General features: G+C 49.7%; 7 protein-coding genes across 7 annotated transcripts in view; 2 read left to right on the top strand and 5 right to left on the bottom strand.

The window, feature by feature from the left end:
- LOC122392044 (protein FAM135A-like) overlaps positions 1-9,060 on the top strand; it is a 36,727-nt gene extending 27,667 nt beyond the window's left edge. The window contains exons 18-19 of the mRNA XM_043386531.1: positions 1,949-2,176; positions 4,249-9,060. Of these exons, the coding sequence (XP_043242466.1) occupies positions 1,949-2,176; positions 4,249-4,454 (434 nt within the window). The 3' untranslated portion in view covers positions 4,455-9,060. The remainder of the gene's footprint in view (positions 1-1,948; positions 2,177-4,248) is intronic.
- A 685-nt stretch (positions 9,061-9,745) lies between these two features.
- LOC122392070 (microfibril-associated glycoprotein 4-like) lies at positions 9,746-10,949 on the top strand. Its single transcript, XM_043386570.1, has one exon. It carries the CDS (start codon positions 9,790-9,792, stop codon positions 10,885-10,887), a length of 1,098 nt encoding a protein of 365 aa, XP_043242505.1. The 5' UTR covers positions 9,746-9,789; the 3' UTR covers positions 10,888-10,949.
- Positions 10,950-21,037: 10,088 nt separating this feature from the next.
- On the bottom strand, positions 21,038-44,140 carry LOC122392057 (acetylcholinesterase-like). Its single transcript, XM_043386556.1, has 4 exons — positions 44,030-44,140; positions 36,226-37,792; positions 30,702-30,877; positions 21,038-25,326 (listed from the first exon to the last, which is right to left on the bottom strand). Exons 1-4 carry the CDS (start codon positions 44,100-44,102, stop codon positions 25,196-25,198), a joined length of 1,947 nt encoding a protein of 648 aa, XP_043242491.1. The 5' UTR covers positions 44,103-44,140; the 3' UTR covers positions 21,038-25,195.
- Positions 44,141-44,797: 657 nt separating this feature from the next.
- Positions 44,798-72,858, bottom strand: LOC122392058 (alkaline phosphatase-like). The gene is made up of 10 exons (XM_043386557.1): positions 72,601-72,858; positions 67,027-67,162; positions 66,321-66,405; positions 59,134-59,326; positions 48,788-48,951; positions 48,259-48,472; positions 47,703-47,836; positions 47,131-47,329; positions 46,595-46,807; positions 44,798-46,221 (listed from the first exon to the last, which is right to left on the bottom strand). Exons 1-10 carry the CDS (start codon positions 72,668-72,670, stop codon positions 46,007-46,009), a joined length of 1,623 nt encoding a protein of 540 aa, XP_043242492.1. The 5' UTR covers positions 72,671-72,858; the 3' UTR covers positions 44,798-46,006.
- Positions 72,859-75,871: 3,013 nt separating this feature from the next.
- Positions 75,872-80,215, bottom strand: LOC122392064. The gene is made up of 4 exons (XM_043386564.1): positions 79,356-80,215; positions 79,036-79,091; positions 77,954-78,726; positions 75,872-76,662 (listed from the first exon to the last, which is right to left on the bottom strand). Exons 1-4 carry the CDS (start codon positions 79,409-79,411, stop codon positions 76,429-76,431), a joined length of 1,119 nt encoding a protein of 372 aa, XP_043242499.1. The 5' UTR covers positions 79,412-80,215; the 3' UTR covers positions 75,872-76,428.
- A 560-nt stretch (positions 80,216-80,775) lies between these two features.
- LOC122392074 (MFS-type transporter SLC18B1-like) lies at positions 80,776-83,271 on the bottom strand. The gene has a single exon (XM_043386574.1). It carries the CDS (start codon positions 82,850-82,852, stop codon positions 81,437-81,439), a length of 1,416 nt encoding a protein of 471 aa, XP_043242509.1. The 5' UTR covers positions 82,853-83,271; the 3' UTR covers positions 80,776-81,436.
- A 3,928-nt stretch (positions 83,272-87,199) lies between these two features.
- LOC122392063 (metabotropic glutamate receptor 3-like) lies at positions 87,200-105,322 on the bottom strand. Its single transcript, XM_043386563.1, has 16 exons — positions 105,104-105,322; positions 104,705-104,864; positions 102,257-102,393; positions 99,829-99,974; positions 99,520-99,707; positions 99,005-99,153; positions 98,533-98,753; positions 98,096-98,262; positions 97,522-97,650; positions 96,796-96,926; positions 96,452-96,644; positions 95,691-96,143; positions 95,272-95,479; positions 94,536-94,705; positions 93,403-93,483; positions 87,200-87,463 (listed from the first exon to the last, which is right to left on the bottom strand). Exons 1-16 carry the CDS (start codon positions 105,320-105,322, stop codon positions 87,297-87,299), a joined length of 2,919 nt encoding a protein of 972 aa, XP_043242498.1. The 3' UTR covers positions 87,200-87,296.
- Between the last annotated feature and the right edge of the window lie 17,339 nt (positions 105,323-122,661).

Genomic DNA, 122,661 nt, shown 5'->3' with positions numbered 1-122,661 from the left:
TGTCGCCCTCCGGTCCTTCGAAGATGCGGAGTGAACGCTTTGGAGTGTCTACTTTTGTGCTCTACTACAAGATGCCAAGGGATCTGTCATTAGTTTGACATTCTCGCAATATTTCCTATTTGCTCCAGAACTGCGCCATTTGTTTAATTTTTGTCGCATCTGTCCAATCCTGCGATTCCCTCCGTTCAAAAAACGCATCCAAAGTAGTTATTAAGGAGCAATGTCTGCATTGTTTAGCAGGGATAATTGAAGCTAGTGCATCAAATCATAAATAATGATGTGGCCGAGTCCTATAGCGGCCTCGGCGTGGCTTCGATCGCGGTCGGCGGGCGCGGGCGGCCACCAGGGCGGTGGAAGGTCACCGGCGCCCGGCCGCCGCCGAGTCGCTGCAGCCGGCCGCCGCCGTGTCCCTGCAGCCGGCCGCTGCTAGGCACTGACGGCCGGCGGTAACCGCGCCGGCCGATCGACTCCGCACGCAGTGATTGATGAGCGCAACCAGCGCTGCACGGTGACCGTGTGGACGTTTCACTAGGTGCTCCAGCTCGGCCAATGAGTTCACCGCTTCAATAGCTCGGGTATTGATATTTTTGGGCGCCTGTGCTGAACTGTTCGCGTGTCAGGCATTCAGCTATTCTAATGCAGGCATATTCCAATCGCCCTCGGTGGGATGGAATATTTTTGGACGATTTTTTTTTTTTTTTAGTTAATTGTGCTGTCTTTTATGATGCATTTTGGACGTAGTTTTCTCGCATTTCAACGGCCTCAAAAACTGGTTTTGATAGATGTATCTGCCATATTGTGGTAGGTTGTATCTATTGTTGAGCCCTATGAGGGATTGCAGTGATCCTGTCGGGTATTACAATTTTGCGTGGATGCATTCGGTCGCTATGTTTTGCCGGCCTGTTTAAGCTGTTTGACAAATGAGGATGCATTCGGTCTTTATGTTTTGTCGGGCTGTTTAAGCTGTTTGACTAATGTAAAGGCCTGGTTGTCTGGATGTTTTGCAGACGGACCACTTGATCGGTCACTCATTGTCTTCGGCTGGCCCCGTTCTCAATTTTCACGATATGGTCGCTGGCTCTTTTCGTGTTGTATCGGAAGTGCGAATTGAAGCGTGGCCTACTATCGCGGTATGTATGGAAAACGACCAAATGTAGGGTAACCGCAGGTCGTTTGAAACTTAACATAGCTATTATTGCCGCTGTGCCTACCTGTCCAAATATAGCCGTCTGTAAGGACATTGAGTGCTGGGCCGGCTGCCGCCACTGCCACAGCCGCCACTCTGCCTGGCTAGGCCAGTGAGAGTCGACTGCAGGCAGTGGTGGCGGTCGGCTGACCAACAGCCCGTTATAACTCTGCTGAAGGGGCGCCGTGGGCCTCTCACTCCCGCGCTGTGTCTCGGCCGCTCGGTCTGCAGCGTAGCTGATGGCCCCTGTAATGGAGAGCTCGCGCTATACAATGGCATGTCCTCGTCGGATGCCAGGTGATTTACCGGCATTTAACGGCTGCAATAGCCAAATGGACACGCTATTTCCGAGATTCATTCATTGTCGCGGCGGGCTGAAGCGCTTGTGACAAGACTGTCCGCCGTGAAATGAATAACACATCTAGCTAGCCCGTGGACGGCTACATCGTTCATTATGTTGATGCACGGCTTGCATGTGGAGGAGGCCGGGGTTTATTATGCAATGCCGCTGGTATTTGACATTATTAATGAGGGGCCAGCAACATTCCGGAAATACCATTGTCTGATTGACGTCAGTCAGGTTATGACCATTGATCGTCCTTATTGTCACTGATTAGAAGGCGTTCTGTCGATCGCTTTATTGGAGCATTTTCTTTTTAAATCGATGTCCATTTGTAACTCTGTGTACGGCTCCGTTCTGTCAAACTTTGCACGTGCGCTCTCGTCCCGTCACTAACTCTGCGCGCGGCTCTGTCCCGGCAGGCATGTGGTTCATGCAGAAGCTGAAGAAGTCTGGCTCGCTGCTGCAGCTGTCGATGAAGGACGCTGTGGACGTGCGGCAGACGTTCCTGTACCGGCTGGCGATGCGCTCCCAGCTGCACCGGTTCCGGCACGTTCTGCTCACGGGCAGCTCTCAGGACAAGTATGTGCCGATCCACAGCTCTCGTATCGACCTCTGCAAGGCAGCCATCCGTGACCACACCGCCACTGGTGAGCGAAGGGCACGGGTGGGTGGCTGGGAGCACGCGGGGTACATTTTGGATGTACGGATGTTGGAAGGCGACTGTTGGGATATGGTGGTCTATGCGGGCGGTGCGCTCGATGTCCCTAGCGTCAGGACTGAGGGAAGGGCTACGTATGGGTCCCAGTGAAGGTCAGTGTCTAGTTAGTACACAAAGGACGCGAGTGTATTTAACAGTGCGGGCGTATTTTTCATTACGTTTGTGAGAGATAAGCACAGTTACATTTTATTGATTTGTCGAGCTGGCTGGTTTTAACAGTTTTGATGAAATCGTATTTTCATTCGAGAATTGTATCGGCATAAATGATTGCTGGCTATGCTTCAAGTGAATCAAACCTGACCTAGATAAAGAAATGGTCCGCCAAGTGCTGCAAAGTCTATATATAATTATATACCGTCTGAGAACTGCTAGGAGGGGCACCATTCAATAGAGCGGGGGTCGACTGAATGCCCACTGGCCGGCCCGGTCGGAGGGGCCCGTTCTGTGCCAAGGTCGGGGCGGAAGTGGTGTGCCGTGTCCGCCCGGCCGGCTATCGACTGCGGCGCGGCCCACCCTGTTCCGGGGAGCGGCCACCGCCGCCGGCGGGAGCCCATTATTGCCTGGGTTAATGAGGCCGTACAATACGGCGGCTCCGGTCAGTCGGCCGGCGGACCGATGCCTTTGTCGGCCGTGCGAGCCGCCAGCCGGTGTGCTCAGGACGCAACAGCTCACAGCAGCGGCTGGCTCGGCTCACTCGACCGTCTGAAAACCCGGCGGATGTGCAATTCAATTTCCAACTTGCGTGAGCCGCTATTGACTGGCTAACTTTGTGACTATGATGCCGTCCTGTAGCTGGGTTCCTTTGATGTACGTATTCCCATCAGTTCCCCATCGCACAGGAGCTATTCGAGAAAGTGTTCGTGCCAGCAGAAATGCGGGCAGCCTGTTTGAGGACAATGGAATATTGATTGTGGAAAATGTCGCGTCGTTTCGGTTCGGTTATCAATGCGTTAGCGATACGGCTGTTCTGGGAAGGCGCCGTCCGTTTGACTGTCGTGTGATTAGGTATATGATTGGTGGCCGGCTGGCTCCGATGGAGCCAGATCGGCGGCGGCATTTACGCTGGGAAACGGGCAGGTGATCACGGTCATTGCCGCTCAATGTTTGATGGACCCCGGGTACCGTCGTGGCCGCGTCCCTGAACAGCCGTACAGCGTCTGAACGGCGAGCTACGGCAGCCGGGCAGGAGGCCAGCCCAGGTGCCTGATTTGAGTCATGAAGAGTATCTAAATAGACCTCACACGGTCCGAATGGCTACAAATCAAGAACCATGCCAGGCCCGACCTACCGATGTAAACATTTCATTCCGCTCAAGAAAATACCAACGACTGTTTTCCTATCCTTGGGCGACATTTGTGGCATTCCATTGGTCTGCTTGGGCAGTGAAGTAGGCCTATGTGATCGATAAACTTTTTGTAGCTCAAGTACGCCTGCCTGGTTTTTCCAAACGATCAATGTTTGTAGGAGAAATGCCGTGTACGCAAATGATGAATATTTCCCGAAGATAGCCAGCGGAATTCTACAAATGTTTACATTTCATGGATATTTGGCATAATGCAATTTGCCATCAACCTGAACATCCAGATGTTAAGCAAAGATACATAAAAATGTCGTTAAGCCTCGCCCCTGCATCGGGTCTTTATATCAACACCATAGAGTGTAAGATTTATGAAGAGGTTCGGCCCCCTGGTATTCAGTACATGTGCCAAGATTCCCAGGGCAGGAATGCGTCCGTGTATGCTCACTCGAATTTATGAATACATCCGCTTTGACGGAATAATCAGGAAGTTAAAGCGTTTGCATATTTGTTGATGCAGGCACGTTTCGTGTTTCACGCACGGCCTATTATGTTGCACGCTTCTGACCAATAATCGGAATAGCCTTTTCTATGACGGCCCGTTGTGCCGACCGGTGACCGAACCCGTCCCTCTCTGTGACAGTCTGACTGTCAGCGCCGCTGACCAGTGACCTGACCTGACCTGACTGGTGCCCGGTCCGCAGGCGCCGCCTACCGGGAGATGGTGACGAGCATTATCCAGCCGATCGTGGAGCGTCCCGACGTCTCACTGCTGCGGTACGACGTGCACCACGCGCTGGCCAATAACGCCAACTCACTGATCGGCCGCGCGGCGCACATCGCCGCCCTGGACTCTGAACTGTTCATCGAGAAATTCATGGTCGTCGCCGGTCTCAAGTACTTCAAGTAGCGCTGCGTGGGGCGGGCGGGGAAAGGGTTGTCTGTAGGCTGAGTGTGGTGAGGTGATGAGAACTACTTGACTGGGCGATGTGGTGGATTTTGGACGCTGGGTTTGCATTCGTGGGAAGATGATTGGGCTTGCGGTGTGATTCTATACTTGTGCTCGTGTCTGGTTTTCTCCCCCGTTTTGAGTTCCTCAAAGGCCAAGTAGTTAGTACACAGCGGGGTAGCAATATCGATACAGAGTGTGACTGACGTGCACTGTTCCTAACGCACCTCCGACCTGCTCCATAACCGCCCCCCCCCCCCCCCCCTCTTGCCGATGCACCGTCCCCGGGTGCCTGATGGTGCCACTCTGCCGTCCGGGCTCAGCACTCGCTGGCTAGTTTTCGTCTCAGCGGGCACGTCAGACGGACTGCTTTAGCTGCTCCTCTGCCGGTATTTGACACCTGCTGAGGACGGACATTGTTTGTGATTAACAGCTTATGCAGACATTACTCGGGGAAATTGTACCTACTAAGGTGACGAGTTTGTGATCTTGTCTACTTCAGCCGGTAACGCTTATTTTATCCGCAGCGAGTTGATTTTTTCCCATTGCAATTGAAGAGTCAATCGACGTCTCTGACCAGTTTTCGCCATCGTCACTCCCGATGCGGAAAAGATGGTTAGCCTGTGCTGTCTTTCCCCTTCCTCCCTCCCTCCCCCTCCCTCCCTTTCTCCCTCCTTTCTTCCCTCCCTCCCTCCCTCCCTCCCTCCCTCCCTCTACCCTCCTTCTTCGGTCGGGCCTCGGAAATTGGAGCTGAATGTTCCGTTAGCGGCTCCCCGCCGTCTCAGATCAGCCAGAGAGCTCTTAGAGACTATCGACTGCTGGTATCACCGGGCTGCTTTTTCGACGTCGAGCCGATATTTTCAGCTAGCATGATCTCTCTCTCTCTCTCTCTCTCTCTCTCTCTCTCTCTCTCTCTCTCTCTCTCTCTCTCTCTCTCTCTCCCTCTCTTCCCTCCCCCCCCTCCCTCCCTCCCTCCCTCCCTCCCTTTTCTTTCGTTATGTATTTCTGGATCTTTACCTTTCTCTTTGTCCCTCTATCCAATATTCTGCCCCGTCAGTCTTTCCCTCTTTCCCCATTGCCTTGTTCTCTCTCTTTCTTCCACCATCCCCCTCTCCCACTCCCGACTCCGCCCACCGCCAATCTCTCGCCGCTCCTCCTCGATTTTCCATTCACCGCTCACGGTGCCGCCCGTTCAGTGTTCCCCGTCTGTCTCTATGGCAGCCATGAACTATAAATGACCACGATCACCATATTGGAAAAGGAGACTCTTAAAAGTGTCTCCACGGCACCTGTTCAGTCCAAAGTGCCGCCTTTGGTCCCGCTCAGAATAGAACGCTCTCCTCTGTCAGTGTCGCGTCACACACTCAGTCCATAATGCGTAGTACCGCGGCCTTTGGTCAATGTTCGGTTAGGTCTCTCTGGCTGTTCAACCTTTCGACCTTAGAAAGCTGTTATGAACCATCGCTTGTCCCGCAGCTTGTCCAAAGCCGCTGGTCTAATTGTCACCGCTGACACAGTGTTCTCAGTCTCACAGCTGCTGTCTTCCAGCAGCTGTCTTCAAATTGCTGTCTTCCCCACCTTATTACCCCTTTTTCATCCCACCGTCGCTGCTCCTGTCTTCGGCTTCACAGCCGCTGAGCCAGCCACAGCCCATCACAACTGTCCTTTTTGCTACATTTGCTGCCTCTCTCCACATCCCAGAGCCACGGCCACTGTTCCCAGCCCACCAGTCCTTCCCTTCAGCCACAGCTTCGTCTGTCAGTTATTCATTATTCTAATGACTTATTTTTATAAGTATTTCTATGCACTCTACAGTTCAGTCGAGTCTTGAGTTGTATACAATCTTATTGCGCTGATATTTTCTAGCTCTTTCAAATTAACCGTCTTTCAGTGTAAACATATTTCTATGTTCATTCTTGAAAACAGTGCTAGCGCTTGGTCGGAATTTATCATGACATCTGTTAAGCTAGTCTGGGATGTCATTTTAAGTAAATCCAAATTGGCCAAGCCACCAGCCAGCTCGACGCACCGCTTTGATCAGTATCTGTGATGGTAACCAGCGGGTCTGGTCTGCCCGTACCGCTCTCTGGCGTTCTGTGGCGTGGCCTGGCGGGTCTGGTCTGATCTGGTCTGCCGGCGCTGCTCCCCGGCGTTCCGTGGCGGCCGGCCGGTGGCTGCGTGACATCGATTTCCGCCGCCGGCGCCGCGCGGTCATCCCCCATCGGCGGCCTCATTGCTCCCGCACGGCATTCCCGCTCCGAGGCAGAGCCGGCTCTGAGGAAATGTCCGCTCTGAGACAGGACACGGCCTGCTCTGAGGCAATATCCGTTCTAAGACAGGAGGCGGTCTGCTGTGAGACAGACACAGTCCGCAGGAGGCAGTCTCACTGAGAAATGCGGGACTGTCAGCTCAGATATCTCGAGTTGCAGCCGTTACTAAAACAGCGATACTCTGAGGGGCCTCAGTATACGGTGGACGCGCACCAGGTTCGTCTCCGACAGCCGCGCTGTGTGTCTGTTTGTCCGCAGATGGGCCGAGGCAGGCCGCTGGGCCGGGTATAATGTAACCGACAGTGGCCGAGGAGCAGAACCATCCAGAACAGATTGCCGGTGGCAGCTGTTATTCGGGCGTCTCTCATCTCAATGGCAGCTCGTATACTCAGTTACAGACTGTGAGGCTGTTTGTTTCAGTGTTATTCTTTCCGATGGTTTCAGACGGTGTACCTCGGCGTGGGTCCCTCCTTTTCCTCCGCACACTCCCTCCTTCTCCCCTCTCGCTCTCAGGTGCTTTTTCGTACAACCATTATGAAATACTGCAACTTTGGTGACCTCCAATCGCCAGTCACCTTAGTTCTTTGACCGGTGTCTACCTCAATAAGGCGTGCAGGTGTCCATAAGGCCGCCAGTGGCACAGACGGCCTAGATACCTACCCTTCCCTACCCCACCCCACGCCAATCCACCCTACAAGCACGCTCAGACCGACTTCCCTCTTCCCTCCCGCCACCGCCGCCCATAGCACATATGCAATTGATTTGTATTGGCGCGATAGTCGTTTAGCCTGGGCCCCGGGTACGTTTGCGCCCATAGGTGCCCCGTCGGCGGCTATGCGGTGCCGGCCGTCATTCTTAGCCTCACCGATCTACGAGGCGGCGCGCTGGAATGAGGGTAGGAGGCGCCACGCCGCGTGCCGCCGCCGGCGCTGGCGTGTGCCGTCGTATTGGCCTGCGTGAGCGGTGCCGGCGTCACTTGTCTCCGGTGGCCGCCTGAGGCCATCTGGGAGGCACGCGCGCCGCGACATATTGACTCACAGACAGACGCGGAAAGATAGATAGACACACAGACATACACGGTAAGACGAAGAGACATACAGACGCGGGAAGATACACAGACAGACACGGGCAGACATATACAGACACTGACAGACTTGCAGACATACAGGCAAACAGGCAGGCAGACAGACAGACATACACCAGACGACACACAGACGGGCGGACACACAGACTGACAGGCGACTCGGCGATAGGACGTTCTGGCGGGCGGGCCGTGTACCATACCGCGCGGGGCGCCAATGTCCCTCCAGCGGCCGGCCGTGCCGGTGTACGACGCCGTACCGCGTCGTACCGCGCCGGCCGGCCGCCCAACTCACTCTGTCCAGCACCGCACCGCTTCGTCCCCCGTCTGTGATCACGACCGATTCACTCGCTCGGTCCCTCGGCCGGCCTGCAGCGGCCGCCGCGCCGCAGCTTTACAAAGCAGCTCGAACCTCGAGGTCGGCCGGGTGCAAACATGTTGAGTGTGCCGCAAAGTGGTGGTTTTCTATTGAAAGCACCCGGCGTATGCTAAGGCTTAGGTAGTTGTGTAGAGCTTTAAAGTGGGATCGTGCGCTCGTCTGTAGACGGATTTGGCGTGCGTGGTGAAACTGTGGGCGCCCAGTCCGGCCTGCCGACACTGGAGCGCGTTGTGGGAATGTCTGCGACTGCTGGCATGTCTGTCTGATCTCAGAAAAAAGAATGGTGAACGTTTTGGTTCACAGAATTAGGATGTGTCGTTCTGTTGATTTGTGACATGGTTGAATGAATGTTTAGACAATGTACTGACACTTTGAAATGTTTCTCAGCGGACATAATTAACAGTGTGCCATCTGTCATCTAGTTACCGGGCGAGCGCTGCTGTTGTCGCGCGACCAGGCCAGTTCCGTGAGCTTTGTACGGGCATGTGTGGTGAGTGGTGAGCGTTCTCCCTGTATGAGTCCCCGTGGTGACCGCTCGGCGCTGCGCTGAGCTGAGCGTTTGGAGAGGAGAGACGGCCGCCGCTCGGTGCCGGCGGTCTGCGCTGAGTACCTCCGAGTACCTCCGAGTACCGCAGGGTACCTCCGAGTACCGTCGGGTGCCGGCGGCGACGGATCGGTACTCCGTTAGTCAGTACTACCGTGCGTCGGTAGTGCGGTGTGTTGGCGCTCAATAGTGAACCGAACGTCTGATTGTCATGTCTGGGTCTCGCTCGGGTCCGTGGCTGTCTCGCCACGACCCAGCGCCTCGCACGTCTGCGGAATACAGGCCAGTCTGGAGATCTCTGTCTATACCGGAGAGCGATCGGGATAACTCTCTTATAACTAACGGTGGGAAGAGATCGTCACACGACCGACTTGATTTCAGGTTAACTGTACTCCTCAAAGTTACAAGCTTTTGTTGCAATGACAAAACTATCTCCAAATTTGCTGAGTGGTGTATGAGGATATTGTTTGCGTCGATTAGAGCAGGCTGCCGGAACGCCTTTAGAGCCTCCCCCCTCTCCCGAATGCTCCATTACCCCAGCGCCCAGACGCTGGCCAGTCGGCTTCAGTCGGCAGCACATTCTTTTTAGATGGCTAGCTGTCTCAATTAGGTAAATTAACTGTATCAGAAACGTCACGTTGACTGTAGAGATAGGATTAGGAAGAACAAACGAGTTTTTTGTCACAAAGTGGTTTGTTTGGAGAGAGAGATATAAGCTTTTGGTTGTCCTTGGTCGTACTCATGCCAAAAGCAAGAACAGCGGCATTGTATTGAAATTTAGACGGACGGTGTGTCAAGTTTGGCATTCAACATGCTTTGATTAACTGGCCCATTGCCACACAGTGTTTGTGGGTGGAGGCCCTGATGTGTAACAGACCACGGCTTCTCATAACAAAGCTGCACTACGTAGTGTGATTTTCCCGGCTAATGTTTGGAGTTGTGGCGTATATAGTGGGCCGCGGCAGCCGCGCAGAGCACTGATCTCGTGGCTGCGCTCGGACCGGTACCGGAGCCAGTGAGCCATGAGGTGCGCAGTGAACCGCCCGCTATTGGTGGGCCTCCTGGTGACAGCACTGTGTGTCGGGGTCCTGAGCGAGGGCGGTGACCCGGAGACTGCCTCCCCGGCCGCCACGCAGCCGGCCTCGCTGGTCGGCACTCTGGACCAGCTGTGGGCGTTCGTGGAGCGGCTGGAGGGCGCCGCTGGCCGGGCGGTGCTGGCCGGACTGGACAGCCGGCTGGAGCAGCTGCACGGCCGGCTGACGGCCCAGCTGGGCGGCCTCGCTGACCGGCTGGACGGCTGTCGCCCGGACGCCGAGCTGGCGGCCCGCGTCAGTGAGCTCTGCAGAGGGAGGGAGGACAGCGGTCGGCTGCAGACGATCTCTGCCCGGCTTGAGACGCTCTCTGCCCGACTGGAGACGCTCGCTGCTCGGCTGAACCGAGCTCACTCGGACCCCGCTCCGCCCCGCGACTGCAGTGACCTACCGGTCGGTTCCCAGAGCGGCATCTACCTGCTGCAGCCCGGCCTGGGGGCCGCCGGAGAGGTGCCCGCCTACTGCGACTTGGAGACGGACGGCGGACGGTGGACCGTCATCCAGCGCCGGGCTGACATCCTGCCCAGAGAGGACTTTTACCGAGACTGGGCCGCCTACAAGGAGGGATTCGGAGAGCTGGATAAAGAATTCTGGTGGGGCCTCGACAACATGTGGACCATGACATCACCCAGAGATCGGCAATACGAACTGCGTATAGACTTGGAGGACTTTGAAGGTGAACGGAGACATGCTATCTACCAGAACTTTCGCATTTCCTCTGAATCGGACGGATATCGGCTCAATGTTGTCAACTACACCGGAAATGCCAACGATGGGCTGGCACATCACGACGGCATTCGTTTTCATACCAAAGATAGAGATAATTTTAGAGGATGTGCTGCGGACTACAAGGGCGCCTGGTGGTACAACAACTGCCACGACTCGAACCTGAACGGCCAGTACCTCGCCGGGCCGCACACAACTCACGCCGACGGCATCAACTGGGAACTCTGGCGAGGCAACAAGTACTCGCTGAAGGCGGCCAGCATGAAAATCAGGCCCACCAGAAAGGCTCTGAATGCGACCTGATAGATAATGATTTTGTTGCTTATTTGCGGAACAGTTCAAATATATTTCATTACGATCTTTTATTTTACGATGTTTTGTACGTTTGACATTCGTGGCACGTTATCTGTAATAATGATTGTGATTTGTGACCTTATGCTGAACAGTGAACAGCACTGCCATCTTGCAAGCAATTTAGGGGGAGGGACCCGACAGAGCTCCCCTGCTATCTCCGAGTTGCCGACGACTTCCCGCATATCTCGTCCGGTCCGCAGCCCCAAGTTTGCCCGCCTCTGCTGCAGACGGTGGCAGCTCTGTGTCGGCAGCTGGTCACCCACTGACCCGGCCGGTGCCGGCCCAGTCGGCGGCGGCCGTCCGGGACGCCGGGAGCCGTCTGTGCGCCGTCTGACGGCACCTGCTCCACCTGCAGCGGTCGATAAGGCGACCGGGCGGCCGTCTGGAGCGGCGACCCCGGCATCCTCTGACGCTCAGCGCCCCCCCCCCCCTCCCCCGGCATCCTCTGACGCTCAGCCCCCCCCCCCCCCGACCTCGGCTCTCCCGGTCCCGAGTCGTCCTCTGACGCTCAGCGGCCTCCGCGGCCCCGGTCCCGGCTTCCTCTGATGCCCCCCCCCCCCCCGTGGTACGCCACGCCCCGCAGCAGCAGAAGAATGTCAGTGGCGCCGCTTCCTGAGAAGTCATACTGGAGCCAAGGGATATTATTTACATAAATGATGGTAGGTATTCTGTGCGTGTGCACTGTCAAACCTCATAATGTGGCATACCATTTTTGGTGGTTCCAGCTATAATGAGAAGCAAGTAGCAACGATTTTATTTTATTTGTCTTGTACGGAATAAATTGGTCACGTTAAACGTATGCAAGAGTTAGGTATCCTTTGCCTTCCCACCATCCAAACTAAATGCTTTATTTGTTTCATTTAGCGATCGAAGGTGGTGGATTAAAGCGCCATCAGCGCTAACAATCGCTAAGCGCCAAATTACACATACCCTTTGTCCGTATCCCGTGTCGTTGTCCTAGTATCGGTTAATACCCGACAGGTCAATGTCGGCTGTGCTGCCGCAGCGCTGCCCTGTTAGGACAGACTGGAGTAGCCCAGATTACACGGTCGACACAGAGCGCGTGCTCAACGAGGGAGTTTCAGTTCACGGAGCGTTCGGTCCGCCCGGGCTGATGGGGTAGCTACGGGGTCGGCGGTGAGGGGGTTCGGTCGAGGTACTGGGTACGTCTCTGAGCCGTGCTGGTCGGAGCAGCTATCGGGGACCCAGGCCGCGGTCGGAGCAGATGAGGGCGGACCGGGTGACCGGGGGGGGGGGAGGCAGCCAGACAGACAGTGTCGGCGCCGCCGGCGTGTGTCCGATCTGGCGTTGCCATGGTAACGGCCCGTGGTCCCCGGAGGCGGTCGGCCGCGGCGCCTGCTCGCATGTCGAGCTGTCTGTCGGGTGCGCCGCCGGTGCGGGGCGCGGCGAGGTACGGTATGCGACGGCCGACGGTCGGACCAGAGCGCTGTCCGTCCAGCGACGGCGCCTGACCGGGCTCACAAAATGCATTATGCATAATGCATGCTGTGTGATGTTCATGCAGTGTCATGAAACTGGAATAAATGCATCGATTTGAAAGTTCTTAAAGACATTTTATATCACGGAGGCATAGGTAGGCTTGCGTTCAGGGCTAGTTAATCGTTATTCGTTGTCTTTCGCTCAAGCACAAAAATAGGCATGCAGTGGTGCTTTTCATCTCTCTCATGCTTAGTTCTGTTTCGCTCCCATATCCATTTACACGCTACACGCATTCTGATTCGCCCCTCAAATATTGCCCGATGCGGGCTCAAGCAACCAACCATGTGTTCGCGCGCCGTCTGTTCCGCCCAGCACGGGAGTACTGCGGGCCAGCCTATCAGCGCAGGTGACGCCAGCGCAGCCGGCCGGCGGCGACGGGACGGGACGGCACTGAGTGGCAGTTAACGCGATACGAGCGAAAGCACTTAGAAGATGTGACATGTCATGAGCGCGGGGGCCTCGGGTCGCACGCAGTTATGTAATATCGGACGTTTATACTTACCTTGGGAATACGCGTAAAAAAGTTTGGGAAAGGTCATCGGTCGACTTCAATGATAGTTTGATCTGACGTCAAACTCAAGACGGATCTCTCCCCGAAGTTATTGGAACATATCGGCAAAGTTGGGATTCCGATGCTCGTTCCCAGAGAGCTCGATAACGTTCCGACTAACAGTTCAATCTAATCAAAAGCTACCGTAAAAAGTTAATGTTTGTAGATGACACTCGATGAACTATATGTATGGGACGCTACAGATTACCAATAACAAGATTAAAGAAGCTTAGAACCTAACTAAATTTCGTTAGGAAATGAGTAGTTGCACTCATTTACCATTAACCCGCGACCTGGTGGGGGGGGGGCTATTTTTTTGCCCCCCCTCCAGACTTTTCGATATATCTCCAGAACCGCTGCGCCGATCGTCACCAAACTTTCAGTACCTTCCCGGACATCAATTTTACACATGGTGACCATAATTTTTTCCAAAGGCTATGATTGGTTGGCCGGAAATGACGTCAGAGTGACGTCATGTTCTGCCGTTTTCGACCCAAAAAAGGGTTTCGCGGGAAGAGCTGTCAGGCCTATAGCTTTGCAAATACAGAAAAATGATAAGGACATAAAAGCTGTAGAATTGACAGGGCTACAAAACTGCTATCTCGGATTTTTGAAATTTTTGGATTTTGACCCCCAAAAATCAAAAAATAATTTTTTTTGATATAATGATCGAAAAATCCAAAAAGTTTTTTGAATTTCGCAAAAACCGGAATATATGTGATAGTCCTTACCGCCTTCCATCCACATACCAAATTTGAGATTGATACCTCTTTTTTTGGCGAAGTTATAGCGAAAAAACTGTTCAAAATTGATGACGTCAAATTTTCAAACTCAATTTTTAGCAATTCTAGACCCCGTAGCGCAAAACAAAGACCACCATTAGACTCCCCGTGACGAGCTGCATCGAATCAATACCCATTTAATGCAAAACTATCAATTTTAAAATTTGACCTTTTTTGGCCTGACCTTGACCTGACCTTGACCTGAACTTCACCAGAAAGTGACCTAAGCCGTACCTGATAGTCTTATAACCAACACCATTGAGTTGGAAATGAAAAATTGGCCATAAAACATGCATCACACAACCTTAGTAAAGTTGGGCTCATGTGACCTGACCTGTGACCCTTGGTGACCTGACCTGTGACGTGACCTGGTATTGTCAGTGACCTCTAATAGCAACATATCTACTAGGCAACTGACGCCCTATCGCTGATTCTCGACAAAATGCGTTTTCCTCGGTGTTATAGCGCATTCCCTAGAAGACCCGTGAACGGTGAAACATTTCATCTTTGACCTGACCTGTGACGTCATCGGTGACCCCAAGGTCAATGAAATTTGGTTTCCTTCGACAAATTTGACAGGCCTTTCGAACGCCGTTTGAATTTTGCGGATCCGTCCAGTAGTTTCGGAGATACGAGGGGGGGGGGGCAAAAAATAGCCCCCCCCCACCAGGTCGCGTTATAAACAGACCCCACCAGGGCGCGGGTTAACGGTAGCGATTCCTCTCGTAGCCCCTCGTTTCCTCAATATCCACCGGTCACATGGGAGTAAAAAAAAACTTATTTGCTTATCGCATCAATACCTAAATTAGACATTTAATCCATCAAACTAAGGCAATGCAGAGGAATATGCTGGATAGGGGATACAATATCTAACTAGGTACTATATAGTTATACATAATTCTGCATTCAGCAGCCAGGCTTCTCAGGCGGTTGCAGTACCATCCCCGAGCGACGTTACCTAAGAGACTTCTGTAACAAGGCTGCAGCTGCAGCTGCCCTCGGACGCCCGGCAGTAACTATGGGCTGCTCCGTGCCGCGGCCAGTGCGCCGTCTAGTTACCGGGAACAAGGCCATGTCCCGCGGCTGGCCGGACAGCCAATTACTCGGGCTCCTCGGGCGGCGGCGGTGCCGGCTCCGACGGCCGCCGTCTACCCAGAACGCCCCGCTGCCTGGCCGCTCGTACCCACTCACTGGCCAGCTCAGGCAGCGGCGCAGGGATCTCAGGGGCCGTCCGGCGGGTGCTCAAATGATTCTTCTCTGATGACTGGTTATCTGGTTTCGAACTGTGTAATAAGGGTTTCATTAGCGTTTAGTGTTTATAGGACGTAAGATGTGGCGTTCCTGTGGCTCTCTCGTATGGCAATGTTTTCCTGGGACCAGATTAGACCATGGGCGTAATTAGTCAGCGCTTTTACTGTATAAGCAATTGATGGGAAACGTTGTGGTCAATTATATGAAACTAAACTAATCAAATATATGTGCTATCGTATTACCATTTTGCAGGGCTGGTAAAAATGGTTTTGGTGGCTCTGACCAAATTTTCGGCCATGAAAAGTGGCTCCTAACACGCGTAACAGAAGAGGCTTGAAAGTGAGGTGAACAACGTCCTTTTTCAGGAACGGCAGACACCTTAAACATCATCAGTAACTATTTTAGTTTTACTTATAGCTCACTGATGTATCCTGATTTTAGGACATCGCCTGGTGTCAAACACAGCAAAAGAATGTACGTAGGTATATAATTTCTTCTACTTTTGTTTAAGCTGGTTGGTGACAGAAATGTAAGGCACAAATGCATGTAAGGCAATGAATGTTGTTGACAAAAAAATATAATACTGACTCACCAACAGAGGAAATTTCATCATCTCACCCACTAGCATAGATCTTCCGCAGGCTGGTCATTGTCTGCATCATCTGAGATACACATGATTGATGATGTCCTAGGCTGAGAACTGAAACACAAAGGCACTATAAGTGAAAGTCTAATATTAATTTTAGTTACAAAATGCCTGAAATATAAATAAGGATTGCTTATATAAGCATACCTATTTTGAGTATGACGTACCAAAAAGAAAAACATGCAGAAGAGGAACATATCTTAATCTTCAAAATTTAATTTGATTTTGTAACAAATATGCTAACCATTACTGGGTTGGTTGGCAAATAAATGAGTATCTTTAGCCACTTGAGTTAGGTATCCGTATGCATCTTCAAAATAAAAACAAGCGCCATATTTATGCCTAGCTCCACAGCTTGACCAGCTTAAAATATTGAGGTAGGTGGTCTATGATATTGCTATGAGATGTAATATACAGAAAAGGAGCAACTTCAAATCCAAACGAACAACAACCAACATACCATGAAATGTACAGTTTGCCCGTGCCGCAACCAGCCGCAACCCTGCATGCCCTGCATTGATAAAAATGAAAAGGCCACTTGAATATCATTATTTGTGTTCTAAACTAGTTGGTAATACAGTGAACCGCCAATGGCAGAAGACTCTGTGGCTCCCCGTTCCCTCAACACTATAGGTCCTCATCAACTGATAAAAGTTACGGAGCCCTATTCTCCGTAGTGTTAAAGCTGGAAATCGACTGATGGCTCTTCGACTGATGAATGCTGACACTGTTCGCGGTAAGCATTTACAGCTATTCTGAATAGGCTACCAGCTTTGTACTTTGTAGACAAACATTGCGCATAAGACCTCATTGGGAAATTGAATGCTGCTACTAAATTAATATTCGTGCTCAGGCATCTTATATTTAAAGGTTTGTCGTAGAAATGAAATGAAAATATGAAACAAAACTTGACAGTTATCCTGCACATGCATACTTGCGTTGAAACGCTTATTTCTGGCTCCCTAAATAGCTTGTACAGCTTTTGTTCTGGCTCCGATATTATCAGCGAATCGGCGCTTTTTACCAGCCCTGCCATTTTGCAACACATGCTGAGAAATAGCGAGGATCAATTAGTTAGTCAGATCAACTACAGCGCTTTGCTGACTGCGACGCTGATCCGCAAGGGCCAAGGTTTTTACGGCTAGGTACTCAATTCATCTTGGGTATTATGTCAGCGTGAGACATGCTAGGATAATTATTGACTATCATATATGCCAAGGCCCTAAATATATGCCACGCAATCCGATAGGGAAATGGTGCCTACGCCACAATTGATGAAAAGTGCAGGTGATATAGGGCGTATAAATCACCCATTTCTTCAGGTAGGTGTGCCCGTAGCGCCATGTCACAAACACAGGTCATTGGGACTGTAGCGCGAACCGGGCCACGATGGCGTGCTGCCGAGAACGTCGGGCCAAACCACTTCCTGAGAACGTCACCGTAAGTGGTTCCCAGCACAGCACTTACGACGAGTGAAGTGCACAACTGGACGTGACACTAAGTGCCCATATGCCGGACAAATCGCACTGGGTGCACCGGTGAAGAATGTGAAGCTTTTCGCGAGAAGAGCGTAGCGAAATGCATATGGAAAGCATAGGGATAGCATCCCCATCAACTATGCTGTGCTTACGAAACCATATAAAAAGGTGTGATTTTGCAATATTGTTAGTGCATGTTATGTTGTGTTGTCTGTTTTTATATTTTCTAAAGTGCTCGACCCGTAAATTAGATAAAAAATTAATAATACTCGGCTTATTAGAATTACAGTTCCGTGGTCCTAACGCTAAAATGCCCACGAGATCTTATTTCCAATGCAATATTTTACGCAATGCAGGGTCACAAAAAGCTGTTTATTTCAAACAATATCTCCAACGCACCGTTCCCACGGTTTTTAAAATGGAGCAAACAGTTTTTATATATTTCTCTGTTCTATTTCTCTGTTTAACTGTTTATATCTATTTCTCTCCGCAAGTGTTGCTACCGTCTATAGACGGTTACCGTGACATAAACGGGATTATTTCGCTGACACTGACCTTTGCTCATATGACACGCTAGATCTCGGTAAGCCTCTGACATTTTCAAGTCAATGGAGCTCGATGATGTTCGTTCTCGTCAGCAGCTGATCCTCGGATCACCTCTCTCAGAGCCGGTAGTTGTTGACTCCCAACCCAATATGGCTGTGAGAACGGCAATCATCTTGTCCCGCTTGGGCCAGATAACCAGCAACCTTCCACCACACACTCCAGGAATGTGGTCGCTGCTGCTTCTTGAATTAGGACAAGAGACTGCTTAGTTCTGATAATTTAACTGATATATTCTAGCATACTTTCCCTTCAAGCAGGGAAATAAATACGTTCAGACTTTAGCCCGATTAGCAGAAGTTGACCTTATTCCTTTTCACCGCCCGGTTTCTATATGACCATTGAACACCGGCCAGACGTTTGATTTAGGTATAGTTTGAGCTTCAGGCCTGGGTGGGCTGATCGCTCCTCTGGAGACTGGTCGGAGCCGATTGGACAGTTGAGCGGCCACGTGCCGCGGCGACCAATCAGCAAAAAAGCCCCGCTGGAAACGGCCGGTAGGCGCGGCCCGGCCGGCGCCGCCGCTCTCAAAGAGGCCGCCCGACCGCCCCCCTGGGGCCCGGGGCTGATTTTATGGTCATTGTACGACTGGGCTGGCGGCGGAGAACACCGCCCGCCGGCGAGAGAGCGCAGCTGGGTCGGTGGAAACTGCAGAGAACAAATGCCGGGGCCTCGTTAACTGGAGCGGACGCGGCATGATGCCAGAGTGCAGACCACAGTCTCACGGTGTCGGAACTGATCTCCAGCTTCAACCCTGACATAGCACCCTATAATGGTTAGCTTAACGAGCATATTAAAGACATTCCGGCAAATCAGTAATTAGCATCTTCAGCATGTGGGTCAATATATTCCTGCCCGGGGCCGGGATGATTCAATAAATGTCTGCGAGGTTTTTTAGCGAAAACTCCGAGGGCCGTTAGGCCCGAGGTGCTTTTCGCTAAAAAAGCGAGGTGACATTTATTGAATTCCCGGCCTTAGGGCTGGAAGGTGTTTCCCATACCTGCCAAAAAGCTCACAACTATAATTGATAGTGACGTCAGCAGCCGTGTGGTTCAACGCGTTTAACCACACCCCTTGAACCACACGGCTGGCAATATTAAAGCACTGCATTAAACTTTGAAAAGTGTGGTACAGTGCACGTGCCATTAAAATGCCTGGATGTCTCGATTTAATCATGCAATGTAGCAGGTATGGGAAAAATGACAAATGCCTACGTTCTAGGAAACATAACGATGATCGAAGCATGCGAAATCGCCAGCTATTTTAAAGTGCCCGTACCACTACCGGCCGCTATACGGAACCTCCGTGTCCTCTGCAGGTGATCCTCAGGCGCACAAAAAAAAAATCATAAATGGAGATGGCCAAACACCTAGGGGAAAGTGGGGTAAGACGGGCACCTTAACTTTGGAGCCATTTTTCGGCCGGTTAGAAACATCATAGAAACGGGAAACTGAGTGAAAACCTTTTTTAGACATTTTACTTCCATTTGTCAGAAGCTAAGACTCAGACCTGATTCAACAAATAAACTGCAGCTATTTTTGCAAAACCTTGCAAAAACCCGTCTTACCCCACCCCATGGGGTAAGACGGTCACATGGGTAGGGCAAGACGGCCAGCTTCTTTCACCAACCAGCACAGCTCGCAACAAATGCCCGAGATTAGCCGCATTGATACAGTCGCTCGTTGGTCTCAAGTGCTTCGGAAATGACAGTATACGAGATTCGTGCAGAAGGCGTATGCTCGTATATAAGCCCAAGTTCAGAAGCCATGTAGAACCCTTTTCACATTCATTATTCGAGAATAAACTGTGCCGAAGGAATATTGCGAACATGTCTGTGAGTATCGGAATCGATCATATTTTAATTAGGAATGCTTCTTTTTTTCCTACAGCAACAAAAATATTTTCACCATTACAGACCCATTGGATTCATAGTTGCCCGTCTTACCCCAAACTCAATGTCAGAAGTTCAGCACGATTGTTCTCTGTGGACAATTTGATGCAAACAAAGCAAATCCGCGGTAAATGAACACTGGTGGCATATGAGTGTACCACAAGTGATTGCGAGTTTTTAACTCTATAGTGCTGCACACAAAAGCTTGCAAAATACATTATGGATGTTTTCAATGAAATGCGTGTTTTAAAGAAATCAAAATAAAAGATTATCGACCGAACACAAATTCACCACACTTCAATGGTGATGTGTAGTGGGAAAGGCAATTCTGGTCCTAATTTTTCTCGCTCGTAGCGCTATTGGTTTGGTCTGCAGAAGGGGTGCCCGTCTTACCTACCCTGACCGTCTTACCCCACTTTCCCCTATGTACAGGTGACCTATCGTTAATTAGAAATGAGGGTGGTCTCGCATACTTCTGGTCTCAAAGAGGTAGTCCACAGACCACACATTGCACAGTGAGCACACCGCATTCTCGAAAAAGACATGAGCATTCAAAATTTGAAGGCAGCTGCCAATGGTCATACTCATAGCGACATGATCACTTTTTCCCATACCTGCTACATTGCATGATTGAATCGAGACATCCAGGCATTTTAATGGCACGTGCACTGTACCACACTTTTCAAAGTTTAATGCAGTGCTTTAATATTGCCAGCCGTGTGGTTCAAGGGGTGTGGTTAAACGCGTTGAACCACACGGCTGCTGACGTCACTATCAATTATAGTTGTGAGCTTTTTGGCAGGTATGGGAAACACCTTCCAGCCCTAAGGCCGGGAATTCAATAAATGTCACCTCGCTTTTTTAGCGAAAAGCACCTCGGGCCTAACGGCCCTCGGAGTTTTCGCTAAAAAACCTCGCAGACATTTATTGAATCATCCCGGCCCCGGGCAGGAATATATTGTCACACATCACATGTTTCAATACCGATTCACACTAGTGCACATCAAACTCCAGCTGTATTTGTTTGCATTTATTTATTTGGGGTTAATACGCTGTCAACAGCAACGCGGTATGTACTATACATAATTGGACGACTGTTTCTACGCGGCGCGACTGCTGAAGCGGGGCGACCTCGGCCGGCGCCGGGCCGTTCGCGACTCCCGGGTCGCGGGCTCAGCGTACCGCCGGCCGCGGGATCCTGCGAACGCCTCATCCGCCACCGAAGATAACACTATCCCACTAGAACGCAGGCGAAACTATCATCACCCACGACAATACAGCACAAGATAAACAGAAAGGCTAAATTCGTAGGGGACATTCAGGCAAAGCATAATAAAAACACAGTTGAAATGAGCATCAGATCGTCTCGTTTCGGACACGTTTGATAAAAAAATGGTAATTCAGTGCGTTCATTGGGGTAGGTATTCATGTATGAGGACAGCCAGTACTTCAATGCTGTGGCATACAGATCAGCACAACACATTACAAACAAGTTCTCAGTAACAATGGCGTCTTGTGTACCGAGATGGACAACAAATAACAATGGAAACATCACACAAGTCATTAGGTATATGTATCCACAACAGGCTGTTGCCTGCAACATACAATGTGTAGGTACCTAAAGTTAACCGCATGGATTTAAAAAGACCGTTAACTGTTTAACTTTAACATGATGTAAGGAATGCTGGAATTTAAAAGCCTTTGGTACCATACATGCTAAAATGGTAGGCAAGCAAGAAGAAATGCAAGTGAAAAATGCAATGAAGTATATGAGTCATAAGCGAATGATTTATAAACAGCAAGGTAGGCACCTTTTATTAACCCTCGCCGGCACAGCCCATTTTGAGTCCTTCGACGGCACAAGAGGGGGGGGGGTTGGTACGAACCCCCCTCGCGTTTGGCCCCTGATCGAGCTAGAGCTTCGCGGAAAAAACGAGCGTGTTGCCCGTCACGAGAGGAAGCCGATGATACCCAATTTTAAGGTCCTAGGTCATCGGGTGACCTTCCAGGTCAGGTCAATGACCCGAAAACCGGGAAAATCGGGACCTGTTAGAAAGTCGTAAAGTGTGGCTGCTATGTGGTTTTCCGGGGTGCTGATCACGAATATCGTGTTAGTTTTGATCATAGATGATGTCTTTAAGCATTTAGACCGGGTCGGGTCAGGTCAGGTCAGGTCAACCGGTAGGGGTTGTGACGGGTATTCGTAATACGTGTCAACCGCCTCGGACAGCTTCGTAATATGTTACGAAGGCACCAAAACTACTTCGTAAATGTTCAAATGGTTGCTAAATTCGAATTCAGCTCCAAAAACTAGCCTAGAAACATGTAAAACTCGAAAACGTGAACCGAGGTCACCCGAGGTCACCAAAGGTCAATGACCTGACCTGACCTTCAGGTGACCTTGACACCCACCCTATTGCATGGGAGCAACATCAAATCACATGTTTGAACGTTTGAAACCACGAAAAGCTTGCAAACGCGCGGCTAATGCGAGCGGACATGTGCCGAACCGCGATTTCGGCCAAACATGGTCACAGAAAAGAGGTCACAGGTCAAAGGTCATTGGGGCCAGGGTCATGAAATTTTCAGGGTAGGTGTAAAATTGATCCATGCGAGGGTACTGAAAGTTTCGTCGCGATCGGCCGCTTTTTACGCGAGTTATTCGCGAAAAACCTTAGGGGGGGTTGCATCAACCCCCCCCCCCTGTGCCGGCGAGGGTTAAAGTGTAGGTATACGCATGACAAAACACGATGTCAGAACGAAAAACTTGGCCTTATAGGGTAGCTTTACTTCCAAGAGGTGCATATAAAAATAATATTCCCTCTGTTATTGTTTAATCCTTTTATCTTAATTAAGGTACAGTTAATTAGTTAAAGTTTTTACATATTTGGCATCCATAGGAGCAGGATAAACATTCAGTCACATTTGGATATGTTTGGGTAATTAGTAGGTATATTTATAGGTACGTTTATACTGCAACGTAAACAATGATAACGCTGGTTTCAAATGATATCTATATTCTTACATCTTTCCATAACAGCAGTGGACACTGGACAAGCTCATATCGGCCTAGTAAGATAATTTTTTGAATATTAATTAGGAATGGATCTGCTAAGTACCATATTTGCATACATTAATTGTTTACGTCTAATGTTTCATAGGAATGCAGCGTTCAGTATTTAAAACATCAAAGAAGCCACAAGATAAAGGAAGCTATGACCCATAATGATGCACCTAGTTAAGTATTGATGTGATAAGCGTAAATCTCAATTATACATATACGTAGGCTTTAGCTGTTATTACTTTCAGAGAACTAATGCAGCCAAGCCGCAATAGCAGCACACTCGGTAAAGAGAGTCGATGACTAACGCATGTCATTTCAGATATGTTTGCTGAGACAATTGAAAGGTGTAACATCTAATATGGTTGCAATTCCGGTCACTAGGACATGCATGCTGCAGGAAGTTTAGCCCTTTAGCAAAAGTATAACGATCAAGAAACAAGACACTTATGCAAAAATACTGATAAATCCACCCGCTCGCTCACACTGTTTGCTGCGATTCCTTCCTAAGTAGATATATCTCAATGGAAAAAAGTTTGATTTTATATTTATCACGTAAAAGCTTTCAAAGCCCAAGATGATTGTCTTGAAAATGGATACCAAATAAAAGAGCAATCAATACATTTTCCAGCAGATGTGCATGCGTTGTAAAATAATGATTGTCATTAACCAGCTTGAATCACAAGGTAGAAAATAGAAATTGAAAGGCGCTGTGTGTTGATAATAAATTGAGCCACATGGAGTATCGCTGTAAACGAGGCATGCCAGCTGTGCTGACAGGCGTGCAGCTACGGTACCCGTTTGCCTTTTTAGCTGGGACGCTGCTGAACGGAGACATCCCAATAGTGTACGGGGATAGCGCTAGGGATATCGGTACCCATCGACATTCGACAGGACAGAACCCATCAACAGGACACCATTGGAGTACATTCAAATGATGGGATCTAAAACGTGAACGGATCGACTCAAAACCTAAGTCGTCTCAAACCTAGGCATTCATCTGTGCTGCGTCACTACGCTATCTTGCCCAACAAGTTCACTATTCTCGACTGCAAACCTACCAAAGCGGCCTAAGTCTTTCACTATCATAGCTATATCGAGAGGAATGAGGCCATCACAAAAGGACGAACGACACATATCGGCGCCAAATATGGCCATTCTATGTACACACAATCTGAACAGGCGTGTACAAAGATATTATCGAAAGATTATTGTTAAAATGATATGTTGAGATTGTCTGTGCAGAGCACCATTTGCATTATACGTTCTCAAATTGATATGTTGTATGAATGGCGTGGAACGTGAAACGTCACTTCGCCATCAAACATGAGTTCATCTATCGAAGCTGATAGATTTGAACCACTTTTTACAGTTTACACATGTAAATGACGTTTATACAAGGCCGGGGCCCGGTAGAGAGCTGGCAGCATGATAATCCACATAGAGAACACACTGCTTACTGACACCAGGCTGGTTGGGCGTTGGGACCCGGTTGGTGCTCAACCTTCCCCGGCACTCCAAGCTGGATAGTTTTGTCCGGCTAGCGTATAAGGTCCCAGCTTCAAGTGATGATAGACTTTTGCTGATGTGAAGCTGGTTTCCTTGCCAACAACTGGCGACAGAAGCAGCAGTCTCTGCCACCAGCTACAAGCTGAGCCAGTAGAGGTAATTCTCGCTATATACAGCCGTGTGATCTGTGACGTATCATGTTGCCCCGGCCATTCCGGCCAGCGCCGCACGGCTCCGAATCAGGGCGGTGCGAGAGACGCCACCGCACAGCGCGCTGTCGGACCATTGGACCACACACAGACAGACACACAGAGACCCGGGACAGCGCCATGGCCGCCGGGCAACGATGAGAGATGAGACACCGCCCTCACCGTCGGCGTCCGGAGCACGCTCTGAGGACACCCGAGAGGGCGTGTCCGGGCCCTTCTGCGTCCCTCCGAGACGCCCCAGACCGAGCTCCGTCAGGCTTGGACCGCTCGCTGCGCCCAGAGCCCAGCTCGAGCCGCCGAGCACTGCCAGCTCCCTCGTAACGAACTACGTGAGCTGCTGACAGACACACAAACACACACAGACATTCACCACGGGCGACACGGACAATGATGATATGTTATAGTGAAGACACTCTGTTTCAATGAAGTAGGTATAGTCGGTCGGACTGGCAGCGGTCCGACGCCGAGCTGAACTCAGCTACCTTTGGACAGTGTCCGGACTGACTGTCCGACACATCTCTGAACTGTCTCTGTCCGACACATGTTCGAATGTCACTGTCTGATACACCAGCAGACACTGGCGGACATGGGCCCTGTGTAGTCCTCTCGCGAGTTTCCTCGCTCAGTCTCTGGGCGTCAGCGGGCTGCTGAGAGATTCTTGGCTGGTCACGGGCTGCCCACTCCGCCCCTCAGCCCGCGGCAGAGGCCTCGAAGCGTGACTTCCAGTACACGGCGCCTGTGGCTGTTTTCTGAGCTCTAAAAGCCTGCAGAAGCAGCTCACCAGCGCAGGCCAGTGATCAGAGACAGCAGCAGACAGCCGGTCACGGCAGATGAGACGACAGGGCCGGGTCGGTCGCCGCCCGACGCTATCGCGCAGGTGATGGGCTGGTCGTCCTCGGGGTTTTTAACTGGCGGCATAAAACGAGAGCAGAGTCAGAGATGAGTTTACCGGCTCTGAAATGGTCTAACTGGACCGATAGGGCCTAACCCAACAAAACAAAAAGATGAATTACAGACGGGGAGATGAAGATGTCAGAGGCGGGTCGCAGTCGGGGAGTGGAGGGGTCAGGGGCAGGGTCAGGGTCACAGTCCAGGGAGGAAGAGAAGCCTCGACGGGTCACGGAGGGGATAACATTCCCTCCTGAAACCGGGAAGCCTGTTGACAAGTGACATTTTCAGTTATGTGCAGACTGCAGTCACATAAATTGACAATACAAATGCAAGGGATCAAAGGGAAGACGTGGGTAGAAGACAGAAACGATTTAATCAGATTTTGGCTCACACACCATTCAGGAAATTTCCGACTCGTTAAAGCTCACAAAACGAGATCTGTTTCCATAATATTTCCATTTTTGGCAAAAAGTACAAATGCAAGAATTTAAAGCAAAAATGTAGAGCAAAAAGCATATAAAGCTATAAATGCAGAACAAAAAGAATCTAAAGCATGAATTTGCCCGCTTCGTATCAGAAAGATGGCGTATTCCGTAGAAGTCAGGCAGCTCCCAATTTCCCAGAACTCTGCAATAGAGCCAGCCAGCAAGGCAGTATTTAACGGCCAATGCTGGGTTCTGACATGTGAGCGTGGCAGCTCATTGCTGGCTACCCAGCGACATGTATATTTCGCTTCGAATTCCCCGAGTTGGGGCACACCCAACCAATCTAGAACTCATCCTGTCCGTGAAATCGCCGTCCCATTTATGGACTTCGCATGTGTCGTTGGATTTCCAGGAGCCAAAGGTCGGCAGTATATTCAGTTCGAGCTGTAAAACGTCTCCGGTGCTGCCAATCAATATTGACCGGGACTCCAGGAAGCCCAATTAACTGCCCGATCTGATGGGTTAAACGGACGGAGCAAATGACAGTCGACAGACTATTTTCATAACATTTTTAAACTTGAAGCATATCGGCCCGGGGCTTAGCGTTTTCGCATGGATCTGCCGCTAGTTGACAACCAAGAACTATTTATTCCCAGCACCTGAGGTCTGTTTCGTAACTGTTTTAATGTAACAAAGACGCTCAAATTAATCTATTCATTTGTATTTATTTTCATTTGTATTAGCCAACTTTATGTGCACTGCAGACCATTTACAGTGCCGGTCAAAGATATTACTGACAGCTTAAACATCGTACGCATACCTTTGGAGATCAGCATATTTTTTCTTCAGCTCTGCAATGGCCTTCAAAGTTACCAACTGCCTGCCTAGAATTACCGGTCCTCCGTCTGTTCTCAAGAAGCCTACACTCAAATTCACATAAGCCTTTTAGTCGGCTGCAGCAAATGGCACGTCTTAAGAGGTCGGCTGTGATAGTTCAGCGCCCTGATAGAGCCGAGCCGGCTGGGGCTGAGGCGGCACTCGGCCGCGTATCTGGGCTGAGAGAGCTCCTGCCCGGCGGCGGCAGACCCGTACTGCAGCCATCGATTGGCCTCGCCAGCACCGGGCCGGCGCCGTCTCAGAGGAATCGGCGCCCGTCACCTCCACATTAGGCAGCCGGCAATCTCCCGCTATATCCGCAGACAGGGAGAGGGATCCTCCCTCCGAGCGGACGGTGGATGTTTGGGCGGACGGTGATATAGTTATCCCTCACACGGCTGACCAGACCGCTGAATATCATTAGACGTCTGACCAGGCCAAAGTATACGTCAAACGCCAGACCTGACCGGTAATACACTCGGGCGTCTAACTGAACTGTGTCATGCCAATCAGACTAAAAAATGTAGCAAAAAGGGGCAAGTGCCCCAACAATGTATAGACTGCCATCTTGATAACCAAACCCGGCAAGAATACATTTGCTAGTTCAGCTGTTCTACAGAGGGTCGACCCGGCTATCAATTATTCCATGCACGAGTCCGTAGCAACAAGAATATTACATTGGGCCGGTAACAAGCAGCAGGGCGGTGTTGTGGTGCTAAAGGTCACCGAACGTCGTGCTGAGAGAGATAGCAAAGGTCAGAGGGCGGACTGCTGAGTCGGCCGTTCTATAAATGGCTCAGGTATTGTGTGGCGCTGAAGAGAGCATCGTTCACAGGGGCGGATCCAGGAAAACTCCAAGGGGAGGGTCATGAATCGAAGTGGTGCCCCTACCTATACCCAAAATTAAAAACTCAACGGATTTCGTCCACTTCATTTTGGTGGTGCCCCATTTTCAGTTTTTTCTTTTTACTTTTTATTTTTAGTCAGTATCTTAACTCTTAGCCACAACATTTACCAATTGTAAGCAAGTATATATGAATGTGCTATGTGTATATATGTTGTGGACGCTGAGTAGTGAGTACTTACCAGGAACGTTATCAGGTAAGCAAATCGTTGTCAGTCCGACGAACTTGACCCTGGCGTCTAAAGGGTCTGTCCTTGACACTTCAGGCTTGTCAGGGGCACCAAAGTCCTTCCAGGGACACCACAAACCTGTCAGGGGCACCTACGGCCTTGTAGGGGCGCCACAGGCCCGCCAGGGGCACCACAGGCCTGCCAGGAAGCAGGGGCACCACAGGTCTAGCTAGTATACACGACAGGCCTGTCAGGGGCACAACGGGCCTGTTGGGCCCATGAGCACCCCTAGGGGCAGGGGCACCACAGTCCTTCCAGGGGCACCGCAGGCCTGTGAGGGGCACCAGCGGCCTAGCAGGGGCACCAGTCAACACAGGCCTGCCAGGGGCACCACAGACCTGCCAGGGGCACCAGAGGCCTGCCAGGAGCACCACCGACCTCGCAGGGGTAACTTGGGCCTGCCAGGGCCCAGGGGCACCACGGGCCTGTCGAGAGGCACTTCAGGCTTTTCAGGGGCACCATAGTCCTCTCCGGGCGCAGGGGTAGCAGGGGCACCAGAGGCCTGCCAGGGGCACTACAGGCCTAGCAAAGGCACCACTGGTCTATCAGGGGCACCATGAGCCTGTCATAGCCAGGCATCTCAGGCTTGTCAAGGCCCAGGGGCTCCACAGGTCTGTGAGGGGCACCAGCGACCTAGCACCAGTCAACACAGGTCTGCCAGGGGCGCCACAGACCTGCCAGGGGCACCACAGACCTGCCAGGGGCACCAGAGGTCTGCCAGGGGCACCACCGGCCTCGCAGGGGCACCTTGGGCCTGTCAGGGGCACCACGGGCCTGCCGAGGGGCACTTCAGACTTTTCAGGGGCACCAGTCCTCTCCGGGCGCAGGGGTACCAGCGGCCTAGCAAGGGCACCAGAGGCACCAGCGGCCTAGCAAGGGCACCAGAGGCCTGCCAGGGGCACCACAGGCCTAACAAGGGCACCACGGGCCTGTCAGGGGCACCTCAGGCTTGTCAGGGCCCAGGGACACCACAGTCCTTCCAAGGGCACCGCAAGCCTGTCAGGGGCACCAGAGGCCTGCCAGGGGCACCACAGGCCTAGCAAGGGCACCACTGGCCTGTCAGGGGCACCTTAGGCTTGTCAGGGCCCAGGCGCACCACAGTCCTTCCAGGGGCATTACAAGCCTGTCAGGGGCACCAGAGGCCTAGCAAGGGCACCACAGGCCTGCCATGGACACCACAGGCCTGCCAGGGGCACCACCGGCCTTGCAGGGGCGCCTCAGGCCTGTCAGGGGCACCACGTGCCTGCCGGGGACACTTCAGGCTTGTCAGGGGCGTTACAGTCCTGTCAGGGCCCAGGGGCACCAGGCCCGTGGTGTCCCTGCTAGGCCTGTGGTGCCCCTGGCGGTCCTGTGGTGCCCCTGTCAGGACTGTGATACCCCTGATAGGCCGGTGGTGCCCCTGGCAGGTCTTTGGGCCCCGGGCCTCAAGGGGGGGCCATGACCCATGTGACCCCCCCCCTTGGATCCGCCCCTGATCGTTCATTCGCCCACGTCAGTTAACTACAGGAAGCTCCCAGAGCCCAGAGGTCATGAGGTTCCAAACCATTAACCAGCTGGCTGGAACGACAACCAATGTCAAGAAAGTTTTTTTCAAGCAAGATAGCCCAACTAATTTATAGAGAAAATAGCAGATGTCATCCCCATAAAATTGTATAACGACTTGAGTAAGTTAATACTAAAGGCATTCAACCAAATGACTCTGACTTGGTGAATTAGCTTATGTGTCTTTGGCTGTGGATTAGTTATTGTGTGACTTGTTGTGCCCACCCGAGGTGGCACAGTCTGGCGACACGACATCACATGTGAAACACGCAATAAAATACTGAGAAACTTTATCACTTATTTCAAATATTCATTGGCTGTTTCTCCACTCAGTAACAGTTTTTAGAACATTTGATGATTGGTTTACTCCGAGGTATCCGGCCAGTCTCAATTTCCGGTAAATGCTTTTGACACGGAGACATTAGATGCCGAAATTTCCAGAAAGCCAATTGTTTGTAACAGGTTTTTACTTTTTACCGACGCCATTCAATAGTCGGCGGCCAGCGAACCATAGGATGAACACGACCGGCGACCTTTGGTTGGATCATACCGGCACCTCTGCCGACAGGGCCCTCTTCAGCCGCTGTGGCGGAGGTCCCGTATCAGAGCGAGGAATCATGTACGGCGCCATTTCTGCGATCTCTCCACCCGACACGATAAAGTTTTCCAGCGGCGAAAAACGGCTGACGTCGGTCGATACGGCCTGGCCGACTGCCAGGATCCCCGAACTGTCCGAACGACCGCCCTCCGCCGACTAACTTCTCGGAGCCGCTCGTAAAGGCAGCCCGATCTTTCTTTCTTTCTTTTTTCGCTGAGCACGGTTCATAGAATGGATACGACTACCCAATATCTAGTAGGATCTCGCTTAAATGTTAAAACTCGACTGACTTAGGAGCGAATCCGATCCGCCTCATCAAAATACAACTCCTGTAGACTTGCAAAAACATTGTAAAACATGATTTAGTTGTTATTATAATTAAAACAAAATCAGCTATACATTTATAACTATGCGTAAACCTTTTGTCTACGGCCCCGCACTAGCAGCAGCCACCTGTACTGGTAGACTGTGCCGCTTGGCTAAAGTGTCAAGCGGCACAGCCTTCCCTGAGTACCCATGTCGGTATATACGGGGTGGATAGGCTGTGCCGCCTTACAATTCAGCCAAGCGGCACCTGTACTGGTAGACTGTGCCGCTTGGCTGAAGTGTCAAGCGGCACAGCCTACCCATGCCGGTATCGCACGGGGTGGACAGGCTGTGCCGCCTTACATTTCAGCCAAGCGGCACAGTCTACCACTACGGTAAACCGAGCGACTGTGGCCAGTGCGCAGTCATAAAGGTAACCGGTAGACAAATAGCTCCATTACTTAATTCTATACCCGACTGTACCCGCAATGGGCGTTCGTTTCCGACTGACCTGTCGCCCTGTGAATCTCAGGCAGGTGCTTGTTCCAGAAGGCGCACTGCCGTAACCGCAGGCCGACGCCCACCTCTGACGAGTTGGACGCCAGCGTGAGGTACTTTTTGTCGTACGCCTTGTACTGGGGCCAGTAGTCGGTCGTCCATAAGTTGGCCGAGCCTCGGTTCGGGTTCCTGTGAAACGATGACGGGATATTGACATAACCAAGAGACTTAGTCACAGGACGACTGACATTCACCTGCTTCGTCAATGATTTTAATTGCTGGCAGCTCGTTAGTGGCTTGTTGGACATATAAGTACTTAAATACTAAAGGCTTCCTTCAGTCATGTTTTTAGCGATATTTGACGGTTAATGAAATAAGTAACTGGCACAAACACGCGCGTCAGTACCAGTTAACTTACAACTGTCACCAGACTATGCAATATAAGTAGGCATATGTAGCACAGCAATTGAGAGTGGTGTTCCACGGCCCAGCCATAGCCTAAACAATTTTTTTTGTTTAGACGTGGTCCAACTGTACCAATGCAGAATAGGCATGGGTTGTGGACGCATGTTGTAATTGTCGATGAAACACGCCTAAAAAGATACGTTTTTATTGTTCTACAAGCGACGCCATTGTTGTGCCCAATCTAATGGGTCCTATAGGACATTGACGGTTCTGCTAGATTCGCCAAATTGCTCTTAAACCACAACCCCGCACTGCACTGGCGAAACGAATGCGTATTGAAAGTAAAAAATATATCGGGCTCTAAGAGGTCTTCGACATGGCCATTGCCAAGTTCTGATGAAATCACCAGGTCATTGAAGTAAATCTTCAGGAGAGAGCCACACTTTAGGTCGTGCTATTTCCAGCGGTGCCTGAATGGAGAAGGGAGATTCAATTGGAGACAAGCTGCATCGTCCCGTTGCTATTGGAGACGATCCCTTGGCAACTAACGTTGGAAGAGACAATCTAATGGTGATACACATCTCAGTTGGAAGAGACAATCCTGTGACGATCCGAGGCTTGAAGCCGACAACCCGCAGCTATAGGAAGAATAGGCACTGGCAATCATCAGGAAGAGACAGACTATGATTTGTGACGACTCACAACTTTGAAGAGCAGCTCGCAGTCACAGGAGGCAGTGATGCATCCCGTGGCGACTCGCTCCTGGACGTAGCGCTATGATGGCCCCCGGGAGGCCAGTGATGGAGGACTCGCCCTGACGGCAGCCGACCCGGCCCGGCGCGCCGGCCGATATTCTCAGTGGTCGGCTGACGTCAGGCTGTGATCGGCTATCTCATACCAGAGATGGGCGGGAGAGAGCGAAATGGACAGGGAACGGGAGGAGCGAGGGGATGGAGGGAGAGAGGGAGCCGAGGCCAGAGCAGTTCCGAGCCGTGCTCCGACCTGTGACACTGGGCCATCAATTCGCTATTTCTGTTCGAGACTGACCAGCCCAAGTCTGGTTCGTTCCCAAAGGCCATTAGAAGCACAACATAATGCCGACTGCTGATCAAAACGTCCTTGGAGGTTACGCAAAGACGCTGTTCCTCCAGCACCACGAGACTGGCCTGTTGTTAGATGCTAAATCGAACTACAGCCTATGTTCTGCAATTTGCAGCCTATTAGGCGAGTGTTCAAATATCACCTCTGCCCCACCTCACAGTCGATTTAGTGCCAACACATTGCACGGACCGGCATGGTGCGGGCAGCGACCGTCGCGCCACAAATAGCGCCGGCGCGCCAGAAGCGGCGAATACGGCGCCGTGGTGGTCGCTCGGCTCCTGCAGCGCCGATCGATCCCGGGTACCCGACCGCCCAGACTTCCGCGTCGGTCGGGCGCGGCAGCGCCGCGCCTTCCCGCAGTCCCGTCCAGCGAGAGACGACTGCTGCTCGGTCACGGATGGACAGAATTCAGTCCCAGACCGAATTGTGATTCAGTCCGGTCACGAACCGAGGGACTTGGCAGGCCATTGTCCTTTGGATAACCCTTCACGGCTGGGAGTGGAGGAAGAGGATATCTTCTCCAAGTGGGTTGCTGTAATAAAAAAGTCAAGGATGAATCGAGCAACGAAGGGACGACGTTCTTTTGGAACGATGCGGAGAAGGTGTACTACGAAGGAATGATGAATTATGCATTCTGCAACCCGATTACAATAACAATTTCAGCACACACGTGGACATGGGCGTAAGAATCTAACGAAAAGTGGAGAAGGGCAGCGAAACTTCAATGTCACTTTGTAGGAGTCCCAATATCCCTATGAAGAAATTCTTTGCAGTTTTGTGCTCATCTCACCTTGCTGGACCACCTCCTGCTCTTATACTTGTATTTAGATAAAAATAAAGATTTTACTTAAAAAAAAAATGCTGAAAAGGGGGGCCATGACCCTCCGCCCCCCCCCCCCTAGGCCCTATGTTCTTACGCCTATGCACGTGGACATGGTCTGAGCAAACATAGAACGAACAGAGAGCAGATGCTCGCTGGCCGTGCAAATAAAAACCAAGCGATGAAGCAAGAAGCAATAAACGGCGTTCGCGAGTTCGGCAGGGTAATACTTTGCTCTTAGATTTTTTAGTTTTTGTCTCGTCAAAATTAAAGTGATACCACGAGAGGTCATGAAATGCCGAATTTTGCGAACTGACACCAATGATTTACGGCAAACGACGTAAATCTAAACACCATAATGGTGCCAAAAAGTCAGCGGTAGCTATTGAAAAACATTTTCCTGAATGAAACCCGGGAAAAGCTTACCTCGTGTCAATTGTTTGGGCTACAGAGGTCTGTGGCTACGACAAAAGCTTAACATCACAAAATGGGCTTTTGAGTGGGGTTTCTTGAGATAAACTGCAAAAAGCTTGCGAATAAATCTGACCTCAGATCATGTGATCGACCTGCAGAAGTCAACAAAATGAACTAACCTATTTGGCAGACGAAGCTTTTCTGCGAAATCATTTTCATACTGCACCTATGAAAGCCATTTCATCACTTCCATTGAAGGTTAATGATTTCTCAATTGCTTTGCAATGTTGATGTCTTGAAGCTGACGTTACCCCAAATCGGAAGTATGAAAAATTTACGAGACATAGGTAATGTCACTCATTTTGTCAAGGAATTTACAAGGAATTTTGTCAAGGAATTTACAAGGATCTTCTGGGAATTGAGACTCGGATAGGCCATTGCATTTTTTTTAGACTAAGGGTTACTTTACTTGTCCTGGTAAGCTTACCTAAGTTGCTTGAAGTTTGACCTCCATAAGTCCATAAGCTCCATAAGTCCGGTGACGTCACCGTGGCTGGTAATTTTCGTCCTATCTCTCTTTTGTCCGTTCTGTCCAAGGTCACTGAGAGGGTCGTGTGTAACCAGCTTACGGCTTACCTGCAGGATCACAGCATCATGTCCGACGCACAATATGCATACCGACGCGGCCGTGGCGTGGAGGACGCCCTGATCGACGCTGTCGAGTGGATGTCAAAAAACATCGATTCTGGTCGCTTGATATCGATCACAGCTCTGGACCTCAGCAAAGCATTCGACAGCGTCGATCATGGCGTCCTCCTCAGTAAGATGGGTTGGTATGGCATTCCATCACATTGGTTTGCCAGCTACCTCGGAGACCGGAAGCAGATGGTTCGTGGCGGTACTTCAGTGCTGCCTGTATCCTGTGGGGTCCCCCAGGGATCCATCCTGGGTCCTGTTCTCTTCTGTCTTTTAGTTAACGAAGCTCAAAATTTTCTTCCCCATGAACGGCTCATCAGCTATGCCGATGACACCCAGTTGTTTGACTGTTCTTCAAAGGACAGGGACAGTATGGCATCTCTCAAGAACCGCCTTGAAGAGTCCATCATGTCCATCCAAAAGTGGCTTGCAGTGAACTCGTTGAAAATGAACCCTACAAAAACCGAGTTTACTCTCATAGGCACGAGACAGGCCGCGAGAGAAAACGCAACTTTCTACTTCGAGATGTCTGGCCATCAGTTCAAGCCGTCCGAGCACATCAAGGTTCTAGGCGTAGTCATCGACCAGTGCCTCAGATGGGACAGTCACGTGACTCGCGTGGTACGCCGATGCACAGCAACCCTTATATCTCTTTACCGGTTCCGTCGCCATTTTTCAACTGCAGCTCTACTCACCATCATTCGTGCTCACGTTTTCAGTCACATTCTGTTCTGCTTACCCGTCTGGGCAAGTGCCTCTGGTGAGCAACGGAAGCGCATACAAAAAGTAATCAATTTCGCGGCCCGTGTGGTGACTGGCACGCGAAAAACTGAGCACATCGCCCCTGTCTTGCGGTCTCTGGGCTGGCAGAACATCGAAGGCATGATTTTCGAGCGGGACTGTATCAAGGTGTTTAACGCGCTCAATGACCAGTATGCTCCAAACACGATGCGCAGCATGTTCACGCGGAGACGGGAAACGTCGCTTCGTGATACCCGTCTCGCTCGATCAGAGCAGCTCGCGCTGCCAAGGGTACGGCTGAGCACCACTCAACGTGTCTTCTCTTACCGAGCCGCGACAGCGTGGAACACGCTCCCGCCTACTGTAACACAGTGCACTTCGAGAGGGCAGTTCATGGTCAGGTTGGGAGAGGTGCAACAGAGTGGAAACAGTGCTTAGGTGTGTGATATATGTAGGTATGACCCCGTTTCCATGGGCATCACTGATCCGGATCAGCAAAATTAAATCGTATTATATTTATCGAACTCTTCGTTATATGTTATAATTCCAAGTGGATTAGGCTTATATAATCAGTTAATCCCTTATTTTGATTCTCATATATTGTCTAACCATACTGGATTAGCTAATCCATTTTTACTGATCCGGATCAGTGATGCCCATGGAAACGTGGTCTATGATTTATCATCGAGTGTTTATCTAGAACGCCTCAGTTTGTCTTATTGTGTGTATGTGCAGTGTGCATTTATTGTATGACGCAAACTTCCGAACAGCTGTGCGCGCACGGATGGAGTTTAATATACCATACCATACCATACCTTAAGAACACAGGGTGATAAAATGTAGCGCTCTCAGCTATACCTACTGACTTTTGCGGAGAATGGCCAGAAACGTTCTTGCCTTTGCACCGAGCGAAAGTTGAAATTAAAACCCTGAATTTACAACTGAAACTTCCCGAGATAAGTCAGAGTTGGTTACTTGCCAAAAGGGCCTTTAGTAATACGCATGGTTGTGTTGCATGCCACATAGGGGCTCTGTTGCTGAATTCAGTGACGGACATTGAGCGAGTGCATGATAAAGACATCGCATAAGGTGCATAATAGTAATTGTGCATAATAACGACCCTTCTTTGACGGCAAAATTCGCACTTTCATATGTGTTAAAAAAACACATGTGTACAGAGTAGGTACCTATTTAATTACTTAAACTAACTACGTAGGCAATAACGCCAGAAAAATACGATAAGCATATTGATGGTCACGATTACAAGAAACATCAACGATAAAATCACAGGGATGGTGAAGTGAATTGTACTTGCAAGGTAGCCACATAGCAGGGGCGATCGAGTGTTTGCAACACTTACCCAGTTTTGGCAAAGTTGGCCCAGTAGCGCATCATCTTAACCGAGAGCTTGCGGTCATCTGCTGAAAACTTTTTGGTGGGATTGAGCGGTTCTCCGAAGACAAAGGAGATTTCGTCACCGTGCAGCACACCCATCCACTTGGGCCACGGTGACGCGGCAGAGCGCTGCCGGAAGTGGTACATGAAGACACCGTTGCCAGTGCTGGCATATGTTTCGGCGAAGTCGTTAACACCGCAAAGAAATTGATAATCACCGACCATTTTATCGACAGCGTCCAAGTTTGATTCGGGGTCCTCAGGATTGACCCAATTGGTGTACTCAAAGGCAATTGCTTGGCGAGCCGTTGTCGTGAAGTAGGGGTTCGTTTGGCTTACGGATTCGATAAACTGCTCTCGTGTTAGCACAACATTCTCTTCGAGTTTCATGTAGTCGGTCAGGTAATAGACGAGAAAATAATTTGCTTCCTCGCTGACGCTACCTGCCAATATGTTTGTGCGTTTGTAGTTGCCGGTTTTGAGCGATATGTGCGGGTCCTCCACGAGAAACGTGCCATCCACCACCGGCACGAAGGCAAACTCGCAAATGCCGGTGGTGAAAAACTCCGAATGCACCAAGTCGCTCGGATGGACTTGGCGTAAACACTCGATGAGGCTCTCCACGTCTTGCTTGTCATACTCGTGACACTTGGTGGCCTCAGCCAGGCGCAGGCCCCGCTTCTTGGCCTCCTCGCGGTCCAGCACCGCCCACGGATTGGTGGCCGTCGACGACTGCATGATGGCCTGGCTGAAGAGCGGTCTCGACAGCGGCGACAGCAGGTGCATGCTGATGCTGGCCGAGCCGGCAGACTCTCCGAACAGCGTGACGTTGTCGGGGTTACCACCGAACGCGGCGATGTTGTCGTGCACCCACTGAATGGCCATGAGCTGGTCGAACATGCCGGCGTTACCGGGCGCCGCCGGGTGGTCCATGAAGAGGAACCCGAGCGAGGCCACGCGGTACTGAATCGACACCACGATCACGTTCTCCTCCGACGAGAGGATCTTGGGATCGTACACGTCCAGCGTGGACGAGCCGCTGTAGTAGGCGCCGCCGTAGATCCACAGCATCACCGCCGCCGGACGCTTCGGCTTCGGCCTCGGCAGCACCACGTTCAGGTACAGACAGTCCTCGCTCAGCGGCGTGTTGGCGTTCCACATGGTGCTGCCGATGAAGTCGTTGAAGAAGGTGTCTTTGATCTGCCAGCAGGAGTTGGGCAGTGTGCGCGCCTCCCGGACGCCCTGCCAGGCCTGCATGGGTCGCGGGTGGCGGAAGCGCAGGTTGCCCAGTGGTGGCTGTGCGTAGGGGATGCCGAGCCAGGCGTCCACCTGGCGACCGGTGGCCGCCGTCAGCGTGATGCCCTTCAGCAGACCGTTGTCAGTCCGCACCACCAGGTCGCCGTGCTCCCGCTCCGCAAAGTTGTTGTTCTCGTCGGGGAAGGTCAGATCGGGGTCGCCGAACTGCGGGTAGGCCTGCGACCGCGGTGTCAGCAGAAGGAGAAGTGCCAGCTGAAGCGCGCCTGAGAGCGAACCTGTAACAGAGGGGAGTGGACGTTAGCTCCCATTCTTCCAGGTCGGAGGGAGAAGTTGTAGAAACGATCGGGGAGTGGAGGAGGGGAGAAAGGAAGGATGGTGAAGAGAACGAATAAAAGGGGAAATAGGGAAATAAAACATACGGTGCAAAATTATTTAAATGCCTCCATTTCACTTCTCCAGAAATTGCGTCAAGCTGCAATTTGCATTCGCAATACCTATTGCTCGGTAATGGACAATGACGTTGTTGTGTCTCTGGTAATGTTATGAATATTACTCATTGGCTTAACTTTCTATCTTCTATCCGTTTTCTTTTTGGTAGGCTGTTACTATTGTATTATTATAGACGACAATTTACCTAATTAAAGTTTTGCTAATAAATGATCAAAGACACCAATCCGAAAAAGTCGATTGCAAGACAGTTGTACTTGACTTCAAAGTTCAAAGTGGTAAAAGGGATAACCCACAAGTAAGTAACTATTGGGCAATAAAGCTCGCCAGTGCAACCTCCGCAACTGGATTATACGAGCTCGTATGTAGCACACTAATTCAATGTTCCTCAAGACAGCCCATTTAATGACCAGGAACTCGAAAATCCGCAATAAATGTTACTGATCCGTCAATTCTGAGATCTGTCTTGCACGACACCTCAGGCGGCTCATGCCACTCGACGGCTGGCGAACGACCGGCGACTTTGCAAGCGCCCTCCTCCGCACTTCGCCGCAACAGAGGAGCATCGAGCGCTATTGCGGCTGTCGGATGCGGCGCTATATCATATATGAAAGGATTCATTTGATCAGGGGGAATAAATCACTTTGAACTTAATGCGTAGTTACAATTTCAAGTTAGTCTTTCTTTGTAGAGTTATTTTGCTCGGTCGTTGACAGGTCTATGTATCTGTGTCTCTGGGGAAACTGCGGGGCTCCGTCTGACCACCGTCAGCGTCCTGCCGCTCCTAATCAGGCTGGGTTGGGTCTGCTGCAGCCGGCCGGCCCTCTGTTTTCGTCTGCACGTGCCGGCCCAAATGCCCCCCGGGTGGGAGAGCTGATGAAGGGCCTATCGATCATGCTCGGAGAGCAATATCCAATAGGGATCCTGATTCATGAATAGTGAATTACCTCGAGATGTAACTCAGTTGAGATTCGATTAATTAAATAATAAACTTAAAACGGGAAACTAAGCGGTAGCAGTTCCCATATGAAGTGCCTCTTTCCCAACAACTAAAACAATATCATATTGATACAAATAAATGCTTCATTCGAGTTCCGACTTCATATGCGACTGTTATGCCGTGCACTACCACCGTTTAAATGCAAGAATGCATAGGTGGCGTATGTTGATGCAAGATCTTATCTTCTTATTTATTTATGAACTTTTACACATTTAACAAAATAATTTTGATTAAAAATAATAAATCGATGAATGATATTTTTAATACCAGTGATACAGATTTCAGACAGACCTTGAAACCACTCAAGAAAGTTTGCAAAGTAGGCACACCATTGCACGAAACACTATCAACTCATGCCAGTCCCTTAGTTGATATTATGTTTATCTCCGTTTGAGTTGGGCGTCATCTATTTCATAAATTCATACCAAAACATTACATTACTGCCGTAAAAACAGCCGGTAGTTTTCGTTTGGGAAGATCGTGCAATATTTGCAATATTCAGCGTTTTCCATTCCCCCTGTTCAAACTGTGACTGACATTTGGCACGGGACATTCTCCTGTCAAAACTGTCTCCATCTACAGCCCCCTGTCTGACAGGCTGACAGCCCGGTGATAACGTGCTCTCGGCCAGGTGCGTTAGTGGCTGCAGTTATCATGAGGTGCAGCGCGTCGGGGCGTGATCGGTCGATACCGTGTGTCCTTGATAACGGCGGTAGCGGGTTAGTGGCACCGGCTGGCCATCGATCCGAGCGCCGCCCGGCCGACGACGGCCCCAGCGGCGGCTCCGCGGCTAGGTGCGTCGCTAAATCGTCGCTCCGTGCGTCGGCTACGAGGCTCTGAGTGCGTCGGCGGCCTTGCCCTGCGGCTCTGCGCCTTCTTCCAAAATTATTCGGGCCCAGTCAGCACTCGACAGCGTCCAGCAAACACCAGTTCACCTTACAGTATCTATATATAGCAGTGCTCAACGCTCGCAGTAACCTCCATAGTCCATACACTGGTGTAACCCGGTCCCGGCTGGTCAGGCTCGGGCGGCGCAGGAAGTTCCTCCGATCGTGTACGAGTATGTGTGCGGTTTACCGCTATTTGTCCTTAGTGTAACGTTGTCGGCACCTATAAAACCTGGTTTATAGACTTGACTTACTACCTATGAAAACATCAAATGATATTGAGCATTGAGTAACATTGAAGGACATAAACGACTGTTAAGCGTAACGTGCTATGTTGACCCAAGCTTTCCATGTAGTCAAGGAGTCTGTCCGTTATAATTTCATGCAAATCTTAATATCTTAAAAAAATCATGTGGGAAAGTTGAATCACGAGGCACGACGCCGTATTATTGTTTGTGAAAATTGTTAAAGCCTTGCTTGGGGTAGATCACATCCAGTTTAAAGGAAGGGTGCCACCTTTTGGACACAACGCAGTTTTTACAAGATTAGCCTCACATGAACCTAAAAACCGGCTTCACTTACCTATGCTCGAGACGGTCAGCATTGAATCCGCACGTGAAGTTATCATTTGCGAGTTTTGCTGCCAGCATTCGGGCAGGCAAAAATCTTCAGCACTATTTCCTCGTCGTGTTAAGGGTATTTTATAAAACATGAAATCAGCAAAGGTATGTATAAAAGTTATACTTTTGAAGCATGTTTTATCATTTTGAAAGGGTATATTTTTTCTTTATGGTATACACTTAAGTTTTAAAATTTTAATTGGGAAGTTTTTCTAGTAAGTTGCATGAAGGGTGAAGGGTTCCATAGATCTCTTAAGCATTGTAAAGGAAAAACCTTTACTCGACTTATTTGATGTTCTTTTGACGTATCTCCGCGTACCTACCGGTTACCTACCGGTTACCTACAACTTAGTTCAAATCATGTTATCTTCTTCCTTTTTATTTGTTCATCTTTTTGTCTCAGTTGCGCCATCAATGCAAATGGCAGAATGATATGTTGCCATGACAACAGGATATGCCAGCCTTCCTAGCTGCCACATCAAACGACCTTGAGTTGTAGTGGTGATATAAACAACGATCTTTTTTTTTTGGCCAATGTATTAAATGCAATGTTTCGGTTTTTTGTATATTGTGGACGCGCTAACCACGTCTAAAAATTCAAATAAGTAAAATAGATTCATAGAACAAAAATTTCGGAAGGTGGCACCCTTCCTTTAATTATGAATTTAATTTATATTAAACTAAACCGTATACGACGTTCTGTCTTACAAATCAGCTTAAAAGTCGAATGAAGTGAAACATTCGACCCAATAAAATAAACATTACTGAATGCACGATTTAGACGCATAATGAAACACATGCACTTAACAGATAAGTATAGCTGGTCAACAACCAGCCTAAAACAAAATTAATCAAACGTTTTATAAAATGCATCGTGCATTGAGTTCAATCAGAAAATGCTACCAAACCATTATTATGAGTAGACAGCCACACAATGACAAAGCTTTACTCGCTATTTCTCATATTGTAATGACTAACAGCTCCTTATTATCACATGCAATGGTGCTTCAATAAATCAGGCATAATTCAAAGGTAATTTAAACCTGAATGCACCATAAAGGTAGCAGCAGCTCAAAGCGAACAGCTGATATGATATTGAAAAGGAATACCTAATGCACCCATGCAGCGAGCGCAGCTGCGCGTAGTGCGTACGTCATTCATGGAGTAATTAATGTTGATTGCAGTGGCAATTAAGTCAATGTAAATCGTGCGCTTAGCTAGCATCCTCAGTGGCTTCCGACAAACTTCAGGCTAAGCCAGAATATGCATAACACCTGGGCTTACCGTTGTAAGTTGTATCAGTAGGGAGATTTAAAGGGACCCTCCCACCTTCAAAAAAGTTAATGAATTGGCATGAATGTGATGTCGCTCGATTCAGAAAGAGCAAAAACGAATATCTACTAAATTTCACCGAAAAATATTCACCAGTTTTCAAGATATTAGACTTTTACTTTTGTTTACTTTTTTGGGATCTCCGCTGTTCCTAGCGACTTCATTTTGGAAGTGCGGCGTTCGCGGCAGATGTTGCGCGTTAATAGCATATACCACCACTGCTTTACAAAGATGTTAGTATACCTAAGGTTTTAAAATCGTTAGATCACCGCTGACGTCACAAATTCTAAGGGGGCATCTCAATGCATTAGCCCCTTAGAATCCGAAAACTGCAAGTTTGAAATTCCATATCTCCGAATTAAAGCATTTTTCGATGTTGTGAGTGCCCAAACCGGTATTTGCAGGCCATGGCCACCAATTTGGCTATCTCAACTCAAAACTAATGTTAAGGTGGGATGGTCACTTTAAGATTGATGCTCGTAGATCGGTGGTGCATTGGTGCGACTATAATGAGTGAGCGAAATGCAATCAACTATAAGCATAAGAGAACATAAGATTATTCTACTCTATAGATAAGTGCACCTGCCTGTGAGTTTCGTGGCCAGTGAACACAGCCCGGTGCAACAGACCGTGACAAACGCACCGCCGCGGGCTCCGCTCAACTCTGGCGTGGTAGGCTGTACCGCTGTACTCGCGTGCATTGCGAGATAGTCTACCTACCCGCCAGACCCGCCGGCATGTTCATTTTTCGCCGCGCTTCCGGGCGTTTCTGAGCAATAATTGATGACATATAGTTACCAAAATATAACATTGTCATTCTAATTCTACGTTATATCATCGCCTTTCAAACGAAATAATAATAAAGATAAGATAATGTAAAACGAACAACCATCTGACGTCTAATGTCGAATGCATTGTGATGGATAAAACGTTCTTTAATGCTCAGTGGTGAATACACAAATGACACGGTCAGGACCGGTCTTACAGTCAAATTGTCGTAGTGGGGCGATGTGGCGCTGTTCGTTCTTGAACAGTCGTATTTTTTTTTGGGGGGGGAGGGGTTAGGCTCTTTCGGTCTGACAAGACCATTTCAGGGCCGGAAGGACGATGGGAATTAGGAGGAGACATTGGTCTGGGCGGGCACCTTGGTGAGTCGCCGCCGCCGGGGCTGAGCCCGTCCACAGGACGGGCCGACCAGCACCCCACCCCCCAGCACTCACTGCACCCGGCTACGGGCGAGCTCTTACGGGCACTCCGGCATGGGATAAAGCTGTCCGTCCGGCCCAGAACAGGGGGTAGAGGTGTAGGGCAGAAGGATTTGAATGTCTTGAGGATGGAATTATGAGTTGAAATGACGGAACGGTGCGTACCGTTATGGTATACCGTATAATATGAGTCTCTGTGCCCAACAGTATTACTGAGCTATTATGATTATGCGGAGCTGCTGTATAATCCGAAGATAGTCAGGGCCAAGAAATCCCAGATATACCTATAGAACACACAAAATAAAACAAGTCATGGCTGCTCATAGCTAATTAAGGTGAGCATAGGTACTTATAGTTTCTCACGCCCGTCGCTGGGCTTGAAGGAGGTTTCCTTCGTGCGGCTCGGTGAAAAAAGTTAGTGCGCATACAACAAAAATTAAACGCCTGCAAGATAATTACTTGAGCAAAAATCACTTTTTTATCCGAGCAGGCTTTCGGTCTAATGAAACACTTGCAGCGCTATCAGCAACGGGAGTAGACACGAGAGGATACGGATTTACGGCTGAAGACATTGGACGGACGGTTGGCGGACCTCAAAGGCAGAGACGCAGTGGAACTGGTGAGACGGAGGTGTAGAGACGCAGTGGAACTGGTGAGACGGAGGTGTAGAGACGCAGTGGAACTGGTGAGACGGAGGTGTTTCATCGTAACGGCCTCCCCTTCACTTCTCCAGAGTTTTCACCCTGGAGAGGGTGTTCTCCAATTAATCAGCTTTCACAACCAACTGTCTCGTAGAGGTGAGCATCCTCAAGACAAGGTATTGTGCGCTGGGATGCGAATGAGTTAGTATTGAGGAAAGCAAGGACGGGTAAATAAAACCATTAAACCAGAATTCAATGAGGTTGTGCGCGTATGCATCAAAAAGCTCACATCTAATCGCTATATTTTGGTATAACTACTAAATCTACGCCTAGGGACAGTCATGGAAGACAACAGAGCACAATGCACACGGATGGCCCACCTGTGAGGGCGGCCATGGCGTCTGTCTGCGGGCGGGTCGTCCGGTAGGCGCTGCCGGCTGGCGGCCCTCGCATCCCGCCACCCACCGCGTCCACCTGCCGGCGTCGGCCGCGGCACTAACGATCCGATCCGCGGCGCCGGCGGCGGGCGGCCGCCGGCAGCGCCGCCCGCCGGCCGACGGACGCAGCTCGTCGATACACACGGCCGGCGCCGACTGGCAGCGTGCCAGCGCCCCGCGGCCGGATGAGGTCGGGTCGGGTCGGGTCGGCACCGCTCGCCGACTTTCTGCCACCGTTCATGACGCTGAGGTGGCGCGCGGCTGTCCCCAGCTGGACGGTGGAAATCGATGCCGGCCTGATTGCGGCCCGCTGCAGCCGCCCACCGCCCTAGTGAAGTCGTCCGTCACATTCGCTGCATTGCTAGCCGGTCGGCGGGCCGGTGCGGGCGACACGGGTCGATTCGCGGTCACGTTCACCAAATCGATCCACCGGGAGCGCTCGGTCAGTGGTACAGTGGGGCGGCGGTGGCGAGGGACGGCGGTCGCGCTGTCCCAGGCTACTCGGCGCTGTTCACCAGGATCTCAGTGACATGGATGATCGATGGACAGGATGGATAACCGAGCCAAGAGAAACAGATCGAGACGGTACACCGTTTCTCTTGCAAAATTGCTCCGGAACCACAATCTGTGAAACAGTTTAGCTGATAAAATTTGGCTTGTAGTTGAATAACAATGTCATTAAATCAAATGCATACATCACGTGTACATACATGTGCTTATTTCACGTTTATTGCAGCATTATGCGCACACAAACATGCATGCCACTGACCTTTGTCAAAGCTTTAGTTTTCAAGAAAGAACAATGTCACGTCTAGCCTAATTAACTTTTTATTTTTGTCATACTTTGTGCTGTTCACCCATGTGCTCCTCTGACCTGACCTGGGCTGAGCCTATGTACTGTGTAGTGTCAAGCTACGACTCGCTCATGCTGTATGAGAGTGTGATAGCTTCAAACATAGTTCGGATCACTTGGGTCTGGGTGCGTCACCAGCACTGAGCGTCGGCGCTTAACCATTGTTTTTTCCTCAATAAATCATAAGGGGGCGGTGCCCGCCTCCCACTGAGATGACAGCACGATGGAAAAGAACTACCTGTGCATATCACGAGGCGAGGGCTGCTGCATACTGGTTCAAACCAGTAATGGGCGCGCCCTCTGCTCGGGATACACGCATGCAGTCCTGGACCTCTAGCAGTTCACCTCGGGGCTCTGGAGCGCGCACACCTCTATGAGACACTGGGTCTGAGAGGAGGAACGGATGAACACCGGGATAGACATTCAGCGACGAACAACGACAACCAGACGGTGACGTCACAGCAATTAGTGACAATTGATTGAAGTATATCTTATATGTGAAAATATCCATCGATGCGAACATCACGAATACATCCACGTAGCTCCTAAAACATACATGTGTGGTGTGCAGGATATTTTCACCTTGTGATGCGCTCCTTTTGGTATGCTTTGCGTCATTTTGTCTTATATCGCTGATATTGTTCTAACCGATCATATTCCATCGAAGCAAGTCAGTAGACACAGTTTGACTATTGAGATACGATTAAAAAGCCGCAAAAATGCAGAAAGAGATGTCATAAATTAAAAAAACACCCGGTGCTAGTATTTTACAACGATCAGGATAATCACGGGTTACCTACATGATTTAACAGATACGAACACTAATTCAATAAACCAGTGAGCACCCATACAAATACTTACAAAAAGACGCATACATAAACACACGATGACGGACTACTAATCATACATATCCCGTCAACACAATGACTAAAAAAGTACTGGTTCGGTGCGAACCTTGCTCTAGCGGCCCACTTGCTGCCCTAGATGCAATGAGTGACAATCATCTGGCTACACATCTCCTAAAGCACCTACTCCCGCGCCACTCCCCACATTTCTCTGCTCCTGTGTTAGTGTGGTCTGACCAGCCACGAGACTAGCAGCAGCAGCAGTGCCAGCGGCGCCGCCTGGAGCCGTGTCGACAGGCCCGCGGAGGAGAACGCACACGCCTGGTCACTCTTCAGCGCCTTGCAGTCGGCACGAGGTCCAATTCGGGCCGCGTGAGAGATCACGTGCGGGATGTAGCTCTGCTCGTGGACGCCGTGGAACAGATGCGACCACGGACCTGTCAACAGGGCACAGGATGCGTCACTTATGACTATGGACCTGCCAACAGGGCACAGAATGCGTCACTTATGCCCACTGACCTGCCAACAGGCCATGCAATGTCGTAAATGTCCACGAATCAGCCTATGCTTAGGATATGTGACTTTTGAGCGCCCGGGCTCCAGAGGTCATCAGCGCCCATAAATAAGCCTGCCAACACTCAACATGGAACAAAACAAATCTCATATAATTACGGTCCAATTAACAGGGTGCACAATACGTCAGATACGTGACAATAAAAAGCGACGTGATAACGAAAAGCGAAAAAAAAACATGACAGTCGGCGTTATTCTATGCGACCCTGCGGTCTGCGGTTCCCCGGCGGCGCTGACCTGTGGCGTAGATAGCCACATCCTCTCCACCGTGCGTCTCCTCCTTGAACTTCAGTCCGGACGGCTGCGTGTACTCCCAGGCGGTGGTGTCCACACCGTTCAGGTCGCCGCGCACCACGTGCGAGCCGTTCCAGCTCACGTTCCAGTTGGGCCCGTTCGAGTAGAAGAGAGTCGTGTACGGCATGCCGTCGTCCCGGCTCTTCTCCGAGGCCCCTGTTGGATAGACACGAAGTAGCAGATCAAGGCTCCGTCAACGTCAGGCGCCAAGCATCACTCATATTGGATTGACCGCATGGCTATAGTGGCCCCCCTTTGATTGAAATAGCGATCCGATTACATTTAAGTTGATTCGAGCCGATTCGATTCGATGGCGTCGATAACCGTGCAGTAAGAAAGGACTACCGGTCAACTGTAACCCTGCAATTGGTTGTCAGGAGCATCGGCGGTGGTTCATGTCCACAGCGCCACCTGGAGCAGATACCCTCACCACACAACGTCACCTACAACATGCAGCGTCTGCGCGCCGCGCCACCTACCAAGGATATCCTTGCCGCGGACCGGGTATCCCTGGATGGTCATGACGTGGCTGTGGTCGGCGGTGACGACGATCAGGGTGTCCTGGTCGGAGGTGAGCTGGTGGGCGCGCTTCACGGCCTCCTCGAACTGCAGTGTCTCGGAGAGGGAGCGGCGTGCCTTGGTGTCGTGGTGCGCGTGGTCGATCCGGCCGCCCTCCACCTGCACGGCCCCGGGGTCCAGGGACAGGTCAGCCGGGCGGAGAGCGCCTCACCGACCGGACTCGGATCTATGGCTCGTCACGAACCTCTCAGTATCCTCCCTATGATAAGTCACAAGCTGTTTATTAGGGTCTGTTTATAACCGGTCAGGGAACGATCACGGCCCTGTATATGTATAGTCACGCAAAGATAAGCGTCTCTGTGTGACATATTGTGTTAGCTGACTCGGCACTCTGCGTCGTCAAAAACGATAAAGTGAAGAGACGATATTACACAGCAACTCGTTTTTGTTTCACATCGTTCTCGGGTGAAAAAAAGACTGAACATTTCTAAATAATTATAAGACGTAATAAATAGTTATTCGCGTATCTCACCGCGAGGAAGAAGCCTTTTTCGTTTTTGCTGAGCAGTTTGATGGCAGTCTCGGTCATTTCCACCAGACTGGGCGTCCCTCCAAGGGTCTTGTCTCGGAGGTCTTCGTAGGGTGTGTGGCTGTTCCCGAACAGACCTGCGGAGTACGAGCAGGATATATCACAATGGGGTGATTAGATCGAATAAACCTCTCCAACTGCTCCAGGTGTAATTATCCAATGCTCCACTAACTAGTCAATTGTCAGATCTAAAAACCATAGATCGCGGGTAATTCGTAGTCCCCGCGGCGCGTACCGTACCGCCAGCCGCCCTTTACCACTCCCGCGCTCCACGACTACCTCAATACCACTCCAGTTCCCATGCCTCACAGTCCATTGCTGCTCAAATTCGACAACTTCACACTCTCTCCCTAGCCACGACTCTGCATTCCGGGCCCGCTGAATCACCCTCCCGGTCCGGTCCGTTGCACCGGTCCGCGGTCCGGTGAGTGGTCCGGACCGGAGTTGGGTCCGGTCCGTGGTCCGGACCGACTCCGGACCGGAGCGGGGCGCCGCTCACCCATGATGTGGTCCGTCTGACTGAGGTTGACGCTGCGCAGCTCCTCAGTGGTGGCCACAAACTTGGCAGACAGGCCGGCGCTGCGCTTCTCGCTCAGCCAGTCCTGGGTCAGGTCGCGGCCGTCCTGGCGTTTACAGGCGCTCGGGTTCTCCGGCGCGAACCGCGTGTTGTTCAGGTTGGCGATCATGTTCTGACGACCGCCGCCGAAAATCACCTGAGAATGGGACAGATAAAACAACAAATGGTTAACCGTTTGAGTAAGAGGTAAATGTTATGCAGTGCAGATAAAGAACTGGTACCGAAATACCATGGACCAAAGTCGGCGCCATATCACACCGGTTTTCACAACGCTTATTTCGTTAATCGTTATGCACCGCGATAAGCCTTAGGTAGCTATAAAATATAATGAATGCGCGAAAGCGATATTACACACCACAGTTACATATTAATCCAAGCTGGTGCAATCAACACCTTTATGAAGTGAACTGGGACGCATATTGCATCGGTTGTCGGCGGCATGCTCTCTCACCTTAGCCAGCTTTCCGGGGGCGTTCTCGACCAGCTGGCGGGCGATGTCGACGCAGTCCCGGCCCCGCTCGCCCAGTTTCTCGTCACACTCCCAGTTACGGTGGGCAGACTTGGCGTACAGCGCCGCCGGTGTGGCGTGGGTGATGCGCGTGGTGGTGACGATACCTGTCGAGGAGGTGTAAAAGGGGTGTGAGAGGGGAGGGGAAGGAGAGGGAGAGAGAAAAAGAAAGACGAGCGGATATTCGATTGAGCGTTAGACGGACACGGAAGGGCGGGGAGAGAGAGAGAGAGAGAGAGAGAGAGAGAGAGAGAGAGAGAGAGAGAGAGAGAGGGAGGGAGGGAGGGAGGGAGAGAGAGAAAGAAAGAGAGCGAGAGGGAGCGAGAGAGAGAAAGAGAAGGAGAGAGAGAGAGCTGGGAGAGGGAGGGAGGGAGGGTTGGAGAGAGAAAGAGAAAGAGAGAGAAGGATAGAGGAGAAAAAGAGAGGGAGAGAGAGGGAGATATTATATATATATATATATAATATATATATATAGGTATATATATATATATATATATATATATATATATATATATATATATATATATATATATATATATATATATATATATATACCTTCAACGTCACTCGGTACTGACTTTCACAACTGAACTGAGTACAGACAACAAAATACCTTTCTTGGACCTGGACATTGACGCACAGGACGGAACCTTCAAAACTAAAGTACACCGCAAACCTACCAACAGTGGTAAGACAATGCATGGCGAAAGCGAATGTCCAAAGAGATACCACACCAGTGTCATAAGAGCATTCATTAGACGAGCTATCAAACACTGTTCAGACTGGACCACTGTGCATGACGAGCTGCAAATATCGAAACAAATTTTGGTCAACAACGGCTATTCAAACAGTGACATCGACTCTGAAATCAAATCACAACTGAACAGGACACATGAACAACACCAGACCACACAGCAAGAAACCATCACACTTTTGGTGAAAAATCAGATGTCTTCAGCGTACCGTGTAGATGAACGGGTCCTCAGAGATATCGTTCTTAAAAACATCCAGCCGGCACAAGACAATGTCAAAATCAAGCTCCAGATATACTACAAAAGTCGTAAAGTGCATTCACTGTTTATGAAAAACAAACCCACGCAGAACAATGACAAACTCAAACGCACCAACGTAATCTACAAGTATTCTTGCCCACACGAAGACTGCCTGCTTCGTAAAACAGATTACATTGGACTTACCACCACCACCCTTTCTCGGCGGCTCACAATGCACCTCCGTGACGGCGCACCCCATGACCACACAACACAGACACACCACAAACACATAACACGACAAGACTTGACGGACAACACGACTATCTTGACGATGTGCAACAACAGACGACGACTCCAAGTTCTTGAAGCTCTATACATTCGTAGAGAGAAGCCAAAGCTCAACAAGCAACTGTCGTCGTGCGTTACGCTAAGCTTATTCTCATAGGCCGGTAGTAGCATCATCCAAAACGATGTTAATATTGTACATAGATTACAGTGTAACATTGTATTGTGTGCGCGCTCGTGTAGTATGTTAAGCTTAACGGAGTACGGAACATTGTACATTGCTTCTCCGCAATGAGGATTCTACTCGCTAAGAACCTCGTTTTAACAAGTGTGAAAAACCAAAAATAACTGTCACAAAATGTCTCTTTGTTTGAAATCGTGTTCAATTCAATTCAATTCAAATTTATTTCCGCGACCCCATCTGGGGTATGGGAAGATCATACACATGAACACACATACACACATAAACGAACACAATAACCGAGCATCGCACGCCTTGTGATGAGCAACGCATAGTGAGATGGCGAACCTCGTGACGAGCATCGTGCCACATTTACATCTTGCACAAAGTGACCGTGGTTCAATATTTACACATACACATTTAGCATATACACAGTTACAGGACATTTTTAAGTAATTAAAGATGCGCTTCCTGAGACTCTGAGATGGGCCATGGATTAACTGCAAGATGGACTACATGTAAAGTTGAAATGGACAACGTGTATTGCATTTTATGGGAGGGAGGGAAGGCAAGGAGAGGGTCAGAAACAAAATAGTCAAGAAAATAAAAATAGTCAGAAAAGAAATAGTCAAGGAGTAGTCAATAAAGTAGTCACTCACTCACTGGAATAGTCACTGAAAGGATGCATTTATGTGCCGGATGAATCTGGACAGCTGATACAACAGCTTCTTGTTATCAGACGAGAAAAGGTGTTTGAATTTGTTTGCATCTGGGCGTTTCCAGTAATATGATGGCAGTAAGGATGTACGTTGTATTTTAAATGCTGGACATTCTAAAATGTAATGGAATTCGTCACCCGGTGCGTTATGCTTACAGAGTGAGCATTTGTTCAGGATAGCATTGCGCTGCCTTCTGCTCCCTGTTATTGGTAGGTTATGGTTTCCACAACGGAATCTGGTTATGGTGACTCGATCCTTTGTATCAAGGAGTGTCAAATAAGGCTCAGCATGAAGTACATCTTTAAACATTCTGTAATTAAGGCATAGTGAGTTTGATTGTACAGAATCTGACCATGACTGCCTAAACATATCCGTAAGGCGTGTTTCAATGACCATTAATGCTCCTTCATTCTTGCCAGGAGCATTAAGCCAATAATTCCCAAGTCCGGAAGTATCAAGAATGTCTTTTACGCTGGACACCCACTGAGGCTTGAAGTTTGAGTTTTGGAGCTTATCAATCTGAAGCTGCATCATAATGTAGGAAAGCTTGTGCTTATCGCCATTTATTAGTCTGATCCAGAAGCCAATGACTCGTTTTTTTATAACTACTTCTAGTGTAGTTCTGCCCAATTCACCATAAGCCATGCAATTGGCTGAGTACTTGCTTAATTTTTAACAGGTGCTTCATAAACTTTTTGTGAAAGTTTTCTATGTACTGTATATGGCTTAATCCCCAGACTTCACAGCCATATAGTAAAACAGGTACCACCATCTGATCAAAAAGTTCCCAACATGTGTCGATACGCAAGTTAAGCGATGATATTATTGAGCACAGTTTGAAGAGGGCTCTATTAGCTTGTGCTACTTGTTTTAGTACGGCAGCTTTCATGGAGCCATTGGATGAGAAGACTGTCCCTAAGTATGTATATTCACGTACCACTTCAAGTGGTTCATTACCAAAGCAGAAAGTGTGTGCTTTTTTAACTCTACCTCTTGAGAAAATTACAACTTTCGTTTTTGCAGTATTTACGGTCAGTTGCCAGTCCTGGCAGTAACGATGAACAGCATCTAAGGCAGATTGTAGTTCTATTGGAGTTTCAGCAAGGACTATCGTGTCATCAGCATAAAGCAGGCAAAATATCCTCATAAAGTACTCCACGTCATCATCGCTCAAAGCCTCTTTGATTTCGTTGCTGAGAAATTCTAGACCCTTGAACTTTTTGGAGATCGTTAATTCAAAATCATTTAGGTACAGTGCAAATAAAAGTGGTGAGAGATTTTCGCCTTGCCTTACACCAATATTGCAAGTGAATAAATCAGAGACACTAGACCCTTCTTGTATACATGACTTGGCATTGGCATACATGTTATAAATGACCCTTAATATCTTACCATTTATGCCATTGGAAATAAGCTTCCTCCAAAGCATTGCCCTATTCACTAGATCGAAAGCTTTTTTGTAGTCAATGAAAGCACAATACAAACGCTTGTGGTGAAATGAATATAACTCTATGATGGACTTGAGAACAAATATGTGATCAATTGTGGAGTGGTTTGCCCTGAATCCAGCCTGCTCATCGCCAATAAGACCTTGTCCTTCAATATATAGTGTAAGTCTGCGATTTATCACAGCTGTAAACAGTTTCCCTATGCAACTAAGGAGGGTAATCCCTCTGTAATTGTCAGGATCATCGGGAGAACCCTTTCCCTTGAAAAGAGGTTTGATTACCCCAACAGTCCAGTCTGTAGGTACTAGACCAGACTCGAGTACCACATTGAAGAGCTTAGTGACACACATTACAAACGAGTTAGGGGAGTACTTCATGAACTCATTACGAATTCCATCGTTTCCGCACGCTTTGTTGTTTTTAAGCCTTTTCAACTGCGTTGCAACTTCTTTTTCATCAAAAGGGCCATTTATTGCTTCATTTATGCTGAAGCTGTCCACCAGAGTCAGCGGGTCTGGCTGAGTGTTTACAACTGCATCAGCATCATAACTTATCTTTTTGAAGTGGGCCATAAGAGCCTGGAGTGGAACAGGGTGGTCTTTTACTTTACTCTGGACTGGCTTCTTAAGGATATTCCAGTATTCCTTAGGGTCGTGAGGTTTCAGGTGCTTGAGGAGTTCATGCAGCTCCTGATTATACCTAAGCTTGGTTTTCTGTATAAGTCTTTTGTAAGATTTAGCAAGTTTACCCACATTAACTCTGTCATGGTCAGATTTACTCAGCTTGGACTTGTGTTTGGCCGACAAGTATTCCTTGCGCTTGGTTTTACACAAATCATCGAACCATGGTTTATCTGTCTTTTGCATTTTAGCATTATGTTTTGATTGACGTTTATGCCACTTTGCTTCAGATTGGTTACACTGTTTCAGCCTGCACATTCCAAGTGTCCTGGCAGGTGATAGTAAAATTTCACATAGATTGTTTGACAGTGCATCTATACTAGCATTGGAAAGTGTTTGCATGTTGTCTATTGCATTGTCCATTTCCTCAGTTAAAAGCTGTATATTATCATTACTAATACCAGCGGTAAATGCACCTGCCAGTTCGCTTTTCCAGGAAGTAAGTAATACTGGGTTGTCACTGACATTGTGGTCGGACTCAAAGATATCGTCATAGGTAGGGGCATGGACATTCTTCTCCGGCATTCGGTCTTTGAAAGCAATGTCCATGTTAAGGGGGCAGTGAATGTCAGATAAACATTTGTCCAGTACATCTACTTCAAAAGATAATATGTCAGGGAGAAGGCAGGTTGACATTATAATATAATCAATGACACTTTGTCCATTTGCATTCATACATGTGTAGCTGCCAACACCAGCATCTCTTCCAAATCTGCCATTAACAATCCTCATGTCAGCAGCTCTGAGACACTGAATAAGCTGGTGGCCATGGCTATTTGACACTTGGTCCTGACTACTACGATTCATGTTAGCTCCTAAGAGGGACGAGTGCTCATAGGAATGGAAGCTATTTGTGTCCTGCGATGCGAAGCCAGGCACATGAGCACTTTCGACTGGCAAAATGTCATCAATTACTCCAGTTCTGGCATTGAAATCACCCAGAAGAATTATGGGTGCTTCATACCTCCCATTTAAGTTAGTAAGGTCAAACATGAGATCATCAAACATTTCCTCCTGTGCGTATTTTGAACCTTCATGAGGAAAATATGCTCCTCCTACAATAAACTCTTTCCCATAAGCCTCTTTCTTAACGAGAATCCATTGAACGAATGGAGAACGCATTCCAGTGATAACTTTGATATGTCTACAAAACAATGTCCTAAAAAGAATACACACACCATGTACACCACCATAAGGGAAGTGTTTTGATCTGGTTTCCAAGGGTACTGCCGTATAACCTGGAAACCAATTCAATTGGAATTCATCTGATTTTGTTTCAACCAGACAGATGATGTCAAACAGCATTACGTAGTTATCAATCAGTCCATACTTAAGTTTACTACGGATCCCATTAACGTTGAGACTGAGGAATTTCACTCTCTGTTTGTAAAGGCTGGGATCAGTGTTATTAACAGTCTGGGATTTTACTTGTTTCACTTCATTTCCTCGGGATGTGGGTGTCCTGGGGTCGCTGATGTCCTAGTAGAATGGCTTCACCTTATCGTCGGACCACCCGATGGTGAAGAGGTCCACTGGAGAGTCTATGATGATTTTTTCATCCTTCCCGTTCATTTTGCAGTGGATCCGTCCGTCGATGGTCCAGACTGCGCTGACATCCGGGTCCTTCCGTAGAGCGAAGAACATCTTTGCTCTGAGAGGGGTGAGGTCCTCGTCAATATACACGTTCTTGCGCTTGGTTTTCAGGATCCTTTTTGCCCTCATCAGACTGATCTTTACTTCCCTTCGAACCAGCCTTGCTATGATTGGTGGCGGTCCTCCTGTGTCCTTTTTTGTCTGTATCCGGTGAGATGTGCTGATGTCCTGCTTGGACATCACGACTCCACACTCCTTTGCTAGATCAATGATGATCTGGTCAGTGTCCTCTCTTTCATCCTGGGGCACTCCCCTGATTCGGATGTTGTCCCTTCGGGAGTACTGCTCCAGCCTGTCAATATCAAACGTCTGGCGCTGAATGGTGGTGTTTGATGGTGGTGGTCTAATCTCGACAGAAGCTGAAGCTGGCACTGGGGCTGACTGCTCCTGTAGCTTTGCTTCACATTCTTTGAGCCTTCGTGACAAGCGTTCCATTTCTTCACTGATGTTTCGCAGTGCATCACGCAAATCAGACGCCAGCTGTTCTCCGATGGTATTTGCCATCTGACTAACAGCAGTCTTCAAGGTATCCTTCAATGTAGTGCTTAGTGAGACCTCTGCCTTTTGTATTGCAGCTTTAACTGCTGTCTCAATAAGAGCTGTCACATCCTTTTTCTGGTTCTGAGGTGATGCCGTTACCTCCCGGGGAAGGAGTTTACGGGCTCTCGTTGAGTGAGGTGACACCTTGCTTGCCATCTCCCTTCACTATACAGGTTCAGTGGTGGCAAATCTGATGTCACTGACACAGTATTTAGACCTCTTTGAAGACAGGACAGATGAAGTCAAGATACAGATTGACAGACACGGAAGGAAGGAAGGATGATAGATGACTGGAGATGACGAAGGTGGCCCGTGGCAGCCAACTTGTAGCCACCAACAGGATTCAGATCAGATCATGCAGCATGCAGAGCGATAGCACATATGAAGAATCAGTTCCAGAATAGGTTTCTTGTGATATTTCCAGCAAAACTTTCAATTATTTAATTGTTTTAAACAAGTTTTAACTTCATTTGTCAGTTGAATGCGCCAAGTTCGTCTCCAAAAAGTGAAATCTCACTTACAGCCTCTCGCCGTAAATCTGAAGGTTGAGACACATAATCAACTGATATTGCACTTTTCCGACGTTCTTTTATCAGGTTACTGTCATGCTTACAGTTTAATTACCTGAAAAAGTAATATAAATATCGGAATCTCAAACAACAACACCGTTGCCTAGCAACCAACCAAGAGCCTCTTATCAACCATGAACCAAGATACATGAAACAAGATACCTATATTGAACCAAGTGTACCATGAAACAAGATACCTATAAGAAACAGGTAGGTCCGATGTTTTGAGTAAAGCCCAGTAAAGCCCTGGTGACGTCACTGACATTTCTTATATGGAGAATTTCGCCCATAAGGAAAATATTTTACATACGAAAATTTGTATTTCATTAGGAAAAAATACATTCTATCAATTTCATCATGAAACTTATATAATTTAATTAAAAAACTTGAAATCCTTTGAGTGCTTGTCCCAACCCCTGCTATACCTTTGGTCACGTGACTTCCATGATAAACTTTGCGTTTTGCAATGTTATGACTTAAACAGAAGCAATAAATGTTACAAGCGTATTATTTATGATGTTTTAGGCAGCAATCGTGTAATAACATCCTTGAATTATATACATTCTGCTTAAAAGAGGTCACGTGATGTTACCAGATTGTGCTCGGACAGCATTTTCTTAAACTTCGATTTTGAGTACTTTTTACCTTCATTGAGTCCTAATAACGGACGTTTTTAGTTATAAAATGAAGCAATGAATCTATTGAGGGCAAAATTTAATCATTTTTGCACTTTCAAGCCGGGCTATCCTGGCATGAACTTCGGCCGGTTTGTGTGTGAAGCCTATGGTGAAGGGAAAACTTCACGCCCGGCTGACGTCACAGACCTCGGCTACCAAATCGTGTCCGGTGGGGGTCGCCATGAAACATGTTTTACTTTATTTATCAACATTTGTGATCGCTCATGTCGTGCTAAACATAATTAAGCTTGAAAATGGTTTTGGAAAAGCCGAAACGTCGCTAGCTATTAATGAATACATGAACTTTGGGGATCTCATTTTTGACTTACCTCAGGATCAAAAACTTCTACTTCGACATATCGAACAAACACGCAAGAAGCTAACAAAAACAAGATATTCCCTGGCCTTCAACAAAACTTGTCTAAAAGAAAATGTTCTGCCAAAATACACTGATATATATATATATATATATATATATATATATATATATATATATATATATATATATATATATATATATATATATATATATATATATATAAGAGACGGGTGGATATTCGATTGAGCGTTAGAGGGAGACGAAAGGACAGGGAAGGAAGCTCAGTCGTTCAGGTGAAAGGCGTGATTGCATGTAAGTAGATCACTTCGGTTCTGGACTTTTTGTGTTCTGCATTTCTATTTCTATTGAAAGATTTTTCCAAGGAACATTTATGGATGGTCTTATGAAGATTAAGAGCTTGGGAGGCAGCAAACAGAATTATGCAGCACGACTTCAATTAATTAAAGTGAATAACGATAACATTTAAATCGATTCGAATGAGCTTAACAACTTAATCTTATGAACTAAAATCCATTTAATTACGACATTTACTAACACCACACATTCAACTGTGGTCTGCGTTATGGGGCCATGTCTGTCTCACATTTTCAAATTGATGCGTGGAAACTCGTTCACAAGATTAACTTCCGTTTGCTGGAAGCAGACGGTCCTAGGTCTGTAATGTAGGGCCTGGCCTCGCTCGCTTAATTGCTCCACCATTTACGCAGCCTATTAACAGCAAATTGACGGCCCTGTTTCACCGCCGGATATTCTGGCAATAGGTCGTACTTTGACTTCTCTGTAACCAGTTGCCTACGCAGATATGGATTTTTAGGTCATTAACCAGACAAAACGCTGCGATTTGTATTAAATGCCGCCATTTCTGGACGCAATTTCCGTTTCAATAGCTTCACGCGCAGTTCGCTGGTGGCTTGTGGAGCAATTTTGCGCCTTATGACACCAGGTAGCCGTCGGTTGTGGTGCGGTTTAGGGCACACACAGCTATTCAGTGGCATGCCGTGAAATGGAAAACCGCCTCATAATCAGCGCATGCTATACTTTTGCGCGGCGCAAACGTAAAGCGCCTTCATGAGCGTTCCCCATCCTGTCCCAATAGGTATAGTGTCCTAAATTGGACTGCTGCAATCTGCAAGAAAACTATTGCATTTACTATTTGATGATGCTTTTGGGTTGTTATAGCGATGTGTAATTACTATGCATGGGATAGACCTCATGATTGTATCGGTGGCTTCATGCTGCCCTCGACGAAATCTTATCAACGGGTTTAGCTTATCAAGTTATTACTGAGATAAATGCAATTGACATGAATGCCTAGCCCTAGATCTTCTAAAAGTAACTATCTATAGAACTAAGCTTCTTACCTACGTGTCCGTAAAATAATTGTGGCTAGGAAGCATATCACCTTTTTGGATCTGTCAAGCCTTCTACTCGATGGAAAACCCAGCAGTCGTCAATTATCCCGCTGTAGTGGAGGTCCTTCGCCGCAGCGGGGATCTCCGGAGTGCTGCGGTCTGTATTGATGAAGCTATTAGCGTGTCCTCCGATCAACTCCCCTCCCTGTTTGGCTGTGAAAGGCCGTCAACACCCGGGTTTATCTTCGCCTCCAGCTTTGTGCGAGCCCTCTGCGTAGATATATTCGTACGCTACGATTTCGTTTGTAAGGACTATGGATCGTTCACATGTCTGTTGGCGAAGTTCCATCTTAACATATTATGTAAGCATTTAACTTCCGTAAATCGGCGGCAAACCGAGTTACATAATTCTCAGCGTCAATAATGTTTGGAGTGGCTCCCCGACGTGTGAGGCAGAGGCGAGACTCGCGGCTCGGAACAGTTGCGCTGCAGATGTGTCACTGTCAGCGTCTCTGGTCGGAGCGGGGTAGTGTTACACTCTGGGGGACAGATTTGTCACCAGGCCAGGAGGCGAGTCCCATGACGGCAGCGGCGAGTCCGGAGTCGAGACGTCAGAGTCCCCTTGGCAGGGGACCACCGCGATTCGCAATAAGCGAGAAGCTTTGAGCATAAAGCACATGGGATTCGGGAATAAATGGACATTCGTGCGGTTTATCTTCGTTCTTTGAAATGCAGCTGATGGCTTCGAACGAGTACCCTTAGCCCGAAAAATATCATGTCCCTTTAAGTATACCGCCCCACAGCCCACAGATGCCCACACAGTACTAATCTCCAACAGCCCACAGAGACTGACCGGTGTCTTTGCCGGCCTCCTGCGCCCACTCCATCAGACAGGGCCGGCTGTTGCGCTTCACCCGTGATGCGGTGCACTGTCCAGCCGAGACGCGTGCGTCCACCCCGAGCGTCTCGTAGTTGCCTTTGTAGCCGCACCAGTAGGCGGTGGCCGTGCCGGCAGAGTCCGGCACCTGGCGGTCCGGGTTATACGTCTGAAACGGGTGGGTGAAGCGTCAGCATCAGCTAGTCCAGTGGGGAACTAGATGTGGCATGGTAAATGAATGACAAATGGGGATAATGATAAAAGAGAATGGTAGCCAACAACAATTATGATGCTCGATTTTCACGGCACATCGTCGGATAAAGCTGTTGATGTTGAACAGCTGACGCTGTTGATCTGAGTACCTACATTGGACTTATTGCAAGTTGAAATGTTAAATGCTTTTTGCAATTACGAACAGTCCGGCGTGCACTTTTACTGCGAGCTTGCTATATTATCAGCAACCGCTCGGTGAAAGGGTTTAACATGTGAACCGTGTAAGCTGTGACAAAATAGCTTTTCCTCAGTTTTTCTCCCCTCCTCTTTCCCCCTCTCTCTGTCTCTCTCTCTCTCTCCCTCTCTCTCCCTCTCTTTCTCTCCGTCTCTCTCTCTCTCTCTACCTCTACCTCTCTCTCTCTCTCTCTCTCTCTCTCTCTCTCTCTCTCTCTCTCTCTCTCTCTCTCTCTCTCTCCTGTCGCACTCTGCCATCTCTCTTTTTTCTCTTTTTATCATCATCCGCAGCGTCTATTTTTTATATGCAACTACACACTCAAGCTGCATTACAGTGGAAAGGTGGTCACCGTCAGCTTCTGCTCACAATTTATGCCCGTCGTGCCGTTCCACGCTCAGGGCCAGTGGAACTGACCTTGCCATTCCCCCTGTACAATGTAACTGCGTATTGGTCGCCTTGGGAACTACGCACTAGCTCCACGGCTCCAGATTTTTTTTCTCCAACTCAAGTGGCAAGAAAGGAGAGTTTTGATAATATGCCGAAGAAGATGAAACGCCAAAAGTTGGATAGGACACCTGACCCATCAGCACATTCATTATTTTCGTTTTCCAGTCAAAGGCAGTGTGCTTTAGCCGCTCAAGACAATGCCATGGTTGTTGGTGAGGCTCCACGGAGAGCTGAGTGGGCATTCAGCCGGTCTCGAAGGCCGTGACATGCCGTATCCGGGACCCGTACAGGTGAGAGCTGACGCCATTCTGTTGTTCGCGCGGTGTCCTCCGGCAGCAGTGTGGAGCGTGACTGGGCACAGTGAGCGGCGCAGAGGCTATAGGGCCTTGGCAGAGGCCACGGCCGTCCCATGGCGACGGCGCAGCGCTGGGGGGGGGGGGGGGGGCTGCACCCGGCTCCCACCGCGGTTCCCGCTCCGCTCCGCTGAGCCTCATACAGTCGTATACAATTAGTTACCCACTCCGCTCTTCAGCCGTTGCTCCCTCATCCGGCGCTTCCCATTTCACCGCTCTGCTGAAATTAACTGCAGCCACTCATCTTTTTCATAGGTCCACCCTCCTGTTGGCTTCCAATACACTGGAGCTTGTATCGTCACGAACGATTTCCCATCCCGTTGTTCCGCTATGCACTGAGATCCAGCCATCCACCGTTTTCCTTTCCATCGCTCTGATGAGGTTAAGCCGCCCATGTTGTCTCCCATCTGCTCGCACATTAGCCAATCCGACTCAACTGCCTGGGCCCCTGGCCGCATTATAACTATAGGGGCAAATGGACATGTTTACAGAGTAGCGTCAGCAGTCCCGTCCACCTATAATGGTGCTCACTGCTCAGCGCCCAGTGGACTCCAATGGCTCAGGTGACCGAACTCAGCACCCCGCCCGGTCTGAGTCGATGGGGTACGTCTCGGGTGCAGTCCCAGCGCTACCCCGCTCAGTAGACAGATGCGACATCCGGCAGTGATCCGAGCCGAGAAACGTCCCTCTAGTGACAGCGGAAGGGCCGCTCGTACCTATACCCGCTGTCACACCCGCAGCGGCTCGTCTTTCAAAAGAGCCGAGCTCAGCTAACAGGCTGGCCGGGTACCTGATATTACAACAATCGGCAGAGAGTGAAATCGCAAATCGGGTGCAAAACAATAACCTCTAAGTAACGGCGATAATGTATCAGTCTAAAGGACTGTGACATGCCCTCTGTTAGGCACATATAGGCCGTTCATATTTAGTAGGTAATCGGTAATAATGTTGATAAGCAATAAGACTGAAAATTAAACACTGTTGCGCTTCATTGCGACATACTTCAATGAAACTACCATCGGCCAACATGATTCGGAAGAAATTTAGGTAGGTCTGAAACTGAAAAAAGTGCTTCAATTTGAACTTAAAGTTTCAAATGATTATGAGCTAGGACACAACACGAGAAAGAAAGAAAAAAAAACAACAAATAAACGTACATGTAGACCATCAGTATAGCGCCGTACCTATATCATACAGACATTTCTGGCCAAAAATGGTCGGTATTTCTCGGAACGTTCAAATAGTGCAAGTTTACTGTTAAAAAAAAAGAGTAGAATGACCCGCGTCAACACCTGAGCGCTGAATGTCGTGACATACATATGGCCTTACAGCTGGGTATACAGTTTTTACTCGCGTCATGGTAAAAGGCACATATGGTGTGGCCTCTGTGGCATCGCTCGGCCAGCATATGAGGCGGCTGTGTGCCATCTTCCATCGTCCGTCTCAAATGCAGAAACGTGAGTCGGTATCACCAAAAACTGACCCTCTGTTGTTTGCTGGGTTATGATAATGAGTGTCTGGTGACAATGCACCGTGGCAGAGCCGAATACAGCTGGCTTCCCATCTGAACAGCTCTGCACGTCTGCTTATAAGTGGAAATGCACAGATGAGGTAGCATCTGTGGTCTCGGCAGCGACAATGGCTCATATTTCTTTGGGGAGTTGGCATAAATGTTGCATCTGCTGAACATCTGATTACAAACAATGAATACCAATCCTTGGCAGAGGATTGAACTTTAGTGCCGGCAATGGCTATGCCAATGGTGTCCATCCACTACTTTTTGACGTTGACAAAATGCTGCTGTTGGCATACGTGAGCCGAACGCCAGCATCAGTGGGGACGTGACGTGAGTTAACGTGATGTCCGCGCTTTGAGTGCAGCTGGAAGCCGTCCTCGCGTTACCTCAACTCGAATGTTGTCCAGAATCCACCTCTTACTTGCTATGTTGACGGCATGTAACATATCCTCTGGCTGTTTTACGGTCTTGCCGACGGAGCCACGGCTGCTGAGAAGCCCCGCACTGACTGTGCGTCAGACTGACGTCGTCAGCCGTTAGACCGACTCCCGGTGACAAAGGCTGCGTGTTGTGATGACTGAACATCGGATGTGACTGCCCACCTTGGCTGCCTCACATACAGCTCTGTTCACGCGTTATTTCCGGCTTGGAGTCAAAGCGGTCAAAGAGTCAGGCGAGGTGCGAACAGGGAACAAGGTGAGATAATACCGGCCTTCATGTGACCGTCTTGATCTTGATGTGAGCTATCATGCCGAGGAAAAGGTTTCCCTGCATGGCGTGAGCAACAGGCATGGTCGCGTCAGACAGTGACGAGAACAGGTAGCTCGCTGACCAGTGCGCTGCGTCCACTTTTCGAGAAGGAAAGCTGACGATGAATTATCTCCAGCTACATAAGGTCCTATTTATTCATGCACTCATCATCATTATTCCACCCGCTCTGATGTTTCGTGCCGTGTGCCTTATTCCGGTCGTGCTTGTGGCTGACTATTCAAGAACACGTGAGGGCAAGTTATATAAAAGTAGCTGGCTGCGCAACACAGTGGACATGTATAAATTCCTCCTTTGAATACCGATGATGCAACGGATCACAGGACTCCGTCAACAGGTATGACACACTATGTCGTCACTAGTCTTAGTAGAAACCGTCGACCCGTTCCAGCTAGAAACATTACCGGCTCGGAATATTTGCCACGTCACGGCTGTGTCCCACACAGCTCGCCAAATTTGTGGCGCGCGCCGCCGACCACGCTCTCATCGCGTCCAAAGTCGCTGACCAGCAGTGAAAGCGTGACAGCGGGCTGGGACAGCGGGCTGGGCGGCGGGCTGGGGCTCCGGACGGTTCTGCACATGGGTTTTTGACTGCCTGTGTCGGTTGCGGTCAACTCTCCCTCCAGCCGGGCCCGGTCCGAAGCACGGACCTCATCCGAGCATCTAGGCTTCTATGGCGCCATACCGCCTGGAACTTTTCTGTCATTTATACCGTAACAATTTCTGAAAGGCGTGGTTTATCTGCCGTTACCGTAACTCATCCGTAATATCGCAACTCATCTAATCTGCCAATGCCGTAACTCGTCTGCATCACCGTAACTAATCTGTCACCACCGTGACTCAGTTTTTCACCGCCGTAGCTCAGCTGCCATCGCTACAGCTCATCTGTCACCACCGTAGCTTATCCGCCTCTCGGCTAAAGCGTCCCGCGACAGCCTGGCGCTCCTCCCGGTCGGCCGGTTCTGCAACTGTGACGTCACTGACGCCTTCGCTACATCAGTGACGTCACCGGGTCCCAGCCGGCTGTGGCGGCGGCCAGTGACCTTCCATGGAGTGCCGAGCAGTCCGGTCCAGGTCTGATTCCGGTGTTGCAGGGACCAGTCCGACGCGGCGGATCTCGTGCCGGCCCTCGGCGCTGTCTGCCGCCGGAGACATGAGCAGGGCACACCCACCCTGCCGCATCTGCACCGCTATTTCGAGGTTCAGGGGAGACGAGGATGTCGCATGACGATCTGGCATGACCATCATGAAGAAGGCATGCTTATTGCTTATGGGACGCCATTTAATTGCGTCCCAGAAAAGCTATTTCTGGCACCTAAAAGCTGACTCGCCCCAAAATTGGTCCTCAGCACCTATTTGGTGGATACCAGCACCAATCATGGAAAATGACCTTAATTAGCTGTTTCTGGCACCTATTCATCGGTACGCCTTACTCTTTTTTCTGAATCTGGCACCTAAATGCTGAGCGCAGCACCAATCTAGTAGAAAAATGAACTACTGGCTGGTAGAATCATGTTGTTCTGGTATAATGACCCCTGGAGTCTAGCCTAAAGGTTGCCAGTGCAGCTACACTCTAAGACAGCCCCGTAGTGATCTCAGCATTGTATATGACGTTTAAGTAAGCAAATAATATTAATTTGTTTGAAAAAACAATGTCATTCAAATATTTAAAAGTATTTATTTGTAATGCTTAAAGGAAAACATTTTTGTGAGTAATTGTCTCGATTTTGACCATTAAAACGGGTATTGTATTTTTTGACGTCATCAAATAGCTCCAAAAAAGAAATGTAATGTTTTCATTCCGTTCAAGGCCGCTGAAGAAACGCGGGATCTTGCGTGGGACATTGTCCGTTGTTTGCCGCGCAGAGTTGTGCCGTGGTTGTGCCCTTTTCATCCGTTTCTTACGTATGGCATATGTGTGCATGAAGCTTTGATTTTGTTTTTGGTTATTGTGTGGCCGGTCAGTCAAACGCCCCTGTAGAAACCGGATGCTGCCTTTGATCGAGATGGAGTCAGACGATGATTGCAGAAAGCTAATAATATTGAAAAGAGGGCCGGTTGCGTGGCATGTCTGTTCAGAGCTGACATTCTGCTTTACTCCAGTTTATGACCTGAGAGCCTGGCTGGAAAAAACGGATCCAAACTTTTCACGTTAAAATGGCTGAGGGTGCAATAATCTCTAGTCTCTACATAGCGGGCTGGTATAGGAGCGTCTTGCTACGCTGCACCATAGCTGGCTAGTGATTCTCTTTTGGCTAGAAATGGCATTAATCATTATCTCCACTGGCGAAAATGGCACTTGACATCACCGAATGCAACGTTCATGTTGTTAGGATACATAAAATCAGGAAGATTACGCGAATTAGGTAGGCAAACGTGGAATAAAATAGGTGCTAGATGTTTTGGTTTTGGTGCTGAATCAGCAAACAGCAAATACGGAGTTCAACTAGACGATCTGGCAACTTTAGGCTGTGTGGAAGCAATTAGGTGCCAGATTCAGATATTAGGGTCGAATAAGCATTTTGGGGCTGATCAGCAATTAGGTGCCAGAAACAGCTTTTTAGGTACCAGAAACAAATATTCCCCTTGCTTATGGTGATGCTTACTTTCCGCGAGCGAGCCTGAGGAGTCTTTGCATGAATTTCGGTCGATGTGACCATTCAACTATAGCGTAAGTTGTTCGGGGAGCGGTGGCTTAGCTTCAATTATATTACATTCTTTCAATTAAATGGCGCTCGAAACATGGCGGTAAAGCGCTTGGTGGCGCCAAAAGCCACTCGTAACATAAGCTTATTTACATTACAAAGTAGTCTTACATATAAAATAATTCCGCTACGAAAAACAATTATTTTACCTTATTTTTTATTTAATTTTATTTATTTAGGCCTCCCTCTAACAGGCATTTGTGGCCCAATTACAGAAGGGCTCCTCCTCCTCCTGGCCCTTGTTCCCACACCCCCCAGGCTACGGCTGAAGTGGGAGCCTACCCCACACCTGGTGACACAGCCGGGGACGACGCCCGCGGAACGGGCGGAACCGGGAATCGAACCCGAAACCCGGCACCGCCCGCACCGCGGGTCGACGCCCTAACCGACTGCGCCACCAGGGCCTTAACGTTCATTCACCTGTTCATGGGCATAGTTACCTGTTCAAGACTGACGGGAGATAAAAAGCATAAAAAATGAACAAAAAATGGCCCTACAAACAGCTGTATTTTGCGACCATTACCGAAGTGCCGAAGTATCATGAAATCATGAAAGTAATTGGCATTGAGACGAATTTGGAGCCAAATTGAAGTGCCGCTGTTTCGCGAGCCACAAGTGAATATTCTGAACTGAGCTTCTCAGGTCAATCGATATAGAAAGCCACAACCAGTCTACATTGGGTTATTGCAGCAGTACTTCATTGTGAGTTTAATGGTGGATTTTGTTTGGCAAGCTGTGGCCGGGAGCTGACCAAGTATAGAGAGTCATCGCACTTAATTTGGCTGATCGAACCTCCACAGCTGCATGGCTGAACGAACTTTCAAACAACGCCGATGGCCCAGCCACTGCCTATACTTACTAGTAATGCACTTAACAGGTAATTGAATAATTCAATTTACAATTTTCTGAAGGCGATGTTAGCTTACCTTTGAAAGCGCTACGTGGGGGAATTTCTCGAAGTACAGATGGCCCTCCTCTCCGTTCTTTCCCTGCTGTTGCCCTTTGTAGATTCTGAAAAAATAAACGAAATAAATAGTACCTAGGTATACGTCACCCGTCCGGTACAAACATTGATTTTAGGTGTTATATCATAAGACAGCCCGTGAAGGTATATTTCGGATCTTTATAATAGTCTGTCAACCATTCCCGGATCTTTGTCATCCTTTCGTGGATACTTAACTTTCGGTCTAACCTTCGGTCTAAAATGCCGATACAATTTTAGCATAAATCTATGTAATTCAATTTATAAATTTAAATTTATAAATTAAATTTATGCATAAGTTATGTTCACACATGAATGTCAACCTCTCGTAATTCCAGTGAAACAAGTCAATAATAAGTGTGACAAAACTGGCCTTCATGCAAAACATGCCGTTTTGGGAGTCTTGTATGTAGGGTATAGGTCTCGTAGTACAATAGCGCTGGAACGTCCCATTCTCAGAGAATGACAACAATCACGAGCTATTTAAAGCTGCAGACGGCATCCCAGTTCCCAAATAGGTTACAGTAAATGCTGTAACAGTAGCTGTGCTTCCCGTGATGGTCCGACAATGACCGCATACCTGGCAGCGGTGATGGTCCCTGCCCTCTGACCCACCTGGGAGCGGTGATGATCCCTGCCCTCTAACCTACCTGGCGGCGGTGATGGTCGGAATGCCCATGCCGTCGCCGATGAAGACGATGATGTTCTTGGCCTGGTTCCGGTTCGGCTCATTGTTGAGCGCCTCCTCCAGCTCTCCCTCGGCCTCGCGGTACCAGAACACGTTGTCTGTAACGGGGATCTTCCTGTCAGGAGGTCACCACGTGACATCGGTGGAATACGTCATACTCGAGTCATAATCGTAATGACACCATAAACTATGTGCGGCTAGCAGTCGGTGTGGACTCTGGACTGTAGTACAGGGTAAATGAGGCTTTGATATCGGTACAATAAAAACCTAATTCCCAATTCAGTAGTAAATCAGTTTTTTTCTTCTTCTTCAAAATCTCTTACACTTGACAACCACCAAATCGTTTGGGAGGCAGAGTCACGAATATTTTTGGCGGCGACATTGCGAGCGTCTCCTGTGACTGAGTTCTGCTATTTATACAGTTCTCAAACACATGTGTGCAGATTATGGCTTACTAAGCGTGCGTTCGACATCCGGATAATCAGGGAACATTATCTGGGATCACCGAGATCATTCGGTGTCATAGGCTGACACATGGCTGACACCGTGCATAACGGACATGACAACTAGTAGAAGAGCCATTAGTGAAGCAAAAGCAATCTAAAAATGTGACTAATTGCATCAATGTGACACCAAATAATTACCGGTGGTCCCGGATAACTATCCCTCCTTTTCCAGATGCCGAACGCAAGGTAAATTAATATCGTGACCGTAATAAGAACTTTCGCTTACTGGATCATGCAACCACTGCCACATCCATGCCAGATTAAACATGTCATAAAAATCTACCGAGGAAGGAATGAAGACATGTGAGCAATGAGCAATGCATATACACAGGCTGTGTGTGATATCCACAGTGATAAATATTCCGAAAACAAGAACAAGAAATCATTTCAGTCAAATAAGGCCAAATTATATTCAAATAGGGATCAAAACCACTGGCCATATCTATACGTCAACAAAACTGTATACAAAAAAATAAATAAAAGAAAACGAAAAACTTTAAAACTATATAAAGCTATAACCAAAATTAATAAACAGAATACCATTGCCGGATTAACGGGAATAATTTGAACACAAAGCGCTCCTAAACGTGCACAATAGAGACATAACCAACCAAGACATGACCAGATATTTATTTTTACTCGGAGTGTGTTTTCCCCGATACACTCATTGCTCCGTTCGGGATGGCCCAGTCCCTATGAAATCAGCTTCAGTTATAGGTATCGCATTGCCTGTTCCCGTAAGCCTCGCAGACGGTATAGGTTTTGACGCTGGCTGTCGATGCACGGCAGGCTGGACGTATAGTGTCTGTAGTGCAGGCTGTAGTGCAGTGTAGTGTTAGTGCAGGCTGGACGTATAGTGTCTGCAGCAGCGACATGACGACGTCGGGCCGTTAGCCGAGCTCCCATGGCCTTGGGTACGACCGTCCGCCCGGCATAGGGCCATGCGATAGGGCTCAAATATGGCCAGGGAGGCATCACTAACGGATGGCGTCACGCGCGACTCTGGCTGCAGCCCCGGCTAGCCTGGCTGCCTAAACTGCAATTGCAATTGTCTATTGGTCGAAGACACCGTACTGTCCAACGTACTAGTATCAGTGCTCGTAACTATTTAATTTTCACCGGGGATTCCCACCTCGCTGTACCTACACATCCTCGGCGAGGCTCATATATATCACATCCCTTATTTTGTAATGAGCACATGTAAGCAATGCATGCATGTATAGGTGAAGGTGAAATGAGTGATGCAACATAACTCGTAATGGTTGGGTACATTCCGCTTCTAGCAGTTTGCCTCGTCTTTGTTTGAAGCCAGCGCAGGTAAATCCAGTGCTGAGAGCTGGCCGGTGCATGCATGTCAATACACTAAGAACATGGTCCATTACTGTGAACATGATTACATTGTCTGGGACGAGAGAGAACAGGGTTTCGAGCATATCTCCTAAAAATGGACAATGTATCACGCAATGAAGCCCTCGCCTTGTGGTCACGCAATGATATGCTACCAACGTCGACTATATTGACTTTATTGTGCATACGAATAAATCTAGAACAGTGAATAGTTCGCGGACCCATGTGTCTGAAAATAAAATACAACAGATGTGTAGACAAGAAGCGCGATCAAAACAATGCATTGGAGCAAACGGGAAACCCGCACAAGTGTACAGTACCCGCATTCGGCACATGTCCACGTTCCACAATGCCACCATTCGTCACACGAGGCCATGGCGTCGGACAAGGGAATTTTTAGAACTGGGACAATATTGTCACATTGATGACGGGGGCTAGCTGCTCATAACCGACTTGCGCCGCGGGTGAAGTCATCTGGAACTATTGATCGTCTCTACCGAGTTAGGATATACATCGGTCGAGCTGCTGGGTAGATGGACGGTCAACAGTGTCCAGTGACAGAGAGTGGCTGAGCTCTCAACCTACTCCGGCTACAGGACGCCCATCGCTCGGATTGATCGAACTGTCTGGTCAGTGGTCACAACCATCTGACGACTGAGTGACATTTGAAAATCTTCTGAAGGGAAAAACAACAAAAAGTATGGTTACTGCTGGTTTTGAAAACTCCAGAGACCTACATAATGATCGGGTATCCATTTTCTATTCACCGCCATTGCCATAATAAAATGGGTTCGACTGGTTTATAAATCGAGTTATATGGGGATGACTCCTATGCCTCCCTGTCCCACTGTCAATGTGTGGCTATATATCGACGAACCATTATTGGCACACGTACCCTATTGTAATCGTTTTTACGTAGCAGTTCAATGGTCAATGTACAGCGTTACATACCTACTTCCCCACAGTATGCCGGTATACGTGACATGTCCGGCTGTCAATTGTTGAGCACGATTCCATTTCTCTACGTGATAATGTTGCAACGTTATACCAGGGTCAGTTCAATGCGATAACCTTGGGAGGCCGGCTCCACCACGGCCCGTCACACTTGCTTAGAAAAGCATGGGCAGTTGAATAAGCACTTCGGAGAAACTCATGCAATGCAGCTATGAACGAGCAAACTTACAGGCCAGTGGACACACAGCGGGGAATGGAATAAATTAAAGGGGCAAACGCGGAGAGCACACTGTACTGAGGAAGAGAGAGAGAGAGAGAGAGAGAGAGAGAGAGAGAGAGAGAGAGAGAGAGAGAGAGAGAGAGAGAGAGCGAGAGAGCGAGAGAGCGAGAGAGAGAGAGAGAGAGGGAGGAAAAGAGAGAGCGAGAGAGAGAGAGCTAGAGCGAGAGAGAGAGAGAGGGAGGAAAAGAGAGAGCGAGAGAGAGAGAGAGCTAGAGCGAGAGAGAGAGAGAGGGAGGGAGAGAGAGAGCTAGAGAGAGAGAGAGAGAGCTAGAGAGAGAGAGAGCTAGAGAGAGAGAGAGAGCTAGAGAGAGAGAGAGCTAGAGAGAGAGAGAGAGCTAGAGAGAGAGAGAGAGAGCTAGAGAGAGAGAGCTAGAGAGAGAGAGCTAGAGAGAGAGAGCTAGAGAGAGAGAGAGAGAGAGAGAGAGAGAGAGAGAGAGAGAGAGATAGAGAGAGAGAGAGAGAGAGAGAGAGAGAGAGAGAGAGAGAGAGAGAGAGAGAGAGAGAGAGAGAGAGAGAGAGAGAGAGAGAGAGAGAGAGAGAGAGAGAGAGAGACTAGTGGTTCTGTGCCTTCCTGCACAGTGCACATTTATGCACAGTACATATTCGGGATGGGCATATAAATTCATATTGAATACACACATTTCATTATGTAACATGTCAAACAAGGCAAGAGTTGAACGAGCATAGATACGAGAAATTCAGTTGAGCCAAGCACACTATTTGAGTAGCTACATGTTCGAGTACAAGGCTGCTGGTTAAACGGTTTATTTACATTTGAAGTAACTGAACTATTTCCCGGGAGTCCAGGATCTCGGCTTGAGTGGAAATGACAGGTTAAAGGTGGAAACATAACTCGTCAATACACTGCAGTGCCGCTCACTTTTTTCACCTGGCCACAGGTACAGTCACAGCCGCTTTAACCGCAGGCCATCCACATCAGGAAGTAGTGAAATCGAACGCAGAACCGCGGTGTGAAATTCGATCTCATGGATCGAGATACAATCACCGAACCTCCGCTGAGACTGCTTGTGCGGCTGAGTCCCGGTGTTCTCGGGGATTATTAGAAACGGCAGCGATGACTGGCATGGTATGGGTGGCGTAGTATATGCTCATGGGTTTTGTCATTGTTGGATATATTCGCGCAACATTGACACATGTCTGTTAGCCCAGGGTATATAGGTGTTAGCCTACTTGCGGCTTGCCATCCAGAGCCAAAAACCAACTGCAATAAGGTTGTATGCAGCATGGACGATGCATGCACGACCAGGGTATTTTGGTCGTCTATTGCTTCTATTAGTCGGCCTGCAATACGAGGAAGATGATCATGATGATGATGATGAGCTAGGGAAGCAATCAGCCGACTGGATGGATCGAAACATCGACATTGCCGATGCGGTCTTCGGGAAAAATTTGATCTGCAACAGTTCGCCTTATGACGACAGTAGTGCCTATTCACATAGCTATTACGCATCGGTCGTATAAAGGACAGCATGATTTTGGAACAGTTCAGTTGTGACGGTCGGCGCCACATATGATAGGCTGGCTACAAACGTGCTTTTTTTCTTTAACCCCCTTACGGCTCATAATACGAAATAAAACGTTTAAGGACTAAATCTATCATTTGGTCAACCTTGAACGGCTTGCTTCAGAGGCGGATCCAGCTCAAGAGTTTTTTTTTGGGGGGGGGGGCAAACCATAACAATTTATCGATTCTTTCCATGCATCGTCCATAGGCTTAATGTCAAAATTATGCCGTTTGGGGGGGGGGAAACAAATGCCCATTTTGCCCCCCCCCCCCCGGGATCGGCCACTGGCTTGCTTTATGTTGTTACGATTGGCTTCAGCGACGAAAAGCAAATAATAAATATCAACTGCCATGCTTCCGAAATATGACTCTTGACTGCCGAGCTAAGCCCGCGATAGGCATAGCCAATAGCCATATAGCTCGACTGCCTCAACAAGGCCGTCATATGTCCCACACTGCCGAGAACGGACATGTGAACCTCACAACCAATGGCTGATTACATCGACTGTCCAAGAGCGTCAGGTGAGCCTCGGTTGTCCAGGGCCAAGGCCGCACGGCCCACCTCTGCGAGTGTTTTTGCTCCCGGCGCCGGAGATGTGCGCCGTCCCGGAGGAGGTGGGCATTCAAGGTCAGCTGGGGTCAAACGCCTCTATAAATGGAAACTCTGGCGTGCTGTTTCTGCTACCGTCCCACTACAGAACAGTTCACAGAACACTGAGCTTCTCGATTGCACATCTGGCCACATGTACCGGGCTCTCGACTCCCCACTGGCAATATGATGCATCACACAGCAAATTACACAGAACAACCCCTAAGCACGACCGATGGTTTGCTCTGCGGGGAATTCCGAAGGGTCGCCGCGGCTTCCCGGTGGCCTGTGACGCCGCCCGGGGACCGGTTTGGTCGGGAACGCCTCTCGCTCACCTTCTGTGGACTGTGCGGAGGTCACTCCCAGCAGACAGCCAGCCAGCACCCACACCGTCAGGGGAGCCATCACCGAACACCCTGCAGCGCGCGCGGTCCGCACACGACTGAACCACGCGGTACCGGCGGCTGCGGTTCGTCGACGGCGGCGCGGCGATTCTGAGACCGCCACCTCTGACGGCCGCCTCCCGCCTCCCGCCTCCCCGCCTCCCCTCCTCAGACGAGGCGTCACGTCTCTGCCGCCGGCTAGAGTGCACAGATTCCAAACTGGAGGGGACCAGCGCCATAGCACATACTTGTAGAGCGTAGATATTCTGGACGGGACGGGGCCAACGCCGCAGCTATTTTCGGAGTACTGGAGTCGAAAAACTGATAAACAAGGCGTCCAGCATCCACCGGTGAACTTAATGCCTGAACTAGGCTTTACCTAAACTAGATCAATATGGGCGACAGAAGCACAGTAATTATACCTGCCTGTCGGGAACGGCAAAGGGCCGAGCATTTCATCTTTAGGCTGGGTGTAGTTCGACCGGCCATGCAGACAGTCTTTATTGTTCATCTTCTTTGGCAATAACAGCGTCTCTCTAAAACGGCGTCACCTAGCATCCCCAATGCTGATAAATTGAACATAATCAATTGTGCACAATGTATGCTGTAAACGGACGGATGTAGGGAACGGATAGATAGACGATGAACTTAGACGATGGATAGATGTAGACTGGCTGTTCGTGCCACGCAGCCACCCCCCGAAAGTCTTTTTTCGCTATTCCTCGGAACAGGGAATAGCGAAAAGAGAGCTGAGACCTGGCACACCTAACTTTCACTCAAGCAAGATAATTTGGCACCCAAATGCCTGTTTTCTGTCAGGACAGATACCTACTTGGCCTATTGCATTATATTGGATTTGGTTTTTAGTCACACCTCAATGGTTACCAGTTGACCTGAGACCTTAAAGGTAGTGTGCCAGCTTTCCTGGACCGTATGGAGTTAATGGCCCAGATAAGGAGAACCGGATTTTTAGAACTTATCCATACCTTCAAAACTCATGGAAACGTCTTAAATTCTTCAAATTTTGAGTACCCCAGTGCGAAATTCGCCCCGACGGGTTGTCGGTCGTACCCCAACCACATTTCACACCACTATGAACAATAAATGCACACACTGAAATCGCTATTACCGATATGCTCATCCAATCAAGTTTCGATAAACCCGTTCATCATCAGCTCCTGCGGTTTCGAACACGCCTGTTAGGTGGTGCGGTAGACCGCGCCCAAAGCCAGGGCCCCGGTAACGTGAGGTAGCCGAGTCAGGGCAGCGTGCGCTGACCCAAGCCGGAGCCGCGCGTCCTCCCGGTGTCATGTGATAGCCCGGGGCTGCCCGCGGGGATGCGGTAGACCGCGCCCAAAGCTGCGGCCCCGGCTTGGGTCAGCGCACGCTGCCCCGACTCGGCTACCTCACGTTACCGGGGCCCTGGCTTTGGGCGCGGCTTCTGCTCATACTTTGTGGTGCGGTGGTGGTGCGTCGGGCTGCGCGCTCTGACTTCGGCCAAGAAAAATGCGTCAGCTGATCATTGTCATTTCTGCCACTTGCGTGTGGTGAAATGGGGTTATAACTTATGAGACGGCTTTTTCATATCAATTATTTTACATAAAATCATATTTCAAACCATAAATAATGTTCGACAGCCAAATAAAAGAAACAATACCAATACAGGCTTACAGTTTAAGGCTCGACATTGTGCTGTCTACGATTAGACAGCTGATAACTCATTCCCGTACGTCGTATGGTCGTAACACTACAATGACCTTTGCTTATTGTCACATGTGCGCCGCATTCGCGATTGTTGCCGACGCCTGTTTGCAGGTGAGCCCACTACAGTTGTTATACATATCGAAAAACCGATAAACTTTTAGGCGAAAAAGGCACTATTCCAGGCCCATTTTTGATTTTTTTTGCGATATTAGGTAAAAACAGAAGCTTCTTATCCTAGGAAAAATAAAATGGGAAATCTTTCAAAGGTGGCACACTACCTTTAACATTTGATGCTTTATAAAATTATGCATTTTGCTCCTGAATATATCATATGTCTCCTCACGGAATGTACAAACTAAGCTTCAAGTGACCAGCATTGCATGCAATGTTTGTTGCAACAAACCCAGCGGCAGCCTGAAGAACTGAAGCTTTTTCACTCTTCACGTCAGGTGACGCTAGCAGCGCACTGCTCAGTGCTCGCGCGTCAGCACACTTGTGACCGATTACAAGCATTCCAGCAAATGTAAACGAAACATAGGGCACCTGTATAAATTAATATGAGAGCGTGTATTTTTGGGTGGTACCATCTAACCATAGAACCGTGACGGAGCTCCTATTTAATTCAGTATGACATAAAGTTAGGATCGTAAGTTCCGAACCAATAATGCGCGCCCTTAGTTAGATACACCTATTTACATACCTATTGCTGCAATAAGAGAACGAAATTGTTTGGGGAGTTTGGACATCCGCAGCCCTTCTTCTGGCCTCCGGTGGCGAAGCCCCGGGTTTCAAACCGTAAAATGCAAATATTGTCGAAAAAGTATGAAATAAAAGGCAGTAAATATACCCAAAGCCGACCAACCAATCGGTTATAATTTGTCATTGGGATTTGGGATTTGATTATATCGATAGTCTACGAGTCTGTGCATCGCGTTTCGATATTTTCATCATCAATGTTTTTACTCATGGTATCATGCAGGGCGCAGGCTCTCTTCTGTCTATTCGGGGTACCTTCGCAACTAACTATTAATTATGGTTGACGTTCCGCAACTCAGAAAGGCAGGCATTCGACGCGAGAAGCATTGCATGCCTACCTATTTACCGTTTGTAGATATTCGCGAGAAGTGACTTGAAAATCGGATGTGACTGACGTAAAAATGACCGTCTGTGGCACGGTGCACGCTAGCCACACGAGCTGCTACCAGCTGCCGTTATGTCATGTTACATAAAGTTACATAAAGTTACATAAAGCGTGCAACAATTCGGCATGCCAATTCATGGCGATGTTTTCGGTCGTTCTTCTGTATGAACAAATGCTGCATTGCATTACATCATGCACCAAACTAAATATGCTGTGACCAGCATATTGTCACAACTCGCTAAACGGCGTCCCACAAAATCAGCGAGCTGTGAGTTGTGGGCAAGCGTCAGTCTCAGTGCTTTGCAGCGCGTCTTATCTCCCAATGACCCTGCGGCCTGCAGTCTGGGATCACAAAGAATACGAGTGCAAGATATCGGTCACAGAATTAGGACTGTTTTGTATTAATTCCGCATTTGGTAGGGATATTTTTTGACACTCCGCATAGTCTCAACCCCTGGCGTCATCGGTGTCATCCGCCGATCCGTTGGTGTCAGTTTCGTGTGTCGGAGTCCTGTGTCGCAATCCTGTGTCAGAGCCTTGTGTCAATACCCTGTGTCAGTGTCCTGTGTAAGTCCTCTGTGTTAGTCTCCTGTGTCGCTGGGTATCAGACCCGTGCATGCAGTGCAGTGACCTGGCGGGTGCGGCTCCGTATCGCTGGTGTCAGCCTCTGTATCAGTCCTTAAGTCAGACAACAGTGACCTGCCGGGTCTGTGTCAGGTCAGACAGCAGTGACCGGCCGGCTGCGGCTCCGTATCGCTGGTGTCAGTCTCTGTGTCCAGTCCCTATGTCAGACAGCTCAGTGACCTGGCGGGTACTGCTCCGTGTCAGGTCAGACAGCAGTGACCGGCCGGGTGGGGCTCCGTGTCTCTGGTGTCAGTACTCAGTACCCTGTGTCAGTCCCCTATGTCAGACAGCAGTGACCTGGCGGGTTTGTGTCAGGTCAGACAGCAGTGACCGGCCGGGTGCGGCTCCGTGTCGCGGCACAGGTACCGCACGATGGCCGCCGCCGCCGACAGCCGCACCGTCTCGGCCACGTGGTTCTCGTCCAGGCACTGGTCCCGGTGCCTGCCCAGCACGGGTGTGTGGATGGCGGCCAGCTGCAGACAGACGCTGTGCTGGAACCGGATCGTCTCGGCCAGCGAGGAACTCCACAGCTGCAGACCAGGCACCTGAGGACAGATGGCAGGACTGTAAGGCCTACATAATACCATATCCCGTATAAGGCACGGCACCGGGCACACCCACATTAGACACAGTACACGGCTGCAAACTCGGTGCCTGCAGACATTCAGGGCAGTTTGTTCGCTCTCAATTTCTGTCTCTCTAGCCGTCTAGCGGTAAAATCTGACAGCGTGATCAGAAAATCAATGAGGTATATTTTTCAACTAGATATATATCAACTAGATATATTTTTTCGTACCGATGTAAACATTATAACCCTCGCATGTGTGCGGCGTTTGCCAGCTTCTAATGTGTAGGGGGGGGGGGGTCGGTTGGACCCCCCCTTGCCGTTTGGCCCCTGATCGAGCTAGAGCTTCGCGAAAAAAACGAGCGTGTTGCCCGTCACGAGAGAAAGCCGATGATACCCAATTTTAAGGTCCTAGGTCATTGGTTGACCTTCCAGGTCAGGTCAATGACCCAAAGTCGGGAAAATCGGGACCTATTAGAAAGTCGTAAAGTGTGGCTGCTAAGGGGTTTTTCGGGGTGCTGATCACGAATATCGTGTTAGTTTTGATCACAGATGATGTCTTTAAACATTTAGACCAGGTCGGGTCAGGTCAGGTCAGGTCAACCAGTAGGCGTCGTGACGGGTATTCGTAGTACGTGTCAACCGCCTCTGACAGCTTCGTAACATGTTACGAAGGCACCAAAACTGCTTCGTAAATGTTCAAATAGTTGCTAAATTCGAATTCAGCTCCAAAAACTAGCCTAGAAACATGTAAAACTCGAAAAAGTGAACCAAGGTCACCCGAGGTCACCAAAGGTCAATGACCTGACCTGACCTTCAGATGACCTTGACACCCACCCTAATGCATGGGAGTAACATCAAATCACATGTTTGAACGTTTGAAACCACGAAAAGCTTGCAAACGCGCGGCTAATGCGAGCCGACATACGCGGAATCGCGATTCCGGCCAAACATGGTCTCGGAAAAGAGGTCACAGGTCAAAGGTCATTTGGGTCAGGGTCATGAAATTTTCAGGATCGGTGTAAAATTGATCAATGCGAGGGTACTGAAAGTTTCGTCGCGATCGGCCGCTTTTTCCGCGAGTTATTCGCGAAAAACCATGGGGGGGTCCATCCGACCCCCCCCCCTACACATGCGAGGGATAATTCATTATAACCTTCATCGTCTGTTGTATAATACTTTTTTGTAAGTTATCCGTAAAGCACAAACGGGCTTCTAGCAACTTCCGTTCCTTCCCAGCTGCCCTCCCATGGCCCACAACTCCGACACACCTTGCGCAGATTCTCGGTGGCCATGGCGTTGATGGTGAGGATGGCGCCGTTCACCACCGACTTGTTGCCGTACCCGTCCATGAAATCGGGCCCATCGACTCGGTACACCAGCTGGGAGTGTACGGAGAGATTACGCAGCACCGGCACCAGGCTCTCGAGGTCCGCCTGAAAGTGCAGCGGCCGCTCCGGCCTGGTGAGGTGCGGCCGGTCGATGGCCATCTTGGCGTACCACATCCCCAGCGTCATGACGATGAGGTCGGGACATGGCCGGCCGCTACGGCAGTCCTCCTCGACCACGGCCAGCCGCTCGGCGTAGCCGGCACCGACGTACGGCGCCCAGAAGAAGGAGGCGCGCACTAGGTCACTGAGAACCTCCAGATGACACACCCATCGGAGGTACCGGGTGCCGTGAAACATGGGAGTGGCGTGCGGACAGCGGAGCCGCCGGCCGCGCTCCCAAAACGTGGCGTTCTTGGACGACTGGTAGGTATCGTGCAAGATGTAACGCCGCCACAGCAGCTTCAGAGTCTCACGAATCTTCATGAAGATAATGCGCGCTCGAGAGTCACCTATGAACATGACGTAGGCGGGTCGGCCGCGCCGCTCGCGAAGTCTCGTCAGGCACGGGATGGACTGTTTGGGCGGCAGGCCGGAGCCGAGACAGGACGTCGGCGAGTCCTGTGACGGATTCTCCCAGTACATCCGCGACTGACTGAGCCGGAACAGCCGCCGGCAGGCCACCCGACTCCTCTCACTGTCAATGGCCCTGGGAACTGCAACGACGGCACACGGGATCAGCGGCTGGGTAACACGATACAGAAACATCGTCACGGAGTCAACGGAGCTGGGAGGGACACAACTGTTGTTCTCACACCTGTAATTCTTTTGAATAAAGTTTTTACTTAGAAAATCATGGTAGTATTAATACTGTATTTAGCAAAAGTTCATAGTGTTTGAATGGACCGGGGTAGACAAAACATGAGAGTCTGCAAATAATTCACATTTTTATCTAACTCAGTCGGAACATGTAAGTACCGAACACAGTGAGAGTGACATTAAAATTTAAAACGTTTGATTCTTACCATTTTGATTTATGACGAGAACGACACAGCAGACTGCTAGCACTGCTGCAAACAACCTGTAACAGAGGCATTTTAACACGTTTTTACAAACAACCCGTGACGGGCGGCTTCATTTTTATTGCAAATGGGTCATGCTTACCATAATAAAAACGAACGGGGTAAAACGGTATTTTCTATACTCGTGCTTCCCCTTCACGAGTATAGAAAAGTAATCAGCTGGTAATCAGTACAACACGTTAGTCAGTAATAAATTAATAAATAATGAATACGTCCCATAAACGGCATCAGAACTGTCTATTGGTGATTTTAACGGTACTTACCTGACACAACCTGTCCAGTGGCGGATCACAGGACATGGAGCTATCGGCAGCCGCATTTTCAGCTGGACACCGGCGTCGCTGCTTTCCGCGACAGGCGTCACACTCTTCTCGACATATTCTTCACACTAGATCTCTGTTTCCTCTATATTCTATACGTCATTATTCGTTCGTTCTCAATGCCGTGATCGTCCTGCGACTGCTTCCCACACTCTGTGCTTCCTTTTCGCCCTCTATTTGTCCTAATTGATTTCTAAATTCCTCGTAATCCTCATTTCTCACTACTTCTCCGAGATATATCGACCTCTTGTCTCTCACTCTCTCCTGACATCCACTCGTATCGTCTTCACGTTCAATTCGTTCCCTTCCTCTCGTCGCTCCGTCCTCTGCTTCCTGTTACTGGCTTCGATCCTCTCTTGAGGTTCCAATTACGTCACTGACAGCACTGACACTGACACTGACACTGAATGACGCTGACAGTCACTGACGGCAACCTTTTGAGCCGGCTGGACCTTACCTCCCTTCCTGACGTCTCCGTGTGCGGTTATCAGCGCCCTATTTAGGATAGATTCTGAATCGTATTGATCAACGCCGCTCGTCCTTCCCTTCCGTGCAATCTCACACCCTCCGTCCGTCCTCCATGTATAGTTTCACAGTTCACACCCTGCACACTGCCCTCCTCACGCCTCGCTCCGCCGCGGCGCACTGCAGTCTGCCCGCCGGCCACCTGCGCGGCGGTCCGTTCCCAGACTCCGGCCATGCACGGTTAGCAGAGCGGAGCGCTGCACTGTGTTGCAGAGGTACCCACCGACCACCGGCGTTCAGCGCCGCTGCAAGGCGTCGGCGACCGGCCGGCCGGCCGTCGACCTGCCTTCTAACGGTCATAAGGAGGACGGCGCCGCGCCCCACGGAGTGCACTTAGTGAGAGAAGGCAAATATTCGTGAATATGCAATATGCATTATGCTTGCTTACGTTGTTAGGGTAATGTGAGTAGTGTTTGGTGTAATGTTTGGTGAATGTTTGGACGGTGGCTTGTTTTGATATCGACAAAGTGATATGAATTGCCCATGTCTCCGTGAATGCAAGGGTTGTGTGAAGTGTGAATAGTAAGTTGGTGGCGTTATTTGATATTATATCCGCGTTGTCACGTTTATTTTCAGATTGCAAGTAGCCAAGTTTATGCGCAATGATGTCTTTTAAAAAGTCCCGTTTCACGAGGGTTATTGATCACATACCAAGAGCTACGTAATATGAGGAGAAACAATGGTCAAATGCATATAAAAGTGATTATAAGTGAAATGAAACTGAGACGATCAATAAGCCCACGCCTCAAAGAGCTAGTCTCCCCCCTTTCCTCTTTCCTCAATAGTTATCACAAGTAACAACGATAACGCTACCAACCTCATTCTCAACGATAAGTCGTGGGACGAAATTATTTATTTCATTTATGCTTTACAAATGTGCATAAAAACGTTTACATAGCGACATGAAAAAAGCATAGGCGTAGCAGATCATAAGCCAAGATGCAGCTTATAGTCATGATGCATGACAATTGGGTACGTACGTAGATTATTTACACAGCCCATTTGCTCGATGCTGATAAAAGACACGAAAGAGCGGCAGGCATCTTGCAAGAAAAGCAACATGAGCCTAAACCCCTGCACCTTCGGGGGCCCGGTTCGGGTTAGTGACGGCTGATGCCCCTGGCGCTCCCGATTCACTGCAGCCCGAATGGTATGGCACTGATTGATGATAGCATTTTTCGACCGTAGACCTCTGCATATCAATCTCAGAGATATTCAGAGGTCTATGATTCGATTCAGCCAGCCCATAGCTTCAAGGTCGATGGCACTGTCGATATGAAAGAGCCAAACAAGTCCGTATTTTACGATTACGAGTATATGCCGGTATAAAAAGCAATCGACCAAACCTACGCATGTTTCTTGATGGTTACTGTTTCCTTATACCTTCCGCGAGTTCCGACACACTGTCAATCACAGCTTCTTGCCCGTCCCCGTGTTCCTATGAGCTCCGCTCTGCCCCCGCCGCAGCTCAGCCCGCTCAGCGCTCAGCTCAGCTCAGCTCAGCTCAGCAGCGGGTCCTCCCGTCCGACACTGCGCCGCCGCCACCAGGCGATGCGCAGGGCCTGCACGGTGGCCGCGCCGCCCACCGCCGCCGTCAGCGTGGCCAGGCAGCGCACCATGAAGGTGAAGTTGGTGGCGTCGATGACGGCGCCGCCCGTCACCGGTCCCAGCACGTTTCCCACCGCGGCCACCGTGCCAAACACGCTGGCCGTGAACGCCTGCGTGGCCACGTCAGCCGGCAGACCCTGGCGCACCGTCACAGTGATCATGCGGTTCAGCACGGGCACGTATGCGCCGCCCTGGAACACCTCCTTCACGGTGAGGCCGAGGCCGAGCAGCCACCAGGAGGGGCGCAGTCCGAGCCCCGGCAGCGGCGGGATCAGCGCCAGACCGAAGGCCGTGGCCAGCAGGCAGCCCGAGATGAGCAGGTAGATGTTGACCAGCCGGTCGGCCAGCCGGCCCCAGAGCAGGCTGGAGACGGCGTAGCCGCCCGTGGCCACCAGGAAGAACAGGCCGATCTGGGAGGGCGTGGTGCCCAGCGTGTCACTGGCGTAGCGCGCGATGCTCGAGTCGATGGTGGTCCAGATGGCTGCCGTGGTGCACACGATCGCGCAGCAGAGCCAGTTCTCTCCGGCCGACACGAACACGCGCAGCATGGAGAAGAAGTCGGAGCGCTGCTGCTCGGCCGGCGCCTCCACCTCGGGCAGGTAGAGCGCGCTCAGCACCACCAGACACAGGATGAAGCAGCCCTGGGAGTAGAACGGCAGCGCGAACCCGCCCAGGTGGTACAGGCCGGCGCCGATGGCGGCGCCCAGCGACAGGCCGATGGCGTTCATCGTCTCCATCACGGCCACCGCCGTGGACGTGTTGTGGGAGAACTGGTTGGCCGCCATCGTCAGCGCCGTCGTGATCACCGCCGCCGTGCCCATCGCCTCGAACACGCGCACCACGTAACACATCACGATGAACGACTGGGCGCTCTCGATGCGGAACAGCGTGCCGAAGGCGATGTTGGAGAGGGCGGTGACTGTCATGCCGGCGCAGTAGAGCCGGTTGATGCCGAAGACGGTCACCAGGCGGCCCATCAGCGGGTAGGTTAGCAGCTGGGTGAGCGAGAACACGCTGAACACGCCGCTGGTCAGTGTCTGCGAGAGACCGCGCCGCTGCGCCTCCAGCGGGAAGAACGGGATCATCATGGCCAGACAGGAGCCCGCCAGCAGGCTGCCCATCGAGAACACCAGCAGCATCAGCTTCTGGCGCAGCGAGTAGGCCGGTCGTCGGCCGCCGCACCCCGCCTCCGGGAACGTGCTATAGGCCTTCTGGTCGCCGCCAGTCAGCTGGGCACCGCTGTCACTGCTCGCCACACCGGGGTCCCAGCCGGGACCGGCAGTTCCGTCATCGCTCGGCCGTCCCATCGTAAGCACAGGGCGGTGTCCGCGGCAGGAAACCCGCTCCTGGCGGGCACTAAGACCCGCTCACCGGCGCTCTGTCGGCCGGTCACTAACGCCCTGTCGATGGATCACCACCGCTCAGTCTGTCGCTCACCACCGTCTATGTCCGCTGTCGCCGTCTATGCTGGCTGGTCACCGCTGTCTATACCGCTGAATCACCACTGTCTCTGCCTGCCGCTGTCCGTCTAATCACCGAATAACACTTTTCGGCAACACTTCTCCTGGATCAGTCTTGAGTCAGTCCTGACAACCACACTTCTCGCTCGGCTCACAGCGTGTTACGTCGGTCCTGAGTCCGGACAGAGGCGTGGTCCTACAGCCAGCACGCGCGGCGAGCGGACTGGTATGTGGCGCCGCGCCGCCCTGCGCCGGCCGCCAGTGAACTGCCCGCCGCCGCCGCCGCCCGCCGCCACCGGGAACCCGCTGGGCCAGGGGCGACGCCAGCTCCCGTGCAGGTAGATGGATTGAATTACGTAAGGAAGACGGGGCGGAACCGGTTACGCATTACATTAGCTTGGCAACTGGAGCTGCAGGCCGCAGAAGTGATGTTTTAGGCGATGCGATGTGGTCGGTGGAGGCTAAGGGAAGAAGCATGCTTTTATGGTTCGCGTTTGAATTGTATGTGCGCAGTGTGTGCTAGAGGACTTACAGAGTACGCGTGCAGATAACACAAGTAACAAATAACGTATCATGCAAAGGGAGGATTACGGAATGACCGTTGCTGTCATCACTTGCGTCCCCGAAAGGAGGAGGCACACTTCGGTAGTATTTCCCCGTTACTTTCGGTAAGAAATAAGCTTTGAATTAACACGAGCTGAATTTGTTTGAACGTTTTGAACGGTTCAAATGTTACCCGCAGCTGTTTCAGTCATGTCAAAGAGCAAAAACGAAGCGGTGAGTGCCAGTCATCCTTCGAGTGCCGGTCGCGCCGGCAAGTCACTGTGCGGTGAGCGCCGTCTGCGTCGTTGTCACAGTGCCAATAGTACCGGCACGTAGCCGTGCTGTGAAAACCGTTCGTACAGTGAGTGAAGTCCGTGCCGTGGGTGCTGTCCGTTAGCACAGCGGCTTACCTCTGAGACCCTCCCTCTCGCGCCACTGGCGCCGCCCCTGCTGCGGCCCGTCGTCGCAGCACGATACCGCCTCTCCCTCCGCCTCTCCCTCCGCCCGTGACAGCGGACATGGAGAAGCCTCCCAAACTCTCTCCGCGGTGGGAGGGCGAAGGGCCGCTCCCGTCCATTCAGGGTCGTCGCCCTTCATAACTCCTGACCCAATCTAGCAAATGCCGCAAATAGGATTATGCAGCACTGGCTGAATTTCAACTAAATGAACCGGCTATTAACCCTCGCCGGACCTATTGGTTTTCTACATACGCGCCGGCCGAGGGGGGGGGGGGCGGGTACGACCCCCCCCTCGCCGTTTCGCCCCTGGTAAAGCTAGCGCGTCGCGGAAAAAACGAGCGTGTGCGCCGTTACGAGACGCAGAGATTGGTACCCGATTTTAAGGTCCTAGGTCAACCGGTGACCTCTGAGGTCAGGTCAAGTGCCCCAAGGTACGGTTCAGTTTTTGGTGAAGAACTTCGCAAAAAACGGCCACAGAGCGCCGATTTTGGCAGCATCGTATTCGTCTTGCTCAGGCGCGTCGAATGATATACTTTTTGTCCGGGTCAGGTCAACTTGGGGTGTTGACCTCAGGTCAAGGTCAGGTCAGCACCCCCAGGTCACGAAGTTGGTTGAAAGAGGTCATATCGCATATCATTCGATTCGGCAGGTCTTCCTGAGTCCATTGGTGGCTTTTCCGACTCGCTAGCTCAATTTGATCAAGAGTTATTGACGAAAAACTAATATGACCTTGATGACGTCATAAATGACGTCACGCAAGGTCAACATTGCAAAAGTGACGCATCTAACCTTGCAAGGAGTGCATCAAATCACGATTCTGTGTGCTTGAGATAGTTGGAGATCGTTCCCGGCGCCAGAATAGCAGTTTTCATTTTTCCCCATTGACTTATAATGGTGAGGTCACGAAAATGACCTGACCTCATATGACCTTTAGGAAAAATCCGAGATATACAAGTTGTGGGACTCATAATGGATACTAGATCCTGCAAGTTTCATTTCCCTGTGACATCTCCTCTGGCAGTGAGGGCGTTGCGAAGTTGCGACATCTGAAGACCGTGCAGAGGTTCACTTATGACGTCATAGGTCAGTGACCTGACCTGACCCAAAAATGTGGTTGGTGTCAAAAGATGCGGCTTGGATCAAAGGTCAGGTATGCTAAGTTTCAGCTCTCTATCGCCAGCGTGTTCGGAGCTATCGCGAAAAAACCCTATGGGGGGCGGCACCCGCCCCCCCCCCCCCCGGCCGGCGAGGGTTAAATGCAAAATGGTTTACAAAGTGACACTGGCCTTTGGCCTTTAGATACCTACACAATACACATATATGTAAGCATTCAAAATTAAGACGTGCCTATGAAAAAACAGGTAATGACAACATAACAATATATTTACTTACTGTTAACATCCATATAAGTTCGCTGCACCGTCAAACAACGGATTTACGACTAGACAGCTACATTTGTACATATTTCAGCTATCGATCATTGTAACTTACAAGTATGTCTGAGTGTCCACCACAAATGGTCAAAGCGATATTTGGTCGCCGGATCAGGTTTTCTAGGTTTGGCATTTTTATAGAATAGATGTTACAACTCCCCTGCGAGGAAAGACGCATCCATGGACTATTCTATAGCTTACGCTTAGTTCTAGCATACACTACCGTCACATAAAGCAAAGGTTTGACGTGCATTCTCCAAACGCTGCCTGGCTGTATTAAAAGGATAGGACACATATGCGCCGGTTTACATGTTACACAATACATTCATAGAACGTCGTCGAAGTCTCCCCGGCGTGTCTGCACTGGACAGGTCATGACCATGACGCCACGCCGTACCCGTATATGTAAAGCATAATACCAGGTCTGCCCGGAGGGCAAGCTCACCAGAGATACATTTACACGAATACATTATACACACTGCACAACGTCAGAATATTTTACGCACTACATGTAACACATGAATGACGCGCCATTACACGTGGACGTTATATCTAACGTTATAATACTGCCACATTGATACGTACAGCCCTCTGCAGACTGCGTGGTAGCCGGTAGGTATTCTTTTTTCGACAAAACCGAGAATAACGCGAATACTATTTATACTATCGGGCACTCGGAAATCGTAACAGCAAGATGCGCGAGACTCCGCAGCTTAGATTGGCATTATCATCGTATGCATTTTCCATCCAGTTTGGCAACAAAACCCAAAAGTTTATATTTGCCCCCAAAACGAACTTTTACATTCTGTTGCCACACAGACACAAGGCGTATGCTTTGTTTATTGATAGGCCCTATCGAAGGAGTGGAGCACGGCGCATCTATTTGCAGTGAGTTTCGACCGACTGATAACGTGACTTTTGAATTATTATCAGTTTTATGTTGTTTTAAAGTCATTTTTTCCCAGGAAATTAGTTATGTATAGTCACTTTTCGGATTATTCTCTGGGATAATAATATCTAACTCACAAGTCCACTTGTGAGTTAGATATGTTAGAGAGTGTGGACTTGTGAGTTAGATATTATTATCCCAGAGAATAATCCGAAAAGTGACTATACATAATTATCAGTTTTGTCGGAAAAAGAATACCTGCCACGCAGTCTGCTGAGGGCTGCACATAGTATATAGTACATACGCAGTATATATAGTAATTAGTAACGCTTATATACGTTCCTACTAGCACATTCATGTTCCTGAGTCCTGCCATATTTACAATTATTCGATTAACAAAAAATAGGATTTTCTATTCACCTTCCTACATTTCAGTTCACATCACTAGCCAAATGGATATACTCTTGGATCGTTACATACGCAAGGACCAAATAACGTTTCATTGCCTCAACACAAGCGCTCCCTTTCAGCTTCGGCCTTCGGCGAACGCGGCGATAGCCCGCCAATAAATCGTCAAATTGCAGTTATCGCAAAATATGGCCACCCATACCATATTCATATCCGTCAATTGGAAACTATTATCAATAAAAGACGATCGCACACGGCAACATCCATCATATCCCTGATACCGTGTGACGGCGAAGACATAGAACATCCGCTCGCTTTGTTTGCACACATGAGATGGCCAATCTGCAATTCTGCGGTAATGGCGATATCTTGCTATTGTTCGGCCGGGAAACGTATCTCTCTCTCTTCTCTCTCTCTCTCTCTCTCTCTCTCTCTCTCTCTCTCTCTCTCTCTCTCTCTCTCTCTCTCTCTCTCTCTCTCTCCCTCCCTCTCTCTCTCCCTCTCTCTCTCTCTCTCTCTCTCTCTCTCTCTCTCTCTCTCTCTCTCTCTCTCTCTCTCTCTCAGACCGAGTGTTTGCGGCGCCGGAGGAATCCCGCGGAGCCGAGGGCGCTCTCCCGGACGATAACGCCGCCTCGCAGTGCTGTGATGTTCTCCCATCGGCTGAAGTCTGGCCGGAGAGCGGTCACAGAGGTCACGCGCGCTGGTGAGTTTCCGCTGACAGAGCTCACTGCGAAGGGAGGCAAGGTCACAGGTCATTAGAAGGTCACAGTGGGAAGGTGCGCGCTACAGGTCACCGACTCGTCATTGTCCGAGGGGTTAAGCCATTGTGGGTAGGCTTGTTCTAAAGGTCACTGGTGGGTCGCCTCTTACTGTAGTAAGCGTCGAGCGACGATTTTATCGTGCAGCATGAGTGTCACCGATATCCCCTCGAAATTTCCTACCTACTTGGCACTAAGCACTAAGCAGCATGGATCGAGGACAATGAAATGCATGGTAGAGGGGCGGTCACCTGACACATTTGGCTATTTAGCGATTTGATTGCGAATGCATCTCACTTGCCGGAACGCTCGCTATGAATTCTCATTTATCGAATCGCACTCGCTCGCAATTTGTAACATACCATGTTTCCTTTGAGAAAACTCCGTCAAATGGCGGGTGCCCTTCGCCCTGTACCTTGACGCTGGTGGCCTTGAAACCACGACAGGTAGCACGCAGCCGCCTTCAACGCGCTGCTGACGCTTCCAAATTAGCATTCAGTCACGCTTCAGCGTATGCCCGCGGCGAAGACGCCGAGTAGCAGTTATGCAACGAGCCGTGTGCTCGGCGTGTTACAGAGGTGTGCTCGTCTGCGCTCCCCTCAGCACCGACTGGCCTTGTGAATGTCTCGGGTCAGAGGCGGCAGCGCTACAGAGCCAGGGGAGAGTGAAGGGCCTCGATGCCACATCAGATGCTCAGTACGCTGTTGGTCAGCGAGCAGCACGCTTGGTGTGCACACTGCATGAGTGCAAGGCTATCAATACTGGTGTGCACAGTGCGAGGAGAGAGTGCAGCTGGCAGTGTTTCGCGTTTGGCTGTGATGTGCTTTAGTGATTGCGGGGAGGAGCAACCGATCGTATGAGCTGGAAAGGCGTCTACGATAGTCCCTTGCACCGAGAACAGATTAAATGTGTGCCTGCGATCCTGCACTACCAGCTCAACTGGGAAGGGTGGTAGCTTTCTCCCTACTCAGCGTTGTGTTATCCATTGACCAGCCACCAACTCAACCCCCTACATGGGGAACAGCCGACCAATTTGTACCCCTTACCATCGGGAACAAGTCGGATGAAGAGAACGTCTCCCAGTGCCCGGACAACCAGTGCCTGGCTCGAAAGGAAACAGCACAGCGTCCCGGGCTGTGGGATCTCTTCTCCTTCGGGTGTTTCTGTGACGAGGAGTGCGCAGCCTTCGGAGACTGCTGTCGAGACGCTGGCGTGTCCTCCGCGGTGCCCGAAGGACTTACCTGCTCGTATGCAGACGGGCCGCACTATTACATGGTGGCACGATGTCCCGATTCGTGGCCACACGACGCCACGCGGCGGGCCTGCGAGACGGATGACATCGGGCCATCTAAGGACCCGCTGGCCGCCCTGCCTGTGACCAGCCCTCGGACGGGAAGGACCTACCGGAGCGCGGCGTGCGCCCGCTGTCACGGCGACACGGACGGAGCGGTACTCTGGAGCACCCTGCTCCGCTGTCCGGTGACCGGTCCGGGCGAGGCGGAGAACACCACGGCGGCCAGCCTGCGTCAGAACGAGGACGGAGTCTGGGGAGTGATGGTAACGGCTAACGGCACAGAGTTCTTCAGGCCGTGTCAGCTGGAGCTGCAGCTGCCCCGGAGTCTGGGTGACGAGCACGTGCGCGGGTGTCTGCCGGCGGTGTCAGAGTGCGCACCGGACTGGGTCGGGCCAGAGACGGCCGTCCAGTGCGGCGCCTACACGGGCCGCATGCTCGACCTGAGCAGGACAAACAGGCGAGCTGAGCCGCTCGGTCACGTCTACCGTAATCTGCACTGTGCACTCTGTAATAGGGTGCCGGCGGACGTGCTCGTTTGCGGCCGACTCAGCAGGTTCCGAGGTGGCGGCGTAGCCTACGCCAGTCCACCTTACCCGTCGTCCCTTCCGTTCTCGATTCTGCTGGACATTTCTGACCGGTCGGGCAGCGGGACGGTCGGAGCGGTCACGGTGTGTGATGACGGACGACTCTGGGACCCTTTCTTTCACAAGTGTCGACACATTTTCTGTGATGACGGCTACACGTTGAAAGATGACACCTGTGTGCCAAAAATGGAATCTCCGGATGACGGCGGCGCAGAGTCCTCTCAATTCAAACTCTGTCCGAAGTTTTACCTGTCGGCTGACGAATTCGAGAACCGCTCAGATGGCAGCGTCTACGTCCAGCTGTACGACCATCGGTACGCCGAGGGCGAGTTCGAGCTCAGAGACGGCGAGCTGGTGGTGTGCTCCAAGTCAGGCGACTTCAGCAAGTTTGACACCACTCTGGGCACCCTGTCGCTGGTGTTTGTCGTCGTGTCCATCGTCTGCCTCTGCTGCCACCTGGCGCTGTTCTGTCTGGTGCCCGAGCAGCGCAATCTGCCCGGGAAGAACCTGGCGGCGCTCTGCGCCTGTCTGCTGGTCGGCTACATCTGCTTCGTGGCGGCGCCGTTCCAGGAGCCGGCCTCCGAGGGCTGCCGAGCGCTTGGCGTCGTCATGTACGCCGCCTTCATGGCGTCGTTCTTCTGGATGAACGTCATGGCCTTTGACGTCTTCATTTCACTCAGGTATGCACAGAAAAATGCATGCACGTTCTCAGGATTAGTGAAACCAAATAGCTAAGTGTTAAGCAACGTTACACCTATGAACGCCGTGCCTATACTTATGAACGCTATACCGATGCACGTTGACGTTTTAAAGGGACCCTCCCACCTTCAAAAAAGTTATTGAATTGGCACGAAAGTGATGTCGCTCGGTTCAGAAAGAGCGAAAACGAATATCTACCAAATTTCATCGAAAAATATTCACCGGTTTTCAAGATATTAGACTTTTACTTTTGTTTACTTTTTGGGATCTCCGCTGTTCCTAGCGACTTTATTTGAAAGTGCGGCATTTGTTGCGCGCAAAGCAGCATATACCACCGCGTGCTACCAAACGTTTTAGTAAAAGATTTAAAAATCGTTAGATCTCCGCTGACGTCACAAATTCTAAGGGGGCATACCAATGCACTAGCCCCTTAGAATCCGAAAACTGCAAGTTTGAAATTCCATATCTCCGAATTAAAGCATTTGTCGATGTTGTGAGTGCCCAAACCGGTATTTGCAGGCCATGGCCAATTTGGCTATCTCAACTCAAAACTAATGTTAAGGTGGGAGTGTCCCTTTAACTATCTATATGAAGAGCTTCTAGATTACTTTCTCCTTCCTTCTGCCTTCACAGACATGCCATGACTGAACTCCGCGTCACCTCCGGTGAGCGAATGAAGACTTTTCTCCTGTACTCTCTGTACGCGTTCGGCTTCACCGCCGGTCTGGTGGTGGCGGCTATTGCTACGGACACATCTCAGCACTCGGTGCCCGCCTACCGACCCGGCTTCGGCGAGCGGGTGTGCTGGTTCAGCCGGCGGCGCGCGCTGCTGGTGTTCTTCGCCGTGCCGCTGCTGGTCATCATGGTGGCTAACGTGGCGCTGTTCGTCGGCAGCGCGCTGCTGGTCCGCAGGGCGGCGCAGTCGGCGGCCGCCATCACCTGCAGCCCGTCCCAGGTGGGTCCACCGAGCGCCAGAGGTGCAGAATCGGGGCGCTGTGAGCCACGGAGACCGGGAAATGTTTTGCTACCTGACAGCGAAGAGTTCTGAAAAGCGTTACTGTTTGCTTCAGTGCTTAAAAGTAGGGGGATGTAAACGCTTACTTGGTGAAAAATGAGACACTTTCATCATAGCCGTCTTGAGAACTGGAGTCCGTTATATCGCAATGTGTGTCCCACATATAACCAGCGACATATGTGGCTCCGTTTCACAGACGAATCTGAAGCTGTACTGCCGGCTGGCGGTCATCAGCGGCCTGTCGTGGGCAATCGGTCTGGCCGCCGGCTGGGTGGACTTCCCGCCGCTCTGGCACGTCTTCGTGGTGCTCAACACCCTGCAGGGCGTCTTCATATTCGTGTCGTTCACGATGGCGCGCCGTGTGCGTGGCCAGGCGCGCCGCCACATGTCCCGTCTGGCGCGCTGGAGGGCGGCTGGTGGGGGTTCGATTGGAGCCGGCGCCAGTGCGGAGGGTGATGGTCCGCCGGCCCCGGACACCACCGAGACTCGGATCTAGATCCACAGGCACTGCCAACTAGAGACTCGAAAGTGGAGAGAAACGCCGGCCCCGCCCTTCCCAGACACTCGGAATTATACCCGCCGGCCCCAGCAGCTACAGAGACTCGGATCTATAGTAGGACCGCCGGCCCCGGCAACTACTCCGATCTAGAAAGGACAATCGGCTCCGGACACCACGGAAATTCTGACCTACATAAAGAGGACGGCCTGCCCTGACCGCAGAGACTAATTTAGCAAGAACCACCGGCTCCATCGGTGGCCATCCATCGAACACCATTTTGGCCATCATTCGGTGAATATTTATAAGTCAAAAAGGACATTCGCCACTATCTTTGCATGCTTCTTTGCCTTCTGCGTCCGTGATGGTGACAGCAACCAGCCTCATCAACCCAGACACCGAGCGTAGTGAAGGTCATCCTCCTGAAAACTTACGTAGCCAATACAAGTGATTGGTGTAGCCTACATACAGGGTGACACAAAAAAGCGGTCATCACCAAAATTCGAATAACTTCGGAAGTTTTATTCAGATCATCACCAAACTTCGGCCACTTTAGGTCACACCTATGTAGCAGACATCCACCAAGTTTCAAGTCTTCACTACGAATACTTTTAGTACAGTGTGTGTTTTACGGACGCTCCACAATGTGCTCCAAGTGAGCGCCCCGGCGCTGCAGGGCGTAGGCACACCTGCATCCGGCGGGCAAAGTTGCCGATAACCCGATAAGAATAACGTTTCAGGGGTAGCACACCCCCTGAGCACTGTCTCCAGAGGCCATTGCACTCTGTAAAGTGCACAGCCATCGGGTTATCGACAACTTTGCCCGCCGGATGCAAGTGTGCCTACGCCCTGCAGCGCCGTGGCGCTCACCTGGAGCACATTGTGGAGCGTCAGTAAAACACACACTGTACTCAAAGTATTCGTAGTGAAGACTTGAAACTTGGTGGATATATGCTACATAGGTGTGACCTTAAGTGGCCAAAGTTTGGTGATTATTTGAATAACATTTCCGAAGTTATTCGAAATTTGGTGATGACCGTTTTTTTTTTTTGTGTCACCCTGTAAATAATTATATTCGAAAGCACGTTTTGTGTTACCAAGGGAGACGGTGGCTACAAGCCACTAGCATTGTGGCACTCGGCTCGAGAACTCTTCCATAGCGACCATTGTGCCGCCAGAAGCATTCCCATCCATGGAAAAAACACGTCAGACGCACTCGTTGTGTAACAAGCGGCCAATCAGCTTGTCACAGGCTGAATGGCTCATGCGAGCACACGCGTGCACACACACTGGGCCGGTGCGACCACGGGCCGACCGTTCTTCGGAGAAGGCGGTCGGGCTGGGGAATGGAGACCATCTCGTGTACACTATCCTAGAAACGGGGCCATGACCGGCCTGCAGTGACCTCTCCGGACGGTATGGGGCCTACCGGTGCAAGAGAGAGGCCAGGAGGCTGAGGTCTAGAGGACCTCCGCCGATTCGGCGTGTCGGTGCTCGTGTGGAGCCGATATCGATGACTGAACACTGCTGACTAAGGAGCTAGAACGACTTAGATCCGGCCAGTTTGGATAGATAATACTCATTAAGCGCTCAGGAGACAATGATGATATGGAGTTATGAACAGTCTTTCTGAAAGGCCGTGTGTGAATGCAAGCGGCATCTTGCTGGTGTGTACTGTGTAACGTGTATAACTGCTTGCATGTTTGAGTTTGCTAGGACTCGGGATGCGTCTTTCCAAGTTTGCTGGTGTGGTTGGTTTGTCGGAAGTGTGTTTGATGTTCGTTTGTGTTTGTTTCGCTGTTTGTGAGTTGGTTACGTACCGGTGGGCGCCAGCGCCGGTCCGTCCGAGCCGCAGGAGCTGGCTGGGTGCCGGTGGCAGCAGAGCGGGGCCTGGCGCCGTCCTGGAATGGGGAAGGAGCAGTGGTCAGCTCACGGGCCGGGACGGGGGGGGGGGGGGGTGCCAAAGTGGTGATATCTGCAATGTCCTGAAGAACTTGATTGAATGAGTCAGTAATGAACGAGGACCCAATGTATTCAGTGTTGTTGCGTTGTTGCCTTTAATCATCAGGCTCCACGTAATTTCAGAATTTCAGAAGCTACGTTTCATCGGTGCAATACCATTTTTTTATAGTCCTTAAACGTGTGGAAATATGCTATATTACCACACTCTTACTTGGCTATGCAGCTTCAGCTTTTCATACTGTTACCATTTACTGCATTTTATTATTCAGTCTAGCTATGAATATACACTTTTGCACAGCATCTAATATCTATTAATCGGTGTGTCCTATGGTCCTACTATTCAGCCGATCATCGTCAGCCATTCAAGGCGTCCCTCCACGAACACCCAGCTCGTGTCCAGTCTCAATGTCTGTGAGAGGCCGCCTTCCCGGGACGGGGGAGGGGGTGCGGGTAACCGCAGTGCCCGCGCCCGGTCGATACGGTGTTTCAGGTTACATGCCGTCCCAGCGGCGGACCGGAGCCGGCCCGAGCAATACCACAAACGAGCAGTCCATGGACAGAGTGGACACAGCGGCGCTATTTGCGCCCCACGCCCGGTACATTTCCGGCGACCAACACTCAACACCGTGACCTCTGACACACGGCCAGCGTCCCACCGCGCCGCCCACACAGGTCGGGCAGGTCACGGAACAACATACAGACGCTTTTCACGAACTTCTAAATGGCATGAGTGAAGTAAGTAGCCCTTTATGAGCTCAGCTATCCCCTTTATTGTTGAAAACATGATGAAATGGAACAGAGCTTTGTGAAGTAAACGCAAAACAAGCCACGATCGCGAAGTTCGCTGATGGAAATCATTTCACGAACATTCTGATGCCTCTACTGACCTCTGTGCCGGCATGTGACCTAAGTCGTGTGCCGATTGACCTCTCTTCTGACCAGTGACCGTGTTTCGGCTCACCTCTGCAGCAGTGACCCCTGCCCCGCTCACCTCTGGTGCCGCCGCTGCCGTTGATCAGCACCACCGGAGCGGCGTGGCACGCCATTGTGACAAACGTGGTGTTGCGGTGCGCCATCACGGCGTCACGCGTGTTCTTCTCGGGCTTCCACAGCACAACGTACATCTTGGGGAAGAACAGGCAGGCCAGCTGCACCAGCCCGCTGTGGAGGGGGAACAGACTGGTCCGAGTGACTGCCGCGGGGGAACGGATCCGATGCCCTCAAAGGCCGGCATTGTGGGAGGTGCGATAAAGAGAAATCCATTCATGTATAAACAAATACGGAAATTCTTAAAATGGCATTATGATAATGCTAAGGCTATGCTTTTTGTTCCATTTGCATTTATCAATTAATTTAAATGCCCGCAATTACATCGCTTTTATGTTTGAGTATATTTTACATTCTCTTAAGCAGCGTCACAAGCTCAAATGAGTTGGAACCCGAGCCAGTTTTCGTAAAACAAACGGTTTAAGTGCGTTACATAAAGCAACCGGGATATGCCGAGCGGAAAACTTCGCGACTGGCCCTAAGCCTTTGAGCCGATAAAAGCTTACAGTATCACTGCCTAAGTAATTACGCATCAGGCCGACTCTCGGCGCGGGGAGGGTCGGGAGGGGACAGTTCGGGGAGGGCCGGGAGAGGGCAGTTCGGGGAGGGTCGGGAGGGGATAGTTCGGGGAGGGTCGGGAGGGGACAGTTCGTGCCTGTATTTGGGCGCCGCCGACTGACCTGAGGGACAGCGACATGGCTAGAGTGACGGTGCGCAGCGCGTGGTCCGAGGCGGCGATGTAGAGCGGCACGAACGCCAGCCACAGCACGCACGTCGTGTAGTTGGTGAAGACGATGTAGCGCGCCTCGTTAAAGCCACCCGGACATTTGCGAGTCTTCACAGCGTATACGGTGCAGAACCCGATCAAAATCAGTGGGTAGATCAGACCTGCGGAGATGACAGGGAACCGAGCGAAATAAGCGTATCAATCATACGAAGGGGAGACAATAGCAGCCGATCGAGATCCGCGAATACATAGATCATACTTTCTGGAGAACAACAGCGGGAAACTCATGGAAATGGTGACTTTCTCCTATCTGTCTCGACCTCCCTCTTGCCCCCTCTCTCTCCCTCCCTCTCTCCCCTCCCTGGCTCTCACCGATCAGGTAGGAGCTGTCGTCCAGGCCGTCGCAGATGAGCACCCGCTGCTCCCGAGTGGGCGTCACGACCAGAGTGAGTGGCGGCCGGTAGAGCAGCCAGGCGGCGTTCACCAGTACCTCCAGCAAGGTAATCAGCGCCGTGATCACCAACTGAGAGCGCGGAGAGGTGTAGCGCGTGCGCGGCTTCCGCGGCCGGCCCGTGAAGATGCGCGAGATCCGGTTGGTCTTGGTGACGATGGCCGCGTAGCAGACCGTGTAGCAGAGACCGAGGAAGAAGCGCGTCAGGCCGCAGCTGAGCTCGCTCGGCCGCGCCACGATCACGAAGGTCAGGCTGAACGAGAGCAGGTCGCCGAGCAGCAGTAGGTAGCTGAGCTCCCGACCCGACGCCTTGATCACCGGCGTGGAGCCGTGTACGGCGAATATCAGACCGCACAGCACCGTGATCACTATCCCTGACGGTGCAGAGAGAGATAGAAAAATCAGCCCACAGATGACCTTGGTTAAAACAGAAATCATATCCCCGACGCATTAGAGGAACATACTCGTAAAATATTAGTCCGCAAAGGCTTTGGTAAAACAATCAAGACGGAGGCCAATGAGAATCAACCCATCAATGATTTAAGATTTTGATTAAGTTCCTGCGTAACCTGATGCTAGAGGGTCTAAGTCATTTATAAAGAATTTGCTCAATTCCAACTTGTCCGAATGCCAACTTCGCTCAACTGTTCATCACGTCCGTCTAATGAAGCAGCCGACATACCGAACACGGCGAATGCGATGGCCGCCAGCGCCCACGGGCTGGAATAGTCGACGTGTTGCAGCGGCACCATGACACAGTCGCGTTTAGAGGGTGACGGCAGCGAGCCGGGCGGACACTCCTGACAGTCGTACTCATCCACCACCCTCTGGTAGTGGCCGCACGTGCGGCACGTCCAGCAGCAGAGGTCGTTCTCCTGCCGGCGCCCGGCGTGGGTCAGCAACAGGCGCGTGAGAGGACGGGATACTGGAGTGTGGCGCTAGATGAGTGAGTAAAAATACACTCGATTACGCCTGATTCATTACATAGCCTCGGATAACTAGATACGCTGCGTCGTCCTGACTTACCTTTTTAACCTTGACTTGATTTATTTGACATGGTGCGCTGCAGCTGGAAAGTGGAAATGTGTAGTTGCTGCGAGCCTTGAAGCGAGTCTCGTTTCTCCGCAGCTCCAGGTTTGCCTTCCCGTCCTCCTTCACTGCAGAACACAGCACGAGATACATTGAAACGAATCGTCGTCATTGGGGCGAATCAATACTTACCGCAGGTCGCAGCACGAACGTGCTGCCGCATTGCACGTTGGAAATAAAAATTTACAACTTTTTATTGGACGTATCTTCCCTAGCAACTGCTCTGCCTTTCACATTTCATATGCAATAAACCTTATTCCAAAGTGATACCTACGTTTTATTTCATAATTTTCGCGTGCAATTATATCGCGGCCACAAACAACTTAACACTCTCCTGGCAACGTCATAACAGCCAGGCCACCGCAAGTTCACTGAAGCGTTGCGGCAGCTTTCCGCCTGATGCCTTCACGTGAACACCTTCATTGGCCCGAATATAGCAGCCCTCAGGGAGCGGTCAGCCGAATAAGAGGTCAGAGAGCACGAGGCCATTCCTGTGTAGCGGACTAATGAAACGAGCCACATAGGCCGCCGTTGTACCCGTATGTGAACAGAACCGCTGTTCTCACATCAGCGCTTCATAAAAGAGCCAAACGCACACAATGCCGTTTGAACTTGATGTTGGAATGTTTGAGCAGCGTTAGGTGAATATCGAGTTGCACTCACGGGAGTACTGGCCGACAGTTTTCCACGAGTAGCGGCCTGTTAGGTCGTCCCGTTGGAAGTTCAGGATGGAGTAGCGTGGCGGCCCTTCACCGCTTCCATTCATAAATCGAAACGACTGGCTGTTCTGGTCTGAGAAGAACAGCAAAACGTTATGAAAAGTAATGTAATTGTTTGAGTCCTGGTGAACTGCCCAATTATGAAACTTCTTGGCAAGGAAAAAGTCTAGCGCGAGATGTAAGCCTTACATCTCGCGCTAGACTTTTTCCTTGCCAAGAAGTTTCATACATTGTAAGCCTTGTATACAATGTATGATATACATTGATATACTTCATACCCTTGTAAGCCTATTGCCTTACATTGTAAGGCAATAGTTACATCAAGCTAACGAAGCAAAGTAACATAAATGAGCATAGTTATATTATTGCATTACAATGCTTTCTCCAAAATTCCGTCTCCATGCAAACAGATGCATAACAACGAACAGCAGTGCACTGCAATGTTGAACATGGCAAAAGTAGAGAGTATGCCTGCGATTAAGTCCGCTAAAAACTCTCAGGACTCCTTGTGTCGGCACCTTTGAAGACGACGTTGCTGAGGTAGCGCCGGAGGTCCCTGCCCTCAATGTGGCCCATTTGGTGACAGAGGCCCGGCCGGCCGCCGCACAGGTCACGGTGCATGTCGTCCAGCGCCGTGGCGAACGCCCACGTGGCGTCCCGCACAAAGTGCAGGTACGTCTGCTGCCTGGTCGAAAAGGACCATCAGACGGTGAACTGTGCAGCTACATTTGCATGTGAGAGTCCTTAACGACACTAAATACTAAATCCTTAAAACAATGTTACTAAAAGGTTGAAGCGTTTAAAATGAATTTTCACCCCACGTGTAAAATAAATACGATCGTATTTAAAAAGAGTAGTGCATATTTCATTAGACAGCTTCATAAGAGCTATGAATGCACTTGATAAGTAGAGATTACCTATAATAATGTCAGTATGGCCTCGGTTGAGTCGGTACCTGTAGCCGCCGCCGACGGAGAGTCGGACGTCGGGGTCACACTCGGGCCGTGTGTCCCCGTCCGCCGGCTCGGCAGACAGGTGGCAGCCGAACGTCTCCTCCCAGAACTCTGCCAGCCACGGGTTCCGCTCCAGACTGGTCGCCGAGCGCGGGTCCAGGCTGTCCATGTGCGCGTCAAACCCGTTCAGGTGCTGCACCAGCGGCTGCACCGAAATGGTGCCCTGCAACCAGACCACTGCACTGAACTGAGAGGTGATTTTACGCATTTTCAGCCCATTTAAGCGTCTTTTTTAACTAGATGAATTGCAAATATGAAATAAACATGTTTCAAATAGAATGTTTTGCATACTTTCCTAACATCGAGTCGTCAACTCGTTGCTATTGATATCCATGGTCGAATGGATAGATATGTAGGTGATCCCACAGATCCCTATTGGCTATTTCTGTTCCCCGGAGTCGTCCTCGGACCCACCTCGATTACATCCTCGACTCCATTGACGACGGTCTCGCGGGAGGACCAGGCGTCCGATCCGATCCATACCAGGCCAGCCGTGTTATTGCGCGCTTTGGCCGCGTGCATCAGCGAGCCGGTCGCCATCTTGTCGGCAAATACGACCACCGCTGCCGGGCAGACGGAGCGGGCGACCGTTCGAGCTCGGGGGACAAACAAATCTGTTTCTCTTGGTTAGGTAGAGGGGAGGCAGATGTCAGGACGTGCTCCAGGTAATGGCCATAAACATGACGACGATTTAAAGACGATTCCAAATGTGCTGTCACTCTGGGGGATGGTCAAGTCAACGGTGCTTCGTTTATTATCTCGCTGGCTTGTGATCTATAGTTTGACGTTGAATCCCGAGTACATACACCAATGCAGCGTCTTGATGTTCAGTACTCCATCGATCTTATTACAGTGACAACTAAACATGTCCGCTCCATTACCATCAGTTTCCCCAGCCTCTCTGCACGGCCCCCGGGTCCCATACCGACCTCTGGCGTTGGTCTTGTTGACAAGACTCTCGATGACGTCGTCATAGTCTTGGCGCTCCTGATCGAGCCGCAGCGGGCTGGAGAAGCAGATGCCGTAGCTGGAGGCCAGCTCCTCCAGCTTCTGGAAGCCGCGGTTGCCGTAGTCCGAGTTGGAGTAGACGACAGACGCGTGCGTCCAGCCGAAAACCCTGCATGACGTGCATCCATGCAATGGTCAAACACCAAGAAAGGATTACTTTTGTGCTGCAATCAATTTTCAAGGTCGAAATTATTTCGTAAGCTACATGTAGAAATTATCAGCCAGCTTACTTGAGGATCTCCAGTATGGCCGCCGCCTGGTTGACGTCCGATGGCACGGTGCGGAAGAAGTAGCTGTACTTTGGTCCGTTCAGCGTGGTGGATGTGGAGAGGTAGCTGATTTGGGGAACCTCGAAGTTGCGCAAGAGATTCGCCACCTGCGAATACGACGCAGTCTCGACTAATGCCTCCTTAAAAGTTAATTGTGGAATTCGATTTATCTTACAGATTTTGCAATGTAAAACTCATTATTTACGTTGATACCTACTCGCAGGTATTCTCACCTAATCACAAATTTGACACAGCCATATTATACCTACAGCTACCTACTCTACGGATTCAACAGCTCAAAGGAAACCAGTGAATAAGGGGGTTTCTCCTATTACGTAAAGACGCTGAGCAAGGCATTTTCAGCCTGAAGCTTTGAGCTCGCTTCTATGAAAGCGGTTCTACCGGGCTTCTCACAAAAGTCGGACGAATTTATAATCAATATATTTAAGGGTGTGTCAGTGTTACAAAAATAAATCAGGCATCACTTGAAAGCCTAGTTAAAAATATTTTGTTTCAGGGGATTTTGACCGTCGGCGATCGCCTTACTGAGCCGCGCCGGACCTATTCGAGATGACACCCGTTTCGCTCGATGCACAGTTAAGCCCCGTGCAGCACGGCTTCTGTTGCAGCATGGCACACGGAAGATGGCAGGCTGCGTACCGCCGACCTCATTGCACCCTTCAGGTCTTTGGGGCTTCTTTGGTGGTTTCGGTACACCTGGGACTTGAGGTGGTCCTACAGGAAAAAGTCCGGTGGGGTCAAGTCCGGGGAGCTCGCTGGTCACGGGTGTGCCTCGAACCTCGAGATCACACGCTGCCCGGAGCGCTCCTGCAGCCACTCCCGGTTTTCTTTGGCGGTATTGGCTGTGGAACCGTCTAGCTGGAACTATTGGCACTTGAGTGGATCAGGATCGCTGCCCATCGTGGTCTGCAGGACGCTCCAAAATTTGTCAGGGTCATCCGATATCGCTGACCGTTGACAGCCTGGGTAGCGCATCTCTCACACGAGCGACGTTCGCCAGCTTGCTTCTTTGATTGGATTTGCGGCTGCCGTTATGTTCTTTGAACCCGCAGTTAACATTTCCTCGAGCCAGAAACTTTCAACAATGTGGAAAATAGCATTTCAAGATGGTGCTCACTTAAAAAAAAAGGTTGCGGGAGTTCCATTGTGTTGAAACGACCGACTTATTTTGAAAGTAGAATTTCTTTGAGTTTGCTTTTGCGTCTTAGACCACTGTCTCATTTTTTAAACTTAACAAATATGGTATCATATAAATCTCCTAAAAATTTGCTTTCTTTTCATGTGCATTTGTTTCGTTTAGATATTGCTTTCAGTCCACTATCCGCAAAAGAAATTGGTCCGACTTTTGTGAGAAGCCCGGTAAGTCATCACCTGATGCATTAAAGGAAATAGTTCACTTTTTAACATGGGTTTTGAACTGGAATAGCAGTTCCGTAGCTTGGGCTGAGACGAGCATAAATCAGGAGCTTTTACAGCCCAACGATCACCCTAGGCAAAGATATTCTATTTCTCGTCCCGAAAAAGGTGTATTGCGTTGAGGATGTGTGCCTTGCATATATTCGCATCCAGTATGAAAAGAGCATGGGTCCCGAAAATTCTTCAGAAACTAGTGAAATTATCTACGAGAACTCAAGAGAAATTCTCGTACTGATCAATAAGGACATTCAGCAGCAGCAGATCGCCCAAATGCCGGTGGCCGCGATAATTTCTCTAGTTTCTGAAGAATTTTCGGAACCCATGCTCTTTTCATACTGGATCGCCTGTGCCTTACAGAAACTGAAAAGTTCTTCTTATATCAAAATAAAGAAAATAATCTTTTGTTATAAATAGGTTTTATTTTCTTTGCTGATCATTTTGAACATAAAAAATCAGAAATCCATTGCAAAAAAAATAATTTCGTGAAAGTGAACTATTTCCTTTAAATAACGATGATTTTCTTCGCATTTAAAAGGCACTGCACTTAACCAAACGGATTAAACAGCACCGACCAAGCGTCGATTGCCAATGAAGTACGGATCTTATTTGGCCGGACAGGAGTAGCAATCGAATAATCTTATCGTTTTATGAGCGGCGAACTTTATAAATCAATCACGCACCGACAAAAAAGAAGAAGAATAAATTGATTGCATGAATCATCGACTGTAGAATGGAGATTGTGCCCAACCATCTGTCAGGCTGACCTGTACGGAGCCTCGTAGTCTGTATGTCAGGCTGACCTGTATGGAGGGTGAAGACTGCATTTGAACATTTATCTGCCAGACAGACCCTATGAGACTGTCGCAGATTCCGTGACCGACTGACCTGTATGGAGACGGCGCTGGACTGTCCAGGCTGACCTCTGTAAACTATTTTAGTCTGTCAGACTGACCTGTATGGAGACGGCGCTCGACTGTCCGCCGATCACGCCCACCATACGGTCGTAGCTGTTATTCCGGTATGCCGGAGGCTGGCCGTCCCCGCAGACGAAATCGACACGGTGGTGGCGGTTGGCCCGGCTGAAAAACCCTGCCGAATTGCCACGACCGTGTCAGCGATACGATAGGCCCTGGTCGGCGATATATAAAAAGGGTACAAAGAAAGAGTGTGAACTCAAGCATGAGACGAATATGTAATCTTTGAGGCCGTCATAAAAAGACGACCATGCTTGATAATTTAGTAAAAGCAGTTTTGTAACGGCTTTCACTTGCCGTTTCCATTTTGAGAATTGGTCCAGTAGCCATGCGGAGAACAACAGTATGTGATGGTAAAACAATGATCGGTCATTTTATCAAATAGGCATGCTTGAAATGTGTACCAGTACCTATTCACTTTCAAATGTGTTCGTTCCCCTACAAATACGCACTAACTGATCAATCTTAACCACACCCACAGAACATAGGCCAATTATTTCACAATATGTCACAGGCCGCGGCAATTAATCTACATTAGTGTTGTTATGCACGCTACGCATGTCCAGCCATAAATTATACGGTGAACGCCAAACCAATTCTATCCGTGATCGGTCAGTGTGCTGCGTTCCCCGCGAGTCGCTCTGACTAGTGACTGGCTGCTGTTGCCGAACTACTTGCTATTAGCTCGGGATGTGAGCGATTGCCAACAATGTTCGGGATAGGGATCGGCGTATAAGTGTCGATGTTTTCTCAACTTTACCCATGGAACGCGTGCGTTAAAGTTTAAAAGCCCGCGTTTCCCATAGGTCTCGTGGAATTTTTTTTTTCGACGAACCACTATCATCTCGCAATTAGAAATTGATGGCGCCGGTTTTGAGCTATTTCCCGTGGAGCTTCATTTGCCCGTGTAACTTTTGAAGATATTCGGCAGTCATGGATAATGGATCTATTACAACTGTGCGCAGAGATCTGTGGTGCAGGTGAAGTTTACTAACAATGCGCCGTCAGTACGCTGACAGGTCGCTCCCTCTCTTCTTAAAACGTTCCTACACCTGAACGAGCATCTAACTAATTGTGTCTACTGTACATACACTGCGCTCGTATAGTGTATACATGTATCGCCCAGCGCATCATAATGGCCTGTTGCGACTTGCGAGGCGAATATCCTCCCGTCGTTGTGCTGTTAGTTGTCGACGATCATCTCTTTAGGTCACATCGTCCGTGAAAACGGCGCACGTATGGCCGGAGACTGATTGCCCATTACGATATCGCAATAACACATCATTCATTCTCCGTGTGTGAACGACCGTGCGTCGACGACATCCAATATATGGCGAGGGATGCGTCAGTGCAATCGTATACGTGTTCTCTGGAGCAATAACACTCCTCTCAACGGATATCATATTCTATTGATAACCAACTTCGTGAACGTCAATAGACTTTTACATACATTTGGCTTTGAAATAGTTACATTGGAGCTTCACGGGGACGAAGGATATGAAGAGCATGTGTGCACACTGCACACTGCACAATGCCAGTTGTTACTGGCCGGTGTTCATAAAGCGGATCATTCACACATCGCGTGACTGGCGTGACTGGCGTCTAATTAAACAGTATGCATAGATATTAGATACTGCATGCACATTAGCTGAGAATAAGGAAAATAGTGGCATAACTCCAAAAAGTTTTGTTTAACAGCACCATTCAAACAGCTTCATAGACGGGCCGGTGCCAAATAGCCATGCAGTCTTGTCCTTCAGACAATAGTTATTTAGGCCAATTGCACCACCCGGCATTGTAGGGTGAACGCGACACCCGGCGTGAGAGGGGGTGTGGGGATTGCCTCCTAACCCGCACGATAAAGAACCCATGGTGTAGTTCGTGAAGAGTAGGCCATGTGCCGGCACCATGGCAAAATTAACCCCAAATCGAATTTATTGTCTTGATGGAGGGCAAAGTGGCATCTCTCTCAACAACCATTTAAAGTAACTATAGCGTAAAACTAATTTTAACTGTAGGTAACGTAAGTCCCAGGGATCCCACTCACCTCCCAAGAAACTCACAACGCGTTACCGAGCACTTTAAAGGTCAAAATTTTAGAACTTACACACACTTATTTAAAGTAAATGAGCACTTGCAATATCAAAATTCTAGCAATTCGATATTTTTCTAGCATACAGTCAGATTCTTTACAGGTGGCCGAATGTCCAATGGACAGGGACGCCTTAAAACCTTATTTTCACTTCACTTCACTCAGTGTAGGGATGTAGGCAGGCAGCCCGGTGCATAATCACGTGGCTCGACTTGCCGCCCGTGCTTTGCACAAAAGTAATCATGCTTTACACTACCTTGAGTGTACATACGCAGTTCTAGCTGCCTCGTCTGAGTAAGTATGTATATCCGGCTGCCGGCGCGGAAGCACTGACCTTTGACGAACTCCATGGACCTCTGCAGAGCCACAGAGTCGGAGTCACATGAGTCGAGCACCACGGCGCCGAGCCGCACGCCGTTCAGCATCTGCGGACTGTTGTTGATGGTGTCCAGGGTGAACAGCATCGCCTCCAGAGGCTGAACGCCGTCCTCGCCCTGTAAGCCGTCACCGGTGATTTATACTTGGTAAACGATATAGACTTCATCCTCTGAAATACATTTTATTGATTTGCTGACACTGGCTGATTTTTACTAGAAAATAATAGGTATTTACGATGCGTTATTTCTTCAAAATTTACATAAGTACCTATGTTATTGAACCTAATCCCATGTTACTTTTAAGCAAGGTGCCAGCAAGGATCGGTGCCAAACCGAAACATCATGGAGCCACTTGCCTGTATGCGTCCGCAGTCGGCGTCGGACGGTCCCATCTGGTGGACGGGGAACAGCGCTCCCAGCAGGATGTCCCCCGAGTAGTTGCCGTACACGGTGTGGCTGCCCCAGAACGGCGGCCGCTGGTTCACGCCGTGGTCGGGCTGGAGGGCCGCGGCCAGCGCCAGCTCCGCGACCAGCCAGCTCAGCACCAGCTCCACCGTCAGCCCGCTCAGCTCCATTCTGTGGCGGGCCGGTGCTGACTTAATTACAGGCATGGCCATGCATTATGCAAAAATAAAAAGATATGCTTATGCAATGTGTTTAGGTAGATTTATTCTCGACATATTATGAAATCACGGTTGTGTGATTTATTTGACTTACATTCATTTATTTTATTCTGATTTTTATAAGAAGTGGCACGTTGGGCGGATCTACCACCATGAGCAGGCACGGCGCGCTCCTTCAGCTGAGCCCTTGCTGCCCGTTGCGATAGCAAGCAACATCATGACTATATAGGAGGCATATCGGAGGTTCACAGGACATTCTCATACTTTACGGCCTAAATTCGGCGAGCCGACTGCATAAAAGTGGAGCGGTCTCAGCGCCTCATCGCACACCGCAAATGTCACCAACATGGTGAACTGCAGTGAGCGAAAACGTCACTGTTGTATCACGATTCAATTTCATTTCACTTTTCTCGTTTCACCGATGCGTGAAGGAGGTTTAGGATGCGCTATGCAGGTAACCGCCGCGCAGTCACCAGTTAGCCGATGTTTTTTTCTGATTGCCTGACAGCTGAAATGGCTAAGCATCTGATTAAACGAATCGCAGAGTTCGGAGTTAATAATCGGCCGTATGAGCCCCTGTCCTCGTTTGGTCCGACTAGATACCAGTTGGCCGGTCGTGCCATGAAGGCGAGAACAGTGATCTGTCGCAGTCATCCCATTCCCTGCAGGCTCAGCTGGGGTTTCCGGCCTTCCCTGTCCTCATCATAGCCTCTCATATCATCGGTTCATGTTGTAAACCTGTCACGTGTTGTATTAGCGAAACCACGGCATGAAGGCCACCGCACACTATCCATTCGGCCGGTTCATTCGGTCGTTACAGCGGCGATTTTCTCGCGCAAGTGTCTATATCGGCCGAATGGCCGAATCGCTTAGAGCAGAAATATCGTCGTTGAAATATCGCCTAAACTGTTGTAACCGAATTCCAAGAGCGCAAGTAATGAATGTTTTATAATGAATATTGGAAAAGACCAAATATAATCCAGCTTCATATATTTAGTGCATCGTTCAAAAAAGAAACAAAATTATAGGTTAATTGCAGTTTGAGAAGGTAGCTTGCTTGATAATGAAAACAAATTGGCTGTTAAAAACAAACATTGAACAAAGTACACCGACTATTGAGGTCTAAATGGTCTGAGCATATCGCAAGCGATTAACCAAACTTAGCAACATTAATGTGCATTGTATTGATGCTCTGGGACCAAAAGATTTAGTTATCTGCATGCTGAGCCACCAAACAACCCGTACACACTTCAACTAGCCATCGCGATACTGTACTTCAAGCTGGCACTCCAGAGGGTGCAGGAGAGACGCAGACCCTTGGTCCGGCGCATGGGGTCAGCGACGTGCTGCAGCGCCGAGACGAGCTGGGCGAGCACGCCAACCGAGAGCAGGAGTTGTTGATAAGCGTTTAGGAAGGCCTTTAAATTAAATATTCATTTGCTTTAAATTAAGAATAAAGTTAAAATTGAAAAAATGATATATAGCCCGACGTTTCGCATTTATTGCTTATTCATGGGCCCGCATAAATGCGAAACGTATAATATATAGCCCGACGTTTCGCATAAATGCGAAACGTCGGGCTATATATCATTTTTTTCAATTTTAACTTTATTCTTAATTTAAAGCAAATGAATATTTAATTTAAAGGCCTTCCTAAACGCTTATCAACAATTGTCAATCTATATATACTCAACATGACGAGAGCAGGAGCTTCGGCTCAACGACCCCCAGCGACACAGGTTCAGTATTTCCGACTGAGCTAGGGAGCCTTCAGCCTCCTACTAGCACAGATCGAGGGCCAGATCACCCGCTCGACCACCACCTTCCTCCAGCCGGTGAGCGCACCGCTGCGGCTGGCGATTACACCCCACTATCTGGCATCGGGGGCTGAATTTTCCGCTCTGGCGCCGAGCTACCGGCTCGCGGAGTCGACCACGCGCGCGTTGGTGTACATCTGTTGCGCGATCGTGAACGTCCGCGGTGCAGTGTACCTGCCGGAGCCGACGGAGGAGACGTTGCGCGCCAGTGAGCGGAAGTTCCGGGAGCGATGGCTTTTTTCGAACCGCTTTTACACACTGACCGAAAGCCAGGTCGGCATCATTCAACGGTTTAGCCACCTGTTGTACACTTTGAACTTTTGAAGTGCTGCGAGCGTTTCGACTGGGCACGGCTGCTCCTTGCGGACACTGGTGATGCCGGCACCGACCGCTCCAGAGACGGGGCTGGCCCGAGCGCCGGCCTTGGAGCTGGTGCTGCTTGCCGGGGCGCCGGCCCCGGGGACAGAGCTGGTGCGCCGGCCGTTTGCGGTTCAGCTGGTGCTTCATCGTCCAGGAAGACTCGTGTTTCATGAAACTGGCTTGCTGTGTACCGCTTGAATGAGATCCACTTCTCCGACCCAACTGAAAACATAGGGACTTTGTTAATTTTGAACGCCACCTGTTGTGCTGCTGGGCCCACGACCCGCGTCATCGTTATAGCCCGAGTCATCCATCCTCTTGGGTCCAGCCCACCTCGAGTGAGGCCACTGCAATGGCGTGTTTATAGGTATATTGGTAATGACACTCGGTGCACCCTCCACACCAGCTGAGCCGACAGTAGATGTCGCCTCTGCTGCCTGCTGGGAGACGCGCGCGCCATCTTAAGGCGGGTTGGTGGAACAGCTATCAAAGGTCCGCTCATCACACTGAAATGTGTACAACTGTACACAAAGGTCGATCTGCACTGGTTGGAGTGGACACATCTACCTGGTTCATTGACCCGGCAAAGAAGAAAACTATCACTATTGTGAAAGATCTCTGGGTAATAAATGATACACAAAACAGTATTGAATGGTGAATAGCTACTACAGAAGGGACAGGTGGCTATTTTTATATTTGTTCAGTGCCATTACATTTTATTTAACATAAAATGAGCTCCTGTACAGAGCAGACAAAAACACACAAAAAACACATTCAGCATGCTGATCTCACAACTCTTTCAATGCAAATATTGCATGCAAGTGTTTGTGTGCATCCCATAAAGCCTCCAGACTTTTCTTTCATGGCCCTACGTTTGACACATCCAACATCTTGATCTGGCAGAAACACAGAAAAAGGAAAAATACTCTGAAAAATGGAATTTCTATTATAGTTTGACAACTCAGATTTTGAATTATGGCACTTCTTGTACCATAAGAGAGAGTTGTGCTCAACACTTTCACCAACCATGCAATAAAGTACCTACATATCTAATATGTGACACATTAGTGCGACAGTAGCCTGTTGGAGGCAATGTGAATGAAATGATAAATGAAAACCCAGATTGCATGGTAAGAACATTATATAAGAACATTACAGGTACTTTCAATGACTTTGACTTGCAAGGTTTGAATTTTGATTAAATAATTTAAGGATAGCTCCTTGAAACCTAGAACAATTGTGTCCAGCATTTCAAGTTAACTGGCAAAAGCAGAAAATGTTTGCTTATATGGATAATAAATGGCCATTTTCCAAGAATACCTACTGTGGCATTGAGTAGTAGACAAATTTATGCCCACTGACTATGTATAATCATGGCAGATGGAGAAAATGGGGAAATGGAAATTGAAATCGAAATGAATAGTGGATCAGAGATGGTTGAAAGTTGAAACCAATATTTAAACAACATTTCAATCTGAATCACATATGCAATTGACAAAATACACAACACAGATATTCATTCGAATACTTACTTCATTTCCATCGCAAACAACTCCACAACACACGAGCCCCTCACATCGAAAATGATTGGAATGTAAACAACACTTGTCAAGGTTGTATGAAAACAATATGGCGGCTGTTGATTTTCGGCCGCTAAATGACTGCTTCGGCGAGAATATATATTCCCGACCGGGGCTGGGAAAATGCGTTTTATTCACCGAGGTTTTTGTGCGGAGGACCGAGTGCCGGTAGGCACGAGGTCCGTAGCAAAAAACCGAGGTGAATAAAACTGCATTTTCACAGCCCAAGGTTGGGAAGAGATTTACCACATGCCGTACCGGCGCAACAGTTAATATCATATTCATTTGATATTTTTCACTATTGTGTTCATATTATATTAGTACTATGTTCATATTTATTGTCACCGTGATTATTTTTTTGTGTTTTTCATTATTGGGCTGCGTTGAGTATGAAAGATAAAATACCTACTTCCCCCTTATTTAGGGTTGAAAAGGCTGAGGATGAAGATGGTGAAGCGCCAGAAGTTAAAATAAAGATATTGAGTCCAGCAGGAGTGAGGAAACCGTGAGGAAAACTGAAAATTGGGTGAAACGCTGAATCAAACGCGTCTTGGATCCCAGCTGGAACAATATCAAATGTTTCATTGTGGCACGTTAAGATGCTTCACGCATTTAAATTGATCGTTTTTTTGCGTGCATTATGTAGAAATAATTATTATTCCGATTTCCGACCATGTTCTGCAGCAATAAATACATTGGCATTGGAACGATAACCTTGTTTAGTTGAATTACGTTGACAACAAAAGTAAGTAAACACGCAGTCACTTACTTTTGCTGTTGCTGTTAGTGAACACACAATCCGTAAATATCTTCTTTGAAATTGGTTCTTCCGCTCAGAATATTCAGTAAAATTTTGTCTGGGAAAATCAAAAAGCCCTAGGGCCGAATCGTTTCCCAAATACCTTCAACATTAGCCGAGGCGGGCCGAAGCCATTTCCCAAATGCACGTGCTAATGTTAAAGGGATATCTCGGCATGTGGTAAAAGTTCAACCGGTCGAACTTTTTTTCGGTCGTCGCGTGAACATCGCTTGGGCCGAATGCCTGAATAATATGAGCCGAATGCACCGTCGTTGGTTCGTTGTTTCGGCCGATATAAAGACTCGCGCGAGAAAATCGCTACTGTAACGGCCGAATGAACCGGCCGAATGGCTAGTGTGCGGTGGCCTTGAGATAACAGGACAGCGGAGGCGCCACGCGTCGGAACCGTGTTATGCAGCAGAGGGAATCAGCGAGGGCACACTCCTTTGCGGTGTGTGTGTGGGGGGGGGGCATACCTATTTGTAAGTGTGTGCCTATGCCTACATTTAATTTGTTATCCCGAATCTGATAGCAAAGAAACTGAAATCAAGTGCCTATAACGCGTTTTTATCATAACAGCGCATTCTTACTGAAAAAAAAACTTTGACCCGTAGGAGCAGCTGAACGTGACTTCATGTTTCACTGAGGCAACGGTCTCTCTGATGGAGGAGGACGACGAATGTCGTATGAATAATGCCGCTGGCCATCTCGGCTACATGGACAGTATCCTGACTGTGATTACGGTCCGGTGTAAGCCCCCGCCCCCCGGCAGCCCACCCCCCGGTCTGGCACGGTGCCGGCGAGTGGGTCGGCTGTTAGTGAACCTTTCCCTGCCGGCAGGTGGTCCAGCCGCCCGCATCCCCCCGATCGGAGCCGGCGGCGAACGCAAACACGTAGCCACGCGCCGCGCGCTGCCGGCGGCGGCGGCCCTCTATGCTGCTGTATATTTACCGCGGCCGTCGGTGGGCTGTAAAAAGGCTCTGCACACAACTCACAGCGTCCCGGGAGAGGCCCAAGCCGATACGCAAATCCACCGTGTTTCGCTGTGCGCATCCCCCAGGCGATGTCTCAGTCATGGGCGGGTAGGCAGCCTACCGGGCTTCCAGAAAAAGTCCATTATTTTTGTGGACATTTATACGCAGAATTAACACAATTATGTGCTCAAAGACGATTTTGGGAGATCCAGCATGACTAATAAGTTATAGTCATAGGTGGAAAGCGCTAATGGAAACGGTGCATCGTTGTACTGAGCAGTGAGCATACCTACCCTGTTTATGCGTATCGCTTTGACGTAAGCCCACTTGATAAAACGTCATCCGGCCATGTTTTAACCGAAATTGAGGCTAGACAGCCCCGAGCCGCTGTCCCAACTACCTATCTGTGACACTATCACTTGTTCATCATGAGACAGATCTAAACGTGCCGTGTCTAGAAAACCCCTGGGGCATCACGACGACCGACGGGTGGCCTGTATTCAAGATCCTGACCTTGACCCAAGGTCAACTTTTATGCTTGACTTTTCTGGGTCATCTTGCAGAGAACAAGGGTGAGCGTTAGCGATAGAATAAGGAACAGAGCAAAAAAAAAAACTAGAAAGAGATAAAAAGAGAAAGGAACAAAATCAGAAATTACAAAAAAGTAACGAACGAGAGAACCAGGGAGACCGTTGAAGAATGACGAACTGAGAGGAGACTCACCTTACCGACAAGCCACTGGTGTGGACAGCTCTCAGGGCACCAGGTGTTCCTCGCTGCGCCGAGGACCGTGCACGACTGGCCCGCCGTCGGCGTCAGGTCATCTCGCTCGTCGGCGTCCTGTGTCGGCAGCGACGCACTGGGCGGGGCCGACGCAGCATGACGCCCACATAAGATGTGCGACTGCGAGTTGCGATCGTGATCAACGAAATGCTGATTACCGAAATGACAGCAACGTGACTTCGCAATAACTAAACTTCGCATTGTCCGTTTAAAGGTAATGTACACGAGCTATCAATAGAAATTGTGAAGCCCAAACCCTGGCTCAGGATGTAGTCGAGAAATATTGGCTCAAGTGGCAATAAGTGCCACACCAGAGTGACGGGCGGAGTGAAAAATTATGACCCTTCTCAGGTTTCGCATTTCCGTTCAAAAAGAAACTCATTATACAGGCCGTTACAATAACTTTCCTCGTAACTTCCTTACTATTTCCTCGTTAGCTCTGGCTATGAGGCCGACGACTTTGATGTTGTGCTATTTACGATCACATAGTAGTTTATTCGATGATATCATTGCCTGACCCTCGCCAGTATACCGCTTTTTACAGCATCTTACGCTGAGGAGAGGCTCGATTGAACCTCTCAGTCGTTAACCCGCGCCCTGGTGGGGGGGGGGGCTATTCCCCCCTCCAGATTTTTGATATACCTATCTCCAGAACCGCTGCGCCGATCATCACCAAACTTTCAGTACCTACCCTCCCGGGCATCAATTTTACACATCGTGACCAAAATTTTCCAAAGGCTATAATACATAGGTTGGCCGCAAATGACGTCAGAGTGAGTCATGAACTGCGACAATGACGTTATTTGCGGCCAACCTTTCATTGCCTTTGAAAAAAAAAATTGTTCACGATGTGTAAAATTGATGCCCGGGAGGGTAGGTATTAAAAGTTTGGTGATGATCGGCGCAGCGGTTTTGGCCAGATATATCGAGAAGTCTGGAGGGGAAGCGGCCAAAAATACCCCCCCCCCCCACCAGGGCGCGGGTTAAGCCTCCTCTTCAGTCGAAATTTCACAAAAAAAAGACAATCCGGTAGTAGGTACGCAATTCCATTGTTCAGCCATTTATTCAAATGTTTTAGGGCATTCAAACAAGATCCCTAAAAAGAGGAAATCAAAACCAACAAGCCTTTTTTAACCCGCGCTCCGTTGAGGTATGCCGAGCATCGCGCCCCGTTGGGGGGGGGGGAGGATTTTGTCCCCTTCCCCCCTCCCCAAGATCTCGAGAGCAGCGCAACACAGCGACAAGCAGCAACGGTGTTGGATATCATCAACGGGGAATAACCTTGTGACCCAATTTAATTGACCTCGGTCAAACCGATGACGTCACAAGTCAGGTCAAAGATCGAATTTTCACCGTTTACCGGCATTTCAAGAAATGTGTTGTAAAATCGAATAAAATGTATGTCATTGAAAATCATCGACGAGGAATTGTTCGCAAACACGTATTTTGCTATTTGAGGTCATTGATACCAGGTCGGGTCACAGAGGTCAGGTCACTGAGGGTCACACTTGAAAATATCATGTGATGTATGTTTTATGGTCCAATTTACATGACAAATGCGATTATGTGGGTCAGCCAACCTTTGGGGCCAATTTAGGTTAGGTTCTGGTGAAGGTCAGGTCAAGGTCAGGTCAAATAAGGTCAAATTTGAAAATTTATTTTTGCATAAAATGGGTATCGATTCTATGCAGCTCGTCACGGGTGGTCTAATGGTGGCCTTTGTTTTGCGCGACGTGGTCTAGAATTGCTGATAATTGAGTTCAAAAAGTTGACGTCATCAATTTTGAACAGTTTTTTCGCTCTAACTTGACGAAAAAAGGAGATATCGATCTAAAATTTGGTAAGTTTGTAGATAAAAAAGCGCAGAGACTACCATTGGATATATATATATATATGTAATCGGCAAGCTTTGCGCCGATTAAAGTTTATCTGTTTCACCGGCGAGAGGAGCCCGGTGACCATATGATGTCTGGACAGGAATTTAATTCAACGGTTTTGCGCGTGATCGTCTGCTATTCAATTGTTGCTTCAGGTATGAACTCGAAGCTGTCCTAGATACTGCAATTAAATGTGTTTATTATGTACAGCATATTATTAGAATGGTAAACACTCTTGTTCATGCTTAGAGGCTTTACTGACCAATTAGTATAATGTTTTATATAGCGGATGCCGCGATCGGAGCATCTCATGTGCACTATGTTTTCGCCCATTCAGCTGATCACGGAGGTGTTCGGCTGACTGTGGGCGGAGAGTCTGGATCGAGAGCTCAAGGAGTGAGGTTGCGCTCCTGGCTCTGTTAAAATGTAACATAAAGCTAAATACAATGTAATGTTCTTCACTTTTGATTATGTCGATTCACCTTCAGTAAACACGGGTTTACATTTGGTGACAGCGGTGGGATCGACTTAGTCGAAATGAAGTTTGGAGCCCGAACCGACGTCCTCGGCTTTCGCGGCCTCAAGATGAAGAATTCAAGAATTCAACTGACTGTTTGAACTCTTCGGAGAAGCTATCGCCAGTGCAAGATGTCTGCTGTTGGTTTTCCGGCTCTGCAACACTCTGGCGAGCTGTCAGTTAGCCGGTAAGGTCGGTCGACTTCACCTTTTGTCCCGACTAAAGACTGCGACATGTTGGCCGCTGCACGGCGACCGTCCAGCAGTGTCGTCTGTTCCCGCTAGCACTGAGCTCCGCTTCTTGAGCTGTGCTACGGTCGACCCTCGGTCCACTTGGCTTTGGAAGTGTCGACTGAGCACCGTTGCTGCAACACGTTTACTCATCAAGTTTATCGCAAGATGGACCAGTTACGAGCCGTCATGGAGATCGACCAGCCCAGGGCTATCGAAGCAAGAGGAGCCTAGTCCTGGACCGCGCTGTTTTCCCTGCTTCTACAATCTTCGGGTACCGGCTACCTGCAGTCTCAGCTGTGATGGAGGTGACGTCCGTGAGGAGGCTGAGAGACAGCGATCAGTGCGCAGTGGCTTGCGGTGATCTCGGCCCAGCCGTCGCGCTGCTGCGGCCTGCGAGCTCAGTGTACAGTGCTCAGTGATTTGGTGCGCGAGTGGTGAGCGAGTGACGAGTCGGCACCGCCATAGCGATTGGCGTCCGACCTCCTCGCTGCTGGTGATCGGCACTAGCCGGCCGTATTGCCCACCGCGACTCGGCTCGGAGCTCTGCCCAGCTCTGCCGCCCCGTCGGCGCTGCACTGGGCCGCGTCAGCTGATTCGAGGAGCAGCAGGCAAGGCACCGGATGGAGAGGACTGGCTGTCACTGCACTCACGGTACTGTGCCTGGGGAACTGGGATTTCGGGGTCGGTGAACTGTGTTTTGAGTGTTGACAATGAACAATTCAGTAGTGGTGTCAGAACAATGTGCGAAAAATCAAGTGAATACGCAATGGAAATGATATTAGAGTTCACTGTAAAGCCAGGTCAGGTTTGGCTAACCAGTTAATGTGGTACCTAAGCAGGAATTTAAAATGAGTTCTTTTATTGTACCGGCACCCCGTTTCGGTGGGAAGGGCTCATTGTCCCGTTTCCGTGAGGACTTTCAAACGTTTGGTCGGCTTCAGGGCTGGGATGAGGGACAGCAGCTTTCTTTTCTGCCACTGACCCTAGAAGGCATTGCACGGGATGCTTATGATGCTCTGAGCTCGAGTCAGAAGGGATCTCTCGACAGCGTTTTCAATGGTTTGCGGGAAACGTTCACAGTGGGGACCACAATCGACGCGCACATTCGTCTGACCGAGTTAAAGTATGACCCCGCCGAGTCTCTGGACGAGTTCCTTGTGCGGTTTAAGTCTCTGGTAAGGCGCTCCTTCCCAGATCAGCCGACTGGTGGTCTGCTTTTTAACTACTTTCTGTCAGCCGTCCCCGAGAAATATCGCTCAGAGATTGTGATGGCGGGAATTACTGATTTCCCGGCCGCCGTGCAAAAGGTGAGCAATATCCGCAGCGCTGAGGTGCTGCGAAGCGAGACAGTGCGTCAGGTAGACGTGCAGGCGCCGATGTTGCGCCTGATACTCGATCGTATCGAGCAGCTCGAGCGGCGTCTGGACGGCCCCGGACGCCCCGAGCGGACCGGACGGACGGCGCCGCGGGTCGCAGCCGTCCCGGTCAAACGAGGCGCCGGCGCGCGCCTGCTGGGCCTGTGGTGGTGCTGATCACGTGCGGTCCCGATGCCGTTTTCGTGATAGCACCTGCCACTCGTGTGGTAAGAAGGGACACCTGGCAGCCGTGTGCCAAGCTCCGTCGGGAAACGCCGACCGGGGCCCAGGTCAAAGCCCGAGGCCGGGTCCCGCGGCACCTCCCGAACAGTAAGTGATGCTGGTGACAGCGTACAGCTCAACCCAGATATGACCTTCTCGGCTAGGATCTGTGGGGTTGAGTGTAACTGTTTGTTGGATACGGGTTCGACGATTAGCATTATCAATAAGGCAGTGTTTGATGCTTTACCGAACGCCACTTTGAGTATGACAGCGACACGGGCGCGGACGGCCGCGCAGGAACAGTTGCCTCTCCTAGGGAGAACTGTGCTTTCCGTTCAGATAGGTCGCGTACAAAAGACTGTCCCCTTTTATGTGTCAGATGTGATTGATGTGCCCTGCCTGTTTGGCATTGATTTCCTTCAGCACGTGCAACCGTGTGTAATAGATCTGCAGCGGAAATGCCTGAGCTTTGTGCCGTCGGAGGCAGTTCGATCTGTTTCAGCGGAGGCAGTGACTGTAGGAACCGTGGTTCTGGGCAAAGATATTACCGTTCCACCCGGTAGTGAGACGGTGGTTCGTGGGTTCTCTCATAATTGTGACTACAGGGGTTCTGCTCTGATTGAACCTTCCTGGGATAAACCGGGATTAGAGGTTGTGAGAAGCATAGTGGAAGTGTCTGGCACGAGCGTTCCATTAGTATTGCGAAACAACTCTGATCGTTTTGTTACTGTACCCAAGCACGCTGAGCTGGCTCAGTTAGAGGTAGGATTTTCAGAGGAGCCTAAAGTAAAAGAGTCTGAGCTTAAAGAGTCTGTGAACTTGGAAGAATTAGTGAACTTAGAGGGAGTAGATATAACGTCATCACAGAGAGCTGCCCTTTTTCGCGTCCTTAAAAAGTACGAGTCAATGTTCGATGGTCACGTGGGCCACACCACTCTGGTGGAGCACCGTATCGACACGGGTGACAGTCCTCCGATCAGACAGGCCCCACGTAGAATTCCGCCGCACCTCAAAGAGGAGGTGAAAGCTCAGTTAGACGAGTTGGTCAGACAGGGGATCCTAGAGGAGTCAGAGGGCACGTGGGCGTCGCCAATTTGCGTGGTTCGCAAGAAGGACGGGTCGGCGAGGATAGTGGCTGATTTACGCCGATTGAACTCAGTGTCTCGAGTCCCCGCCTATCCGATAGCCAGAATTGATGACACGTTAGACGCGCTGTCGGGATCGTCGCTATTTTGTACCCTTGATATGAACTCGGCTTACCATCAGATGTCAATTGCACCGGAGGATAGAGAAAAGGCAACGATCGTGACACCTTTCTCGTGTCTGCAGTACACACGGGTTTGTTTTGGTCTCGCTGGAGCGCCAGCGAGCTGTGCTCGTCTGCTGAACTTAGTGCTTGGAGATATTGCACCGGAAAAATGTGTCAGTTACTTTGATGACATCATTGTGCACGGGTCAACCTTTCAGAGTGTTCTGGAGTCACTGGATTGTGTTTTGAGTCGTCTCATGGATGCAGGGTTGACTTTGAACTTGAAAAAGTGTCAGTTTTTCCGGAAAAAGGTCACCTATCTGGGACATGAAGTGTCAGGGGAGGGTATCAAGGCCGATCCTGTCAAGGTGGAGAAGGTGCGTGACTGGCCTGTGCCCAGATCAGCCAAGGAGATGTCCAGTTTTCTTGGGCTAGCTTCGTACTTTAGACGGTACATTAAGAACTTTGCGGATATTGCAGCGCCGCTGTTCCGCCTCACGATTAAGGATCAAAAGTTTGAATGGTCGGACAGCGCTCAAATTGCTTTTGATTCATTGAAAAAGGCCTTATGCGAGTCACCAGTGCTTGCGTTTCCGCGTTTTGATTCAGAGGCAGGTCCATTCATTTTGGAGACGGATGCCAGTGGTGAGTGTATGGGAGCCGTTTTGCTACAGGTGCAGAATGGTGTCGAGCGTCCAGTCGCTTACGGCAGCCAGACGCTGTCAAAGTCACAGAGAAATTACTCTACCACGAAGCGTGAGCTATTAGCGTGTGTTCATTTTATGCAGCATTTTAACCACTATCTTCAGGGAGCGAGATTTCAATTACGTACTGATCACAGTAGCCTGCAATGGCTATTGAATTTTAAGAACCCCACCGGCATGCTAGCCAGGTGGTTTGAAGTTTTGGGCAATTATCAGTTTGACATTTCTTATCGCCCGGGGGCCACTAATACAGCAGCTGATGGTCTGAGCCGGCGCCCCGAGAGCACAGCTGACGCAGGCGTGCAGACTGAGGGAGCGTGGTGCCATCAGATCAATGCGAGTCTGTGGTCCACCAGTTTCATGAAAGACGAGCAAGGTAAGGACGCAACAATTTCAGAGATCGTGAAGCATCTTTCCTCAGGACAGCGTCCAAATCGCCGCAGTGTCGACAGGTCCTCGCGTCCCCTGCTGAGGCAGTGGTCCAGACTGACCCTTCTTGACGGTGTCCTGTACCGAAAGTACCGCAGGAGGGCGAGAGATGAGTTTCAGCTGCAGCTGGTGATTCCGCGATCTCTCGTGACCGGTGTGCTGACGTCACTGCACAGCGGCCCGACCGCCGGTCACCCCGGACCGGACAGGTTACACGCAGCAGTGACCCGACGCTTTTTCTGGGTAGGGATGTTGTCAGACGTCAAGGAGTTCTGCAAGCGCTGTGAGCGGTGTTCATCCAGAAGTCAGCCGGTGCCGAGACCGAGAGCCGCGCTGGGTGAACTGCATGCTTCCGAGCCGTTCGAGACGGTAGCGATCGATTTTCTGACTAACCTACCAGTGACGCCGAGTGGTCATAAGCATTTGTTGGTGGTGATCGATCACTTCACTCGCTGGTGTGAGGTGTTCCCGCTGAAGGACATGACGGCCACCACAGTAGCGTCCACTCTGGTAAGTGAATTCTTTTCCAGGTACGGGTGCCCGAGGAAGCTCCATTCGGATTGTGCCGCCAATTTCACGGGTCAGGTGATTGCCGAGATGTGTCGTCTTTTCGGCATCGAGAAGACAAAGATAAGTGCCTATCATCCAGAGGGTGACGGTAAGGTTGAGAGGATGATGAGGACTCTGCTCGACATGCTTTCGAAGTATCTCGACGCCAATCATGATCAGTGGGACGAGCACCTCCCATTGTTGATGCTGGGGTACAGATCGCTCGAGCACAGTGCGCTGGGCTACAGTCCGTATTTTCTCATGTTTGGTAAAGAGCCGCGCCTGCCTGTGGAGGCTGAGCTCCAGGTTCCAGTCGCGAGCAAATCTCAGACCGTCACTGAATACGTAGATAAGCTACGCGAGTCTTTGAGAATTGCACACAAGCATGCGCTACAGGTATCTGACGCTTCACATGGGAAAAACAAACGGTTCTACGAAAAACGAATGAATGAGTTTGAATACAAAGAGGGAGATTTGGTATTTTTGCACAAAGCTGTAGTTCCTAAGGGACAATATTACAAGTTTGTGAGACCGTGGAAGGCTGCGGTGATTGTAGCAAAGGTAGGGGACTTGAACTATCGCATCAGGGTCACGGGCTCCAGGAAAACATTACTGGTTCACCATAATCGTTTGAAGCCGCGAACTGAGCCGATAGTTACCCCACCAGTGCCAGAGGTCACTGAGAGTCAGGATGGGGCTGGTGCTGATGCTGCGTCACCGGTGACACGCGCTCAGACCACGCCGCCAGCAGAGATAGAGTCGGTCTCCGTGGACAGTGGGTCAGCGGATGGCCCGGCTGGTGCCACAGCGTGGGCACGATTGCCCATCATCGGCACAGCTGTGCAAGGTAAGGAGCCAGCGATTGAGGAGCAATCGTCCGGCACAGTTCAGATGGCGGTGCCGACACCCGAGTGTCCACCGGTACCCCCGCGGTCTGAGGTACCGCCGCCGGTGCCAGCCAGACGGTCCGAGCGACGGACTCGACCGCCTGATCGCTTTGTCCCAGGCTTGTAGGTAGCCTGATTAACATGAATGCTACAAAAGGCAAGAGGTAAGAGTTGCGCTCAAATTAACGTAAAATCAGTCGCCCTGATTTTCCTTTTAACTAGCTCAGCAGACAATCGGTTGGCTCCTGGCGCCGGAGTGCGACAGATTTGTTTAACTCTTTATGGAAAGAGAGTGTGCGCGTCGAGCTAGATTCGGTCAATCCCTGGGGACGTTTCTGATTGACATGTCAATGTCATTAAACTCAGTTTGAGTAGGAGCCCTCTAGCAGCCTGTTCAGAGCATCATGGCATAGGATGTAAATAGCATGGTCTGGCTAGCCTGTGTTTGGGATGGGACCCAGGGTACCCATTGCCATCATTGACGGTTAGCCATACCTGTTCAGCTAGCTAGTTGATAAGTGAGCGATGCTGCGCGATGACGTGTTTGTGTTTTTCGTTGTTGCTGACTGCCAGTCCACGTCAGCCGAATGCTGCCAGGCATCATCTAGCGACCACGGTGTTATGGTGTCGCGTGGCGCGTGCTGCAACTGCTGATGATGGCGCATGTGTCAATGAGTGTTTCTAGATGTAAGTGCACGCCTTTCATTCAAAGGAGGGAGAAGTGTAATCGGCAAGCTTTGCGCCGATTAAAGTTTATCTGTTTCACCGGCGAGAGGAGCCCGGTGACCATATGATGTCTGGACAGGAATTTAATTCAACGGTTTTGCGCGTGATCGTCTGCTATTCAATTGTTGCTTCAGGTATGAACTCGAAGCTGTCCTAGATACTGCAATTAAATGTGTTTATTATGTACAGCATATTATTAGAATGGTAAACACTCTTGTTCATGCTTAGAGGCTTTACTGACCAATTAGTATAATGTTTTATATAGCGGATGCCGCGATCGGAGCATCTCATGTGCACTATGTTTTCGCCCATTCAGCTGATCACGGAGGTGTTCGGCTGACTGTGGGCGGAGAGTCTGGATCGAGAGCTCAAGGAGTGAGGTTGCGCTCCTGGCTCTGTTAAAATGTAACATAAAGCTAAATACAATGTAATGTTCTTCACTTTTGATTATGTCGATTCACCTTCAGTAAACACGGGTTTACATATATATATATATATATATATATATATATATATATATATATATATATATATATATATATATATATATATATATATATATATATATATATATGACTGCCGTTACGACTGCCGGGCCCTGTACAAGAGCAGCTGAGGTTTTCTGTGCGTGCCCTCTGACAGCTCGCTGTACAGTAGCAGCTGCGGGTCCCCGTACCCGATCCCTAAAAATGAACTCATTCTGAAACAATGTAGGACATCCTTCGAAGCAGCATGTCAATCGGAGTGTCCTAGAATGTGTTATTATGTGGAAAAGAACAGAGGAGTCTCTTTTGGATTGAAATCCTACTAAAGACACCAAATGAAAGCTGATAATATTTGACATGCCGGTTTAAAAACGTAGGTATACACTAAACATTCATCGAAATTTCAAGAAATAAACAAGGAAAGGATGGACATTCACCTAAGAAAAACACAACCAGCTGTGCACCGCAGTTTCGAGACGGCCGATCCGGACGTCTGCCTGTCGCCCTGATTGTTGACGCCGGCCGTGCCCGCTGGCCATTTCGCTGATCAATTACTGAGGGCGGGCAGGCAGCTCGGGGGAGCACCCACAACCGTGATTGCCCGGCGTCCTTTTCTGGCTGCTCGGGAGCCCACTGCGCCACTGGGCACCGTGTTCGGTGGGGTGCGCGTCTGAGGCTACCACAACCGCATTTCTCCGAGGTTTGGGGTCATTTTTGGTCAAGTCAGAAGTTTCTAAATTCTCGGGCAATAGTGTTTGCCTGTTGTAAAAATAAGCGTATTATAGCTACCTATCACCAAACCAACCTGTGTTTCAACTTTCAACCATGACAAAACGATTGGCACAGTACACCTCACAGGACCGTTTATGTAAAGGGTAGGCAATTTGGCCATTTCTACAAAACGATAACGATCGAGAACCGGTGTTGAGGCATAATATTTGACATCATTGATGTCAAATATTGATGTCAAATCATTGACTCATCAAACAATGACATTTGAATTGAGCGTTCACAATTTTTTTTTCCAAACGATGCTCAGCCCAAAAATTGACGTTTCAATCGTTTCCCGACTATTGCCATCAACGGCAAAAGCGTTATTCATAATATCCCATAAAAGCTAAAAAAAAATGCACGGTTTGCTTTGCGGTGTAGGTATCATGATACGATTGAGAAACGAAAAGCCGCGTTTGAAAGTCTTTGAAAAGCAGCTTCGCCGATGGTCATGTCCCGGGTTGCGGAGTCGATGGATTTTCAGTGACTCCCACTCCGACTCCGGCTTCCAAAAACTAACTCCGACTCTAACTCAGACCCCTGTCAGAACTATCGACTCTGAGCGACTCCGACTCAGACTCCGTAGCCCTGGTCATGTCAATCATAAGCTCGTCGCATCTTTTTAGAATTTACATACATCAGATTACATCAGATATTTCTCCGTTTATGATATGATGGAGATTGGAGGCGTGGTAGTTAGGGTAGTGTGGGGTAATTTGAACATATTTTTACGTCTTCTCCGTTGTACCAAATTCCAGCTCAACCCTGGATGAAGAAAAACTGCTTCAGTAGCGCAAGTGTCACTTGCTCTCACCATGCAAGCCTCATTTTTGGACGAGCCGAGCATACCTTGAAAAGCATAGCCTCACTTCTCCACCAAGTCACGGTGTGTTCAAATTGCCCCACCGTGGGGTAATTTGAACATACTGCCTTTACCTGTCATAAAAACGATAGTCTCGCCAGCACCGATGTTG

Source organism: Amphibalanus amphitrite, unplaced genomic scaffold (assembly GCF_019059575.1).
Source record: "Amphibalanus amphitrite isolate SeventyFive unplaced genomic scaffold, NRLGWU_Aamphi_draft 000467F_arrow, whole genome shotgun sequence".
In the NCBI taxonomy this organism is placed as follows: Eukaryota; Metazoa; Arthropoda; class Thecostraca; order Balanomorpha; family Balanidae; genus Amphibalanus; species Amphibalanus amphitrite.
Note: the sequence above shows the minus strand (reverse complement) of the source record. Positions and strands in the feature narration are given on the sequence as shown.

Bases quoted from the DNA above. Each gene is read 5' to 3' on its own strand.
- LOC122392070 (XM_043386570.1), top strand. From the start codon at position 9,790: ATGAGGTGCGCAGTGAACCGCCCGCTATTGGTGGGCCTCCTGGTGACA.
- LOC122392057 (XM_043386556.1), bottom strand. From the start codon at position 44,102: ATGCGAGGGCCGCCAGCCGGCAGCGCCTACCGGACGACCCGCCCGCAG. The intron at 37,793-44,029 runs GTGGGCCATCCG...CCTCTGTTACAG, and splicing joins CGCCATGGCCGCCCTCACAG to GTTCGCTCTCAGGCGCGCTT. The intron at 30,878-36,225 runs GTAAGTGTTGCA...ATCGTTTCACAG, and splicing joins GCCAACTTTGCCAAAACTGG to GAACCCGAACCGAGGCTCGG.
- LOC122392058 (XM_043386557.1), bottom strand. From the start codon at position 72,670: ATGGCTCCCCTGACGGTGTGGGTGCTGGCTGGCTGTCTGCTGGGAGTG. The intron at 48,952-59,133 runs GTCAGTCTCTGT...CCTCCTCGACAG, and splicing joins GGAGGCCGGCAAAGACACCG to GTATCGTCACCACCACGCGC. The intron at 47,837-48,258 runs GTGAGCGGCGCC...CGTACTCCGCAG, and splicing joins TCAGACGGACCACATCATGG to GTCTGTTCGGGAACAGCCAC.
- LOC122392064 (XM_043386564.1), bottom strand. From the start codon at position 79,411: ATGCGGCTGCCGATAGCTCCATGTCCTGTGATCCGCCACTGGACAGGT. The intron at 78,727-79,035 runs GTAAGAATCAAA...CCGTCGTTGCAG, and splicing joins TCTCGTCATAAATCAAAATG to TTCCCAGGGCCATTGACAGT. The intron at 76,663-77,953 runs GTGTGTCGGAGT...ATCTGTCCTCAG, and splicing joins CCACCGAGAATCTGCGCAAG to GTGCCTGGTCTGCAGCTGTG.
- LOC122392074 (XM_043386574.1), bottom strand. From the start codon at position 82,852: ATGGGACGGCCGAGCGATGACGGAACTGCCGGTCCCGGCTGGGACCCC.
- LOC122392063 (XM_043386563.1), bottom strand. From the start codon at position 105,322: ATGGAGCTGAGCGGGCTGACGGTGGAGCTGGTGCTGAGCTGGCTGGTC. The intron at 99,975-102,256 runs GTCAGTCTGACA...TCGTATTCGCAG, and splicing joins CGAGCGCCGTCTCCATACAG to GTGGCGAATCTCTTGCGCAA. The intron at 97,651-98,095 runs GTGCCGACACAA...TGTTCTTCTCAG, and splicing joins CAGCAACGTCGTCTTCAAAG to ACCAGAACAGCCAGTCGTTT.